This window comes from Mustela lutreola, chromosome 7, assembly GCF_030435805.1.
Source record: "Mustela lutreola isolate mMusLut2 chromosome 7, mMusLut2.pri, whole genome shotgun sequence".
Lineage (NCBI taxonomy): Eukaryota > Metazoa > Chordata > Mammalia > Carnivora > Mustelidae > Mustela > Mustela lutreola.
This window is the reverse complement of record NC_081296.1, coordinates 55,469,599-55,613,777: the sequence shown is the minus strand read 5'-3', so window position 1 is coordinate 55,613,777 and position 144,179 is coordinate 55,469,599. Positions and strand designations below refer to the sequence as shown.

At 41.6% G+C, this 144,179-nt stretch overlaps 2 protein-coding genes, 2 long non-coding RNA genes and 1 pseudogene across 7 annotated transcripts in view; 3 read left to right on the top strand and 2 right to left on the bottom strand.

Annotated features, from left to right (window-relative positions):
- Positions 1–7,838, top strand: part of LOC131835989 (uncharacterized) — a 16,845-nt gene extending 9,007 nt beyond the window's left edge. Inside the window, exons 2-3 of the long non-coding RNA XR_009355446.1 lie at positions 5,136–5,200; positions 7,507–7,838. This is a non-coding gene — a long non-coding RNA (uncharacterized LOC131835989). The remainder of the gene's footprint in view (positions 1–5,135; positions 5,201–7,506) is intronic.
- A 308-nt stretch (positions 7,839–8,146) lies between these two features.
- Positions 8,147–40,234, bottom strand: NOX5 (NADPH oxidase 5). Of its 4 annotated transcripts, none has more exons than XM_059180935.1 (17): positions 40,076–40,234; positions 35,770–35,893; positions 33,855–34,005; positions 31,344–31,554; positions 30,254–30,488; positions 28,965–29,118; positions 28,551–28,729; positions 27,373–27,555; positions 25,837–25,969; positions 23,791–23,933; positions 21,763–21,954; positions 19,572–19,616; positions 19,143–19,267; positions 18,775–18,859; positions 17,976–18,075; positions 12,129–12,295; positions 8,147–11,119 (listed from the first exon to the last, which is right to left on the bottom strand). In XM_059180935.1, the coding sequence occupies exons 2-17, from the start codon at positions 35,887–35,889 to the stop codon at positions 10,988–10,990; spliced, it is 2,355 nt and encodes a 784-aa protein (XP_059036918.1). In that variant the 5' UTR covers positions 35,890–35,893; positions 40,076–40,234; the 3' UTR covers positions 8,147–10,987. The 4 variants fall into 4 exon arrangements, with proteins under 4 accessions (XP_059036918.1, XP_059036917.1, XP_059036919.1 ...); XM_059180934.1 differs by lacking the exon at positions 40,076–40,234 and adding an exon at positions 39,870–40,069; XM_059180936.1 differs by lacking the exon at positions 40,076–40,234 and adding an exon at positions 39,870–40,069 and having other exon boundaries at positions 21,826–21,954.
- A 40,618-nt stretch (positions 40,235–80,852) lies between these two features.
- Positions 80,853–110,944, bottom strand: SPESP1 (sperm equatorial segment protein 1). Its single transcript, XM_059180932.1, has 2 exons — positions 110,708–110,944; positions 80,853–85,444 (listed from the first exon to the last, which is right to left on the bottom strand). The coding sequence occupies exons 1-2, from the start codon at positions 110,775–110,777 to the stop codon at positions 84,408–84,410; spliced, it is 1,107 nt and encodes a 368-aa protein (XP_059036915.1). The 5' UTR covers positions 110,778–110,944; the 3' UTR covers positions 80,853–84,407.
- On the top strand, positions 102,839–103,994 carry LOC131835986 (prothymosin alpha-like; annotated as a pseudogene).
- Positions 110,498–130,307, top strand: LOC131835987 (uncharacterized). The gene is made up of 2 exons (XR_009355445.1): positions 110,498–110,694; positions 129,516–130,307. It is a non-coding gene; the product is annotated as an uncharacterized LOC131835987 (long non-coding RNA).
- Positions 130,308–144,179: the final 13,872 nt, after the last annotated feature.

Sequence of the window (144,179 nt, the reverse complement as noted above, 5' to 3'; positions counted from 1 at the left end):
CCTGAGCACCACGGCTGGCAGCCTTCACCCAGCGAGGGCAAGGACACAGGGAGGCTTCCTCCCCTCTCTGACCCAGAGGCCTGTAGTGAAGACCCACACGCTGAGAAACGCCTCTCCCTCTCGTCTGCTTCCTTCCAAGTCCTCCTTCTCCCTGCCTCTGTGTCTCTTGTCATGATTTTCCTTGTTCCATCACACAGGGAATACACAAACTTTTTTTCATGGAAGATGCTGAAATAATACATGATGGAGATCACTTGGCAAAATGTCAATATCACAGCGTACCCCCATCCTCGTCGCCCCCCGCCCCTGCCCATTCCCCTTCCCTCCTCCCAGGCGGACTCACAGCTTGGGTTTGGGATGCAGCATCTCAACCCTGTTCCTCAGGGAAGTTCCTGCAATCACACAGATATGAATACACACGCCTGAGCTCACACAGATATGACTTCATTACATCTATGTCTATGTGTACACGTACACATCACTTTTTTAAGGTTTTATTTTTTTATTTGAGAAAGAAAGAGAGTGAGCGAGAGAGCACAAGTGGGGGAGTGGGGAGAGGAAAAGGAAGAAGCAGGCTCCCCACCGAGCAGTGAGCCTGATGCAAGGCTCAATCTCAGGACCCTTAGATCATGACCTGAGCCAAAGGCAGATGTTAACCGGCTGGGCCCCCCAGGGACCCCTGGTTGTTCTGTTTTTGTTGTTTGTTTGTTTGTTTGTTTTTAATATAATTGGGATCATACCATAAGTGTTCTGCAAATTGCTATTTTCATGTAAGGTGTCACAGAGCACCCCAGTCTACATGAGCCCTATCTCATCCCAGCAGCTGCCTGTTCCAATCTGCGGATTTCTCATGGTTTTTTAACCTCTCATTACCTCTCATTATTGACATTTCTGGCATTTGTAATTTTGATTTTGCTATTACAAATAAGGAAGTGACGACTACTTTATTTGTTATTTATTGCTGCCTAGCACATTACCCCAAAACTTGGTGGCTTAAAACCATAATGAATATTTATTATCTATCCCAGTTCTTGTCTGTCAGGAAGCTGGGAGAAGCTTGGCTGAGTGGCTTCTGGCTCAGGATTCTTCTTGAGGCTGTAGTCACGGGGTATTGACTGGGGCTGGAGGGGACACTCACTCACAGGGTTGGCTAGTGGGTGTTGGCCATTGGTGGTGAGCCTCAGTTTCTCCCCATGTGGGCCTCTCCACAAGGCTGACTGGGTGTCCTCACCACATGGTGGCTGGAATCCCCCCGCAGGAGTTATTCAAGAGGGAACAAAGCAGAAGCAACGATGCCTCTTACAACCTAAGCTCACACGTCACAACTTGTCACTTGGGCCACATTCTGTTCCTCAGAAACAAGTCACTAAATCCAGCATTTTTGGAGGCAGGAGTGCAAAGGATTTGTGAACATATTTTAAAACCACCAGTACTGCCCTTATACATAATCTTTGCGTATCTATGTGAATTGTACCCTTAGAGTAGATTTCTGGAACTACAATTACAGGATCAAGTGGTGTATGCCCTTTTAATTTTGATCATTCCTGTTTGTGCCAGAAACTGTTTTATCGTCCCCTATTGTCATTGTCTTTCTCAGCTTCACCAGACCTCCTCTGAGCTGGCTTGGTTCGGGAACGTATTTCCCAGCATCCCTTGCAGCTACGTAGAGCCGTGTGCCTAAGTGCTGGCCCATGACAGGGATCGTGTGGAGCTGGGTCATGCCCTTACAGGAACTGCTGGCCTACTTCCTTCCTTCCCTGTGAAGAGAGGGTCAGGAGATACACAGAAAGACCCCATCCCTGGGCCACCTCATGGAGCCACCCTTCTTCCCCGGACTTCTTACCAGCTTAGATTTCTGTGTGAGAGAGAAATGGAGTTAGATATTTGGAGAGAGAAATGGAGTTAGACAATGGAGATGGGACATTCATGTCCCATCTCTGCCACTTGAGTCTGTTGACACGACTATCCTGAGTGGCCACCAGGAGCTACTGGCAATCGGTGAGAAACTGTTGCGTCCAGATCTCAACTTCAGAGGGCTGAGAGAGACAACAGGCCAGACTGGGCTGCGCAGCCCTCACCTGGAGAGCAGGGACAACTCCCAGGGCCACTGCCAAGACTGAATGAAGTTACATGTGTATTGGATTGTACCCATAGCTCCTGAACACCGCAGAGCCTCAGGATGGGCTGCTGGGATAATTAAGAAAGTTATAAAAGAAAAGTCTCCAGAGCCAACCCCCCATTTCCTCTCTGGTCCATAGACTTTAATACCCATCTCCCCGGGAGGGAGGGGGTGGGGAACCCTGCTTGTGTAAAAGATCTTCTAAATTCTTTTTCACCAAATAAAATTGATTAGTGTCATTTTATACCCTTCCGCTGTCACACGGACCCTTCAGTGGGGGACATACTGTGTTTGACTAGACCACGGGAAGGAAAAGTCCAACTGTGAAATTTCAGGTACCAGCGAAGCTAAGTGGGGGCCCTTGGCCCACTTGGAGGTGCTTCACGGATGTGGTTGGAATCATAACTTTTAGGGAGTGGGCCCCCGGCCTCCTCTCTGCTTCCCCCCTTCTGTCTTCTCCCCCCTCTTCTCTCTCTCCTGTTCCCTGTCTTCTCCTGGCCTCAACGGCCATCTGAGTCCCTGATGATTCCATGTGATTACGTTTCCACAGGCAGGTGTGTGTCTTGTTTAGTCACATTAAAAATAAATCACTTGGCCGCACACAGTCAATGCCTCAATCTGTTGCTCTCCTCTGCTTTCCAGGAATGGGTTGCTCCAAGCGCAGGTGACTGCTGGGGAAGGTGAGCAGCGAAGGACGAGGTGGGATGGGGATGGACTGAGCCCTTCCGGCTCGCCCTCCGGCTTCCCGCCCGGTCAGACAGAGAACGGGGCCGTGCCCACAGTTATGCCCACATCACGCAGCACAGGCTGCGTTCTTGGGGCCGGTAACAGTGAGCTGAGTGTGAAACCAGGTTTGGGGAGGAGAGGCAGGCTCAAGTTCCCTGACACCTGCTTTGTGCAAGGCCCTGGGCTCTCTTTCATGTCTGTTCCCTTCTACGGGGGCATCGGGATCCTGGTGGTGGGACCCTGGGTAATTCTACCTTTCAGGGCCTTGTTTGTTCAGACTAGAAACATTACCTCATTCTCTAGTCATTCCTTTGGCTATGATGGAAGGGCCTGGGGATTAGACAGACCTAGTTCACCATTGTGGGCAGATTGCTTAGCCTGTTTCTTCATCTCTAAAATGCAATGGCAATCAGGATCGAATGAGATAATGTATTTAAGACACCTTATAAATAGGCAGCTAAAAAAGGATGGTGTTTAATCTCTCCTTCATAACACACATAACATACTTCAGCATCTTAGAGAGCTGATTAATTTTACAGGTTGGGGTGGCAGTGTTTCTGTGTGTGTGTGTGTGTGTGTGTGTGTTGATGAGAACAATGTGGAGGATGAAGAACTGAGTCTTTCTGGAAATCCTGGAACTTCAGAAAACCAGACCCCCGCTCCCGCCCCTGTAAAATACTCCTGGATATTACGTCAGGGGGTGGTGGGTATCAGAGATGTTCCCCAGTGAACTGGTTCTCCCTATGGTCTCATTCTGGGTGACCTCCTTCCACAGCTGATCTGGGCTGGTCTGATTTGTTCTAACCCATAAAATGTGGTGGGCTCTGAGACAGTTCTGGGCCTACACCTTAAGAAGCCCTAGAAACTAACAGTTTTGTGCTTTGGTGGGATCTTGAGCCAATATGGAAGAAATTTGTCCTCTCTGTGCTGGAGATAACAGAGAGAGAGAACACGTGGAAAAGAAGAAACCCTTAGAATGTATGGAGATGAGAGAGAGAGAGAGAGAGAGAGAGAGAAGAGCAACTATCCCTGTGTCTCCGAGCCCAGCTTTCCAGCCACCCCTGTGAGGCTCCAGCCATGGGAGTGACCCATCCTGGATGCTCCAGCCCAGGCCAGCCCCAGGTCGGTCATTTCACCCCACCCTGACCTGGGTTCCCTCCTCCTTTGGCCATCATAACACTTCATGAGGATATCTGCTGTCATCTGCTTCATTGTCCTTGTCACCTGGCACCTTGTCACCTGGCACTGCACCTGGCACAAGGCAGCCATTCAACAAACGCTTCTGACATAAATGAATGAATGAATGAATGAGTGATTTTCAAATGGCAGACCTCAGCTGATTCCACAGGGTTTTGTTGGGGGGAGTAGGGCACGAGGAAGGGGCTTTCCTTCCTGGGACATTAGCCTCAATCCAGTACAGGTAAGGGGAGCCAGGTTCTTTCTGAGGCCCTCCTACCTCCCTAAAGCCCACTCCATCTCCCCTCTCACTTGGGGGCAGGGGGCCGGGCTATTGGAAACTGGCCTTCTTGTCCTTAACTCTGAATTGAGAAACCCTGGGAGAATTTTGCCGTTTTCCTCTTCTGGAGAAGAGGAGCACAGAGCCAAGGAGCAGAGGCCGTAAAGCGTGGCTCAGATTTGATAAACAGGCAGGAGATTTCAGAAGCAATCAGGGGAGAAAAGAACATACATTATTCCCGGAATCCACAATGCAGCACTAACGAGCTGGAGGAACTATGATTTGATCTCGTCCTGCCTCCTACAGCCCAGAACCAGCAGGTTTGGGACAGGAAGCAGGGAGGGGCTCTGCAGCTGTGTCCACACGGCCTGGCCAGGGCTTCCCCTGGGATGTGAGGGGCCGGAGGTGGGGTAGGGCGGTGGTGTTTGCTGTCCCCCTGGGAGCATGGTGGTCCTCTGTGGGACGGGAGGGTGTTTATTAGGCCTCCATATACGGCTGGTCATGAAGAACCTAAAGACAAGGGACAACAGGTGTCTCCTGATGGCAGGCAGAACCCGGAAGGGGGTCCCCAGCAGAGCCCAACCATGCTGACACCCTGATCTTGGACCCCCAGCCTCCAGAACTGTGAGCAAAAAATTGTGTCATTTATAAACCATCCAATCTGCACTATCTTGTCATAGCTGCCCAACAGACTAAGCCAGAAATAACCAACATTTACTGAAACATAACCACATGCCAAGTACGGTTTAAAGCACCTTGCTCACATTAACTCCTTGAATCCTTGTCATCGTCATATCTAATAGGTACTATTATTATTTTGTCCCCATTCTACAGATGAGGACACTGAGAGCGGAGACCCTGACCCTTCTGACCGTGGTTGAACTCCAGCACCCAGAACGGTAGGAATTCAACAAACTCGTTTACTTCATGGCACCAAAATGCACTCTGATATGGAGCCTGGGGGCCAGCAGCCTCCCTGGGGACACGGACTGAGACTCTCATACCCCCCACCCCCGCCCTCCTTCCATCCATGCTTATTTTCCAAGGCCAGCAGAGTGCAGCGCTTTCGCATAGAGAGAAATCAGATTTAGGTTTTGCCCCCAAGTAGATCATAATGACAGTTTAATATGCAGAGATAACCTATGGGTAAAAATCATGGCAAAATAATAAGAATTACAAAGAGAAGCAAACAATGGGCTGTAATAATTTTCTCATTCATCCATTCACTCCCTCAAGGAGCATTCATCAGGCCTAGCCCTGGGATGCAGGGATAAGAGGGACGTAGCCTCCCTCCCCCACTTCTGGTGGGAGAAGGCAGTGGCTGCCCCCTCCAGGGTAGCAAAGACCTGGGTGGAGACACCAAGGAGAGCAGGCCCCAGGCCAGAGTCTTGTCCCCATCCCCCAACTGTCCCCTCTGCCCTGTGGGTACTTTTGCCAGAGCTGCCTCCAGAGTGCAGCCTGCGGGGCTCTGGTCTCTGCGGAGAAAAGCAGGCCAGTGGACCTTGTCCTGAGTCTTATGGTTGGCTGACCCCTTTCAGTGTCCCTCTGGCCTCCTTTGCCCCGCCCTGTGATGGCTGGCAGAGGGCCCAGGCTCCTGGCCTGGCTGCACACGCTCAGGCACCTGCTCCCTCACACAGATCCTGCTGCAGACAGCTAGGCCACTCCTCCCACTGGCCTGTGTGGCTCTGGCTCTGCGGGGTGATGGATGGGGCTGCTCCCGTTCTGGGTCCCCAAGAGCGCCTTTGAATAATAACTTGGCAAAATTACCCTCTTTTTTTTTTTTTTTTTTTTTTGCTCATCCTATTTCTGATTCATTTGCTCTTTCTAAGTCATTCATCTCTTTTGAGTTACAGGAAGAAAAGAGGAAGAAGAGGAGGGAGGAGGGGTCACAGGTGCAGGGACCACGAGCCCCACCTCCCTGTCTCATGGAGGGGCTGGACACATGGGCCTCTCTGCCTCTAGGATGTCTCTATTGCACCTGACCTCCGCCCACAGGAGGACAGCCAGCATGGCAGGAAGGGGAGGTGGGGGAGGCTGGCTCTACTCATGGAGAGATCCTGCCTGCCTGCAAGGATGTCAGGGTTTTCCTAGCCTTGGGGGGAGTGGGAACAAGGGCAGGGAAAGGAAGGAGAGATGGGGGTGCGAGGGGTCCTGTCAGCTTACCAACGCCTTCGCTGATCACCTGCTACGTACCAGGTGCCAAAAGACAGACAGACAGACTCTGTTCCTGCCCTCGAGGGGGTCTCCAGGCTAGTAAATAGGTAAGTACCTGCAGAAGATGCCCGAGCGGAAGTAGGTCCCAAGCCATCATACAGAGGAGGCTGTTCATTCTGTGACGAGAGGGACCAGGCAAGGCCGGCTTCACAGATGGGCTGGTGAGGAAATGTTCTGGAACTTCAGTCTGAAGGTGGAGAAGGCTGCTCTGCATGTCTACAGAGGCCAAGGTGTGAAGGCGGTCTATCTGGAAGGAGTTCTGCTACATGGTATTTTCAGAGCGCAGAGAGAGAGATGGCCATTGGCAAGACGCAAGAGGCCGGGAAGAGCCAATGAGAACGGGGCTGCAGATCTTAACCGAGTGCCTAGCTTATGGGAGAAGCCTGTGTGCCTGTTACAGGGCTTGGATTACCGCAAAAGGACAGTTATCCAACAGAAAGATGTGGGGTTAGATCTGCAACAGTTGGGGGTGGGAGAGAGGAGTGGAGTGGCTGGGAGAGGCTGGAGGCAGGGACACCAGCCAGGACGCTGCTGTAAGAGTTTAGGCAAAAGGCTGTTGGAGGACTGAACCTGGGCAGGGCCAGCGGGGAAGGGAATGGATGTGAGAAACCCATAGAATGTCCTGTGGACTGGGCTTGGTGATTGGCTGGGGGTCATAGAAGAGGCAATGCTACCTAGGACATAGAAGAGGCAATGCTACCTAGCCGTGCCACCAGCTGAAACAGGGACCATAGCAGCAGAAACATTCATGACACATGGCCAAGCACCTGCCAGGTGATAGCGTTTTTCCAGTCCCAGAGTCACAGAGACAAATCATTCATGTCTTCTGAACGCTCGTCAGGGGCATTTAAAGACAGCTTAATTTATATACAAAACTCGGATCCCTCCACATTTGCGTGCATCTCAGAACTTCTTTAGCAAAAAATGTACCCTTTTCTCGCCAGCCACACAGAAACTCACTACGTATTTTTCTTTATTTTGTTTTCTCCAGCAGGCTACACACACCCAAATGGGATGATTCAAGATGACCCCCTTGGTCCGTGGGCGGGAGCACGGAGCCCACTTGGGGCCGATTCCACACAGCTCGGGCTGGGAAGCTGGAAGCTGCAGAGTCAAGTCTCCTTCTAGCCATCTCCGCCAGTCAGCTTGAGTATTTTCCCCCCTGGGATGGATTTCCCCGTAAAATAAATGTCTTGTCTGAATTAATCTTATTTTTAAAAGGAGAGAGTCATCATATTGTAAAGACAGATCATAAAAAGATGCATCAATCTGTCAGAAGGCTGGTTACGATGAGTGTTTGTTTAGCAGAAACAGTGCCCCCCTCCCCCTGACTCTCCGACCCCCAGCCTCCCAGCCCCCAGCTCACCAGTCCCCGGCATCTGGCCTATGAGGCTGGGCTGTTGCTGTGCCCAGCCCCGTGCAGGCAGCTTCTCCTGCATGCCTGGGGCCCCTGCAGTCTGTGCGGCCCAGCTTTACTCCTTAGACGGGCTGGCACACAATCCCTGCACGCAGCTACCTCCCTTTTCAGCAGAGGCCCAGCAGCGCCCCCAGCTGGAGAGGCCAGTCCCACTGCCCAGCCATGTCCCAGACGCTTTGATTTGGGAGTTCAACAGTATTCAGGATCTTAATGGTAACTTCAAATCTATTTTGTTTATTCTCGAAAAAACAAACAAACACAAAACTATATAGGCCTTAACCTAAGGACATAGATTAGGAGCGAAAATTCAAGCAATTCCTGAAGAGCCAGGGGTAAAATTCCTATACCATAAGGTGAAACATTACAAGGTAATACACGAATGTGCAAAATAAAAGAGGAACATGTGAAAGTCCTCCTTTATCTTCTCCGCCGTTGACCACTGGGAACGTTTGGTGTGTTTCCTGTCTTCCAATGTATTTCTACCAATTTTTCCCTTGCTCTATACACATGTGTTGCTTATTTTGGGTTATGTGAGGTTTTTTTCTTTTTCCTTTTACTTAACATCCTTTAAAAAAAAAACTATAAAATCTACAGCCATTTATCATTAAAAACTTCAAACTTTACAGAGGGGTAGAAGATAAAAAGAAAAACAAAATAAAACAACCCTCAAACAATACCCTTTCCCTGTCCCTCCATTCCCACTCCCCAAAGCAAACAGATGAGAAACATATATTCTTTGCGTATTTCTTAAGAAAGGATTACGCATATACCAGTACTTAAAAATATTCATCCTTAATCTGTTCATCCTACCGGTGAGGAAGCGACAGCTCAGAGACGTCCCAGGGCAGACCCAAGGTCACACAGCTGACTGGGACAGAGGCAAACTTGGCAGCCCGTGCCCTGATTTCAGAGAGCAAAGGTCCTTTCTCCACACGTCTCCAAGGTGTCCGCCCACCGCCAGTCTTGTCTCTAATCCCTCCCTAATCTTGACTCTGCCAGACTGTGACACCTCGCACCATTGCCACTGGTTGTCACCCTCCCTACCCGAAAACGCTTGTGGGCTCTTGGCGTGTTGTTGGTCTGGGTGGGCCTGTCTCAGGGTTTCAGGAGCACCTGCTGCCTCTGTCAGAGCTGTCCTCAGAGCAGAGCAGCCTCGTGGAGCCTGGCCAAGGGATTCCTTCAGTGGGCTCGAGTTCACGCCTTGGTTTCCCAGATTAAAATGACAGCTATGTGCAGAGGACCTTTCCTTCCCAAGGATCATTCCAGTTATGTAGGACCTGTGCCTTGTGGGAGTCGACATGTGGGGTAGGCCTACTGCCGCTCCCTATGTGCTAGATTCTGGGGCTGCAGGCCTGGCTGTGGGGAGCTGACAGTGTGGGGAGCTCACATTCACATAATGCACCTTTTATCTGTAGTTAGCCTGTGTTCCTTCTGTTCCTTTTCTTTCTTCTTCTTCTTCTTTTTTTTTTTTAAAGATTTTATTTATTTATTTGACAGACAGAGATCACAAGTAGGCAGAGAGGCAGGCAGAGAGAGAGGGAAGCAGGCTCCCTGCTGAGCAGAGAACCCGATGCGGGCCTCAATCCCAGGACCCTGAGATCATGACCTGAGCCGAAGGCAGCGGCTTAACTCACTGAGCCACCCAGGCGCCCAACCTTCTGTTCCTTTTCTGTGTGCCCTCCTTAGCCCTCTTAGACCCACAAATGTCTAAGGAGGAAAGTCAGTCAGCCATACGGATGCGTTTGTTTCTCTTGTTGATGGTGGCAGGGCCCCCATCTGGACATCCAGGCAATATCCAGATGGACAGACCCCACATTTGATCCTGCACCTCCAATGATAAGAGGTGGCAGAGCCCCAGGGCAGAGCCTGGACCTATGCTCAGCCAGGCCTATGCTGACCTTACAGATGGAAACTTGGAAAGCCCCAGAACCTGGACAGTGGGTCCAGGGTGGGAGGCATGGGGGGGTGGGTATGGTAGGGAGAGGGTCTGTATGTGCATCTGTGAGGGGCTGTTAGGGAACGGCAGCTAGAGAACTCCGATCTTGAAAACGAATTCTCTTGACTTCACAGATCCACCCACGTCTGGGCCTCGAGGTGTTGCCTAGAGCCAGGGCTTCAGGGTGGGGCACAGTCTGCTCTGGCGGGTCTTGGATTCCCTGCAGCTCAGGAACCCCTCCCTCCCAGCAAGCAAAACCTCCAAGATCTCTGGTTCCGCAGCGCCCTCCAGTGGCTACCTGGAGTATGTCTGGCGAGAAAGCCTTAGGACTTGTGTGATCCTAAGTCAAACATGTGGACCCTTAATGGATTTTAGAATCTGTATTCAAGTTCCTCTATCTGCTCCCACTGTCTGCGTGATACAACATTCTAGGTGAACAGAGAGAGAGAGAGAGAGAGACAGACAGAGAGACAGAGAAGTACTATGCTAAACGGACTCCGCTCTGCCAACTTTCCAAATGACTTTGGCGCATTCCCAATGCATACCCCAGCCCTAAGTCAGGACACCCTCTTAGCTAACTTCTCCACTGCAGGGAGTGACAAAACATGCTCTAAAATACATCAGAAAAACAAGGGGCACTGATAGATAGAGAGAGGGATAGATGGAAAATATGCAGAAAAGCAAATATAGCAAAACGCTAACAGAGGAATCCAGCAACTGGGTAACCATCCACTGTACAATTCTTTTAGTTATCTTTATGTTTGAAAATTTTCATAAGAAAATGTCGGGATAAAATCCCGAATGACTGTGGTGATTAAGCAGGTGTGGGACCACTGTTGTAGGGGAAGCCTCCCTCAGAGGACTTTTGGAGGGGCAGTGGCCCCCTCTGTACTTCCTTCTGGAGCCGCTGGCCTCTGGCCTGGTCAGTTTCTCAGCAAAACCCGGAACGCACCCCACTTTTCCCGGGGTCTTGAAGGAAGTCCACCTGCCCCTGGCCGCTCCTTCTCTGGGGGTGGAGTGGGACAAGGTGGGTCCTCTGAGGCCGGTCTCTGTGGGGCATGGGAGCATATGGTCAAGCTGGCTGGCAGTGTGGGTTGGGCAGCACTGGGAGAGATGAGGCTAAAAGTTCTCCTGGAAGAATTTGAAGCTGAACTGCTCACAGTGGCCCTTGAGCACCTTGGCCAGGGCTGGGGAGCCACAGAAGAAGACCTGCACCTTGCCCTTCTTCTCAGCAGCCACCTTCTGGAACACCTGAGCCCACACGGGGTAGGAGAGAGCAGAGGGAGGGGAGTGAGCCTGTGGACCCGCTCAGGGACACACCCAGCTGGGTGTGACATTATGACTACATAATGGGTTGGCAGCGATGTCCCTCCATCCCCATGAGGAACTGCAAGGTACAGCTGCATGGCATCGGAGTGCAGGGTCCAACATGCATTCTTTTGGGGCGGGGGGCACTTACTCTACCCCTAACCTGACCCAGACCCCAGGAAGGGGCTGGACCAGAAGACCCAGGCCCTCCATTCCCGGAGCATATCTGCAGGGAGACTGTGCTGTTGGGGGACAGCGACAGGGCCCCGTGGGCACACTGAACTCTGACTGTCCGGACATCCTGCTAGTCCTCCCTCGGTCACATGCCTCCACTGAAATGTCTCTTTTCCTAAACTCCAGCCGTTGCCTCAGTGAAGACCCTTTCCCACCCCAAATTCTGCTTACGGAGGCCATTGCCAAAAGCCCTCCTTGGCGCCCAAGCACCAGTGGTGTCCTGTTCCCTCACTCTCTGGGCATGATCATTGCCCATGGATTGAAAAGCAGTAACTTCTGATACCTTACACAAATGGTCCTCTGACTGGCAAGTACTCAGGGGGGGAGAGAATCTAAAAACCAGTCTAAGAAACAAAATAAAGACTGCAAACTTTTGTTCCTTTGGGCCTCAGTATTTCCATTTGTACTGAGAAGGATTGGACTTGGTGCTTCCCCAAGATCCCGTCTACTCAGGACTTCTGACCCCGATTCCCAGGGAGTCAGGGCTGGGGGAGGCCTAGGAGGTCAAACTGACTAACTTCTTCGCAGAACAGATGGGGAAACTGAGTCCAATGATGGAACAAAGAGATCCAGCCATGCTGCCAGTGATCCTGGTTGGATCCTGGCCCCTGGCCTCATGCTTGGTCCCTAGCTGCTCGTCCTCAGTCTCCCAGCGACTGCCCTTAGGCTCTCTGCCCCAGTGGTCCCTGCAGGCGGTGGGGCTGTCGCTGGCCTTTACCTTGTTCCAGTCGGGCCGCCCAGGCTGGGTGCGTGTCTGGAGGCCCGTGATGGAGTCCTTCTTCTCCTTCTTGGCCAGGAGGTCGAGAGCCATCTGCAGGCCAATGGCCTTCATGTCATTCTTGCCCAGTGCAGAGGTCATATACATGTGCAGCTCCAGGAAGGGGTCTGGGTGGTGGGAAGCAAAGGCGGCACTGAGGGGCTCGCGCCCGTAATGGGGACCAGGCACGATGTCAGCCCCTGGCCCTGGGGCTTGGAGTGAGACCATGAGGGCTCCGGGCTCACGCCTTCGGTCCACCAGCGCTTTAGAAGGAAAGCTGGCCCACTGCTGGAGTGGGGCCTGCTCTGAGCCAGGCGCACAGTGTGACTGTATCCACAGTCCGGCCTGCACCCCACGGCCACCTCAGGACTCGAAGGTGGAATGAAACCCATTCCAGGAGAGCATGGCAGTCCTTGGGCTCCGAAGCTCATGCCCTGTCACACCTCATGGTGTCTGTTCCATTTGGTTGGGGACACAGGCCAGGCACGGCCGAAAAGCTGAGACCAAAGGGTCAAGGGTTGAATGAAGGGGTCAGGTGGCAAAGGGTACCGAGCTACAGAGAATGGCTGCAGCAGACGAGGGGCGTTCTGGGACCGTGGGGATTGGGACAGGTCTCGGAAGAGGGGCACGGTTCAAAGCTAGGGTGGGATGCGCGAAAGGAGGGCATCCTGAGGAGGGGGGCAGATGAGCCAAGAGTGAGAGGCTAGAAGAGATGCGATGCTCGTGGGGAGTGACATGACTGCCCACCTAGAATACAGGAGCCTTGAACGGGAGCAACAGGAGATTAGAGAGAGGAGACCGGACGCACACTGAGGCTGGCAGGGAAAGGGCCTTGAATGCCCAGCTGACAAATGGGGGGCAGGTAGCGGGTATCAGAGTCGGGTGTGGCAGGGTGAGAACAGCATCCCGGAAGGGGAGCCAGAGGGCAGGAGGGACAGGGCAGAGGCTGGCCTGGCTCTGCCTGGACACAGGCCTGGACACAGTGGGACGCCTGTAGTGGGACGGGTTTGCTAAGATCTGGATCCCTTCGGCTTGCAGGGCAATTTGAGCTCCCTGGTAGGCCCCTCTGTGCTCAAGCAGTTTACTCCATTTTCCCTGATCTGGCAGACTAATGTATCATTTTCCATGTGGGCCACGACAGAGAAGAGGCTGGCGATACCATCCTCCACTTGGGCACTGGTCCAAGCCAGAGATGATGGGGCCTGATCTGGGACGTTGGGGCTGTGAGCGGATGATCACTCCATCCTTCTCCTCTCCCAGGACTAAAGGATCCCTGCCATCCCGGCTGGCTCTCTATTGTTTCATATGTTGCCATTAGCTCCCTTTTCCTTTGGCTCGAGGTCTCAGTCACTGTTAAAATGCAAATGGCCCTAGGAGGGAGAATAGATTTCATTTCACATACCACTTAACTTGAGAGAGCCCTGACCCTTCTTCCCCTCCCTCAGAGTCCTTAACCCCCAGAGAGGGGACCAGGGAGAACGACCCTGTGGTAAGAGGGAGAAGAAGGAGCTCTGGAGAATGGCCCGACATGGTTTCCACCCCTGCCAGAACTGTTGTGTTTGAGATAGTCACTCTATCTCTGGGACACTCTCTTAAAGGAATCATCCAAAAGAAGGAAATAAACTATGTACACAAATATATTAATTGCAGCTTTATATATGATAGTGGAGAATAAGAACAAATACATTGTCCAATAGCAGGAGCATGGTGGACCACTGACATACCATTCATTGTAGAGCTATTAAATACCACTACTACTTAAATACTACTACTACTACTACATTAAATACTGCTGATACTACTACTACTTCAATACTACTACTACTAAATACTGCTACTACTATCATTGCTACTATAGCTACCACTACTACGATTTTAATTACTACTACTGCTACTGCTACTATTACTACTGCTGCTACTAATATTAATGCTACTGCTACTATAGCTACTTTGATGACTATGACTACTGCTACTATGACTAGTGCTACTACACCTACTACCACCATTACTACTAGTGCTACTACAACTACTGTTGTAACTGCTGCTGCCACTATTGTTACTATAGCTATTGCTACTATAATATTACTACTACTGCTGCTAATGCTACTACTGCTACTATTTCTACTATAGCTACTCTACTATGACTATTACTACTACAGCTACCACTACTATAGCTACTACAGCTATTAATATTGCCACTACTGCTACTACTATTGGTACTACTGCTACTTCTACCATTACTACTTATATTACCACTGCTACTATTATTGCTAGTACTGCCACTACTACTATTACTACTACTACCATTGCTAGTACTGCCACTACTACTATTACTACTACTACCATTGCTACTACAGCTGCTGCTACTTCAATTGCTACTACCTCTACTACAACTACTGCTACAACTACTATTGCTGCTGCTACTATTGCTACTACTGCTACTGTTGCTACTACTGCTACTATTACAATTACTTCTTCTGCTGCTGCTCATTTTACTGAGCAGTTATTAAGCTCCAGTTCCATGTGCTGCACAGATGATCTCGTTGACTCCTCATGACAACCCTGTGAGGGGGGTACTAGTTCCATTCATATTTTTCGCATGAGGAAATCAAAGCAGTCAAATAATGTCCCCACATTAGCCATTAGTCAGTCAAAGCAAAGCCGTCAAATAATGTCCCCAAGTTTTGAGAGTTACTATGGGATAGAATAAAGATTCAAACTCAAAACAGAATATTTGAAGCTTAAGCTGTAGAAATTAAAAGCAATAAGCCACAGATTCTTGAACTCAAACCTTGGTAAATAATTAGAGTTGAAATCAGAAGTCACAGGTTTCTGTTGTAGTTCATGAAAAACCCAGGAAGAAATTTGAGGTAATAAAGTTGTTGACTCAAGTGGCTTTGAGACTACAAAGCACCAGGTTTGCTGTTATCCTTTGTTTACACAGATTACGAAGAAGCAAATAGCAAATATTTATATACCAGTAACCAGGAAATTTAAATGAAATATAAACTTCCCCCCTAGCTAGTCCTCATAAATTGAGTTTCTAATAAATTAATGTACATAAAAGCATTTAGAATGAATTTGAGGCTCTATAAATATTTGCTAAAATTGTTATTTACAAGAAAAGGCGAAGAGCTTCATTGCGACATTCTAGAGTTTACCAATTCTGTGTCAAACATGTTGACTTGTGCTTTAGGGCTTTGAACGTCTGTTATTCTAAACTACATCTGTTTGAATGTTTCTTATAAAAAAAAAAAACCACGTTTGATTGCTTGAACTTATAAACTATTTATCATGGAATTTTAATTCACTCATGGCAGCCTTAGGATAATTAAACAGCCAAACAAGATCCGGTTCCACTGAACTCAACCAGCATAATACCCCATCCCCTGCCAATTCTCTAAAGTTAGAAACATACCTAAAACTATCCCTCCTTATATTAATTATTCTGTAAGTAAAACACAACAACGATTCTAACAGATTCACTTTAAAACACAGAACAAAACCTCAGTGTTCCATGAAGATGTCCTGTGAAGACTATGATGAACACAGAGAAACACGCCATTGTACAGACTAAGACTTGGCTTAGCACAAAGCATAGGCAGCAACACTCGGGGACAGGGAAGGGACGATTGTGGGGCTGGAGGAGGACATTCACAAGTATGATGAAGTATGAAAGAAGGGACCAAACAGGAAAGTAATTCATACATGCTAAGCTGTTTAACCTGTACCTTAGACCATTCTCTACACTTATGGGTGGCCATCTCATTAGGAAAAATACCGAGCATGCAGCCCTAATCACTACCTATGCCTCTTCACCTGTTCGTCTCTACTGGCAGATTATGTACATTAAAAACTGATGTTGGAGGGGCACCTGCATGGCTCAGTCAGTTGAGCATCCAACTCTTGGTTTCAGCTCAGGTTGTGATCTCAGGGTCGTGAGCTCGAGCCCTGCGTCAGGCTCCACGCTGAGCGGGGAGTCTGAGGGAGCACTTCTATCTTTGTCATTCGTTCTTAGGGAAATGCAAATTAAGAGCACACTGAGATACTGTTACATACCCACTAGAATGGCCAAAATGAAAGACACTGCTGAGATCAAGTGTTGGCAAGGTTGAAAAGCTACTGGAACTCTCATCCACTACGGATGGAAACACAGAAATTGGAAAACTGGTTTGGCAGCGTCTTATACAATTAAACTTAACACATACCACACTACCCAGCAAATACATCCACACAAAGACTTATGTGCACATATGCAGAGCAGCTTTATTCTGAATGGCCAAAATGTGGAAATAAAAGTGGAAATAACATCTATTCACAAGTGAAGGGCAAAGCAGATTGTGGTATATCCACAAAACAGCAAAGGGATTAACTATTTTCTAATACCTGCAGCAACATGGGTAAGTCTCAAAGATATTATGTTAAGTGAAAGAAGTTAGAAAACTGTGACTGTCATATGATTCCACTTACTGGAGATTCTAGAAAAGACAAAACTATAGTGATCGAAAGCAGATCAGATGGTGCAGGGAGCTGCAAAAGGGGACAGGGCGTTGATGCAAAGGAGGATGAGCGAAATTTGGGGGTGTGGATAGAAATGCTCCATGTTTTGAGTGTGGTGGTGGTTACACAGTTGTACATATGTGTCGTAATGTCATTGTATTTACTGTAAACTTGTATTGGTGAATGTCATCATATGTAAATTATCCCTTAAAAAAAGCTAAAAAAAAAAAAAAAAAAAAAAGAAAAGAACGTGTGAATAAGAGTCATCTGATGTACATTCCTGGGGAGGGGCCCGTGGGTGGCTCAGTCAGTTCAGCAGCTGCCTTTGGCTCAGGTCATGGTCCCAGGGGCCCGAGATCGAGTTCTGTGTTGGCCTTCTTGCTCAGCAGGGATTCTGCTTCCCCCTCTCCCTCTGCACCCTGCTCTCTCTCTCTCTCTTTTTCTCAAATGCATAATAATAACAATAATAAGATGTACGTTCCTGGGCCCTGCTCTCAGAGATCCTGATTTGGAAGTCTGGGATGAGACTCAGGGAATCTAAATTTTCATCAAGTGGGGGGCATCTGGGTGGCTCAGTTGTTAAATGTCGGCCTTCGGCTCAGGACACGAACCCAGGGTCCTGCAGTCAAGCCCTGTGTCGGGCTCCCTGCTCAGCCAGAAGCCTGCTTCTTTCTCTCCCTCTCCCACTCCCGCTGTTTATATTCCCTCCCTCACTGTCTCTCTCTGTCAAATAAATAAATAGAAAATCTTAAAAAGATAAATTTTCAGGGGGCGCCTGGGTGGCTCAGTGGGTTAAAGCCTCTGCCTTTGGCTCAGGTCATGATCCCAGGGTCCTGGGATCGAGCCCCACATTGGGCTCTCTGCTCAGCAGGGAGCCTGCTTCCTCCTCTCTCTCTGCCTGCCTCTCTGCCTACTTGTGATCTCTGTCTGTCAAATAAATAAAATCTTTAGAAAAAAAAAGATAAATTTTCAAGTGCTCATTGCGAATTAAAAGAAATACCACAAAAGAGGGAAATTAGAAAAAAAGGATATATATTTTTGTAAATGTAAATAAGAAAAAAACAGCAGGAGATCCTTTAAAATGCCTGGAATAGTTTGCATAGCTAGATGGGATTATGAATAACTTCTCCTCTTTTTTTGGTTTTGTAAATGTTACATTTTAGTGGTGGAAGAAAAACCATTCCTCTCTCCTCCACATTTTTGATAGAAATAGAATACATTTAAACACTGTCTTAAACCCCCTGCCCCCACCCCGAGCCCGAACCCCCACCCTGCTGCCATCCTCCTCAGGCCCTGTCCCTTTCCTACCCTCTTGGGTCATCTCAGCCTGGTCCATCTCCAGCTTGGTCAGCAGGCTCACAAACCACTCAAAAGACCGCTGGTCTCGGTTGATCCAGATGAAGTCCACCTGGGGAGAGGGGTCTTTCTGTTCAGGGCTGGCCCTGCCTCGTTCAGGGCATGCTCACATCTGTGATCCCCAGCGCCTAGATGACCACTTCCGTGAGGTCAGGGCACACGCTATCATCCCCATTTAATGGAGGGGAAAATGGAGGCTTGCAGGGGTAGGAACCTTGCCCAGGTCACAGAGCAGCATGGAATCAGGACCCAAGTCCCTGACTGGCAGGTCAGGGCTTTCTATAATAGCCTCTTGTTAATAGCAAGCAGTGTGCTGAAATATTAAGCTTACGAAGAAGGCAGAAGGACATTACTTATTTTCCCCCTACAAGCTCTTTTAAGTGACCTATAGGAAATAATGCATTTTTCAAAAGGCAAACATTTTCATTTTTAAAACCACCACCAGGTGATGGCTAGCACACGTCAAGGTTATAACTGGATCCCAGCTGCCTGACTTTTAGGTTCCAAGGTCTTTAGGGGAACTCTACCTTCAGGGCCCAGAATGCCTCTCAGAGGTGATAGGTGGAGGCCTGGACACATGGGAGGCACGAGGAGGACATGGGGTGTTGAGGGAAGCACAGGGACCAGCCATTCCAAGCAGGAGGGAGAGTCATCTGTCTCTCCCCTGCATCTGCACAGGAGAGCTCACTCTGGTCAGGGAGGTTTCCAGGGGAGAGGGTCCAGAGGCCTGCCTGGAGGAGGCAGTGCTTACCTTGCGGAGCTTCATGTCCTCATCCTGGATGCTATCCATCCAGGAGTGCTGGCAGCTGGGGCAAATGTGCTTCCTCTTCTGGTGCCTGAGGAGAGTCAATGAGTGATTTTGGATTTGGGGCGGATATGAGACTTCTCAGACCAAAGAACAGTACAAGGGATGGGGGAAAAGGGTGAGGTGGCAGGGCCCACCCTATGAGGAAGGGGAGGATTGAGAGCCAAAAGAGAGAGAGAGGAGGGACCGGGGAGGAAAGAGAAAACAGGGTGCAAGGAGAGAAGGAAGGAGCAAGGGGGAGGGAAGAAGTGGGGTGCTTCTTGGGACGCTGCCCCAGGAGGCAGGCAGGGAGGGGTGGCAGCCTGTCCACCCACCGGTACATGATGCTCTGCAGGATAGAGGCAAAGGGGGTGATTCCGATGCCCGCCCCGATGAGTACCGCGTGCTCAGAGGCAAAGATCCTGCGGGTGGGGGTTCCGTAGGGGCCGCTGATGTAGCACTGTGAACGGGAGGGCGTTTCAGGAAAGAGAGGACTGGGTGCCTGGAGAGCTGGAACCCCCCCGTTACATGCAGGCAGTCACCTGGGCCTAAGTGGCCCCCACTGTAGTGCTCAGAGCACAAGTCTGGGAGACCCCTGGGATGTGAGAAGGCAGAGCTGGTGAGGGATGTGAGAAGGCAGAGCTGTGAAGGGATGGGTTTGGTCCCCTTCTCTGGATGCCTGGGGACTTGGAGAACGGGGGTACCTGGGGCTTCTTTTCCTCTGGTTGCAGCAGGGGGCATGTCCACCCACTGGACCCTCTTACCTTGATGTTACAAAGCAGGTGGTTCTCAGAGGACATCTCAGAGACCTGCGGGGAGCAGAGAGCTGTGGGCGGATCAGGCAATTCTCAGAGGCAACCCAGCCCTTGTTGGTCTAAACAACTCTACAAAAAGGGAACTGTATTTTTTTATCTGCCCTAGGCATTCCAGGGAGCCCTTCTAAGGGAGAATGTCAGTGATGTGCTGATAAACTGACTCTTCCAAAAAAGAACACATCACAAAATCACTGATTGGTAGTGTCTGGAGATTTCTGGTATAAATGCTGCCATCATGGCTTCCAATGTAATAACTGTGTCTCATGACTGGCTCTTAAAGCTCCTGAAAATCTAAGGATGGGCTCTTGTGGTCCAATACAAGGCAGCCTCGGGAGTGCCCAGAGAACACTCACTCACCCCCAGTCTCCAGCCACTCTTATAACTTTTGTGTCTCTGATACACCGCTGGCTTTGTATATTCTCTTCCCTTGACCTAGAACACCCTCTCCTCTTCCTCAGCAGGCAAGTTCCTGTGCAGCCTTCAGAGTCCAGTTCACTTGAAGCAGCTGCTGCCCCTTGAAGCTCTATCCAGATGCACCAGCCAGAAAAGCCTGGGCTGGCCTGGCTCTCAGCTCCACCCTGCCCTTGGGACCCTGTTCTGGGCCTGCTGATGGGAGCCACTGAGGGCAAGGAGCAGGCCTCCTCTGTCTGCTCTGCCTGACTGCTCCAGGCCTGAGCACAAAGCAGACTGGATCTGGGAGGTTAGGGGATTTCCTTCCCAAAGGTGAAGCAAGCAGATCCCCCCCACCCCCACCCCAAACAGTCCTCAGGAGCCTGGATAGTTCTTTGTCTGGTGCTGGAAGGCAGAGTTAGGAGCAACCTTCATAATCATCCAGAGAAAATCCTCATTTCACTGAGGAGGAACGTGGTCTCAGAGCATGGGGATGACCTGCCGCAGTTCCCAAAGAGCTCAGGGTAGATCTGGGTCTCCCACTGACTGTCCAAGGCTCATCCCATGACGGCACATTGCTTCTTTGGGGGGGGGGGTCCCCTGCATGCTGCATCCCCCACAGTGTCAGACTTGAACTACTGGTGTCAGAGGTGCTCTGGACAAATGCTACTGTCCTTCAAGACTCCCGATTGCAAGGAGAAACCCTACATCATGGTTAGTGATCTTTGACATGCAACACTCACCAGTCCCACCTTTTTTTTTTTTTTTTTTTACAAAGTGAGAAAGAGAAAGAGTATGAGAGAGAGTCCAAGAGAGAAAGAGGAGGAGTGGATCTCAGCTTCAGGCTCGGAGCATGACCAGGCAGGAACATTGGACAAGAATGGAGTCACATGGGTTTTTATTGATTTTTACTTCTAGAGTTATCTTCCAATGATGGCACATGCTACTAGTTTGCCATTAAAGCAGCCATCTCAAGCAGCCTTTTAGATACAATGAAGTTGAAAGTTGTTGGGGCCAATTCCACGTTAAAACCTGTTAAACCCCTAGGGCCTGCGGGGCCTGCTTAGCCAGAGTGACTCCGTGTTGCCTAGATAGCTATTTTGTTGCCTGGGTAGCCATTTCATTGCCATGTTGTCTAGATAGCCATTTTGTTGTTTAATAAATGCCTCAGCAGTTACTGATACTGGTTCCGGGTAACCGTTGCTAAAACACATACCTAAAACAAGGCCATTTTGTTGTTTAATAAATGCCTCAGCAGTTACTACTATCAGTTCCAGGTAACCGTTACTAAAACACAGATAGGAGACATCCAGTCAGCCAAAGCCACATATGTAAATGTCTGTGATTGTGCCCTATAAAAACTAGCCTGTAAGACCAAGGGGCTTAGACCAAAGTCGCTCTCTTTGGAGGCAGCCCTGGCCGGTCAGTCTGACTTCTAATGCTTGGCATAGAATAAGGCTTTGCATAACTTTCACCTTGTCTCAGTCTCGTTCCTTTGATAACGGACCCAACAAAAGTGTTGTTGGGGAGTAAAGAGAGATGCTAGGTTGGAAAGATTCTCAGTGGGGAGAGACTGGCAAAAGTTCTGAAGGGGGTGCGCCAACGCCTGGTTATGGGAACACCATGTCCTGTGCGTTTCGTGTGTGTGGCTTGCCCTTAAGGACCTCTCTCCCAAGTTCCAAGGACTCACCACCCCTGGGAGAAAAACACCCCAGCTTCCCGCCTCCAGCCCCAGTTTCCGCAGCCTTACTGGGCCCAGATGGGCTGGGGCTCCCCGCTGGGCTGGAGCCCCTTCCTCAGTCCCCGTGCCTACCACGCCTTGGTCTCCCTGCTGTGGAGTTCCCTTGGGCCTGTAGGAGGTCAGCTCCACGGTGACGTCCCTGCTGAAGGCCACTGCTCCCTGTGCCGAGGTTCCTGAATGCATGGGCTGGCTGGGCAAGCTCTGTTTTGTTTCAAAGTGGAAACTGCTTTGTTATTTAAAACATGAAATCAATACATGCTAGTTTGTAGAGATTCCCGTGTTATAGTACGTGCAAGAATAAAGTGAAAAAGTACCCTGAATAAAGCAGAATAGCGCTCCTCTAAACATTTTTCTAGGTCCTTCCAGACTTTTACTTACTTAAACACACACACACACACACACACACAGTCGCACGCACACAGTCTTACATAAATGAAACATACCACTTTCTAACCTGCCTTTTCCACTTAGTACATCTTTACTAGTTTTCCATGCTAATGCATATGCAGTTACATAATCTTTTTTAAGGAACATACCATTCCCTGAACAAGGTAACCAGTAATTTATTTAGCTACACCCCTATTGTTGGGCATTTCAAGTATTCCCATTTTCTCATTTTTGTTAACAACCACCATGTATAAAATAGCACCTTTCCCGTCTCTATCCCTCTCCCCCGATTTATTTTTCTTCATAGCATTTAGTTTCACTTGACACATTATGCATGTATTTTGTTTGTTTATTGTCTGTCTCTCCTGCCAGAAGGTAAGCAGGGACTGTGTCAGTTTTGCCTACTGACAGATCCTCAGCACCTTAGAACAGTCCTTAGAAAACCGTAGGTGCTGTGCTCGATAAATATTTGCTCAGTGAATGAATGAAAACGGTGACTAATGCACTTCTTGTGCAACTCTCCAATTAACTAGTCCTAAAAATGGAAATGCAGGGCCAGTGGGTCCACATATTTAATAGACTGACACATGTGGCCAGACCACGTGCCAGAAAGATTGTGCCAATTTATTCTTCAGTGGCGGTGCCTGAGGTCCCAAAGAAACACAGCCTTTCATGAATCTATTCACTGTTTCCTGAGGTGCAGGAGTCACCTGGTTTGGAAAGCCAGCTTCCTCTGTCCAGAGAACATCCTGCTTGTTTCCACCTACCCGTTCATTTCCCAAAGCTTTGCATCTTTCGGGAGGGATGCCTGCCTCTGGTCTGGATTGGCAGAATTCTGCCTCATTTTCTCGCTTGGACTTCAAATTCCACAAGGGCATGGCAGGGCTGAGCCAGGCCCGGGACTTCTTTTCCTTTGACCCTGGGCAGGGTTTCCCCGTATTAACACGTCTCCCAGCTGAGTGGTATTGTCTACTAGCTTTGTGTCCAGACACCTCCAGCCTCCTTTGTCTGTTTTTTACTGTGATCTCGCTGTATTCCTCCAAAACCTCCCAGAGCCTGCATTCATTCCAGACACTGGCAACTTGCCGGCTTTGTGAGTTTCATCGGGGCTCAGAAGATAACAATGGTGCCACTGCTGCTGCGGACGGGGACGATGGGGGGGGGGGGGTCCATGGGGACCCTGCTGTCTGGTCAGCTCAGTACTTTACCTGCATCCATTCCATCCTCGGTCCTTTAAAAGAATCGTTTGAGCAAGGGAGGCCAAGGATGGGGGCCTCCTCCAGTTGAATACGATGAATACGATAAAGCTTGGTGAGGCCAAAGGGTGTGCAAGGCTGTACAGTTAGAACATGCTGGAGCAGAGACATGGAGGCAGGTTTTTCTGATCTACTAGCTTAGTATCAATTTCCTCTCCCTTTCCATTGCCCCCCGGCTTCTGAAGGAGGCCTGGGGAGGACCTGGGGTCCTGGGGGAGGACATCGGGCTCTTGGATCACATAGTTAGTTCACAGCTGGTTCACTCTGTGTGGCTGTTCAGCAGGTGTATACAGCAGCTGCCCAGTGATGGATACTCACCAGCCAAGGAGATAGCAACATGGTCCCTGTGGGGTTTGTCTCCATGGTGGACCCTTCCTCCACCAAAGCCACCTACCTGGGGCCTCCTCTGGCTCCTTCTCCTCTTCAGACTCTTTGACAGCTGTCCAGAGCCACAGTCCATGGGGCACAACATCTTGAACGATTCATATAGCCTGTTTGTCCACTGGCCTTCGGACCGCACATGTAGCCAGATGATGTCTGAGCAAGGGGGGAGGGAAGGGGGCTCAACACTGGCTCCTCCAGCAGGGAGCAGACGTGTCCCACCCCAGGGACTGGAGCTGGGCATTAAGTGCTCAAGTCCCAGATGGAATGTCCTTCTTTGGGTCCCAACCAGAGTCACAGCCCCAGGACTTGGAAATCTGATCTCCCCAGCATGAGATCCATGGAGTCAATGTAAGCCTACAAAGCAAGGGTTCAGTTTCCTCTGCCAAGACAGGGGAGCTCCCTGGAGGTGCGGGCCCTGCCTCCTCTATCAGTCCAGGGTCTCCCCATGGCAAGGACCACTCCCTCCTACATTCAACCAGGGACCCATCAATGACTCTGCACACTGGAGGTGTTCAGGCTGTGGTGGGACCAATGGCTTTCATTGTGCCCAGTGCCTGGGATGGAACAGGGGCTTATTCAGGTGCTCTGCAGAGTGGACGACTGGTAGAAGGCAGCGTGGGGCAGCTTCTCCGCTGAAGGGCACAAGAGAGAATCCACAACATTAGAGCAAGGCGACTTGGGACCCAGGAGATGGCAGATTCCAAGCTGAAACCCTGAAGAAAGCCCTTGGAGAAGGGGTCCCATCAATGACGCCTCCGTATAGTGCACACAGTCCTTGTAATCACACTAGTATCAGTATACTGGAATACCACGCAGCCGCAGAGGAAAGCTCTTGTTTTAAAAGAACAGATATGCAAAGACCTTCAAAGATATTCTGTGCATGGAGAAAAAGTGGACTGCAAAAAGTGTGAACAGTGAGATTCATGTAGGCAAAATTCTCTCTGCACCAATAGAGCCACATAGAAATAGTAATAAGGGCCGCCTGGGTGGCTCAATTGGTTAAGCATTTGCCTTTGGTTCAGTCATGATACCGGGTTCCTGGAATGGAGCCCCGCATCAGGCTCCCTGCTCAGCAGAGAACCTGCTTCTCCCTTTCCCTCTGCCTACCGCTCTCCCCCTGCTTGTGCTCTCTCTCTCAAATAAATAAAATCTTTAAAAAGAAAGAAAGAAAGAAACATCAAGACAGATCACCAAAAGACTGACAATGGCTTTCTTTGGATGGAATTATTTGAGGAATTTAAATTTTCTTCTGCACATATTTCTATACTGTCTGACTTTTCTGAGAACAGGCATCTTCTTGAGAAACAGAACAGGAAAGAAAACTTGGAAGAAAACAACCTTCCCTCTCCTGCCAGCACCCCCACCTCTGCCTCGTGGTACATGTGAGCCACCACTCAGGGCAGGTGGTGGGCAGTCTTAACCTGGGGAACACTTAACCTGGGGTTACACCTTGAACTGTGGGCACTACGTTTCCCTGGGAGGCATCCTGAGTAGAACTAAAGCTTTTAATATGGATGGACCAGAGAAAGCAGGCAACCAGCACTCTTTACCCTTCATGGCGTTGAGCAAGGGTCTCGCTGTCATAGGTCATGCAAGGCGTTCCCTGCCAGAGGTGCCACTTAAGGCAGAAAGGCCGATCTCTGCCCTAGGAAGAGGGCAGAGATCCACGAGCTAGCTCTGATGACAGCCCAAGGCTGGAAGCAGGCACACACATGGCTGGGGGCCAGAAGTCCACTGGGCGGAGGAAGGGTGAGCCGAGCAGTTCTGTGGGTGCTGGGGAGCCAGAGAGAAATGGGAGTGGTCCAGGGATGGGGAAGAAGGATTCGAGGGATTCTGCTGCCCTGAGGCTCCATAGGGATGGGGGAAGATGACTAGCCCTCATGTGATCTTCACGGCAGCTGGTCCAGCCCTGGCCTCCCCAGACAGTAAGTGTTTGGGCATCTGCTTCCTGGTTTTGGAGGGAGGTTTTGGAAGACGAGACTGGGGGTCTCTGGTCTTGTTCACTTCCATTCTCCTGGTTCCCAGCCTGCGCCTGTTGCCCTGCAGAACCCCATACCTTTCTGCTCTGGAGCGCTGCTGATGGTGAAAGGGTGCCACTCATAGCGTGCAATGCTGGGGACATTCAGGTACAAGTAGTCGCCTGGCCTGTAGTGGAAGAGAGGGGGCCTCTCAATGAGGAGATGGGTGACCTGGGGAGAGAAGAAGGTCAGGGTGATCCGTGTGAGCCCAGAGTTGCCAGCCCCCCCGCCCCGGCAAGAGGGCAAAAGCCGGGCCATCCTCCTCCACCACTACCCAAGCGGACCCGGACATGGGACCCTCTCGTGCCTATGAGTGGGGCTCACCCTGCACCCCTCTGCCAGGCTGGAGGCGGGCTGTGATCAGAAAGTGGGAGAGCTGAGATGTGTCTGAAGTAAGGCTCATGGCTTGATCCCACTTCTGAGGGTGTAAACACGGCTTTTAGTGGCCCCTTCTCTATAACCTCCTGACAGCTCTAGCCGTTTGCTAGGAACTTCTGTAGCATTTGGCTGGGATTCCAGCCACTCATGGGCATCTCCTCTGGGAGAATGACACCCTCCTGGACCACACCTTTGGCTCACTGAGCATTCACTGAAGCAGGGAAAGTATGATCTCTGGTCCTCATGGCCATTTTCAGACATGGAGGTCATTCTTTCTCCACTTTATAGATGGGAAGCTAAGGCTCAGAATGGCTAAGGAGCTTGCACAAGCCCATCAGCGAGGAAACTATGGGATGCAAATCTCATCACACTGCCTGAGGCCAGAGCCTTGATATAAAACCCCTCACTCTCCACGGCCATCTCACACTCAAGTGCCTGGAAGTGAGCCCACCTGGAGCTGCCTTCCCTTTCCCCACAAATGGCCCTGGCACTCAGACACCTGGGAGAGGTCCCGGGCTCCTTCCTCTCTCTCACCCCGGAATAAACCCAGTGACCTCTTGAGCTTTTCTGTGATAGGCTGCCCCACCCCCACCCCACAGCCCCCATTTAAGGTGAAGGCCCTCATGAGCTCTCATCTGCATATGTGCAATAACCTCCCAAAAGTCCTCACCAAGCCATCTCATCTCCCACAGAGTGACTGCAGAAATCTGGCTGGAATTAAGACCCAATCTAATATGACTGCCTGCCCCCTCCCTACTAGCCTGCTCAGGGGTTCCCTGTTGCCTGCAGGATGTGGATCCTCCTGGCCCATCAGGCCCCACCCACCTCTTCTTCCAGGCATCTTGGCTCCAGCTGTGCCAAATTACATTACTCACAGTCCCCAAGGACAGTATACCCACCCACAACCCGGTGCCTTTGCTGGTGCTGTTCCTTCTCTGGGAGTACCCTTCCATGTCTGTGCAGCAAACTCTTGCTCGTCTCTCAGAACCCCGATGTGGCAGAGCTGGTCTGGAGCAGTGTCCTGACTACCTGTCATTCCTCTGCCTCAGGTGTCACTCCTGAAGGCCAGACTGGATCCCAGACTTTGCTGGTCTCCTCTGCTGGGCAGGGGCTGTAGCTATGCTGGTCCCTATCTCCTTGTGAGTCTAACAGGGTATCCAGCTGCTGTGCCCTCCACCTGCAACTCCCCTTCGCACCTTAGAGGGAAGGAGATTGACTTCCACGATGCAAAAGGCTCCCATGTGGGATATTGCTAGCCCGATGATCTTCTCCAGGAAGAACAGGATGCCAGGGACCAGCAGCCACTTCCAGAAGTTGGGCCCATGCAAAATGAGCAGAATCCACATGGGGAAGTAAGACAGATGGGTCCAGTAGAACACCTGTGAGGGTGAGGAGGGAGGGGGTGGTAAGCTTCCAGAGCTTGAGACCTGGCTGGGGTGCAACAGCACCAGAGCTCAGAGCCAACCTCAAAGCCTGGGCAGACCCAGAGCCTTGGTCAAATACACCCTCTCCTGGAGACAGGGCTGTGTAGGAGGCTGGGGATGGAAAGCTTTGGGGTTTCTTTATTCTGGGGGCTTGGCCCAGGGATCTTAATATAAGAGCTCCTAGTACTCGCAGCAAACATCTGAAACATCTGCCTAGGGATAGCCTGGCCAGAGTGGAGTGCCCTCAAAGCGCTTATCAGCATCAATGTTCCCATGACATTGACCCATTTTCAGGGGGAAGAAAAGAAAGTAATTTCCTGGGTGTGGAGAAGAAAGAACAGAGCGCTGAGTTTGAACGCCTGCTATTATGGGCTGTGAGATTCCTTGTGTGAGGGTCAGACTCCTCATTGGCCAAATGAGGATGCGGAGTCCCACGTCAAAGGATTGCTGCTGGGGCTCTGTATGTGTCAATCTGATGTGAGCAGATTAGTCCAGGGGGCTCCAAACCAAATCTGTGACCTCCTGCATCTTGAGGACACTACCCAGAGGGGAATGAAAATGGAACTTACGTGTTGGGAGCATCTGTGTGCCCTGTGAATAGTAGGGGCTTCCCATATGTCATCTCATTTAATTCCTAAAATAACTTCATAGGTAGAGAACTCTAAGTCCACTTTATAGATGAGGAAGCTGAGCAAGCTTGTGCTCCTTCCTCTCCCTGAGCCTGGTCTAATCCAATTTGGGCAGGTTGGCAAAAAGGCAGAATCTTCCAGAGTCAAAAGTCTTCCACTTGGCAGACATATACTACAGCCCAGTGACAGACCCCAGAGCACATGCACATAATATGCAGACCAGCCTGGGCACTGCCTGGGCTCTGGAGTAAATGCGAGGGGACACGGCATGGAACGAAGAGGGGATCCAGCTGGGGAGAGCCAAGGGGAAGGGCTGGACACCTCAAAGTGGCCACTCCTCCGGATGCAGGAGCTGGAGCAGGCAAACATGAGGACCAGCAGCAGCAGCAGAGCCACACCAGTCGGGGAGGCTGAGCCATAGACCCAGCCGATGCCAGGCCTGGTGGTGAGCAGCAGTTCCCAGAACCGGAAGGGGCTGTCCTCGGACTGAGCCTGAAGCGCTGGAGATGAGCACAAGACAACCTCTTCCCTCTCCACCTTTCTTTTTGGAGACCCCCCCCCCCCCATCAGACACCCACATGGGTAGAGACTTCCAGCCAGACCACTGGCTGGTACAGGACACCCCCTCCCCACCCACTGGGCCTGCAGGACACACAGGGGCTGAGCCCCATGTCCTGGGCTAGGGGCTGGAGAAAGGCCCACCCACGTCCTCTCCCCCAGCCCCAGGCCACTCACCGAAGTTCACAACGTGGGCCACAGTGTGCACCAGGGAGAGCACAACCACCACGTAGCCCATGAGCTGGTGGAACTGGATGTTTCGATCCAGTGGCAGGACCTGCGCCAGCCAGGTAGCCCGCAGCCACGTCAGGCACCGTCTCAGCATCAGCACCTGGACAGAGCAGCAGAGAGCCCCCGGCTGGCTCTCCCTCCGCCCCATTCTCCCTTCCCCAGCAGCCATCTCCCCATCTCCTTCTGAGCTGGCTGTGCCTCCTGAGCAGGCTGGGGGGTGGGGAAGGCCTTCACCATCTTCCCTGCCCCAAGCCTTTGCTGCTCCCCTAGGTCGGCAGCTGAGGTGTCCAAAGCATGGTCTCCGGAGTCAAGGCAGGGAGAGCAAATGTTACAGAATGGCTGCTGTTATTACTTTCACCTAAACACACGAGAAGCACAGAAGCTTTTGCTAACATTTAATACCCGCGTCGACACGGTGCCCTCATTTAGTCTGGGTATCAGACAGGCACGTGTTATGTCTCAAGGTGTCCTGGAGGAAGACCGGGTTCTCCAAAGGGGCTTGAGACCAGGGTTCCCTTCCTGCTCATTTGCTTTCGATATATGTGTGCCCAGATATAGGGACTTGCAGATGATGTTGTCTGGTTTTAACCAAATTAAACTGCCTCTCACAGGAAAGACAAGATTCCCTGCGGAGAAGGTACTGACTGAAAGCAGTGTTACTAATGTGAGTGGCCAAGCAGATGAGTCATGGGACTCCGACTCTTGGTATGTGGCCAGTTACAAAGATAAAAATAAAACCCACCTAAGATGCTGAAGAGTATCTGAACTAAAGATGTACATTCCTGATCGTTAAGATGACTCTTGCCTTATTGTGTTCTGTAAGTCTACTGGCTAATGATAATAGGGCATGCAGGTAATTATAAGTAAATGAGCAGATATTGGGTCAGTGGAAGGGTTTTTCGTTCTCTGTCTGCTGTCCACCTGCCCTGGGGCCACTTAGATTGTTGTGAACATCAAAAGGAGAGGGCCTAGCACCCTGACTGTACATGGTTAGTGCACAAAAATGCTGGCTGTGTTTTACAGGCGGTGTGACTATGGACAAGTCACTGCCCCTCTCTGGGTCCCAATGTCCAATGAATATTGATTGATCCAACTGACTTCTGAGGAGCCCTTCTGCCCTGGCACCAGGACTCCACGTGTGGGTCCCTTGGGCTATGAGGAACTTATATCAGCATCCCCCAGCAACCTCACCCCTTCACCCTGCTTCCCCGGGCATTGTGCCCCCGCAGTCCTACCGCGATAAAGCTGCAGTCGAAGTTGAGGCACTGGCCGCAGCCCTTGGCCACCATGACGCTGGGGCCGCGGGCCCGGTGCGCGCTGGCCGCCAGCGCGAAGAGCAGCACGTGGAGGACCGTGTAGGCTGTCAGGCAGAGCAGGTGGCTGCGGTGGTTGTGCCAGTAGGCTGAGGTCAGAAGGCGGGGACGCCGCCGGCGCGGCTGGGCGGCTGGGGGCGTCAGCCAGTGGGCGGCGCTGCGAGAGAGGGGCTCTGCTCAGAGGGACCAGCCCGGCGCTGGGCGGAGGGAGAATCCTCACAGGGTGTGGCGGGCAGCCCCCCAGCAGCAACCTAGAGACCCCACGCCCGCTGTAACCGACCAACTCTCTGGATCCTCCTGGCCAGCGGCCGGCTTCCCTTTATACCAGGACACAGAGAGGTCGAGCGACTTGCTCAGAGTCACACAGCAGGCAAAGCCGGGATGGAACTCCCATCTGCCTGATGCCACAATCACGTCTGCTTCTATTACTTCCCTTACCTACCAGCTGGGGGTGGTGGGGGGAGGCAATCGAAAAGAATGGAAAATTCTGAGATATGTTGTGGTAAATAACCCACAAGTAACCTAATACACAAAAAGAATGAACCATAAAAGTGGCACTCTTCGGAGCCTGGAACACCCCGGCTACTTTATTCTTCTCCGCAGTTCTTTCCTACTTAGCACTTCTCTAGTTGATGCATTTGTTTATTGGCATAAATTACGTAAATTACGTATAAATTAATAGTGCCTGCTTGACCAAGTTGAATAAATGTCTGCTAATTATAGGTGTGATCCTCGGTAAGTTACTTCAGGTGAGCTAACTAATTTCTTTTTGGAAATCAGTTCTGGTGCGGTCGCTAATTTCCTTTCCATTACTACAAAACGCACTGGCATATTTGTAAAAATGCCCAGCCCACTGCAGGGGCTTAATACTGTGAAGATTCTGAAAAGACACTGTAAATCGGAGACCCGATATGAGCCCCCAGCAGAACAGGCCTTTGTCCTCTATAAGAAACTGGGTGGGGCGGGACCGAGGGTCCCCTCTCTGCGCCCCTGGAATCTAGCCTCACCGCACCTGATGGTCAGGTTCTCCATGACCCCGGGGAAGCGCTGCAGCTCGTCCCGGAGCTCGTCGAAGGTGATGGCGCCGTTGCAGTCCTTGTCTGCGGACTCAAAGAGCGCCAGCGTCAGCTGGTCCAGCTTCTCGTCCGGCAGCGAGATGGCGCTCTCGCGCATGCATGACTGCAGCACGGTGCGCAGCTCGTCCACGTCGATGGACCCGCTGCCTGTGTCAAGTGGGGATCGAAGCCGAGTGGGAGCTTGCCCGGGACCCTACTCTCTACCTGCAGATTCCCCATGCCTGCCCAACTATTGCATGGCGATATGAGCTTTCCCTGTTCGCCCACCTCCAGTTTTCTCCCAACCAAGTCCCTTTCTGGGTGTAGATCAAGCAATCAAAGTACATAATGTCATCCTCAGTTCAGAAACCTTCCATGGCTCCCCACTGCCCAGGTCTGTGGAGAGAAACTCCTCCCCAAGCATGGAGAATCTTAGCTTCAGTGCATGCCTTTCTCCAGAATCTGCAGCCTCCTCTCTAAGTAGTGAGCTTAGCCTTTTTTTCTGTGTATTTTCCCACTCCGCATGAACAGCAGGGCCCATGATTAATGAGTTCTTGGCCCGATTTGGATGCACATACACATGAGGTGGCTTCATGTTTCTGCCCCTTACTGTGATGGTGGGCTATAAGTCCTTTGGGGTAGTGAACCTTACTTTGTTCATCTATAGAATGGGGATAATATTCCTTCCCTCTCAGAACTGGTTCAAGGATAACAGGTCATTATAAAATACTTACTGTGGTATCTGGAAGAAGGTAGCTGCATATAATTGGAAAGTCTTATTGGTATTTTAATCATCATAAAGGCCCAAGCCAAAGTCTGTAATCACATGACAGTGCAGTCTCATGTATTGCTCTCCAGCACGCCTCCCGTACTTCAGGTTTCCTAGCCAAGAGCCACTATGCCGCAGGTCTCTAAATGCATCCAGAGTCCCTCCCCTGTGCCTTCACACCCTCTGGTCCATTCAACTTTATTCACTCCTTGGCTAGTTTCAAATCCAGGGTCCGCCTTCTTTATTACTCTCATACACACATTCCTCCTCCTCATCCCGCTGTCCTTCTATTCATATCTCATTCCTGAGTGAATCTAGCCACCTATCCTTTCCCTTCCTGCACCAGGGCAGCTGATAGAACATTCTTGGAGAAAAGCACTCAAGAGAGCAGGAAGCTTTGATCCTCAGCCACAGCAAGGCCTTCAACTTGCCCAGAAACCTTATCCTGATTCTCTGGTAAGGTCATTCTCCTACTGCCTACAGGATCACTTCTCTCCTCCATGTGCATCCAATCCCTGCCTGACTCTCAGAGAAAAATGAAGCCACTGGAAGGGAATGCTCTCTAGTTCCTGCCTTTCACCTGCCCTGTACTGCCTCTCCCCCCGCCCCCAACCAAAAGTCTGCAAGGAAAAGGTGAGTGTGTTGCTTCTCCCGTCAAAAATCAACCTCTCGGGAGTGAGCAAAGCTTGGTGGTCAGAAAGCAGTCAAGGAGGACTGTCCCATGGAGACTTGGTGTGGTCAACTCCCTATGTACGAGGGGAAGGGGGCCAATTTGGGGAATGGGTTCCAGGAATGAGGTCTGGCTAGACTGAGTCAGGTGGGACTGGGAGTTAAGAAACCCCATAGGCCAGAGGGCCATGCCCAGGAGTAGGCCTGCAGCTAGGTTTAACTTTTCAGGATGCATATCCAGCCCAGGGACTTCCCTGCTCAACACTCTTTAGTGGCTCCCCGTGGCTAATTGTACTGAGTGGGGGCTGAAGTCTGTTGTAGACAGTCACCCCTGCCTCAGCTCTCCTCTTTCTTTCCTGGATCCCTGGTTAATGCCTTTATCAGTCTCTACCATCCCAAGTGGTCTTTAGCTTAAGATAATTTACAGTTTGGAAAGATGAAAAAGTTCTGTGGGTGGATGGTGGTGGGTTGCCCAACAATATGAATGCACTGAACGTTGTTGCACTGACACTTAAAAAATGGCTAAAGCTTTATAAAATTGGTTAAAGTGGTAAATTTAATGTTAGGTATATTTTGCTACAGTAAAAATTATGTTAGAAAGCAATATAGTCTTACACGAACAAATGCGCATGTTGTTTAGCAAGAAAAGGCAGTCAGTAGAGCGTAATCCTATTAAAAATATGCGGGGGGGGGGGAGGTGTGTATAGAGAGATAGAGACAGAGAGATCAATTACAAGGCAGTACAGAAAAATGTTATGGGTGGTTTTTGCTTTCTTCTTTAAAGAAAAATCAGGCTTCTGGTGATCGAATTAAGGACATTTGTCTCCTGGGCCAGAGTGGCCCCTTCTTGCCACCTCTCCAAGAAGCGAGGCAGTGGTCAGCCGGAGAAAGGGGTTGAGGGTGGGAGGGGTAGGGGATGGACACACTGAGGGAGAGAACCATCAGCCTGGGCTGGAGAAAAGTCACTGAAGGGGGTGGATTCCCTTTGCTCCTCCCACTGAGACCATCCCCGCCCCTCCGGAGCCCTTACCGTCGACGTCGTACACCTGGAAGAGGAATTTGAGTTTGTCCATGGGGTTGCCGTGGATGAGCAGGGTCAGCGCCTCCAGCAGCTCCTGGAGGGTGATGGTGCCACTTCCATCCGAGTCAAACAGAGTGAAGAACCTCTCGGCAAAGAAGGACTGTGGCCAGAGAAGGGCGGGAGATGGGCACTGGGTGGCCGAGGGGGCCCGGCTTTGAATTGAAGTGCGGCGGGCTTTGCGCGCATGCGTTGTGGGGTGGTGGGCTTGAGGCGGGTCCCTGGTGCTTGCGTGTGGGGTGGGAACGGCCCGCTTGACCACACCAGGGGGCGGTGTCCACGGCCCCTCCCACTGGCCCAGAGCAAGTTTAGACACCCGTGGAAGTACTGTTCAGATCCCAGCAGTGAGGAAGGGCTTGTGTCTGGGGCTCAAGCCCCCTGCTGGCCCCTCACGCTTGGTCATTTGTACAGGCTCTCTGTCCCCTAGTGCCTGTCACCCCCATCAGCCTTGCACTCCAGACCCCTCAACATGCAAAAAAGGGTCAGACCGAGGTCTCCCCCTGCAGGCTCCTCCAGGGTCCTGTCTCATCCCCCTTGGGGTGAACCAGGAGGGTTTAGAGGGTAGATGGCCCTTGAACACCTGGATGGTCCCTATACTTACTGCTTTAGGCTGCCTGAGGTTATACTTAAGGCTCGTGCTTAAGCTCCTATTCACTCACTCTATTCACGCATTCAGTTATTCACCCATTCATTCATGCATTCATTTAGCAATCATGTCCTGCACAGCCGCCACTTGCCAGGCCTGGTGTTAGACACCCAACACAGAAATTAAGACAGGCGGGCTCAGTGCCCCAGGTACACCCGGCGGGAGGCTTGCCTGGAAGCAGGGAGAGGGGCCTGCAGGGCTTCGTGTTTGACCTAAAGAAACCATGAGGGCTCACAAGCAGGAAGTGGGGGCTGAAGTCTGTTGTAGACAGTCACCCCTGCCTCGGCTCTCCTCTTTCTTTCCTGGATCCCTGGTCAATGCCTTTATCAGTCTCTACCATCCCAAGTGGTCTTTAGCTTAAGATAATTTACAGCATCCTTGTAATGTATTGGGATGCCTGGGTGGCTCAGTCAGTTAAGCATCTGCCTTCGGCTGGGGTCATAATCCTGGGGTCCTGGGGAGTTTGCTCCCCCTCCCCTGTTTGTGCTCTCTCACTCAAATAAATAAATAAAATCTTAAAAAAAAAAAAAAGAGTGTAATGTATTATTAGGCAGAATGTCTTTTTTTCCCCTCCCCATGTTTACTCCTCATGGCATTTAGAGTTCTTAGCAGTATCCCTGCTACCAGCAAGTGAGGGGCACACAGAGACATGCAGATGCTCATTGGCTCGCCCCTATCAAGGACACAGGCCACCACCAGATGCTAGCCCATGAAACGTGTGGGGAGAAGTTAACATTTGCAGGCTCACTCCCCCTGTATCTCTATGGATACAAACCCTGTTTGTGGGGTACGCAGGCTTCTCCAGAAATGGGCAGAGAACCTATGAAATGAGAGAGGTTTTGGGGAGGGGGTGGGAGTTTCATGGATACAAATCACTGAGAATCTTATTTCTTGGAAGGAGGCTTATGGACACCATAGCCTCAACTCTGCCCATGAGGTTGGTGGAAAACATGAGGCCAAAACTACTTCCTAAGATCTGGCGAGCTCCTGACACCCAAATTTATATGTTGTTTCAAAGCCCCCAGGAGGCACGGCTACCAGAGGGATGGGAGGGCATCAGGAGCAGAGACTAAAATGCTTGGATCCTGCTTAGGGGTGAGGCTAGAAACCCTGAGGATGCCCAGGGGGCGATCTTTCCCTCCTTGCGAGGTACTGTGTCCCTGAGAACCAGACTGCTCCTCTGCTATGAGCACAGGGTCCACTTCTGGAGTGGACACTTGCCTCTTTCACATTGAGGGCTGCTTTGAATTCTTGCAGATCGATTTCCCGGTCTTCCCCCGCAATGGTCTCAAACTGGTGCGTCACCCACTGAAGCCATTTGGTGTCCTCTTCGGTACTCATGGTGCTGGAAGAAGAGGAGATAGGTTTGTGGGTTTGGGGTGTCAAGGGCTTCTGGTGGTTCCAAGACGTGTGCCTGCTTCTATCTAGGTCCTTGGGCCTTCCATGGGTTGGACCCGCTTTGCCCAGGAGAAAGGAGCCTCCCCAAGACTGCTTCTTTACGTCTCTAAGTCCCTGTCTCTTTCTTCCATCTGGCATCAGCCAGCCTGGACTTGTGTCTCTTTATGTTCTGGAATGATAGGGTCCCAGTGAGATGGAGCCCAGGCTGTGGGCTTGAGGTCAGAGAGTGGCACACTCATGTTAACACATCATGTTAACATGACAATATTTCCTGCCTCACATTTACACAGCTCTTCACTGTTTTCCAAATACTTCCCACCCACTACTTCATTTGTTCTCTGTCACAGCTTGGTGGATCATGACGTTTTATAGGGAGGAAATAGATTTAGAGCAGATGAGTCTTTCAGAGAAATTTATTCAGCCAATGAGAGAGAGAGAAAGTTCCAATTGGCCAGTATGTTTCCATTATGCCCCATCCTCTGTTTGAACACTTCTAGTACAAGCATCACCAGGACTCAGACCTCAATGTCCAGAGCACATTGTATGATGCTCTAAGGGTATCAGCAAACTGACAGCCTCCCAGATGAGCTAAGTACACAATGACCTGAACAAAGGTTACTGGTAAATGAGGACACTTTCTGTGTTATCAGAACCCAACAAACCAAAAATGAAGCTGTGAGGATTTATAGCTTCTGTTGCCATAAACTTTTCTCTGAGAGAATGGCTTTGTCTGTATCCCGTGAGTTCAATGTAACCTTAAATGATTTAGCTACAATCGATCCTCATTATTTGCAGATTCCATATTCGTAAATTCACCTGTTTGTTGAAACTTATTAGTAGCCCCCAAACCGATACTTGCAGCATTTTCCCAGACATTGCAGGCATGAGCAAAGTCGTGATCAATTTCAGCTGCCTGATGTACACGTTCCCAGCTGAGGCTGAAACGGGATCCCTCTGCCTTCCTATTTCAGCTCTCATACTGAGAACGAGTGTCCTTTGCATGATCTAGTGAGTGCTGCAAGTTTTAAATTTTTGTGCTTTTTGTTGGTGATTTTCTTTTTCTTTTTTTTTTTTTTTTTTTTCATTCTTAACAAAAGTTTTTTAAGGGTGGTTGACACACAATGTTATGTCAGTTTCAGGTGTATGTCTAGTTATGTTTTGCTTAAGATAAGTGTAGCTACTGTCTGTTACCAGGCAACACTGTTACGATATTATTGATTATAGTCCCTATGCTGTGCCAGTGACTTTGCTGTTTAAAATGGCCCCAAGAGTGATGTTGAGATGCTGGCTAGTGTTCCTAAACACAAAAAGGCTGTGATATGCCTTAAGGGGAAAAATACATGTATTAGGTAAACTCTATTCAGACATGAGTCCTAGCACTGTTGACCATGAGTTCTATGTTAACAAATCAACTATATTTTTAAAGGAGTCTTTTTAAAAAAGATTTTATTTATTTATTTGAAAGAGAGAGAGAGAGAGAGCATGAGAGGGGGAGGATCAGAGGGAGAAGCAGACCCCCTGCTGACCAGATAGCCAGCAGGCTGGATCCCAGGACTCTGGGATCATGACCTGAGCCAAAGGCAGATGCTTAACCAACTGAGCTCCCAGGTGCCCCTAAAGGAGTCTTTAAACAGAAGCACACATAAAACGAGATTTTATACTGATTGTTTGATTAAAAAAAACAAAGTTTTGTGCCCAAATGTTGGCAGGAATCTAACCCTGCATTTTCCCGAGGAACAATGGCCCAGAATTCCCTAATTCATTGTTTGCAATGAATTTAGAGGACATAATTGCCATGAATAATGAGAATTAACTATCTCTACATAAAAATTAAAAATAAACAAGCTCACTTCCACTTAAGGTACCAGGAAAAAAACCAATATAGTATCCACATGCACAAATAGAAGGATAGACTATTAAATAGAAAATCTGAAATTCAGGAACTAGAAAACTAAAAATGATCAAAATAATGCATTTATTTTTTATTATGATGATGGTTTTGAAGATGTAGCCATATGTTAAAAACTCATCAAATTCTTCATGTTAAGTGTCCAGTTTATTGTTTATTAATAATGCTTCAGTGCAGTAAAAATGAAGTTGGGTCTTCAAAAAGTCTAAGTAGAAAACAAGTAGAAGTAGAAAACAAGTCTAAGTAGAAAACAATTAAAGAAAACAAGTTGGGGGGGGGGGTGCTTGGGTGGCTCAGTGGGTTAAAGCCTCTGCCTTTAGCTCAGGTCATGATCTCAGGGTCCTAGGATTGAGCCCTGCATCAGGCGCTCTGCTCAGTAGGGAGCCTGCTTCTCCCTCTCCCTCTGCCTGCCTCTCTGCCTACTTGTGATCTCTGTCTGTCAAATAAGTAAATAAAATCTTAAAAAAAAAAAAAAAGAAAACAAGTGGGAAAAATACAACATTAATATTGAGAAAGGCAATAAAAAGGGAGAGACTACAGACACATCAGTATCCAGTGTACTTGTTTGGTGAACTCAGGGAAATGAGTTGATTTCAAGAAGATATTACAATGCAAACGGACTAACATTCATTTCAGAAATAAGAAAGGCGGTGGAATGTCAGCCACTTATGACCGTGTCAGCCCCAGCTTGTTTTTATAGCTGAGTTCTACCCAATCTTCAAAGAATAAGTCCAATATCAAACTAGCTCTGATGGCAAAAAAAAAAAAAAAAAAAAAGTAATAATAATGGTAAGACTCCCAATTTATTTTACAAAGCTAGCATTCCTCAATCCTGACGTAGATAGCATACAAGAAAAGGAAAATTCTAGACATATGTAACTGGTAGAGATGCAACACTCAAACTAGAATATAACCAAGTTAAATCCTGGAATTTCCTTCGAAAAATAATAACCCACCTTTATCAAGAAGGACATTTTCCAGATACACAAGAATAATTCACTCTAAATATTATCTGCCAACCCCCGCTGCTGTCCAAACGCAGTAGTTGGAAGACTAGCGGTGCCCGAGTTATGACATCTGCCTGTCAGAGACAGGAAGAGCTTGCTACAGTGTCCACTCTGGCTCACCAACTTTGGGGCCAAGCCCCAGAATCTGCACATTTAACCAGAACCCTGGATGTTGGTGACCCATGCCGGCAGGTCCAGGCTCTCATCTGGAGGTTCAGCAGCCCCACTTACTTTACCCCTGGGGACCCACAGGAAGGCATTCCACAAAGTAGAGAGAACTCTGGGAAAGAGGCTGCGTGCAGGTGCTAACCCAGGGAGGGTGGGGATGGGCTATCTGGTGTGTGCTGGTGTGCACGTCCCTCTTCTTGGAAATGTTAGTGTTTCAGGCCTGCAGAAGGAGAAGAAATTCTAGGAAGCTGGTGGAGAAGAGGCTGGTACAGCTGGTGGGAAGAACGGAGGAAGGGGATGCAGGGGAAAAAGAAGGTAGCACCGAAGGAGAGAGACGTCCTCGAGGAGGAGCTAGGAATGTTCAGATTTCAGAGCTCTAGGGGAACAATGTGCTCAGCAGAGGCCAGAATTTTCCCGGGAGACCAGGAGTTTAGATCCAGGCTTGCTCTGCCCTACCTAATCACTGGCCTCACTGCCCTGTGGTGAGCTTATCTGTAGCATGCGACAAACATCATTCCAGCAAGGGCTGCTATGATGACCAAATGAGATGCTATTTGGGAAAGTGCAACTGACAAGCACTGTACAAATGCTACATATCATTACTCTGACTAGGCCAATTCCTCCTCTTACAGATGTGAAAACGGGTCCAGAGAGGTCTGGTGACATCATGCCCAAGATTGCACAGCTTGCTGGTAACCAGGCAAGAGCAGACCTGAGCAGGCTCAGGTCTCCTGACCTCTGTCCCAGACAGACAGTCATCCTCTGTAGCTCCCCCACGACAAAGAACCCTTGCCTTTCCCTTGTCACTGGCATGGAAAGCTAGAGAAAGAGTCACTCACCCTCTGCGGCTTTCAAAGTCTGGCTAGGCTGGGTCTTCTGGCCTGCTCACCCTTTCTCCTATCTTCTAGACCACAGGTCCCAAAGCGGCTATGGTCTGTACAGCAGCTTGTGGGGGAAGCCCACAGTTGACCTCTCCCCAGCTCCTCCTCTTCCTGACTCTTCTAAAGAGCTGCTCACACCCACTGCCCCTCAGGCATCCACATACTGGCCAGAGGCTGACTTGGTCCAGAGAAATCCCGACAAACAGCCTGGTGCAAGGGTGAGGCAAGCATTTCACTGGAAAGATGTTGGCAGTCTTCCATCTGGCTGGATAGCTTCCATTTTCCCTCCTTCAAGGAGACCAGCAGGTAGGAACTCTAGAAATGCACTGTGGAAAAAACCAAAATCACCATCAAGTCAGAGTAGGCTCTGCTCAGCCCTTAATGAGCCAAGTACAATTCATCAATCCCAATAATGTAGATTACCAACAGAAAGGTTGAAGCACTTACCCTGAACCATGCGTTGTGCTAAGGACTTTACACGTAGTGTTCAATTAAATACAAAACACGGCCCTGTTTGGTATGGTTATTACTGTCACTACACCAAAGGGGAGAGTGGCACTCTGAAAGGTGAGTGACATGTCCAGATGGCTGGGCAGGCGTTCAGCTGTGTTGGACTGACTCTGGAGACTGTGCATTTAACTCACAGAAGCAAAGCTCAGTCCCAATGAATTGGGTAAAATACATCGGAACGGTCCTGGGAAGAGGTTCCCAGTTCAAGGGACCTGGGGAGGGAGGGAGGGAGGTCGGAGAATCCTACTGGCCAAAAATCTAAGAGAAATTATACAAATAGTTGGATAAGGTCACACTGTGACTAAAATTTGAAGTGCTTTTTACATTTTGTCCTGTCTGGCAAGACATGAGCAGATAACCTTGGATGTCTGGTGGGGATTTGGACCCTCAACAGGTGATTTAAGATGTCTCTTGCTACTTTCCAAAATGAGGGAAATGATAACTGTTTTGTTTTTATCTTAAAGCAGACAAGTTGGCAGAAGAAATTTCTCTGATCATGTGGCCGCTGGTGGGATGCTTTAAAGGGCTCCTTGAATGCAGTCCTGTCTGGACTCCAGTGTCATCAGGGGTCCACTTGATGCTGTTTTGTAGTCACTCATGCTCCTCTGCCCGCAGATTCAGCCAGTTCTTCCTGGGCTAGTCCCAAGGCCATGTATGATCTGCAGAACTGGGGTGATCTGGTGATCTCTGAAAATTCTCCATTCTGACTTGGCAAAAGACATCATTCCCTGGTCCAGATGATTTAAGACAGTGTCAAAGATAATGAAGAACTTCTGTGTCTCTCTTGGGGGTAACAATCCCAGAGCCTGTGCTGTGATGATAGCATTTGAGAAATTCAGCCCCATGATCTTGGTTTAGGGTTGACGTGTTTTCCTTAGAACCAGACCTGCAAGATCATAGAATTCCAGACCTGCAAGATCATAGAATTCAACCAACCTTTTTTTATAGCTTAAGTCTCTCCTTTGCCCTACCCCAACCAGACCTGGTGGTCTGTAGTCTTGACTTGCACACCTCCTGTCACGGGGTGCTCACTTGCTTGGGAAGCAGCAATTTGGGGGCTGCTTTGACCATCCGATAAGTGTTCCTCATACTAGAGGGAAGAGAGAAATAGAAACTTCCATTAAGTGGCTTAAGAAACTACATCTAGGAAATGAAAAATTCTTCAGAAGAAATAAGCAAAGTGGTAAGTAGGAATCACACTTTCAAGTTGTGACTGGTTAAGGAAGAGGAGGAAGAAGAAGAGGTGAGGTAGAATTGCCTGTGCCCTATTGTAATAGTGATTATCTGTGCACGATTCTCTTTCTATCCCACTGGACTGTGAGCTCCAAAAGGCAAGGTCTCTGGTTATTTGTTTTTAGTCCAAGGAAATTAACACAGTGCTGAGTACACAGTGGGCACGCCATACACATTTGTGGAATGAACAAACCTATCTCCATTCGACAAGTATTTATGAAACACCATGTGCCATGCACTGTCTGAGTCTACGGAGATGAGTGAAATAACCCAGCATGATCAAGGCAGAGACTGAAGTGCTAAGAAGAGAGCATTAGGAGGGCTTCCCAGTGGAAGTGATTGATCTGAGATGGGTTTCAGAGTGTGGATAGGAGTTTGCCAGGCGGAAAGCCAAAAGGACATATTTGGAGCAACTCAAAGATCAAACACAAAGGCATGGTGATGGGAATACATTCTGTGTTCAGGAAGCTATAACAGTTCAGGTCTAACTAAACAATGGCATGGAGAAGGACAAGCTTGAAAGCAGGACTGGAGCAGAGAGCAGGAGTCAGATCACAAAGGGTCTTGTACGAAACGAGCTGAAGAGCAAGGCCCCTGTCCTGGTTGCTGGGGAGCCCAGTAACACTGCAGAGTTTATATTTACTATATCAAACAACAGAGCAATGAGGTGCTTGCCAATGTTCTGACAGATGAAAGTCCAGTTTTCGCCTAGTATCTGGAAAAAAATGTACATTTTTAAAAGGAGATTGATAAACACTGTGAATATTCATTTTTTGAGCATACCTTTCTTCTAACCAACATTTGGGAAGGATAGACTTTTCCGCCAATAACATTTTTGTATGATTACAAAACTTAAAAACATTAATTATAGGAAAGCATATAAAAGCACAAAAAAAGATTTTAAAAATCACCGCAACCCACCCAACAGATAAAATCTCTGCTATAATTAAATGTTCCTTTCTAGGCACATGCCGGAGGTGACCCAGCATGGGATTCGGAGTGGAGTAGTTTCTGATGAACCTGTTTGCATGAGCTGGTTTGCCTTTTGAAAGGTGAAATGGAATGGTTTCGGTTATGTCAAGGGCTTTCACTTCTGTCTCCTCCCATGGAGCTGGGAGGCCATGAAGGAGGTGGGCATCCTGCACATTTCACCAGGTAGAACCATGAACTTCTGAACCTGACCAAACCACAAATATTTTAAGGAGTCCACCTGAACACCTGCAACTTGCTACAGTAAGAGACTTTGCTGAGTGAGAGCCTTAGCAAGCAATTATACTCAGCCAAGGCCCATTTTCTGCCCCCAAAATCAATAAAAATTCTTTGGAAACAACATATGCAAGTGTTCCCTTTTGTCTTTAAAGTTCCTTGACTTTTGTTCCCTGGGAGGGCACCATTTTGGTTGCCGCCTATATCTGTTTTCCCTGAATCACAATTCTGAGAACATGAATAAATGTTTTTCTCTTTATTTTAGCTTAGCCTCTTTTCTGGGTCAACAGCCTTGCAGGACAAGCTTGGGATGGCACCTGGAAAGAAAAGAAAATCATGGGAATGTTCTACAGCTCTACCCTTGAACTCTGGTTGGAGCTCTCTGAAAAGAGAGGCGATGTTCTCTCCACTTTTGCAGAGAATTCAGGTGGCTCTGATACCGTTTGGGCTCAGGGGTCTTGAGTTTTTGGAGGACATCAGCTGCTGAGCAGTGGGAGGAGGTGTCTTTAAGTGGCTGTCACATGGTAAACATCTCCAGTGGCTAGATTTGAGCAGGCTGGCCTCTGAGCACATGTGATACCAAATGCCCATTGGGAGAAATTCCTGGGGAAAATTGAAAGTGGAGTAGGGCGGCCAAAGTTCACAATCAGAAAAAGGTGGGTATGAATGCTAATATTACTTCATTCACACTCACAGACCAAACTCAGAAAAGTAAGAAGCTGCAGTTTGGGGTTTCTGGTTAAGATGGCCTGAAGTTCACTCTTTGAGGACCCCCTCACCTGTACTATACACAAAACAATGAGAGAGAAAATACTTCTAAAAATTTAAGGCAGTGCTCTGGTGGGCAAGGAAGGTGGAGACTTGGGAGTAGAGAGCGTGGTGTGAGGATCCTCTGGGTTGCATGGAGAGAGGCAGTTCCCCTGCTTGGAGTTCATGTGGGAGAGGGGGGCATGACCTCTCCATGGGTGAGGGACCTGGTGGGGCCATTGAGCTGCCCCATTCACTAGCACAGAACTCAAGGCCAATTTCTGGACAAACCAGTGCAGCAAGATTCTCCCCCAAGGAATCGGTGCTTGCATGGATCTCTAAAATTTGGAGTTTGGGAACCCACTCATACCTGAGATAAAACACAGGAGTGCAGGGCCACCTGGCAGGCAGATAGCTCAGACACAGGCAGGGTGAAAGCAGGGATCTTATGGAGGCTTGTGACACAGAAGATGTGATTGTGTGCTCTTCTATGGGTGCTTGAGAAGGGTGGTGGGTGTAAACTCCTCACTTTGGGAGAAGAGAGTCTGGGCACCACCACATTTATCCTGCCCCTCAGCACTGATGGAATTCAGGGAACAACACAGCACCACCCAGTGGAGCCTGGAGCCACTTACACCCAGCCACGCCCTCCTGCACCCTGCAGGCACATCTCCACTAGTGCAAGTCTACCCGGCCTTCAGGGTAACAGGCGGCTCTCCCAGAAGAGCAGCACAACTCCTTGTCCACACCAAGTCTACCAAACGCAGAGAGCTACAAAACTTCAGCTCTAAAAAGAAAAAAAAAAAAAAGGGAAGAAAGAAAAACAAAAAACTTCAGCTCTAGAGGAAATAAGATCAGGCTTCCTTTTTATTTTTATTATTATTTTAAATTAAATTAAATTAATTTAGTTTGTATTTTATTTTTTTATTGTTTGTATTGTTTTTTATATTTTTGGACCTAGCTTTTTTTTTTTAGCAAGCAGACTAAAACACCACCTATGATCTAGCTTTCTTTCTTTTTAAAAAAGAATATTTTTTTATTTAAAAAATTTTTTTTAATTTTTTATTTTTCGGATCTAGCTTCTTTTAACAAGCAGACCAAAACATATCCACAATTTACTTCCTCTTTCCTTCTTTATTCCTTCCTTCCTTTCTTTTTTCTTTCTTTCTTTCTCCTGGACATAATGACAAGATGGAGGAATTCAGTCCAAAAGAAAGAACAGGAAGAAGTAATGGCTAGGGGTTTAATCAATGCAGATACAAGTAAGATGTCTCCATTAGAATTTAAAACAATTATAAAGATACTAGCTTGCCTTGAAAAAAGCACAGAAGACACTAGAGAATCCAATCTAGTTGATCTAAAATTTAAAATGCTATAACTGAGATGCAAATCCAGATGGATTCCATGACAATGAGGCTGGATGAAGCAGAGGAACATATTACTGATATAGAAGATAAAATTATGGAAAATGATAAAGCTGAGAAGAAGAGGGAAAGAAAAATACTGGATTATGAATGTAGACTTAGGGGACTCAGTGACTACTTAAAGCATATTAACATTCATATGGTAGGAGTCCCAGAAAATGAAGAGAGAGAAAAAGGGGCAGATGGTTTATTTGAGCAAATTATAGCTAGAAACTTCCCTAATCTGGGGAAGGAAACAGGCATTGAAATCCAAGAAGCACAGAGAAGTCCCATTAAATTAAACAAAAGCCAACCATCACCAAGACATATTGTAGCCAAATTCACAAAATGCAAAGACAAGGAAAGAATACTGAAAGCAGCAAGGGAAAAAAGTCCTTAACCTATAAGGAAAGACCGATCAGGTTCACAGAAGATCTGTCCACAGAATCTTGGCAAACTGGAAGAGTGGCATGGTATATTCAATGTGCTGAATGGGAAAAATATGCAGCCAAGAATACTTCATTCAGCAAGACTGTCATTGAGAATAGAAGGAGAAATAAAGAGTTTCCCAGACAAAAATTAAAGGTGTTCATAGCCACTAGACCAGCCCTGCAAGAAATATTAAAGGTGACTCTGAGTGGGGGGAAAAGGCCAAAAGCAACAAAGACTAGAAAGGAACAGAGAACACCACCAGAAATACCAACCCTACAGATAACACAATGGCACTCAATTCATATCTTTCCTTAATCACTCTGAATGTAAATGGACTAAATGCTCCAATCACAAAACATAGGGTGTCAGATGGATAAAACAAACAAACAAACAAACAAGACCCATCTATATGCCTGCAGAGACTCATTTTAGACCTAAAAACACCTGTAGATTTAAAGTGAGGCAATGAATAACCATCTATCATGCTAATGGATGTCCAAAGAAAGCCAGAGTAGCCATACTTATATCAGGCAAATTAGATTTTAAACCAAAGACTGTAACAAGAGAGGCAGAAAGATATTATATCATAATTAAGGGGTCTATCCATCAAGAAGATCTCACAATTATAAATATTTATGTTCCCCAACTTGGGAGCACTGAAATATATGAATCAATTAATAAACATATAGAAACTCATTGATAATATGATAACAGTAGGGGACATTAACCTCTACTTACAGCAATGGGTTGATCATCTAAGCAGAAAATTAGCAAGGAAACAATGGTTTTGAATGACACACTGGACCAGATGGACTTAACAGATATATTCCGAATATTTCATTGTAAAGCAGAATATACATTCTTTTGAGTGCACATGGAACATTCTCCAGGATAGATCACATACTAGGTCACAAACCAGGCCTTAACAAGTACAAAAAGACTGATCATATCATGCATATTTCTGACCACAATACTATGACACTTGAAATTAACCACAAGAAAAAAATTGGAAAGACCACAAATCCATGGAGGTTAAAGAATGTCCTACTAAAGAATGATTGGGTTAACCAAGAAATTAAAGAAGAAATAAAAAATTACATGGGAGAAAATGAATGTGAAAACATGACAGTCCAGAGCCTTCAGGATGCAGCAAAGGTAGTCCTAAGAGGGAAGTATATAGCAATACAGGCCTACCTCAAAAAGCAAGAAAAGTCTCAAATACACAAACTAACCTTACACCTACGGGAGCTGGAAAAGGAACAGCAAATAAAGCCTAAAGCCAGCAGAAGAAGGGAAATAATAAATATCAAAGCAGAAATAAATGATATAGAAACAAACAAACAGTAGAAAAGATCAATGAAATTAAGAGCTGGTTCTTTGAAAGGATTAATAAGATTGATAAACCCCTAGCTAGGCTTACCAAAAAGAAAAGAGAAAGGGCCCCCAAAAATAAAATCACAAATGAGAGAGGGGAAATCACAACACCCACAGAAATAAAAACGATTATAAGAGAATATTATGAAAATAAGCAGATGCTTAATTGACTGAGCCACCCAGGCACCTGAAAAGACCCAAGTTAATATCATCCTCAATGGGGAAAAACTGAGAGCTTTTCCTCCAATGGTCAGGAACAAGACAGGGATGTCCACTCTCACTACTGTTATTTAACATAGTACTGAAAGTCCTAGCCTCAGCAGTCAGGCAATGAAAAAAATAAAAGGCATCCAGATCAGCAAGGAAGAAGTCAAACTTTCACTATTTGCAGACAACATGATATTATATATAGAAAACCCACAAGACTCCACCAAAAAATTGTTAGCACTGATACCTGAATTCAGCAAAATTCTCAGGAAGCAGCAAAAAAAGATATCAAGGAATCGATTTCATTTACAATTGCACCAAAACCCATAAAATACCTAGGAATAAACCTAACCAAAGAGGTAAAATGTCTGTACTCTAAAAACTAAAAAACACTTATAAAAGAAATTGAAGAGGACACAAAGAAATGGAAAGACATTCTATGCTCACGGATTGGAAGAATAAATATTGTTAAAATGTCTGTACAACCCAAAGCAATCTGCAGATTTAAAGTAATCCCTACCAAAATACCAATAGCATTTTTCACAGACCTAAAACAAATAATCCTCAAATTTGTATGGAACTACAAAAGACCCCGAATAGCCTAAGTAATTCTGAAAAAGAAAAGCAAAGCTGGAGGCATCGCATTTCTGGACTTCAAGCTAAATTACAAAGCTGTAGTGATCAAGACAGTATGGTATTGGCACAAAAACAGACGTATAGATCAGTAGAACAGAATAGAAATCCAGAAATGGATCCACAAGTATATTGTCAAATAATTTTTGATGAAGCAGGAAAGAATATCCAATGGAAAAAAGACAGTCTCTTCAACAAATGGTGTTGGGAAAACAGGACAGCCACAAGCAGAATGAAACTGGACCACTTTCTTACACCATACACATAAATAAATTCAAAATACATGAAGGACCTAAATGTGAGACAGGAAGCCATCAAGATCCTAGAGGAGTGGGGCACCTGGGTGGCTCAGTGGGTTAAGCCTCTGCCTTTGGCTCAGGTCATGATCTCAGGGTCCTGGGATTGAGAACTGAATCTGGCTCTCTGCTCAGCAGGGAGTCTGCTTCCCACTCCCCCACCCCCCACCCCCACTGTGTGCTGCTCTGCCTACTTGTGATCTATCTCTCTCTGTGTCAAATAAATAAATAAAATCTTAAAAAAAAAAAAAAAAAAGGATCCTAGAGGAGAACACAGGCAGTAACCTCTTTGACTTCAGCCACAGCAGCTTCTTATTGGACACAACACTGGAGGCAAGGGAAACAAAAGCAAAATGAACTATGGGGACTTCGTCAAGATAAAAAGCTTCTGCAAAGTGAAGGAAAGAATCAACAAAACTAAAAGGCAGCCTATGGAATGGGAGAAGATATTTGCAAATGACATAGCTGATAAAGGATTGGTATCCAAAATTTATAAAGAACTTATCCTAGGGATGCCTGGGTGGCTCAGTTGGTTAAGTGGCTGCCTTCGGCTCAGGTCATGATCCCAGGATCCTGGGATCGAGTCCCACATTGGGCTCCTTGCTCAGCAGGGAGCCTGCTTCTCCCTCTGCCTCTGTTGCCACTCTGCCTGCCTGTGCTCTCTCTCTCTCTCTCTCTCTGGCAAATAAATAAATAAAATATTTAAAAAAAAAAAAAAAGAACTTATCCTACTCAACACTCAAAAGACAAATAATCCAGTTAAGAGATGGACAGAAGACAGGAATAGACATTTTTCCAAAGAAGATATCCAGATGGCCAACAGACACATGAAAAGATGCTCAACATCACTTAACATCAGGAAAATGCAAATCAAAACCTTAATGAGACACCACTGCACACCTGTCAGAATGGCTAAACTTGACAACACCGGAAACAGCAGGTGTTGGTGAGGGTGCAGAGGAAGGAGAATCCCATGCACTGTTGGTGGGAATGCAAACTGGGGCAGCCACTGTGGAAAACAGTATGGAGGTTTCTCAAAAAGTTACAAATAGAACTACTCTACAATCCAGCAATTGCACTAGTATTTATTTACCCAAAGGACAAAAATACAAATTTGAAGGGGTACATGCACCCCAAGGTTTATAGTAGCATTATCAACAATAGCCAAACTATGGGAAGAGCTCAAATCCAACAAGAGATGAATAGATAAAAAAGAGGTCATATATATATATACAATGGAATATTACTCAGCCATTAAAGAGAATGAAATCTTGCCATTTGCAATGATGTGGTTGGAGCTAGAGTGTACTATGCTAAGCCAAGTAAGTCAGTCAGAGAAAGAAAATTACCATATGATTTCACTCACGTATAGAATTTAAGAAACAAAACAGATAAACATATGGGAAGGGGAAAAAAGTGGGGAGAACAAACTATAAAAGGCTCTTAATGGTAGAGAACAAACTGAGGGTTGACAGAAGGAGGTGGGTGGTGGACGGGCTAGGTGGGTGATAGCCATTAAGGAGGGCACTTGCAATGATGAGCACTGGGTGTTGTATGTCAGTGATGAACCACTGGATTTTACTCCCGAAACCAATATTGCACTGTGTGTTAACTAACTGTAATTTAAATAAAATTTTTTTAAAAAGTAAATACATGAAGATAAAAATTTAAAAGATCAGCTGTTATATAAAACAAGATAAACATCTCTGTTGACCAGCGATGAAACAGAAACACACAATGGCTGTTGAATGGAAACTCTAGTCCTGCTCAGCTCCTGGTGCAGAGGCTTCTAAGAACTGTGCTCCTAGGAAAGGATGTGAGCCTTGGGCTGAGGGAGCCCTGATTATGGGACAGGGCTGAAAAAAGTTGTGACCAGCCATTGCCTGGACTGACATATTTTGCACTTAGGAGAAAAAGAAGAGTTGACTCACCTAGACATGGACCAGGCCAACTGCTGTTTGGTGATTGCCCTCACAATGTCCTCAGATCTCGATGGATGGGAGCTCCAGGCCACTAAGACCAGAACTGAATTTAGGAGCCCAAATTCCATGGATGGAAACAACCATGAAACTTTTAGAGAAAGAGCACGAACACACACACACACACACACACACCATTCAAGGTGAGCCAGCAAGTGGGTATGCCCAAAGTCCAAAAACAATGAATGCTAAAAAGATAGCCAATCAAACCAATAATAGGGAGAATCCATTCTGTAAGCATACGTAGAGTCTTTAAATAGAGAAAAGAAAGAAAAACACCCATTTAAAAAAAAGAAATTCAGGAATAAAAATGGGGAGAAAGGAAACTAGTTTCAGCTGGTATGAAGAAAACCCAGTTATGGGGTGCCTCGGTGGCTCAGTGGGTTAAAGCCTCTGCCTTCAGCTCGGGTCAGGATCTCACTGTCCTGGGATGAGCCCTGCATCGGGCTCTCTGCTGGGCAGGGAGCCTGGTTCCCCCTCTCTCTCTGCCTGCCTCTCTGCTTACTTGTGATCTCTATCAAATAAATAAAATCTTAAAAAAAAAAAAAAAAAGAAAAGAAAAGAAAACCCAGTTAGAAATATTGAGAATAATATAGTGTTTACAATTTTAAAATAATTAAATCAATAGGATAATTTTTAAACTAGACAGAGTTGGAGAATGAATGCACAATCCCTAAGATAGCATGGAATCACTCACGTGAAATAATTCTATGGCTTTTTTCCACTTACCAACATAGTCTACGCATTTCTCACATTTTAAAATATGAATGTGTCTAAATGTTGTAAATTCGTGCACTATGTCTGGACATTTGATTTTCCTACGTTTAATCCATTACTGTAAACAAGTACCTGAGAAATCTTGTGATTCAATCTTTGTCCAAACCTCCAGTGGTTTCTTTCGATTCCCGAAAGAGGAGTTGCTAGGGGTAAAATATATAAACTTTCTGAAGCCCTTTAATAAAGCCAAATTGTTTTCCCCGAATCTTGAAGCAGTGTTCCCTCCCACTTGTGTTTTCAGAAAATGCCTCTTGCACCAAACACTTGTGAGCAATAGGGATTATTCTTCAAAATACTTGTCCATCAGGCAAAATTGCTGCTTTTATTTGCTTTTGCCTGATCAGTGGAGAAGCAAAACATCACGGAAGGAAAATCCTGAACTCCTCTTTCCCTCAGTTCTTGAATGAATTGGGTGTATTTTCCTATAGAGGGGACACTGGGCTTCTTTTATATAGTCATGCTCCCAATTGGTTGGGTTTTTTTGGAATAAAGTCCTTTTTTTCTACATTCTTTCAATCAAAGGTATGACATGTTTTCACTCTATCCCTTATCACAATAAGCAGATTGTTTATTGTTTCTTGGCTCTGATTTTAACTCCTGAGTTGTAGCCCCTGGATTTTCCCTTTTTGCTGGAGAATGGAGACAATGCTGAGGCTACTTTCCTCTGCCAGGAAAGGTTAGAAAAATCCACAAAGATGTGGACGAACCCTGGAGAAGACCGTGGGTCTTCCTCTGCTCTTCTGGGCGGCCAGCCCGCCACCTGTGCCTGGAGCCCTACCCCCTTACCCACTCAAGGCCTCAGGCGATTGCCCAATTTCTCCTTAAGAGCAAAACTTCCAGAATGAGTGCCCTCTATTCAGTCTCCACTTCCTCATTCCACTTTCTGGGGAGTGTAGAGTGGGGCAACCCACTCCAATCAGACTTCTATCCCTCAAAGAAGCCTTTCTTACTGAGATTAACAATAACCTGTTAAACAGAGGGGTCATTCTCAGTCTTCAGCAGCATGCATTGAAGTTTAGGGCATTCCTTCCTTTTTGAACCTCTGTTTTCATTTGATTTCCAGGATCTTGTCCTGTCCTCCTGTCCTTTCTAACTCACTGTCTCCTTCTCAGGATCCTGCCTTATTGATCCGTGCTGTTCTGACCTTTGAAAGTTGGGCTCAGTCCTCAGACATCTTTTCTTTTCTCTACAGATGAACTTCCTGTTAAGTCTATCTAGCTCCATGGTTTTCAAGTGCGTGGGCAAGATCGAGACACGCCTGGAACTGTGGGCTTGGAGATCCAACTGCCTACTTCACATCTCCACTTAAATGTCAACATGCATCTCAAACTATCCCTAAGTCTGAGCCACTTGGTGTTCCCATCTCAGTGAATGACCCCCCTCCATTTACCTAGCTTTTCAGACTATAAACAATGGAGTGGTGCCTTGTTTCTTTCTTTCCTGCCTACCTGACATCCATCCCACAAGCAAATCCCTATTACATGTACACTAGAAATTGATCCAGAATCTGATTGCCTCTCCGCAGCCAAAGCCACCATTGCCACTCACCTGGACTACTCTGACTACTCAGCTGCCATGGAGATTCTGTTCAAATGTAAGTTAGATGAAGTCACTCCATTGTTTAAAGTCTTCACATGGTTCCTCACCCTGCTTAGAATAACTACCAGGGTCATGGCCCCCACAGTCCTTTCATGACATGGCCCCATGACGTGGCTGCCCTCAGCTCCGGCTCTCTTCCTCCCTCACTCAGCCCTAGCCATACTGACCTCCTCAGTATTTCTTGATCATGCCAGGCACATTTCTGTCCCAGGGCATTTGCACTGACTATTCCCTCTGCAATACTCTTCTCCCAGACATCTCTACCTGGCTAACTGCCTCACATCCTTCAAGCTTTTGTTTGTCTCACACCTTCTCAACAGAAGTCTACCCAGAGCACCCTATTTTTAAAAATGGATCTCACCTTACCCCAAACTACTAATTCCCGTTACCCTGCTCTACTCTCTTCTTTCTACAGCATGCATCACCTTCCAATACACTATATGATGAGCTCCCTTAGGACGTTTGCTTTTGGTTTTGTCTTTTTTTTGTTTACCTCCCCCCTGGACTAGAATGTGAGCTCCAGGAGGATGAGGACTTATGTCTGTTTTAGTAGCAAATGAATCTCAAAACCTGAACAGTTAGCTGGGCTGTGATGGTCACTTGGGTCAATATTTAGTGAATGACTGAAGCGGCCTGGCTACACGAGCATCCCACAGAGCCATCTCCCTGCTCCAGTCAACCACGCACAGCGCCCCACTCCGGTTCTAAGGACGATCTGCAGGGTTTGAGGTTTAGTCAGCTCCAGGCATCTGTCAAGAGAAGGGGCTCCACCACCTCCGTCTAGCCTGCTAACTCACCGCATGGCCTGGAAAAGTCACCTCTCCAGGACTCAGTCTCTCGTGTGCTCCATGGAGGCTTTTTTCCTGTGCTCCCCACCTTAGGGCATAATGTAAGGGTACATACAGGAATGTATATTTCAAAGCCAAAAAAAGTTGCCCTCGTTCATGTTATGCAACTCACACCTGGGAGACAGGATTGCAAGGACTTGTTTTTCAGGCTATTTGCTAAGGATGATTGTCCTCCTGGGGGCCTGACCCCCAGCTGGGCACCCCTGGGGGTTAAAAAAAAATAATATATATATATAATATACATATAATATATAATATATTATATGTATATTATATATATTATTATATTATATTATATATATTATTTATATATATAGGACATGGGAGGGATAGGATGTCTCAGGAAAGACAAGGAAGTCTGGAGAAACAAGGAGGCCACAGGCTAGGGACAGGGAGGGACCCTGCCCATGCCCTTGGCTGGGCCTCTGGATCTGTGGCCTCAGGTTGAGATCACATAGAACATGCTTGTCCTGATCCCACATTTCTAGGGAGGATATATATAGATAGATAGATAGATAGATAGATAGATAGATTTTAACCCCAGGGGTGCCCAGCTGGGGGTCAGGTCCCCAGGAGGACTATATATATATATATATATATATATATATATATGCAGGAGCTCCTGGCCTGCTGAAGCAAGTAGGTTTAATTCTACTACAACAAGAAATCTGGTGTATCCTCCCCAACCACGCCCCTCTAAAGCTGAAATGAACTTTCCAAAGAAATCAGGGCTGTTAAGGTCACTAACAACATTTCAGCAAGTTCTGTTATCACTTTGATTGATATATAAAATTTCAGAAGCTATTACATTTTCATCTGCTATTCTTATCTGTGGTTTCAGCCCTGGAAGGCTCGGGCGCGTCTTCCTCCTCTTGAATCCCTGCAGTGGTTCCACCGGTGGGTGTGATCTGGTCCCTGTCAGTCTGCTGGGCCTTGACGTGCTGTCCCATGGCTTCAGGAAAATGTAGGGAGAGCAAATAGGGCTCCTGCTGGGAGTGTCCGCTTTCACAGGCAGCCCTGGGATCATGGGGACAGTTAGCATCAGCAGAACACATCTCCGACTGCAAAATGCTTGTGCAAACAGGAGGTCCCAATAAGACCCTGTGCGGCAGACATTCTGAGGGAGCAGAGCCTAGACCAGGATGCTCTGAGCCCCACCAGCCCTGCCCAGGCCCCTTCCCTCTGTGGCAGAGATGCCCCCTCGGCTGGAGAGCTTGAGCCTGCCTTGTTTGCTTGCAACACGGAGCCCTTGCAGGAACTGCTTATGTTCTGTGGGGCAAGCCTCGGGGACCTCTCTGAGCAGCGCTCTCAGTAGTGGGGCTCTGTCTGCTCTGCCCACCCTTCCACGTGCTTGGGAGGATTCGAAGAAATACCTGACCCAGAACAGACATTTGGTTCATTTTCGTCATTCAGAAGGCCGTTTTGATTATTTACAGTCAAAAAGAACGGCAGTTAGCCTTCTTGAAGCAGAAAGGGCTGCGGGCGCGTGACTTGGACTGCCAGCCCAGGGGTAACGGTCCTCATGCTTCAGCTCACCCCACCACCCATGAAACCGACGCTTGGCGTCCACCTCTTGTGCCTCGGGCCACTTTTCCCGTTCCTTGTTTTCCTCATGTGTAAAAAGGGGCTGCTCAGACCTACCCACGTGAGGTTGTTGGGCTCCCCGGGGACACCAGCAATCCTCCTCCTGGCAAGTCGCACTGGACACATGCTGGCTGCTGTCCTCCTTCATGTCTCCTCCTGGAGGGGTCTGTCCTCCAGAGCGAGCGGGGCAGGGTTCCAAAGCCGGGCAAGGACCTCTCCTCCTTGGCCACCCCCCCCTCCTCACCCCCCACCCCTCTTTTGCCTCCTTAGCATTGGAGGCACTGACTGGTGCCGCCGTTCAGTTCAGGAGACAGGCGACAAGGGTGAGGCACACTCCCTTTGCTGAAAGCCGACGATGGGCGGGAAGGGGGTGCTGTGGGGACCGGGCTGCAGAAGTCCACGGCCCTCCTCCCTGCTCTTTCTCCACTTTTAAGCTTGGAGCAGTACAGAGACTTACAGAAATTATGTCTGCCTACAGCCTTACAATTCATTTTTAGTTCCTTGGGTAATATTTTAGCTGACTTCACTAAAAATATGCATACAGTTGTTTTTTCTATGAAAGATCTAATACAACCTCTCCTTTCTAGATGGGGAAGTTGAGGCCCAGCTCCTGGGACTGGCTGCAGCTTCCTGAAGGAGTAACTTGGAAGTTTCCAGGGGTGGGACAAGAGCCCTGGTCCCCTAACATGGCTTTTTTTTCCAGCAGCCTCTACACTGAGGAGGTAGCATGCCAAAGTAAGGCCCGGCTCCGCACAGAGAAAGGGAGGAAAGAGGCAGGGAGGGTGGAATCCTTGCAGTTTACTTATGTGGAAAAGAATCTTGGGCTGATCCAGGAACTGTGAAGATATATATCGTCATCCAGTTTCCTAAGAATTGGTTCTTGGAATACGTCTAGGAGCTGTAAACTCGGACTTTTTGTTGGACGAAATAAAAATATTATTCTTGCCTCCTCTTGTTAATGAGCTTTTGTTAAGAGCCATTGGGCTTTGGAAATCCCAGAGGAAGGAAGTGTGAGCTCAAATGTTAGACCTTGGAGAAGGTCTGTCCCTTGTTCCCGCTGTGAATCGTGGCCTGAGATCTTCATCAAAACAGGCTTCCCCTGCTCACTCTACCTTGCCTTGTCCTTCTTTTTGTCCCTTCCTTTGTGTTCCTTTAACTGTTTGATTTGTACCTGCAGGAACCACAGCATCAATGGCCAGGCCTTCCTCTAGGCTGGGGATAGGGCCTAGAATCCTGGTTCTACAAGAGAACAAGAGAGCATCTGGGATTACAGGCCCCGTGTGGACCACATGTGTCTTAGCCCTCTCCTCTCTCCATTTCTTTACACTCTGAGCTCCCCTGAAACTGCTTCTTAAATCCTGGGGATGCAGAAGTGTTGGGGTCATGGCAACATGAGATCATTCAGGAAATCTCTAGAGAGAGTCAGGCCCTTGGTGTAAGCAACCAAGCATATAATAGCTCTCTTCCTCCTTTCTTTAACCTGGTAAACTCCTCTTCAACCTTCGAGGGCCACCACAAATATTCCCCTCCCCTCAGGAAATATGCCACTCCTCCTCAGGAAAGCTAATTTATTTTCCTCCTCCAGTTCCCACTGCCCTTTTACTCTATTAGGACTTACCTGAATTAAAGTAGAAGAACTTACTGAGAATTCAGTATATCACAATTAATTCTTTGAGAAATTCATTTATGTCATTTGTTTTTGTTGACTTCATCAGGAAAGAATACAAGCCATTAGGAGCCACTCCCTTGGAGGACAGTCTGATTTTCTTCTTCCAGTCAACAAGGGCTGTCCTTAGAAACCATAAATAATCCTTCCTGTTTCTGCCACTGGGTGAGAATGGGCTGAGAATTGGGCAGAGAACGGGCTGCCCAAAGACAGCCTCTGAAAAGGGTTGGTGTTTAGAAAGCAATGGAGGCAGGTAAACCAGATTACTGCAGGGGAGGAGAAGGGGGACTTGGTGCTCCAAGCCAGAAGCTAGACGTGTTTTTAGCATCAGCAGAACATGTCTCAGACTGCAAATCGCTTGTGTGCGGAACACAATGTCCTTCTGAAATAACACTGCTGACTGGCTTACATACCAGTACTACTAAAGGCATCTTGGAAACCCTCACGGGACCCAGGTTGGTGCGAGGATGCTGCTGTTCCGGCGGGGTGGGGGCTGTTCCAGCCCTTTGCATGCAGGGCTGAGAAGGCCAGGCCTGGATATTTTATCTCCAGAAGCCGTCGCTGCCATGACAACTGAAGGCTGCGGACCCCCTTTTCAGCCTTCTAAGTCCCGAGGGAACCTTTGGAAAACCCAGGGGAGAGGAGAAAGCAAGGAGCTGATGATACAGAGTTTCTCTTCAACCTTGTTTAAGGAGCATCCAAACAGGATTTAATTCCTTTTGATAAAAGCAAGGCATCATTATATGTTAATATAAAAAAAGGGGGGGACGCCTGGGTGGCTCAGATGGTTGAGTCTGCCTTCAGCTCAGGTCCCTATCTCAGGGTCCTGGGATCAAGCACCCCCCAACCTCCTGGGTCAGGCTCGGGGCTCAGCAGGGAGGCTGCTTCTCCCTCTCCCCCTGCCCCTCCCCCTGCTGTGCTCTGTCTCTCTCTCAAATGAATAAATAAAATCTTAAAAAAAAAAAAAAAAAAAAAGCAAGACGTGTGCATGGTGAAAACTGGAACCGCCCAAGAGAGTGGATGGGAAAAAGGAATCCCCCTCCCTCCTCAGCCCCGTTCTCACTTTCCAGGGCCGAGAGCATTCTGGGGTTTTGCTTGTGTATTTACACAAGACAAAGGAGCCCAGAGTTGCCTGCGTGCACCACCTCATTCCTTCAAAGGGCTGAAAGCATCCCATTTCCAGTCCCATTCCAATGGATTTACTTGGATTTAGACACCCCCAGAAATGTTATATTAACTATACCCCAAATATGTCATGGTATCATTTCATTTCTGTATTTATATAGGCAATTATATTTACATATATTTGTATATAATAGTCCACGTACTACCAAGATTTGTAATCTGTATCTCCTGCCCACCTGGGCTGCCCCCACACCACAAAGGTCTGAAAGAGAAAGCAGTTTAGCAGTGGCCAAGGGTTAGGAATGGTAGGTAGGACACAAAAGTGAAGGGGATGCCCAGGGAGCTCCTCTGTGGTGATGGAAAAGCTCTGCACCTCGATTGTGGTGACCAGCAAATCTATCCATGTGATGACAGTACACAGAGCCACACACACACACACACACACACACACACACACACACACACAGATGAATAGTCCACATTAACACGGGTGAGATCTGGACAATGTTTGTAGGGTTTTGCCAATAACAGCGTCTCGGTTTTGATATTACGCTGTGCTTTTACTTATGATGTTACTACTGGGGAAAACTGGGTGAAGGATCCATGGGACTTTTGGCAACTTCCTAGGAATCTAGAATTATTTAAAGGAAAAAAGTGATAATGATAAGGTTGGAGTCTCCTGTCCCCTTGTCCTCTATTCCTAGCTCTAGCTCAAGTCCTGGCACAGAGATGTATTCGCTCAGTAAATGTAAGCAGAAGAAGCAAAGGGTCTCACCTTTCTGGGCCTCAGTTTCCCATCTGTAAAATGAGGTCGTGGACCAAATGATCTATATCCCACACATTTCCAGGCCCCACACTCAGTTCTGTTCCGGCAGACCAGGCTCCTCCTGCGGAACCAGTCAGCTGAGTCTGAATATAGTAGGAGTGTGATGAAATCACTAGCCAGCATGGGAGCCCAGTGCCCTGGCCCCAGATTGGGACATCTGAGGTGTCCCTTACACCCCCCCTGTGGGAGCACTCCCAGGAGACAATGAGGTCTTTTGTCTGAGGCTGCTCTGGCTCGGCTTCTTCCCTTCCCCATTCTGCATCCCAATCCCCTTAACTGGTGTTTGCTAGGAGCTTAATAAATGATTTGCCTAGAAATTCACATCTCAGCATCTGCTTCTGGGGAATGCATTTGAGCAATGGTATCCTCAAGCCATCATTTGTCTCAATGCCATTCCTAAAGGGTGGGTGTCATCATGGAGAGTCCCCCTCCCAGACAGGCTTGGTGAACGCCTCTCAGGGGGCAATCAGAAAAGTTGATTCGAATAGGAGCTGAGAAAAAGTCTACATGGAAATAGGGGCTTTGAATGACACACTGAACCAGATGGATTTCACAAGTATATTCAGAACATTCCATCCTAAAATAGCAGAATACACATTCTTTTCAAATGCACATGGGACAGTCTCCAGAATAGATCACATATTAGGCTGCAAAACAGGTCTCAACAAATTCAAGAAGATTGATATCACACTGAGCTCCTTTCCTGGCCACAATGCTGAAACCAGAAGTCAACCAAGAAAAAAATCTGAAAAGACCACAAATATATAGAGTTTAGATAACATGCAGCTAAACAATAAGTCAGTCCCTCGGGAAATCAAAGAAGAAATTAAAAAGCATATGTAAACAAATGAAAGCGAAAACACAATGATCTAAAACCACTGGAATGCCACAAAAGTAGTTCTAAGAGGCAAGTGTGTAGCAACACAGGATTTCCTCAAGAAGTAGGAAAAATCTCAAATAAACAGCCTACTTTTAACTTTAAAGAAGCTAGAAAAAGAACAACAAACAAAGCCTAATGCCAGCAGAAGTAGGGAAATAATAAAGAATAGAGCAGAAATTAATAATAATTTAAACCTCCCATCCCCACCACCACCAACAGAACAATCAAACCAGGAGCTGGTTCTTTGAAAAAATTAATGAAAGTGATAAACCCATAGTCAGACTTATCAAGGCAACAAGAAAGAGGACCCAAATAAATGAAATCACAAATGAGAGAGGAGAAATCACAACCAACACCACAGAAATATAAACAACTATGAGAGAATATTATGAAGATTATATGCCAACAAATTGGACAACCTACAAGAAATGGATAAATTCCCAGAAACATAAAACTTACCAAAACCAAAACAGGAAGAAATAGAAAACTTGAACAGACTGATAACCAGCAAAGAAATAGAATCAATAATCAAAAATCTCCCAACAGGCCGAAGTCCAAGACCAGATGTCTTCCCAGGGGAATTCACAAGACATTTAGAGAAGAGTTAATACTTACTCTCCTCAAACTACTCCAAAAGATAGAAAAGGAAGGAAAACTTCCAAATTCATTCTATGAGGCCAGCATTATCCTGATACCAAAACCAGAAAAAGGCACCATACAAAAAAGAGAACTATAGGCTAATATCTCTGATGAACATTGATGCAGAAACCCTCAATAAAATATTAGCAAACCAAATCCAACAACACATTAAAAAATCTTTCACAGGCAATCCCTCCTTGGGAGCTTGGTACTATCACTTTGCTATCACTCAATAAACTTTGCTCTACCACCCACCAAAAAAAAAAAAAAACAAGAAAGAAAGAAAGAAAAGAAAAAAGAAAAAAGTTCACCAAGATCAACTGGGATTTATTCCTGGTTCAAAGTTTACAAATCGAGCAATGTGACACACTACATTAATAAAAGAAAGGATAAGAACCATATGATGCTTTCAGCAAATGCAGAAAAAGCATTTAACGAAGTACAACATTCGTTCATGATTAAAAAAAAAAACAAACCCTCAGCAAAGGAGGAATAGAGAGACCTTATTTCAACATGATAAAGGCCCTATACAAAAAAAACCTACAGTGAATACCATCCTCCAGGTGGGGGTGGGGTGGGGTGGGGAATTGAGAGCTTTTCCGCTACAGTCTGGAACAGGACAGGGATGGCCACTCTCACCACTGTCATTTAACATAGTACTGAAAGTCCTAGCCTCAGCAATCAGACAATGAAAAGAATTAAAGCACATTTAAGTCAGCATGAAAAGTAAAACTTTCATTATTTGCAGATGACATGATACTCTGTAGAAAACCCTTAAGACTGGCCAAAAAAGGGACGCCTGGGTGGCTCAGTTGGTTAAGCAGCTGCCTTCGGCTCAGGTCATGATCCCAGCGTCCTGGGATCGAGTCCCACATCAGGCTCCTTGCTTGGTGGGGAGCCTGCTTCTCCCTCTGCCTGCCACTCTGTCTGCCTGTGCTTTCTCTCGCTTCTCTCTCTATGACAAATAAATAAATAAAATCTTTAAAAAAAAAAAAAAAAAAAAAAAGACTGGCCAAAAAACTGTTAGAAACAAAACACAAATTCAGTGAAATTGCAGGATACAAAAATCAATGTACAGAAATCTGTTGCATTTCTTTACACCAATAATGGAACAGCAGAAAATGAAAGTAAGGAACCAATCTCACTTTAAAATGTGCCCAAAATAATAAGGTACCTAGGAATAAACCCCAACCAAAAAGGTGAAAGATCTGTGCTCTGAAAACTATAAAACACTGATGAAAGAAATTGAAGATGACACTAAGAAATGAAAAGACATTCCATGCTCATGGATTGGAAAAAAAAATATTGTTAAAATGGCTATACTACCCAGAGCAATGGACAGATTTAAAGCAATTCCTATCAAAATACCAACAACATTCTTCACAAGACTAGAATAAAACAATCCTAAATTTGTATGGAACCATGAAAGACCTGAAATAGCTGAACAATCTTGAAAAAGAAAAGTAAAGGAGTGCCTGGGTGGCTCAGTCAGTTAAGCATCTGACTTGGGCTCGGGTCATGATCCCAGAGTCCTGGGATGGAGCCCCATGTAGGGCTCTTTACTCAGCAGGAACCTGGTTCTCCCTCTCCCTGCTACTCCCCCTGCTTGTACTCTCTCTCACTGTCCAATAAATAAATTAAATCTCAAAAAAAAAAAAAAAAAGAAGAAGAAGAAGAAGAAAGAAAGGAAGAAAGAAAGAAAAAAGAAAAGATGGAGATATCACAATTCCAGACTTCAAGTTATATTTCAAAGCTGTAGTGATAAGACAATATGATACAGGCAAAAAATAGACAACTTTGATTAATGGAATAGAAGAGAAAGCCCAGAAATGTACCCATAATTATATGGTCAATTAATCTTTCCCAAAGCAGGAAAGAATATACAATGGGAAAAATACTGTTTCTCCAACAAATGGTGATGGGAAAACTATACAGCTACATGCAAAAGAATGAAACTAGACCCCTTTCTTACACCATATCTAAAAATAAATTCAAAGTGGATTAAAGACCCAAATATGAGACCTGAAACCAGAAGAGTCCTTGAAGAAAGTACAGGCTGTAATTTCTCTGACATTGGCCATAGCAACTTCTTTTTTGATATGTTCCCCAAGGCATAGGAAACAAAAGCAAAAATAGCTATTGGCCTTCATCAAAATAAAAAGCTCCTGCACAGTGAAGGAAACAGTCAACAGAACTAAAAGGCAACCTGTGGAATGGTAGAAGATATTTGCAAATGACATATTCAATAAAGGGTTGCTATCCAAAAGAAATAAAGAACTTATGAAACTCAACACCCCAAAAATGAATAATCCAATTAAAAAATTGGTAGATGTCATGAATAGACATTTTTTCAAAGAAGACATACAGATGGCTAATAGAGACATGAAAAGATGCTCAACATTGTTTATTATCAGAGAAATGCAAATCAAGACTACAATATCACATCACACCTGTCAGATCAACAACACAGGAAACAACAGTTTTTGGCAAGGATGTGGAGAAAGGGGAATCTTCACGCACTGTTGGTGGCAATGCAAATTGGTACGGTCACTGTAGGAGACAATATGGAGGTTCCTCAAAAAATTAAAAATAGAACCACCCTATGATCCAGAAATCACACTACTAAGTATTTACCCAAAGAATACAAAAATACTAATTCAAAGGGTTACATGCCTCCCGATGTTTATAGTAGCATTATCTACAATAGCCAAACTATGGAAATAGCACAAGTATCCATCAATTGATGAATGGATAAAGAAGTGGTATGTAAAAAAGTGAAACAAGATGGGATCGGGAGGGAGACAATCCATAAGAGACTCTCAATCTCACAAAACAAACTGAGGGTTGCTGGGAGGAGATGGGGTAGGGAGAGGGTGGTTGGGTTATGGATATTGGGGAGGGTATGTGATATGATGAGTGCTGTGAAGTGTGTAAGCCTGATGATTCACAGACCTGTACCCCTGGGGCAAATAATACATTATATGTTAATAAAAATAATTTTTAAAAAAGTGGTGTGCATATATATATGTGTGTGTATGTGTGACTTTATATATAATGGAATATTATTCAGCCATAAAAAAGAATGAAATCTTGCCATTTGCAATGACATGGATGGATCTAGAGAGTATAATGCTAAGTGAAATAAGTCAGGCAGAGAAAGACAAATACCACATGATTTCACTCATATGTGGAATTTAAGAAACAAAACAAATAAGGAAAGTGGGGTGGAGGGGTAGAGAGGCAAACCAAGAAACAGACTCTTAACTCTAGAGAACAAACTGATGGTTGCAGAGCGGAAGTGGGTAGGTGGGGATGGGTGACATAGGTGATGGGGAGTAAGGAGTTCACTTGTGTGTGAAGACTCTGCCCCTGGCTTTTCAACTTCTCCATCAATTTGTGAACACCCTGATAGTCTAATCAAGTGTTGCTGAAGTTACTCATAACCTAAAACCTCAAATGACAGATGGGTGATAGAGAATGGTTGGAGATGGATCACTGGACAGAGAATTCTAGGCAAGGGTTGTTCCAGGGCCCTTCAAATCCATCAATTCTTTCCTTAAACTTCATGAACTAACCTCTGCTAGCTTCAGATTTTTCTTCTGCAGCTTCCTCACCTCTCAGCTTCATAGAATTGAGTTAGAGCCTTTTTCTAGGTTAGGCTTTGGTTCAAGGAAATGTTGTGGCTGGTTTGAGCTTCTACCCAGACCACTCACATTTTCTGCATATATATATATATATATATATATATATATATATATATATTTTTTTTTTTTTTTTTTTGACAGAGAGTCACATTTTGAATTTATTTTTGTGTCTGGTGTAAGGAAGTGATCTAGCAGGTCCCAACAGAGAGGCTCTGCTCCCTGAGGGTCACCCCCAGGAGTCCTGGGAAAGAGCTTGAGGAGCAGAGATCACCTGGTCTGCCTGGAGTCAGGGGTTTTGCAGGACTCGGGACTTTCAGTGCGGAGTTTCACACTTTTGCTGAGCAGAGAGCCCTGCATGGGGTTCAATCCCAGGACTCTGGGATCATGATCTGAGCCCAAGTCAGATGCTTAACCAACTGAGCCACCAGGTGCTTTTGCATGTAACTGTCCGGTTTTCCCATCATCATTTCCCATTGTGTAGTCTTTCCTGCTTTGTGAAAGATTAATTGATGATATAATTATGGGTACATTTCTGGGCTTTCTCTTCTATTCCATTAATAGATTTTCTTTTTTTCTTTCTTTCTTTTTTTTTTTTTTGCCGGTGTCATACTGTCCTGATCACTGCAGCCTTGAAATATAACTCGAAGTCCCTCTCGCTGCCGCTCCGCCTGCTTGTACTCTCTCTCACTGTCAAATAAATAAATAAAATCTTAAAAAAGAAGAAGAAAAGTAAACTCTAGTCTGGGACTGATCGAGATCAGAAGGGAGTCTTTTCACTTCCAATTTAGCACCAAGGCTCCTCCACTGATTTTCTCCATGGATGAGGGTGCATTTGCTAAGGGAGTCACTCTCAAAAATTTAAAGGATGCTGGGTGGTATTTCCCATTCAATTCACTTTTATGGCCCCTGCAGAAACCAGAGAGATTGTGGCATTAAGTGGTATGCTACCAAAACGTCAGCCAAGTGGTAGTTCTAGTTATAGCTGCTGTACCAGGTATTACTGGTTTGCTACAACACACCTAATAGTAAGTAACAAATGTCTTGGTAAATGGAATATTTTCAATCTCCATTAATAAAGAAGAGCAAATGAGGATAATATTTACATGGAAAGGACAGAAGTACCCATTGTCTTGCCCCAGAGCTATGTAAATGCTTCTGTTCTCTGTCACAAGACAGTCCACGGAGACTTTGATAATTTTAACATTTCACAGAATATAGTGCTGATCCACTATATTGGTAAAATATCATGTTAATCAGATTCAGTGAAAAAGAAGTAGGAGGTTCTGAGGAAATATTCCAGAGGGTAGGACATAAACCCTAACAAAATTTGGAAGCCTGTCGTATCAGTGAATAATCTGGCCATGCCAGTTCATCCTTTCATAAGACCAATTTTTTGTACCTGTTACCCCTTATCTTTAGGAAAGAGACACAGTACCTGATGGGTCTCTGGATTTTGGAGGCAACATGTACTTCATCTGGGAATATTGCTTCAACTCACTAATTGGGTGACTCAGAAGTTAACAATTTTGAATGAGGCCCAGAATAAGAAAGGACTATTACAGGTCCAGGATGTGAGCAGCCCTGACATTTTGACCCTAAGACCCAGCCTATCCAAGGCACTAGAGATATCCATGGCAGATAAACTCACTATGAGGAGTCTCTGGAAAGCCTTGATAAGAAACCTATAATACAAACCTATAAGGGTTTGGAGCAAAGCCATGCCTTCTGCAGCAGAAAACAACTTTCCTTTTGGAAAGGAGGTCTTGAAGTGAATCTTGGTAGAGACTGAGCACATAACCATGGCATATCAAGTGACTGTCAAACTGGTACTAAGGTACCCATTTTATGGTACAGGAAGTATGAAATGGGCATGGGACCAGAGAACTTCATTGGTCCTAATATGCCAAGAAGTAACTGAGTTTATTCACTTGAATGCACTCACCCAAAGTCAGGTGGGTGGCTTAAGCCCTGGGTGGGGGTGTTGGAGGTGGCACTAACAGTCTGCTAGATGGTCTAAATGAAGCCTGACTTCAATAGTGGCCAGTACTGTCCTTAGACCTGCTCTTCTTCCAGGCTGTTACCCATGGAGCAGGGCCACCATGCTCCAGAGTGGAATTCCAAGGAGTCTTAGAAAATTCTAAATCTTAATCTTCTCTATTATTGTATATTTTGAGGTAGGAGGACAAATTTAACTTTTTAAAACTTGATTTATAAATATTTTTATATTTTAAATATTTAGACAATTGAACAACCCTGTAAGCAAACTAGACCTAGCCGAGATATATAGGACATCCCACCAGATGACCGCAAATCTTTCAAACATTTGCCAAACATTTACCAAAATAAACCATACATTAGGCTACCAAAAAAAGTCTCAATAAATTTTTAGAAATTGAAATGATTCAAAGTATTCTCTTCAAACACAATGGAAAAGACTAGAAGTTGATACCATAAGAAAAACAAGAAAATTCACAAGTATGTAATGTAGAAGATTAAACAACCTTCTCTCAAACAATCAATGGTTTAAAGAAGAAATCACAGGAAAATCAGAAAACCCTTAAGGGTGAATGAAAAGGAAACACAATATACCAAAACTACTGGGTGTAGTAAAAGCAGTGCTCAGAGGGAAGTTTATAGCAATAAATGCTTACACTAAAAAAAAATATATATATCTTGGGTGCCTTGGTGGCTCAGTTGGTTAAGCAACTGCCTTCAGCTCAGGTCATGATCCTGGAGTCCTGGGATCAAGTCCCACATCAGACTCCCACTTCTACAGGGAGTCTGCTTCTCTCTCTGACATTCTCCTCTCTCATGCTGTCTCTCACTCTCTCTCTCAAATAAATATATTAAATCTTTAAAAGATATGTATACCTTTTAAAGATTTTATATATTAAATAAATATATATCTTAAATAAATATATATCATGATATATATGTTTATATATCATGATCTATATCTTATATATCATATATATAATTTTATATATATATATATATATATATATATATATATATATCTTCATAAAATCCAACCTCACACCTTAAGGAGTTAGAAAGAAAAGAAGAGCACATTAACCCCAAACCTAGAAAAAGGAAGGAAATAGTAAATACCAGAGTGGAGATAAATAAAATAGGGAATAAGAAAACAGTATAATTAATGAAAACAAAATTCAGTTCTTTGAGAAAAATCAACAAAATTAACAATCTTCAGCTAGAATGACAAAGAAAGAGAATGAGAATGAGAGAATGACAAAGAAAGAGAATGAGAATTTCAAATAACTAAAATCGGAAATGGAAATGAGAATATTAACTACTTATTTTACAAAATAAAAATATTATGAACTATTGTATGCCAACAAATTGGACCTAGATGAAATGGACAAGTTCCTAAAACACAGATACCAAACTGACTCAAGAAGAAACAGAAAATCTTGGGGCACCTGACTGGTTCATTGATGGAGTGTGTGACTCTTGATCTCGGGGTTGGGAGTTTGAGCTCCACGTTGGGTGTAGAAATTACTTAAAATTTTTTTTAAAATAATCTTTTTTAAAAAAGAAGAAATAAAAGATCTATACAGAACTATAACAAACAGAGATATTGAATCAACAATCCCAAAAGCCTTTTAAGAAAGAAAATTCAGGACCAGATGGCTTTACTGGTGAATTTTACTGAACATTTAACAAAAAATTAATGCCAATCCTTCACAAACCCTTTCAAAAACAGCAGAGGAAGGAATACTTCCTAATTCATTCTATGAGGCCAGGAAAGTCAAATAAATACAAGAAAAAATTATAGCTTAATATTCCTTATGAATATAGATGAAAATTTCTCAAAAAAAAAATACTAGGAAACAGAATCCAGAAGCATGTTAAATATAGTCTACACCATGACCCAACAGGATTTATCCCAGGAATGCAAGGGTGATCAACATAAGAAAATCAATCAGTATAATACACCACATTAATAGAATAAAAGGAAAAAACCCACATAATCATCGCAACTGAACAACAAAGGCATTTGACAAGATTCAACAATGTTTTACGATAAAAACATTGAGAAAACTAGAAATAGAAGGGAACTTTCTCAATATGATAAAGGGCATTTATGAAAAACACACAATTAGGATCATACTCAATGGTGAAAGATTGAAAGATTTCTCTCTAAGATCAGGAACTACATAAAGATGCTCACTTTCACCATTGTTATTCACCACTGTCACAGAAGTTCTAGACAGAGCAATTAGGGAAGAAGAAATTAAATGCATTCACAAGGAAAGGAAGAAATAAACTTTCCACCTCTCCTTGCAGATACATGATTCTATATATAGAAATCCCAAATAATTCACAAAAAAAGCTACTATAACTAAGACACAAATTCAGGAAAGCTGTAAAGTACAAGATCAACACAAAAAGTCAGTTGTGTTTCTATATACCAACAATGAACAAGCTCAAAACAATTCTATCTACAATAGCATCCAAAAGGATAAAATACTAGGAATAAATTTAACGAAGGAAGTGAAAGATATATATACTGAAAAATACAAAATATTGCTGAGAGTCATTAAGAAAAGCTAAATTAAAAAAAAAATTCCTTTGTTCGTGAAGTACTGCTATTTTAAGATAGCAAAACAACCCAAAGAGACCTACAAATTAAATGCAATCCCTAACAACTTTCAAAACAGCTGTTTGGTTTTGGCAGGAATGGAAAAGCCAGTTTGTAAATTCATATGTAATTATAGGGGCCCTGAGTAGCCAAAAGAATCTTGAAAAAGAAAAACAAAGCTGAGAACTTATACTTTCCAATTTCAAAACTTACTACAAAGATACAGTAACCAAAACAGTGTGGTAATAGCATAGAGATAAACATATACACCAATTGAATAGAACTGAAAGCCCCCAAATAAACTCATTTATCTATTGCCATTTGATTTTCAACACTGGTACAAGCCAACTCATTGGAGGAAAAATAGTCTCTTCAACAAATGGTGCTCAACAAACAGATGGTCACATGTAAAAGAATAAAATTGGACTCCAATTCCACAGTGAATACAAAAATTAACTCCAAATGGACTGATGACTTAAATGTAAGAGCTAATACTATAAGACCACTTATAAAGCGTACACGATTATATGTATCTAGAAAAACAAGGACTAAAGAAAAAATTTTCAAAAGAACAAATAAAAAGACCTATCACTATAAACCCTTAAAGAAAACATAGGGGTAAATCTTCATGGCCTTGGATTAGGCAATGGATTTTTCAATAGGACATCGAAAGCACAAAAGAAAAAAGGAGATATACTGGAGTACATTTTTAATCAAAATTAAAAACTTTTATATCTTGAAGGCCACTATCAAAAAAGCAAGAAGATAACCCACAGATTAGAAGAAAATATTTGCAAACCACTCATCTGCTAAGGAAGGGTCTAGTATTCAGAGTATATAAAGAACTTTTACAAATCAACAACAAAAGACAGCTCAATCAAAAAATAGGCAAAGGATGAACAGACATACCTCCAAATAAGTTGTATAAGTGGCCAATAAGTTTGTAAAAAGATGCTCAACCTCATTAGTCATTAGGGAAATGTAAATCAAAATCACAGTGAGATGTCACTTCAAACCCACTAAAATGGCGTAATTTTTTAAAATGGAAAATAATAAGTGTTAGCAAGGATTTGCAGAGGTTGGACCCCTCATACATTCCTGGTGGAAATGGTCCAGTCTTCTCCAGCCATTGTGGAAAACAGTTTGGCATTCCTACAAAAATGTAAAAATTACCATATGAGGGATGCCTGGGTAGCTCAGTGGGTTAAAGCCTCTGTCTTCAGCTCAGGTCATGATCTTAGGGTCCTGGGATCAAGATCCACATTGGGCTCTCTGCTCAGCGGGGAGCCTGCTTCTCCCCCTCTCTCTCTGCCTACTTCTCTACCTACTTGTGATCTCTGTCTGTCAAATAAATAAATAAAATCTTTAAAGAAAAATTACCATATGACCCTATAATTCCACTTCTAGGTCTATACCCCAAGGAACTGAAAATAAGCACTCAAACATATACACATATGTTCATAACATATACATAACATATAACATATACACATATGTTCATAACAGTTATTCATAATAGCTAAAAAGTGGAGACTGTTCAAATGTCCATCAACAGATGAATGAATAAATGAACTGTTGTGTATGCATGCAATGATATTATTGAGTGATCAAAAGGAAAGGAGTACTGATACATGCTACAATGTAGATGAAGCTTGAAAACATTGTGCTAAATGAAAGTAGGTAAACACAAAGGTCATATATTGTTTGATTCCTATTAGATGAAATACCCAGAGCAGATAAAACTATGGAGACCAAACACAGATTGGTGGCTGCCAGGGGTTGAAGGGAGGGGACATGGGAAGAAACTACTTAATAGGTAGAGTTATACTCTATGTGATAGAAATATTTTGGACCTAGATAGAGACTGTGGTTACACAACATTGTGAATGTACTAAATGCTGCTGAATTGTTTAATTTATAATAGTTAATTTTAGGGGTGTCTGGGTGGCTCAGTAAGTTAAGCACTGATTCTTGATTTGGCTCAGGTCATGATCTCAGGGTCCTAAGTGTGGAGCCTGCTTAAGATTCTTTCCCTCTTACTCTTTGTCTCCCCATCACTCTCTTTCTCTCTAAAAAAATTCTTTTTAAATGGTTAACTTTATGTGAATTCCACCTCAGTAAATAATATAATCAAAAGGAGATATTTTACTTAGTATCACTTTAATACTATTATTTCAAATGCATGTGTTATCTCCTTTTTCCATGAAATCTGAATATAAATATTGTCATTGTTGAAGATTTTAAAAACTGACCAATAAAAAAATTATTTTAATACTTGTTTAAAAATTCATCCCATGGCTGGGATACTTGGCGGCCTTCGTAGGTTGCACATCTAACTCTCGATTTTGGCTCAGGTTATGATCTCAGGGTCTTGAGATCAAGCCCCATGTTGGACTTCACACAGCTCAGAGTCTGCTTGAGATTCTCCCTCTCTTTGTCCCTTCCCCCTGCTTGTGCACGGACACATGCACGGTCTCTAAATAAAATAAAATCCTAAAAAGAAATTCAGTCTGCGGCCCAATGTTGGATTTACCTAGAGTCATTGTCAATATATAAATTTCAGATTATTAGGTCCTGGAAGTTATGTGACTGTCAGTATAATAACATTTTCTAGGCCAAAGTGTTCATAGGTTAGCAAGTGAGATGTGCCTATTTCATTAGGATTCTCTGATGGAAGTCATTCAGCGATATTACCAAAATAAGGGCAGGGTTGCAAGAGGTTTTATGTTATTTTCTTTACAAATTTTTAATTTTGCATTCACTTTTTATTTTTATTTGCTCTATCTCCCTCTCTGAAAAAATAAAATAAAATACTCAAGATAAATGTAAGCCAAGGTGAAAGATCTGTAATCTGAAAACTATAAAACATTAGTGAAAGAAACTGAAAAAGGTAAAATAAATTAAAAAATATTTCATGCTGCTAGATTGGAAAAACTAGTATTGTTAAAATGTGCATAGTCCCCAAAGCAATACCCAGATTTAATGCAATCTCTGTCAAAATTCCAATGACATTTTTCACAGAAATGTAAAAGCAATTCTAAAATCCATATGGAATGACAAGAGACTGTAAATAACCAAAGCAATCTTGACCAAGAAAAGCAAAGCTGAAAGCATCACACTTTCTGATTTCGAACTACATTGCAAAGCTATAGTAATCAAAACAGTGTGGTATTAGCATAAAAACAGACCTATAGGTCGATGGAATAGAATAGAGAGCCCAGAAATAAACCCATTCATATATGGTCAATTAATTTTCAACACAGATGTCAAAAAATATATAATGGGGAAAGGACAGTGTCTTCAATAAGTGGTGCTGGGAAAACTGAACATTCATATGCTAAGGAATTGAATTTGATCCTTATCTTACACCCTACATACAAATCAACTCAAAATGTTTGATATTTGAATGTAAGACCTGAAAATGTAAAACTCTTGAGGGTAAAACAACGACATAGAGGATAAACTCCTTGATATCTTGGCAATGATTTTGGATTTAACACCAAAGCAAAGGCAACAAAATAAAAACAAACAATTGGGACTACAGCAAACTAAAAACCTTCTGCACAGTAAAGGAAACTATCAACAAAACAAAAGGCAATCCATGGAATAAGAGAAAATATCTACAAACCACATATCTGAAAAGTGGTTAATATCCGAAGTATATAAGAAAGTCATGTAACGCAATATCAAAAATAAAAGCAAAAACAAATAACCCAATCTAAAAATGGACACTGGACCTGAACAGACACTTCTTCAAAGAAGACTTAGAGGGCGCCTGGGTGGCTCAGTGGGTTGGGCCGCTGCCTTCGGCTCAGGTCGTGATCTCAGGGTCCTGGGATCGAGTCCCGCATCGGGCTCTCTGCTCAGCAGGGAGCCTGCTTCACTCTCTCTCTCTGCCTGCCTCTCTATCTACTTGTGGTCTCTCTCTCTGTCAAATAAATAAATAAAATCTTAAAAAAAAAAAAAAGAAGAAGACTTAGAAATGGTCAATAGGTAGATGAAAAGGTGCTCAACACACCAGTCATCAAGGAAATGCAAATAAAAATCCACCTCAAACCTGTTAGATGTCTATTAACAGGAAGAAAGAAGACGACGACTACTACATTCTTACAAGTAGTAAGGATGCGGAGAAATGGGAACCCCTATACACTAATGGTAAATGTAAACTGATACAGCCATTATATTAAAAAAAAAAGTATGGAGTTTCCCTCAAGAGACTAAAAATCTCTGAGCTACCATATGATTCGACAGTCCTACTCCTTGGTATATCCCCAAAGGAAATGAAGTCATGACCTCAAAGAGTTATCTGTACTTCCACATTCATTGCATTGTTTATGACAGCCAAAATATGAAACGACCCAAGTGTCTGTAAATGGATGAATAGATAAAGAAAATGTGGGGTGTGTGTGTGTGTGTGTGTGAGAGAGAGAGAGAGAGAGATGGAAAATTTTCCGCCTTAAAAAAGAAAGAAACTCTGCCATATATGACAACATGAATGAATCTTGAAGGCATTATGCTAATTGAATAGGTTAGAGAAAGACAAATAACTACCTGGTATCTCTTATATATGGTGTCTAAAACAAACGGAGAGGAGAATGGTGGTTGCCAGGGGAAAGGGGATGGAGGAGATGGGGAGAGGCTGTTAAAAAGATACAAACTTTCCATTATAAGATCAGTAAAGGTATGAGGATCTAATGTATAGTGTGCTAACTCTAATTGATAATACTGTATCATATAATTGAAATTTTCTAAGAAAGTAGATCTTAAGTGTTGTTACCAAAACAAGACAAAACAAGGTAACTATGTGAGGTTACGGATATGTTAATTAACTTGATTGTGGGAATCCTTTCACAATGTAGACATATATCAAATTATCATATTACACACTTCAAACATACTACAACTTTATCAGTTATAACTTAATAAAGCTGGAAAAATTTTAAAATAAGAAATATGACAACAAGAAAAGTATAAAATAATTTATGGAAAAAAAATTTCCATTTTGTAAAATAAGTGCTAGTAAATTCTCATAGGAAATGTTAGCAAAGTCATTAGTGTATTTTTTTGTGCAGAACACATTTCATTGTTTTATATCATGTTTGAGTCAGAAATTATCATCTTTATCCAGTGTCTATTACAAAGCAAATACAAAGTTCTGCCCAATAGTTGTCTACTAAATGCTATTCCTCAAATAACAATAAATATGTATTGTATTACTAATTTAATGAAACTTATATATACCGATTTGTGACTCTATTCTTTGGGAATTAAGACATAGTGAGAAATTTTGTCTATCAAACCTCTGACTACATATTACAGCTTTCCTAATTCTACGGAAAGACAAACAGGACGAGCAGGCTGGCAGGAACAAATACTGGACTGAGTTCACAAAGATGTCGTAGGCGATGAGGATCAGACATCCACACTGAGAATACAGTCTATCAGGCAGAGCACATAGATGAGATTATGGAATACTGATGTGCTTTCAGTGATTATCACAGGATGATGGATGCTCTAGAAAGTGGCAGGTGTTTCCAATTTAAGCATGTGTCCGAGTCATTTGGAGGGCTCACTGCAACACACATTGTTGAGCGCCACTCCCAGAACCACTGAATTAGAAACCTGAGGCGGGAGGTGTGTGGCCCAATATGTACATTTCTAGTAAGTTCTTAGGCAATGTGCATGCTGTTGGTTTGAGGAGCGCAGTTTGACAACTAGTAATATAGAACAAGAGAATACTCATGAAGGCAGAAAGCATCAGGTAAGTCCAGCTAATGCCAACTCAGTGGGTAGAATTCTAGTCCCTGAACAAGGATTAGTTTAGAGCAGTACAAAAGGAATGATTGCTAAATTTGGGATTCAGGGACAAGGTTCTGATTATTAAACCTGGGGTGTGATGTGGGGATGAAGTCTCAGGAATAAGGAAGAGACAGGGATCTTAGTACTACTGCACCAGATCAAGTCTAGTTTAATACTCAAAGTGAGTTAATGCTAAATCCAAGAGAGTTGAGTTACATTATTCCTGCTTAAAGTCAAAGCTGGTCCTGGGGTCAAGTGTCAATCTGCAGGAAACATCAAAATCTATTTTAATGGAGGGGCACCTGGGTGGCTCAGTGGGTTAAAGCCTCTGCCTTTGGCTCAGGTCATCGTCTCAGGGTCCTGGGATCAAGTCCCGCATCGGGCTCTCTGCCAGCAGGGAGCCTGCTTTCTCTTCTCTCTCTGCCTCCCTCTCTGCCTACTTGTGATCTCTGTCTGTCAAATAAATAAATAAAATCTTTAAAAAAAAAAAAAAAGAGAGTTTCAAGCACATTGTCGGACTATAGGGAAGATATTTGAAAGCTCTCAAATCACATTATACTGCACTGGTCTTATATTATCAAACTATCTAAAGCTATAAGTAATACAAAACAACCACTCTTTAACACCTGCTATGTTCTAGACCCGTCATATATGCTATCCCTTTTAAATCTTCCAACTCTCTCGATCTCAGAAGATATCCTCAATTTCTACATCACTAGAAAAGAACAAGAGGAGAAGAAGGAGAGCAGCAGCAGCAGCAGCTACAATCTGGAATTACCTCAACTTTTGCTACCAAACCTATAAACCTATCTTTATCCGAATCCATTCTTTCTCCTCACCCTCCCACCCCATGGCAACAAAGGAAATGTTACTCTTTCTGTCTAAAGTAAAATGCTCTTGGTATTTTGATAGGGATTGCATTAAATGTGTAGATTGCTTTGGGTTGTATAGACATTTTAACAATATTTGTTCTTCTGATCCATGAGCAGGGGATGTTTTTCCATTTCATCATCTTCAATTTCTTTCCTCAATATTTTATAGTTTGCAGAGTATAGATCTTTCACATCTTGGTTAGATTTATTCCTTGATGTCTTACTATTTTTGGTGCAATTGGTAAATGGGACTTTAAAAAAAAAAACAACAACTATTTATTTATTTGACAGAGATCACAAGTAGGCAGAGAGGCAGGCAGAGAGAGAGGAGGAAGCAGGCTCCCCACCGAGCAGAGAGCCCGATGCGGGGCTCGATCCCAAGACCCTGAGACCATGACCTGAGCTGAAGGCAGAGGCTTTAGCCCACTGAGCCACTCAGGCACCCCAATTCCTAAATATTTCTGAAATTCAACTACTTATTTCCATTTCCTCTATTACCTTCCAAGTGCAGGACATCATTGTCTTTAAGATTCCTATCACAGTTTTGTAGCTGGCTTCTATTTCCAGTCTTGTTCTCTCTTATCCTTATCCTGCAGTCACGAAAACGACTTGTTTTAAAAATGCTTAAAATACTCAGGTCATGATCCCAGGATCCGGGGATCGAGTCCTGCATCAGGTTCCCTGCTCAGTGGGAAGCCTGCTTCTCTCTCTATCCTCCCCTCCTGTTCGTGCTTTCTCTGTCTCAAATAAATAAGTAAAAATCTTTTTAAAAATACTTAAAATATTTCAAAATATTTTCACTGTCTTTAGGATAAAGAACAAACTCCTAAGCACAACTAAAAACTTCGGATATTACATATAAAATAAACATAAGAACACTCCAAGTGGTGGCGAAAAAGAAGGCATACTGTCTAGAGAACTCTGAATCCAAGAAATGACATGGAGGTGCATTCTCCAGCCTTTTTCCCTCTTTCATATATCCCAGACTTAGAGCTTTAAAACCTGACAAACCAGAAACATGAGCAGGTACCGAGATAAAAACCCTAACAAAAGCCATTATCTGTAGCCAAAGGATTGGAAAGGGGCAGGCTAGCAACACACAAAACTTTTAGACAGTAACCACTCTGTTATAGCCAAACATAACATTAAAAACTGTAACCTCTGACCCAATCCCCATCCCCATTGGCAAAAGCCAAATAGGGACCCTCCCCTCACCAGGGTGGTATTAGAGAAGACTCAGTAGGAATACAGGACTTTCTTCCCCAATGGATGTACTTAATCCCCCACTTCATATTAGTGAACAGTATATGGGTAGCCTGAACTTCTACCCCATTCAGCAGTAATGAGTCATCCCTCCTCCTCCTCACCACTAGAATGGTGTCAGAGGAGGCCTCGTAGAGAGGAGTTTCACCACTATCCAGCAGATACAATAGTCAAGAGATGTCAAGACCAAGATAACAGCAATTTCACAACTATATGACAAAGATGTTAAAGCAGCCATCATAAAATTGCTTCAGTGAACCTTACAAACATGCTTCATATAAATGAAAAAAGTTTAAAATCTCCCCCAAAGAAAGACAGTCTTAGCAAAGAACTAGAAGATATAAAGGACCAAGTGGAAATTTTGGAACCGAAAAATAACTGAAACAAAAAGCTCAGTGGATGGGCTCAACAGAAGAACAGAGGGAACGGGAGGTGATAATAAGTAAACTTGAAGACAGAATAATAGAAATTACCCAATCTGAACAATAAAAAGAAAGTGAGCTGAAAAAATATAAATGACTAGAGCCCCAGGATCCATGGGACTATAATAAAAGATCTAGTGTTCCCATCACTGCGGTTCCAAAAAGAAAGAAGAAGGTGGGGTTGAAAAAGTACTCAAAGAGAGGCACCTGGGTGACTCACCAGGTTAAGTGTTTACTTTCAGCTCAGGTCATGATCCCTGAGTCCCAGGATCAGGCTCCCTGCATCAGGCTCCCTGCTAAGTGGGAAGTCTGCTTCTCCTTCTCTTCTAGTCCCACCCCATTCATGCTAGCTCTCTCTCACTCCCTCACTCTCTCTCCCAAATAAATAAATAAGATCTTTAAAAAAAAAATAAAGATAAAGTACTCAAAAAAATAATGGACAAAAATTTTCCAAATTTGACAAAAAGCATAAGCCCATAGAATCAAGAAGCTGAACAATTCCAAACAGAATAAGTCGACAATAACCTACACCAAGACATATTATAGTTAAATATCTGAAAGGTCATATTAAAGAAAAACAGACAAACCCTAGAATACAGTGAAAGAGAAATTACATTTTACCAATAAGAAAAAAAAATGCAAATGGCAATGGGTTTCTCAAGAAAAACCATGGAGATAAGAAGGAATTAGTACAACATTTTTAAAGTGATGAAAATTAAGAACTATCAACCCAAAAGCCAATATCTGGCAAAATTACCCTTCAGGAATGAGGGGAACATGAAGATATTTCAGGTAAGGGGAACATTAGGGTACACTAGAGAATTCTATCAACTGCTGAAAGAAGAATTAAGATTACACAATCTTAATTAAGTTTACACAATCTTTTCCAGAAAATGGAAGAGGGAGGAACACTCCCCAATTCATTTGATGAAAGTGATATTACTCTGATGCCAAAACCAGACCCAAAAAATGCAAAAAAGGAAAACTACAGACCAATATTTCTCATTAGTGCAACATCCTTAATAATACTAGCATAAGGAATTAAGCAATATATACAAAAGAATTAAATACCATAAATGGGGTACTTGGGTGGCCCAGTCATTAAACGTCTACCTTTGCCTCAGGTCATGATCCCAGTGTCCTGGGATCAAGCCCCAAATCAGGCTTCATGCTCAGCAGAGAGCCTGCTTCTCCCTCTCTAGCTCCCCTGTGCTTGCTATCTCTCTCTGTCATACATAAATAAAATCTTTAAAAATAAATCAAAAAAATAAACGTCGTAACTGTTTTAGTGTACTAGGACTGTCATAACGAGAGTACCATAAACTGGATGGTTTTAAACAACAGAAATTTACTCTCATGGTTTTGGAGGCTAACATTCCAGACTCAAGGTGTCAGCAAGGTCATTCTCCCTCTGAAACTCTGGGCAGAATCTTGCCTTTCCTCTTCTTGGCTTTTGGTGATGGCCGTGATCCTTGTCCTTCCAATCCATGTCTCTGTCATCACACAGTGTTCTGTGTGTCTCAGTCTTCATGTGGCTTTTTAATTTTCTAATGAGGACACCAGTCATACTGAATAAGGGAACTTGCATCTGGAACTTGTTTCTTAGATGTGACACAAAAGCACAAGCAGCAAAGGGAAATAAACACTGGACTGTACTGAGGTTTAAAATTTCTTTGTTGAAAACAATACCGTTAAGAGAGTGAAAAGACAACTGACAGAATGGGAGAAAATATTTTCCGATTGTATATCTAATAAGGGGCCAGTGTCCAGAATATATAAAGAATTACAACTCAATAATAATATGACAAAGAACCCAATTAAGAAATGGCAAAGGATCTGAACAGATTTTCTCCAAAGAAGATAGACAAATAGCAAACAGGCCCATGAAAAAAGGTATGCATTAGCGCACAATAGCGTTAGCTATCAGAGAAATACAGGTCAAAACCACTTCACTCCCACAGGGGTGGCTGTAATTTAAAAAAGACCTTGAAAGGTGTTGGGGAGGATGTGAAGAAATTGAAATCCTCATATATTGCTAGGGAGAACGTAAAAAATTGTTCAAGCCCTTTAGAAAAGTTTGGCAGTGTCCCAAAGTTATACAGAAAGTTCACATATGACCCAATAATTCTGCTCCTAGGTATATACCCAAGAGAATTTAAAACTTATGTGCACACTAAAATGTGTACGTCTGTAGTAGCATTATTCCTAATAGCCAAAAAGTGGGGAAAACCCAAAGTCTATCAACTGAGGCATGTATAAGCAAAATTCAATATATCCATAAAATGGAATACTATTCAGCCATAAGTAATGAGGTACGGATATATGCTGGAATACGGATAAAATTTGAAAACACTGTTAAGTAAAAAGAAGCCAGTCACAAAAGAACACATATTGTAAGATTATGTCATATGAAGTATCCAAATAAGCAAATCCATAGAGAGAGAGAACATAGTTGCTAGGGGCTGGGGGAAAAGGAATGGGGAGACTGCTAACAGATAAGGGGTTCTTTTTGGGGGTGGTGCTGAAGTATCCTGGAATTAGATAGTTACGGCAGTTGTAAAATTTTATAAATACACTAGAGCTATTGTGTACTTTAAAATAAAATAATGTTTAAATAATAGTGATGACCCCAAATGCTGGCGAAGTTTCAGAGAAACTCGTACATTGGTGGTTTTAGGATATGGTGCAGCCACTCTGAAGAATGGTGGGCAGTTTCTTATAACACTGAATATGTAACTACCATACATCACAGCAATGTCATTCCTAGGCATTTATCCCTAGGGTAAATGAAATCCCTAGGATAAACGAAAACTTACATTCACACAAAAACCTGTAAAAACCTGTAAATGAATGTTTATAGGAGCTTATAATAGCCCAAAGCTGGAAATAGCCCAGAGGTTGTTAAGCGGGTGAATGGCTAAGTAAACTGTGTGGCACCATTCAAGTAAAAAGGAAGGGACTGACACATGCCGCAAGCTTGCTCAAGCTCGGGAGAATTGAGCTGCAGGAAAATAAGCCAATCCCCAAAGATTACGTGCTGTATGATTCTACTTACAGAATATTCTTGAAAAGACAAAAATATGGAGATGGAGAATGGTGGTTAGCAGAGACAGGAAGGTGTGAAAACAGGAGGGAAGTAGGTGTAGCTATAAAAGGGCAACATGAAGGAACCCTACAGTATTGTTAATGTTTTATATCTTATACCAACATATTTATCTTGCTTGTGATATTGCACTATAGTTTTAAAGATATTACCATCAGATGAAATGAGTAAAGAGTACATTACTTAGATTTCTTTGTATTATTTCTTAAATGATGAATTGAGTAAAGAGTACATTAACTAGATCTCTTTGTATTATTTCTAAAAACGGCATGTTTATCTACAATTATCAAATACTTTAAAAATTTAATTAAAAATAATAGAGCACAACAATAAGACCACTAAAACCTATTAGAATGGTAAAAATCCAGAACACTGACACCACCAAGTGCTGGGTGAGGATGTGGAGGAACAGAACTCTCATTCATTGCTGGTGGGAATGCAAAATGGCACACTTTGGAAGATAGTCTAATGGCTTCTACAGAACTAAAAATACTCTTACTGTACAACCCAGCAACTGGGCTCCTTGGTATCTACCCCAAGGAATTGAAAACTGATGTCCATACAGACACCTGCACATAAATGTTATAGCAGCTTTATTCATAATTGCCAAAGCTTGGAAGCAACTAAAAAGTTCCTTATTGGTGAATGGATAAATAAACAAACATTATTTGGAGCTAAAATTAAATGAGCTATAAAGCCATGAAAAGACAGAGGAAACTTAAATGTGATTAAGTGAGCGAAGCCAACCTGGAAAAGCTTCATACGATATGATTCCAACTATATGACATTCTAGGAGAAGACAAAACTATGGAGACAGAAAAGACCAGTGGTTGCCAGAGATTGAGGGGAGGGAGGAAAGAGTAGGCAGAGCACAGAGGACTTTTAGGGCAATGAAACTACTCTTTATGACACTTTAATAGTGAAAACCTATCATCATGCACTTGTCCAAACATACAGAATGTATGCCACCAAGAATGAATCCTAATGTAAACTATGGACTTGGAGGTTATAATGATACATCAATGAAAATTTATTGATTTTAACAAATGTACTATTTTGGTGGGGGAAATTGATAGTGGGGGAGACCATACATATGTGGGTATATATGGAAACTGCACCTTCCTCCTTAATTTTGTCTAAAACTGCTCTAAAAAATAAAGTTTATTTTTAAAAAGGTAAAACCATTAATGTACTAGAATAAAAAAGAGGAATTTTGTAAAATCTCAGAGAAAGGTCAGACATAAAACACAAAGGCACCCAAAGAAAAAAAATGTGTAAATTTGATTTATAAAGGTTTTTGATTTCTACATGGAAAAAGCAAAATACAAATAATAAACTAGACAGAATATTTGTAAAACTATGACACAAAATTCCAATTTCCTTGTTACATTAAAAGGTTGTATGTATTACCAAGGAAAAGCAACCAGTAAAGAAATAAACATGAAGAAGCCATTTCCAGAAATAAAAATATAAATATAAAAAGATGTCCATGGTGCCTGGGTGGCTCAGTGGGTTAAAGCCTCTGCCTTCAGCCCTGGGATCCAGCCCCACCTAGGGCTCTCTGCTCAGCAGGGAGCCTGCTTCCCTTCCTCTCTCTCTGCCTGCCTCTCTGTCTACTTGTGATCTTTGTCAAATAAATAAATAAAATCTTAAAAAAAAAAAAAAAGAAAAGAAAAGAAAAAGAAAAAGAAAATATGCCTATATAATTTATTTTGAATAAAGGCATTAAGTGACTTGCTCATATTCATTCAACTAACTGTACAATCAGAACTTGAACCCTGGACCTATGACAACTCCACATTCATGCTCTTGTTTTAGTTTTAAATAAATTAAAAAAGAATCTTAAAAAAAGAAAAGCTGTCCAACCTCACTCATAATTAAAGAAATATACATTAAAACAACTAGATAATACTTTTCATCTAACAGATTGGCCAAAATATAAAAGTTTGTGTATGTAATGTGTGGATAATCGAACTAATTATTTTGAAAATTGTTAAAAAAGAGTAAAATTTTATGTTTTTCCAGGACACACTGGACCCCTAGGGAACTGAATAATAGGGAGAGGAAGTTTCTCATTATAGACGTTCCAGCTAATAAGAAAGGAATGATACGGGGCGCCTGGCTGGCTCAGTGGGTTGAAGCCTCTGCCTTCAGCTCAGGTCATGATCTCAGGGTCCTGGGATTGAGTCCCGCATCAGGCTCTCTGGTCAGCCGGGAGCCTGCTTCCCTCTCTCTCTGCCTGTCTCTCTGCCTACTTGTGATCTCTCTGTCAAATAAATAAATAAAATCTTAAAGAAAAAAAGGAATGATATGTCCATTTTGCAACACCTAATCTATCTAGGTAATGAACATCAAAGGCTGCTCTATAAATACAAAAATAAACACAACCAGATGATCTACACTATCTTGACCAAAAAATGAGATAAACTTGAGTCTGATAAAGCCTCTCCAGATCCAACTATCAATTTACAGAAAATATGGAGGACAGGAAACCATACTAAATCGCATTATGGAGATACAATCAGCAAAATTCATAGGTGTAAAACTATAGGTCAAATGACCAATTTTTTGGATAAATAAGCTTCAAGGGGGAGAAAAGGTGGAAGAAACTCTTTAGATTAAAAAACTTATGTGTCAAATCAATAAATCTCAATGTGTGAATTTTATTTGGATCTTCGCTTCATACATACTCAATAGTAGACAGCTGGAAATTTGAACAATGACTGGCCATTTGATGACAAAGAATAATTAAATTTGTATGTGTGGTGATATTGGGGTTGTTTTTTAAAAAAACTTAAAACTATAATCTTTATAAATGAAATGAAAACGTATCTGGGATTTAATTCAACATGAAATAGGGGAGAGGGGGAAGGATGAGGGTTTAGGTGAAACAAGACAGGTCATTAGTAGATCATTGTTGAAACTGGACATTAGGTACATAGATCTATTACATTAATCTGTTTACTTTTTCACGTATGAAATCTTCCACAGTAAAATTGATTTAAAAAAATAGGACACACACACACAAAATGAAAAAAAAAAAAAAACCCACAGGAAACAGTAAAGAGTGCTATTGTGAAACAAAAACTATGTGGTCTTTTTCATGATATAGCTAATTGTGGAAGAATTGTCTTCAATCCCTGCTACTCTTTCAGTCTCCATGTCTAAGCAATCACCAAATACTGCTGATTCTACCTCTAAACTAACACTTCCTTCGAACTAGTCCAAGCCTAATTTGGCCTTTGCCTAGTACGCTGTTACTTTTGTCTGCCTCCAAAACTGCAGCCAAAGTGTTTTTTTTTTAAAACACCAATTTGATCATTCCCATATTTTGCTTAAAATCCACAAACGCAGGGACGCCTGGGTGGCTCAGTTGGTTGGGCAGCTGCCTTCGGCTCATGTCATGATCCCAGCGTCCTGGGATCGAGTCCCACATCAGGCTCCTTGCTCGGCGGGGAGCCTGCTTCTCCCTCTGACTCTGCCTGCCATTCTGTCTGCCTGTGCTCGCGCTCTCTCCCTCTCTCTCTCTGATAAATAAATAAAATCTTAAAAAAAAAAATCCACAAACGCTTCTCACCGATCATAGATAGGATAACAGCTAGCACCGTCAATATATATACATTTTAAGGCCTTGCACAATCTATTCCAGTCCTGGGTACCTCACCAGCTCCATCTTGAGATGTTCTACCTTATGTTTCTACACTCCAACTACTTCCTATTTTTTGAACTTGCCATACTCATTCCCAACTCAGAGCATCACACTTGCTGTTCCCTCTGCTGGGAATGCCACCTTCCCCTACATGCACCCTGATCCTTCAGATACTACCAGAAATGCTGCCTTCTCGGGACAGCTTTCCCATTGTTTTCCGTCTAGGTGAGGTCAAGCTTCTCACAGCTTCATAACAACTTGTCGCAACTGAAATTTAAAAATTAGCAAAGTTATTTATTTAATGTGTGTCTTTCCTCCTGTAATACAATCTCATAGAGAGAAGAAACAGGTCTTACTATATCCCCAAAGCCTAGCATTTTTTCTGCACATAGTATAAAAGGACAATAAATCTCTACTAAACTATAAATGACTGGTTTGATGAATGAAAGAACAAACAAATTTAAACACAATATGGGTCAAATCATGAAAGAGAATTACATGCACCATAAGCACAATATTACACAGTTAACCTTAATCGTGTTAGTCATATTCCTCACAAAAGACTTGCAAAACTTCAAAGTATATGTATAGAAACAGACAAAAATAGGAATTAGGTGAGAATGACTACATTACAAGTCTAAGTTACAGTAACTCACTGATACTCCAAAAGTATTTAACAACAAACAAACAGGGACATATCTCCATATACCATCCACCTTTTAAAGGAGGCAGACAGATCTTCAATAAAGCAGCTGATTCAAGATCCAACCTCGTTATTCAGACAGAAAACTCAGATTCTCTGAAAGAGTAATAAAGACCATATATACTAAAATTTTACATTTATATTCAATTATTTAAAACAGGCTACATACAGATTGCACAGTCTCTTAACTTTTATGAAATGGGTGAACTTAACTAATCTATTCAAGTAAAATCAAAGCTTAAACATTTTAAAGGTTAGATCTTCATAACTTTTAATTAATGAGAAAAAAACTACAAACTCCTGAACCAAAATTTTATTTTAAATTATTAGGCTTTTGTGCATATGAAAGTTTTTTATAACATGACATGTAAAGATGTTAGCACATTGAATAGAAAATATTTTCATACAACTGGTGAATCACTAATGTTTATTTCTCCAGTGAAATGAATGCACAGTTTGCTTAAATCAACTTTGTCATGGAATATCAAGTAGGTTTAAAATTTTTATATTATTGTTTAATAACTTCCTAATAAGATTTTGAGTTTCTTGTTGACTTACACATAATATTTTTTTCAATGTACTGAATACTGTAGTAGCTTTCTGTCTCATCTCTGGTGGAACATATCTAATATCTAAATATTTAGCTAATTTAGATCTGGAATTGTACAGTGTGTTAATAACAGTTTCAATGTCATCAATTCCACTACTGCTTCGTGCTAGTGGTAATAGCTGGGATCTATACATCTTTTGTAGTTTATGTTCTGCTGCTTCTGCTAAAGCAAGGCTCCGTTTTAGGTGCTCTCTAGAGGCTCGAATGTCCTCTCTGTATTCTGGCTTGAGGCTTTCAGCAAGAGGTACCCGTTGTACCTGTGAATGAATATCTGAAATTTTTTTCAAAATGTCTTCATTATTCAGAATCTGTGGGTGTTTTCCAAATGTTACTGTGTCAGGTGTTCCCATTTCATATTCGCCTGAGAGCTGAGGAACATCTTCTAGCTCTGTGACGGTATTCATGTCAGTGTATATACTTAAAGGAGTGACAGACGGTTGGCCTGAGGTGACCTCTGGGCTTGGGGATGTCTCAGTAAAGTTTAGCCATGGATTTGTTTGTGATATTTCTGGTTCTGGCTCTGGCTCTGGCTCTGGCTCTTTTACAATATAAGGTTCATCTGAGTGTAAAACAATAGAAACATTATTTGGTTTAATCGACCAGAATGCTGTGCTTTCGGTAGGTTTTTTCTTCTGTACTTCCAGTGTGAAGCCTCCAGTTGGGGAAGCTGTGGTTTCTTCACCAAGAGGATTGATTAAAACATCATTTTCAGTTGAAACGTCTCCATGTGTGATTATCTCCTTTAATCTTGATACCTTCGGTCCTATAGAATGAACATTATTTGGAGACTTTGATTTTTTCTCACGACCTGGCTCCCTAGTAGGAACACTTAGTATTAGGTTCTGTAAAACTTCTACATAATGATTTAAGTTTTGTTCTTCGTCAGGCGTCACGGTTATGCCTTAAAGGAAAAAAAAATCAAACAATAAGTAACACTTAACATTATATATGACATATCAACAGAATCTACTGACCTAAATTTCCTTCAGATGTTAGCACTTAAAAGTTGAGAGAAAGAACCAAGAAATAAAGCACCTTTGACTTGGTTGATTTTCACTTAAATAAAACATATAAATATATTTTCAGATTCTTAACAAAACACATGAACAAGATTAGTACAAAGTTTGCATATCAACACAATTCTTTTAATTTTTTTGCTTTTACTCTCCCATATGATTAAGTAGGTAGCTCATTAAACCAAAATCCTGATCATTTCGTTCCCCACAGCAGTGTACTGGAATTGGTTCCTACTGCCTCACCAGAATCAATCATTCAATCTTTAGGAATGCTGTAAACCAAACGTTAAACACAAACATTATTAAAAATTATTTTAATTTGCAATTAAATAAATTGTATTCAAAATAAAGGTAATTAGTATTCAAAAATTTATCACTTCTTATTATTTTATGTCATTTTACTATTATCTATGGTCATGTTATTTACATCTAGGGTAGCTGTATGGTAGAAATGCTATGTACTGGTGTACCACTCTATCTCTTTCTATGTCCCTGCTTAGTAACACCAAATACATAGTCTGAAATCAACTGTGATGGGCAAATGCTGTAAATCTCAGCTTACCAGTCTCTCCAAAGAGCCAGTTGTTGAACGTTTACCAGAATACCACTGCCTTCAACCTGGCAAAGATCTAACTACACCTGTGGGTCATTTCTGATATGGAAATGTTAAGGTTTAGAGCAAATGGTCAAGAAAGAACTCTTGAGACATCTTTGGTGTAAAAGGATGATATTATTAAAGCAAGGAGACAGTACCCATGGACAGAAAGGGTTGCACTGGGACTGTGGGGGGTGGTCAATTATATATTTTCAAGTTGGGAGGAGGGTAAGGACAGTGTAAGTCTCTAAGGAATCTGGAAGCAAAGTTTCCAGGACCTTGAGGGGCTAACTATTGTGAGGCAAAGGTCATTTATTACTGTGTAGTAAAACCTTATTCATGAAACTCTTCCAATGTGTATCTGTGGGCCATCTGCTTGAAGGATGACTGCTAAAATATATCCTGGAGGTTACAGAAAAAGGAAGTTTCCAAAGGGATTTTTATATGTTAAAGGAGCATTACAGGATCCTGGTAATTGGAATAATGTTAAGTGAATATTGCCTTTTGCTCTTAGCGAAGTGTCAACATCAAGGTAACTTGAGTTCCTAGAGGAAGGTCACTCTGCCCATATCAAGGACTTGCCAATTGGCTTTATGTTGTGAGGAAATTTATTTTTTTCTTTTGCCTTTGTTTCCTACATTAATATCCATCTTTGTACATAAAGTTTTACTGGAACCCAGCCAGTCTTGCCCATTTGTTTATATATTACTTATGGCTGCTTTTGGTTGCAACAATAGAATTGAGTAGTTACAACAGAGATCACATGGGGTACAAAGCTGAAAACACTATCTGGTCCTTTACAGAAAAAATTTGCCAGCTCCCAGTCTAAACCAACAACATTTCACTCTCAAAACAAAATGGCAGTTCTATTTGTAATGGTATTTTGCAGCATCTGAGTGGTTGGTCAAGCCTCTCATTTCCAACATAGAAAACAAAAATTATTATTGGATAAGATATTCTGAAATTCTCCTCAACTCCCCTACTCCCAAGACGGTTTTTCATATTAAGTGCTGGAATTTTACACTACATGTCATTTTGAAATGATTTTGACACTATCAAGGATATAAATTGACTTAATTCAAAAGAGTAAGACACTTTTAACCAAACTCTAATGCATAACTCCTACCTAAATCCTCCCTCTGCAGGCCAAATGAAATACCAAACTTTCTGTTCAGCAGGTACTTCTATTCAGCACTTTCACAAGCACAAAACGGTAAAAAAAAAAAAACTTTATGTTTATATGTTTTTCCTCTCTTCCTTAACTCTTCTTACAACTTAGAAATACCAGATGGAGATTTAATCAAAACTGAAAGTATATTTCTAAATTTTAAAAATTTCTTTCTTTTTTCTTTTTTTTAAGGTTTTATTTATTTGACAGAGAGAGAGCAGAGAGGGAATACAAGCAGGGAGAGTGGGAGAGGAAGAAACAAGCCTCCCACTGAGCAGGAAGCCTGATGCAGGGCTCATCCCGGGACCCTGGGATCATGACCTGAATCAAAGGCAGACACTTAATAACTGAGCCACCCAGATGCCCCTAAATTTTAAAATAATTTCTTAATGAGAAAAGTTTAGTAAGGCAAAATGATCGGCGAAAGATACTGTAAGGGCCTATTTAGCCAGAGCAGCTCCATCTTGGTTGAACAGCCATTTTGTTGTTTATGCAGTAAAACTTAAACTGACCCTGTACCACCCTCCGCCCCCCCCCGCCCCGGGGGGAACTTACTTAAAAGCAAGTCTGGGAAACTAGTAAAATATGGTTGGCCAGTCCCAGGTAACAGAGCCCAAATACAAGGGCTGGTCAGGTCAGGTGGAGATTACGAGCCCTGATGCAGGGGTGAGTCAGGCCAGGTGGAGACATCCAATCAGTGGAGCGAGCACACTGTCTCCCTAGCTACCAAGGAGTGTGGGTCCCGTCTTTTGGGTGCCAATTCTGACCAAGGTGATAGGCTAGTTCAAATAGCTACTATGGGGTGAACTGTAATTCAATTGGCCACCCATGTGTGACCTAGCACGAGCGGCTTTCTCTGTATTGCAATCTCATTGGCCATCTGTGTGTGGCCAGGCTCAACCACATGGCCTTTGCTCTATAAAAGTTAGTCTGTGAGGCTGGGAGGGGTCACCCTCTCTGTAAGAGGTGGCCCCAACTGTCGGTTTGATTCTCAGTTTGATTCTCGATGCTTGGTGCGAAATAAAGCTTTGACCTTCGCTTTGTATCAGTCTCGCTCCTTTGATCATGGACCCATCAATACAAGATTTGTCTGGAGATCTATATTCTAAAAGCAGATTCTGCATTTTATGTAATATTTTGAAAAGCTTTGCTTACTTCAAGATCAATATGACGAAGATAGGTGAAAAAAGGGAGGTAGATTTTGATATTATCCCTCTGATAATTTTCTTAAAATCGCTGACCCCATATCATGCATTTTGTCTGTGAATTGTGGATTTTATAAAAAATGGACTAGCAAGCTAACATACCTAACTCTTGTGGGTCGTTGCCTGTTTTGAGCCAGTCTCAGCCTATCCACAGTAAGGCTGTAGACTAGAAAAGCCTGGTAGTGCTCACCGGGGCCCTGGAGTGAGCTACCCATTGACATTTCCCCTTTCCAAATCAGTGTTATATGACTGGACTGACCCTTGTGGTTCTTAATATGATTGCAAGACATCCTTCAGCAACAACCATCATCACGAAACTTTGATAAAATAAAGGGTTAGAACTGGAAATTACATAGCACACTTGGGGCCACACAGCGGGAGGTGGAGGGGATGGAGAGAGGAAAACAGAGAGAGGGAAACGAGAGCGAGCGGGAGCCCAGGAAAGCGAGGGAGCTAGAGATAGTGCCAAAGAGAAGGTAGCTGGAGGGTAGGGGGTGCTTAGAGTGCAAATGGGCCAGGGGTTCTCCTTGTATTGGGATCAAATGTCCGGGCTCTAGGGTTCACTCATTATTAATGAATTTAAAACATAAGAGCATGAATTTGAAGCTCCGGAAGAGGAAAAACAACTGGCCCAAAAGGACAGTTCTCAAAAGCAATTAAGATCTCCAAAACAAAGGAGCCTCAGTAGAGGGAGGTGGCCTGGCTCTTTATCGAGGCTTTTGGCTGGCAGTGCGCATATTTAAGATAGCAGTCTTTGAAATGCATTGGCTCTTTGAAATGGATGCCTCTAAAATCAAAGCTGAAGTCTGGCACTTGCATTACAAAGAAAAAAAAACCAACTGTCAGTTTATACTACGTTGCCCCTGAGGAAAGGAAATGGGACTGAAGTCAGGTCATTAAAGGGGACTTTACACTTATCTATATTTAATATTTTACTCCCTAAAAACACACAAGCACACATACCCAATCACTCAATATAGTAAACAATTAAAAACTCACATTTTAAAAAGGAAAATAACTTATTTACGTATTCTCATAGGCATTTAACACATTGTCCCGAATCTATGGTTTTCCTGGAGGAAAATATTAAGTAAAATGAGTACGGAGCATAGAGCAGTGAAAAAAAAAAATTTTTTTTTTCAAACTCTGGTCCTGCTTGTACCACTTTCCAAGCATAATGACCTTTGGCAATTACTTAATGTTTCTCAACATTTACTTGACTATAAAATTAAGATACTCTATTTGTCCTTTTATTTCACAAAACCAAATAAATTAGATACTTGAAAAATGCTTTAAAAGCCCTATAAATAAGCCCCTGGGTAGCTCAGTGGGTTAAAGCCTCTAAAGCCTTTGCCTTCGGTTCTGTTCATGGTCTCAGGATTCTGGGATCCAGCCTGCAAGGGGCTCTCTGCCCGGTGGGGGGCCTGCTCCCCCGCCCCAGCCTGCCTCTCTGCCTACTTGTGATCTTCGTCAAATAAATAAATAAAATCTTAAAAAATAAATAAATAAAAGCCATATAAAGAAAAATAAATAAAAGCTCTATAAAGAAAACACTAGAAGGTTTCTGCTAAAGACAGAAATAAGATCAGGATACTAATATTTCCATTACTATTTATGGACAAACAAGTTTCGGGAGGGGCTGAGCTGACTGATTGATAGTTTGAACAGGCATACTTGGTGTCAGTGGAGTGGATCAGGGGACCCACGTGCGAAAGCAGACAAAGCAATCTTACAGAAGCAGAACTGGCCGATTAGCCCACGCATGTGAATGAAAGAACTATCAGGATATTGAAGGCCTGGTTACTATCAAGCCAAGGCCATTTTCCCTTTAATGAGGTCCTAACATAAAGACAATTGGGAGTCTCTCCTGGTGAAATGTTACATTCCTGCTATCAAACGTAAGGTAACTTCTTTGCTGTAAATCTCAAGGACATTTGCAAACCAAGGGAGACTCCTACCCTGCAGGACTGTGATTTCTGCAAGTTAACTATTTATAATGCTACACATATGGAGGGGAGCGGGTGAAGGGGGGGGTGCAAGGCGCCAGCTTTTGCTTTGTCCTCAGCCAGCCTCTTGCTCCTTAGAGTTGAGGGTTTAAGCAATTTTTCATTTCTTAGCAAAGCATTAGAAGCATTATTATACAGAAGCCAGAAACAGCTGGGTTAAACACAGATTTTCGCTATTCGTTATCCTGTTATGCTGCTTGCTGACTCCCTTATCTATCGTCAGCTAGCTACAGTTTCTCAGTTAGCATAAGCTGGTTATAAAAAGAATGTTAAAACTTATAGGCTATAGTATAATTCTGACCTGGGGTCCTTCAACATCATGTTGGAGGTATTAGTCAATGTAATTAGACAATGGAAAGTAACTGGAAGCATGAGAATTGGGAAGAAAAAGGTTAAACTATGTTTATATGTAGATGATATAATTAGACATCTAGACAATACAAGAGTTCCTTTGAAAAGATACTGCAAGGAGTAAGATAATTTAGAAAAGTAGCAAATTGTGAAATCAACATGCAGAAATCACTACACCAATGTAAACCAGTTAAAAGGTGAGAAAGAAGATGCTATTTTGATAACAAATAATGAAAGAAAATATCTAATCATAAATTTAAAAAGACATGTCCAAAATCTATAGGAGTAATTATATTAGGCTAAATCCTCCCTGGAACCTGTAAATATTACCTTACCAAAAAAAAGGTCTTTGCAGATGTGATTAAATTAAGAATCCTGACAGGGGATTATCCTAGATTATCTGGGTAGACTCTAAATCCAATCACAAATGTTTTTTTAAGAGTTTTGATACATAGAAAAGGAGGGTGTAATATGGAAGAGGCGGAGATTAGAATGAAGTGGTCAGAACACTTGGAATGCTAGCAGTTACCAGAAGCTAGAAGAGCCAATTAAAATACTGTCTCTTAGGGGCACCTGCGTGGCTCAGTGGGTTAAAGCCTCTGCCTTCAGCTCAGGTCATGATCCCAGGGTCCTGGGATAGAGCCCCATATTGGGCTCTCTGTTCTGTGGGGAGCCTGCTTTCCCCTCTCTCTTCTGCCTCCCTCTCTGCCTATTTGTGATCTCTGTTCATCAAATAAATAAAATCTTTAAAAAAACAAATAAAATAAAATACTGTCTTTTACAGCTTGTAGAGGGAATGCAGCTCTGCCTTACACCTTGATTTTGGCTCAGTGAAACTGATTTTAGACTTATAGCCTCTAAAACTGTGAGAGAATAAATCTCTGTTAGTTTTAGATACCAAGTTTATAGTAATTTGTTATAGCAGCCACAGAAAACTGATATAGGAATGTAACAAAACCTTCCAAAAAATATAATGTAAGCTTCAGCAATTAGAAAGGTATACCATGTTCTGTTTTTTAAGCCTTTTTTTTTTTTTTTAAAGACTATTTATTTGAGAGAGAGAGCATAAGCAGTGGGGAGAGGCAGAGGGAGAGGGAGAGAAGCAGGCTCCCCACTGAGCAGGGAGCCTGATGTGGGACTCAATCCCAGGACCCTGGGATTGTGACCTGACCCAAAGACAGATGCTCAACCGACTGAGCCACAAAGACACCCGATATACCATGTTCCTAGACAAGAAGATTCAATATCATAAAGATGCTTAGATGTCATATTCTCTCTGTTAATGTACACATTTAATATGCTTCTAACGAAATACCATTACTTGTTTTCTGGAGTTAGGAAAATGGATTATAAAGTTCATCTGGAAGGAAAAATGAGTAAGAATAGCCAGAAAAGTAGAGGCCAGCCCCAATAGATACTGAAATATATTATAAAATCTCTATTATAAAAATCATATAGCATTGTACATGAATGTACCGATGACTGGAACAGAACAGAAAATACAGAAAACCACTGCATATGGAAAAATAGCTATAAGTGAGTGAAGTTCAATTTACAAATATATTTAGCTAACAGATGAAGAAGCCACTTATAATTATGACATTTTGCAATGATTATCAATATCAATGATTACTTGTATCACAAAAAGACACACAATCAGACATTATGAATTTCCTGGTGAAGGAATGTAATACCACCTATGAAACAATCTTGAAAAGATGGTCAAAACCTGTATCTAACAGGTCTCTCAAAATCTAACAATATGCTGAAAATACATGGGACAACAAAGAAAGATATAAACTAGACTATAGGATATAATCAGCAAAATCTAAACTATGGGAAACTATAGAACGTATGATCCAGTTTCAACAATTATATTGCAAGGACAAAAATAGAGATGGAGGAGGAATACATTAAAATGGAATTAAAAGATACATCAATGAATTACATGTATGAATCTTTTCCAAATTCCAATTCAACCAACCAAACTAGAAAAAAGAGTCAGAGAAGTTTGAACATTGGCCAGATATTTGATAATACTAAGGAATTACCTTTTTAGGTGTGAAATTCACATTATTATTGTGTTTATTTATATTTTAGTGCTTCATATTAAAATACTGATAAAATTATATGAAGTATCAAATTTGCTTCTAAAAAATTCAAGTCTGAGAAGTTGGGGAGAGGGAACAGAAAGATGAGGGGGAAAGGAATATGGGTGGACATATCAATGAAACAAAATTAATTATGGGTTAGTAGTTGAAGCTGGTTATAGATATATGGAGATTTATTATACCATTATTTCTACTTGTGTATATATTTAAGCTCTTCCATAATAAATTTTTTTTGTATATGTTCTGTAAATATTTCAATTCTGGGCCATTATTCACATGCAAATCAAAATGTACAGCCAACAAAGGCTTAAATGCTTTCAAAAAGATGTTGCCATCAATTTGTAGGCTGCTGAACATTCCTTTTTTATTCTTATTTTTTAAAAGATTTTATTTATATGAGAGAGAGAGAGAGAGAGCAAGAGCAGAGGGGAGGGGTAGAGGGAAAAGCAGACTCTCCTCTGAGCAGAAAGCTCTATGTGGGACTCAGTCCAAGGACCCTGTGATCATTTAAGCTGATGCTTAACCAAGGCACCCAGGCACCCTAAACATTCCATTTTTAATCATTTAACTTCTCCCTTCTCAAAGAAGTAAACAGGACACCCAGGTTACTATTAGGTGAATTAGATTGTCAAAGGATAGGAAAAGGAGATCCTTACTGCTAGCTGATTCCTAAAAAAAATTAAAGTACTCATTATCCCTTTACACTGTTAGTTAGGCAGCATTAAAAAACCTGTTCAACACCCTATCTTCTACCTTGCTTTACTTCTCTTCTTCATGAACCCTTTCTTTCCATATTGTTTTATTGTTAAATCTATCCTCTCCCCACATACTTCCCACCTCCTACTTTTGTATCTCTAAAACATCTACATACTTCATATTGATTTCTCAGTTCCACTAATCAGAACTGCTCTTGCAAATCAATTTGATCTTTATACAAATGTTTGTAGGCAAGGTGGTAAAATATAGTTAAGCCTCAAACATCCTGACAAATGGCCCTGGCCACTATGAAAACCTGCTTTCCCCATTCTTCAGAAGTTCCTAGAAAGATGAACTAAACAAAATTCAAATTCCTACAAAGACCAGACTATTCTGCTATGAGTTTTTTACACATTTGATATGTGTAGTTTACATGGGTGTGCTTTATAATATCCCCCTCTATATTCTTTACCAGTTAGTGATCCAACCAGACACAGCAATGTCTCAGAATGTAGGTAAGGTAAGAATCTCTTCCACCTTTAGAGACCATAATGCTGTTTCCCAGTGCCTCTAGTAAGCAGGACTGCTCCTTCCTAAGCAGGCTTAAGGTTTAACAGGAATCACAGATACAGATGTCATAGCTGTGCTTGAGACTGTCTGCACTTCTCTTCTTGAAATAGTACATGGGAGAATTAGTTACATGACAGGGAAAGTGAAAAAAAATGGGAAAACAACTGTAGGGACAAAAGTGGTGTGAAATCTGAAGGGGAAAATTGGAAGACAGTGATTGAAAAGACCGTAATAGCTCAACAGACTGAGCAATTGCTATGTGCCAAACACTATGCTAAAGGCTTTGAATGTGAGGAGTGTTTTTACAGAGAGGAAAATAATGACACTTAGAAATGATAAGTAATTTGCCTAAGATTATATTTGATTTGTAGGTGATAATAATGGCATTCAAAAGAGGCTGCCTTACTTCCAAGCAGGTACACATAACAACTACACAATATTGTCAGAAAAAGATGCCACAAGGATGCTGGTAAAACAGAAGTATGATAATAAAATTTTCCTGGAGAAATAAGACTCTCTTTTGAAATACATGTAAATACTAAGATATAATCAATCAATCAATCAATCAATCCATAAGTAAAATACACAAAATTGTGCTCTACTGTCAACTGGGCAAAAATATATCCCTTTCATACATTCAGATGTATTTAGAAATATTTTTTAAAACTGATCCAAAAACCTTTTTCACGCTTTTTATTTTTTAATTTTTATTTAAATTCCAGTTAATTAACATACAGTGTCACATTAGTTTCAGGTATACAATAAGGTGATTCGACACTCCATACAATACCCAGTGCTCATGATGACAAGTGCCCTCCTTAATCCTCATCACCTATTTCACCCATCCTCCCCAGCCACCTCCCCTCTGGTAACCATCAGTTTGTTCTCTATAGTTAAGAATCTGTTTCTTAGTTTGCCTCTCTCTCTTTTTTCCCTTTGCTTGTTTGTTTTGTTTCTGAAATTCCACATATAAATAATATCATATGGTATTTGTCTTTCTCAGATTGATTTATTTCATTGAGCATAATACTCTAGCTCCATCCAAGTCACTGCAAATGATAAGATTTCATTCTTTTTCACAGCTGAATAATATTCGATTGTGGACATATGCCACATCTTCTTCTTCTTCTTCAAAAATATTTTATTTATTTATTTGACAGAGATCACAAGTAGGCAGAGAGGCAGGCAGAGAGAGAGGAGGAAGCAGGCTCCCCACCGAACAGAGAGTCCGATGCGGGGCTCGATCCCAGGACCCTGGGATCATGACCTGAGCCGAAGGCAGAGGCTTTAACCCACTGAGCCACCCAGGTGCCCTTATATACCACATCTTCTTTATCGATTCATCAGTTGATAGACAGTTGGGCTGTTTCCATAATTTGGCTATTGCAGATAATGCTGCTATAAACATTAAGGTGTATGTACCCTTTGAATTAGTACTTTTGTATTCTTTGGGTAAATACCTAGTAGTGCAATTGCTGAATTGTAGAGTAGCTCTATTTTTAACTTTGCAGGAACCTCCTCCATACTGTTTTTCACAGTGGCTGCACCTGTTTGCAATCTCAGCAACAGTGCAAGAGGATTCTCCTTTCTTCACATCCTCACCAACACCTGTTATTTCTTATATTGATTTTAGCCATTCTGACAGGTGTGAAGTGATAGCTCATGGTACTTTTGATTTGCATTTTCTTGATGATTAGTGATGATGAGCATTTTTTCAAGTGTCTTTTGGCTATCTGTATGTCTTCTTTGGAAAAATGTCTAAAACTAATCCGAATTTTATGTTTTTGTTACTACAAAGTATGGGTAGGAACTGACAGTCAATGACATATAAAAGAATACATTTACTTCACACAGAAGCAAAAAGTAAGTTTAGAGTTGATCTTGAAGAAAATAATAAAATCTGATTTAAAATGAGCAATGCAATACAAAACTTCAATCAATAAACAATACTTTCAAGACATACATTTCCTTGTCATGGAATGGCCAATTAAAGATGGAATAGAGTACAAGAAATAAAAAAGCCACTTAACATGAAAAGTTGCTAAAGTTCACTGTTCATAAAAGAAATGTAAGTTAAAAACAATCTTTGCCAGACAAGGTAAAAACAAAAAATAAAACAATAAAACCTAGGATTGGCTATATAATTACTTCCTTGGTAAAAGGAAAGTAACTTCCTGGGACACCTCAGTCTACTAAACATCTGACTCTTGATCTCAGCTCAAGTCTCAATCTCAGGGTCATAAATTCAAGCCCCATGTTGGACTCTGCTGCATATGGAGCCTACTTTAAAAAAAAAAAAAAAAGAGGTAATTTTTCTTCCTTTATGATCCTCACATTTTTTTTTAAGATTTTATTTATTTATTTGACAGACAGAGATCATAAGCAGGCAGACAGGCAGACAGAGAGAGGGAGAGGAGGAAGCAGGCTCCCTGCAGAGCAGAGAGCCTGATGCGGCACTCGATCCCAGGACCCTGAGATCATGACCTGAGCCGAAGGCAGCGGCTTAACCCACTGAGCCACCCAGGCACCCCTGATCTTCACATTCTTCATTAGTTTCTCAGTAGCACACTGATCTTTTCTTTTAGAATTTAAGATAATCTTAACTATATATATTTGTTTAATGTTTTTTAACGACTACATATTGTAAGCTCTTTGAAAGCTGTGACCATGTCTGCTTTGTTCTCTAAATCCTCTGTTCTACTCAATGCCTACAGCCATAGCAGACAGTCAAAAAGCGAATGACTGAATGAGTGAACCAAAGTTTGGCAGGTATATAAATTAATTGTACCTCCACTAATTTATCTTAAGGAAATAATCACAGGTAAGAAAATTTTCTATAAAATTCTGTAAGAATGCAGTAGAAGAAAACTAAATGTCATGTTATGTTTAAAATAAATCTGCTGGTATAAAAACTGTCTTTTGTTTTGGTTTTGTTAAGTTTTTTGTTTGGTTTTATTTCTTAAATAATAGTCTAATAATTATTAGGGAGAAAATCTGGGCATTAAGACAAAAGTTCCCTTATTTTAGGCTAAGAAGGCAGTTTTCTTTTTTTTTTTTTTTAATTTATAAGTCTGAAGTTTATCAACAACAACATCATAATTATTGTAGTTAAATAGCTCCAATTTTCAGAAAGGCTCTGCACTTCTTCTAACTGGCCCTTACTAAATAGCCTAATATAAATTTAGATCAGTAAATTACAATCTTAGGAATTAAAATCCCTAAGGGTTACTAGGATTAAAATACCTTCATAACTTATCTTTTACATATTTTAAAGTATACAATTTGGTATTTAGTATATTGTAAATGGTATTTAGTATATTCACAGTTGTGCAACCACCACCATGATCTTAGTTTAAAACAGTTTCATCATCCCCAAAATAAACCCATTCCTCAATTCCCTCAGCCCTAGGCAAACACTAAACTACCTTCTGTCTCTATGGATTTTCTTATTCTTGATGTTTTATATAAATGGAATCATATAATATGAATTCTTTTGTGACTGTCTTTTTTCATTTAGCATAATGTTTTAAAAACTCATCCATATTGTAGCACAGTCAGTATTTCATTCCTTTTTTGTGGCCAAATAATATTCCATTTTATGGATATACCACATTTTTTTAATGAATTCATCAGTTGCTACACATTTGGCTTGTTTCTACTTTTTAGTGATAATGGGTAATGCTGCTATGTTCATGTAACAAGTTTTGGTGTGGATATATGCTTTCATTTCTCTTGAACAAGTATCCAGGAGCAAAATTACTAGGTCATTTGGTAATATTATGTTTAACCTTTGAGGAACTGCCAAAGCAACTGCATTCCCATCAATATATGAGGGTTCCAATTTCTCTGTATCATCCCCATACTTACTATCTGTACTTTTAATCACAGCCATCCTTGTTGGTGTTGACATAACTCATTGTAGTTTCAACTTGTATTTCTTTAATAGCCAATGATACTGAACATCTTTTCACAGGCCTGTTGGCCATCTGTATATCTTCTTTGGAGAAATCAGTATTCTGATACTTTCCCTATTTTTTAATTGGATTATCTTTATTATTGAGTTTTAAGTATTCTTTATATATTCTGGAGACCAGTCCTTTGTCATCTATATGACTGAAAACAGTTTCTCCTGCTCCTTAGTTGAATTTTCAAGAAACTTAGGAAAGTCCAGTCACCTAAATTTTATGCAATATTGTATTTATCTACTTTTAATTTTTATAAACATTTTATTTATTTGAGAAAGAGAGAAAGCAAATAGCATAAGTGAGTAGTGGGTGGGACAGAAGGAGAGGAATCTCAAGCAGACTCCGGGCTCAGCCTGACATGGGGCTCAATCTCATAACCTTGAGATCATGACCTAAGCCAAAATCAAGAGTCTGTCACTTAACCAACTGAGCCACCCAGGTGCCCCTCTGTGCAAGATTTTAAATAGTTGTGCGCATTAAAACATAATACTTATAAACTAGTCTAGGCTGGTAATATTTTGTCACTTGGTTCAGGCATTGGTTTCACAGGGGCATTAACCATAAAATTCATTAAGCCTCTGATTTGTGTACTTCATTGTATGTATATATTTAAAATATCATGCTTATCACTCTGTTCTGCATTATAGTTATGGACATTAACATAAAGATAAAACAAAAAATCATTTTTAAAGAACTAGTTTACAAAAATTTGATTTTATCAATAGATGTTATTTTCATTCAGTTAGTAGAACTAATTGAAGACATTCTATAAACTAAGCTAGAGTTCCCAGTTTTGTTATGCCATAAATTTTATTACTTTGAACTAAGACAAAATTAATATAATATCTCTTAAATTTAAGATTATAGATATAATGGTACAGCTCTTAAGACTTTTTCTTCTCCCAAAGAGTTAGAAGTGATTTGGGTCTCCTGTCTCAGCAGAGAAACTATGATTTCTATGGCCAGAGATATTACAAAGTTTTAAAAATTTAAAAATGTGATTTTTAGCTCTAGTCAGTCATTTTAAAGAACAAATAATGGTTTTAACACATGTAAATTACATGGCTTATTTTCTTTTTTAATGAAACTGTATAACAAATCATCCCAAGAAAACCTTGTGCTCTATTATCTATGCAGATATATTGTATACTGAGATTTATTTTATTGTATTTTTAAAGATTTATGTATTTACTTATTTGAGAGAGAAAGAGACAGAGCACACAGAGGGAGAGCAAATGGGAGAAGCAGAATCCCCACTGAGCAGGGAGTCCCAGGTGGGGTTGGATCCCAGGACCCCAGGATCATGCCCTGAGCTGAAAGCAGAAGCTTACCTGACTTAGTCACCCAGGTGCCCATTAATTAAGTTTTAAAAATGATGTTTGGAAGTCTCAAGTTCTTAAAAATATACGATCAAGCATCAATTAAAATGTCTAATAGCATACGTGAAACTTCAATTGGTAACAGGTGTAACAAACCAAATAATTTCTTCTACAGTGTCTATTTAAAAGAGTGGCTATACATAGATGTGTTTTTTTGTAAAAATGCAAAAAACTACACTTTTGTTTCTGGAGAAGTTTCCTAATTGGTAAAGTTAAAATGGTATTATGCATTAACTGGTTTTTTTTTTTTTTTTTTAAGATTTTATTTATTTACTTGACAGACAGAGATCACAAGTAGGCAGAGAGGCAGGCAGAGAGAGAGAGGGGAGGAAGCAGGCTCCCTGCTGAGCAGAGAGCCCGATGCGGGGCTCGATCCCAGGACCCTGGGATCATGATCTGAGCCGAAGGCAGAGGCTTTAACCCACTGAGCCACCCAGGCGTCCCTGCATTAACTGTTTTAACTAACAATTTTTTTTCCAGAAAAACCTTTCACTCAAAAATGAAAAAAAAAAAAAGAAAAGAAAAACGACTATGCTCCTAAGAAGTAACAGCATGCCAAAAATTACAATAAAATGTAATGATGGTAATAAAATGCTAATATTAAAAATCTTATATGGTAGCCTACCTAGTTTCTTTGAAATGAAAGTTTTAAGAAAGAAAAACATGTCACCTTATATCTTGGGCAAAGAAGCAATAAAAAAGGAGGGGGAATATAATTTTTTAAAAAATTTATATGTAATTCAAATTTGGGAACTTTCATATGAAATATCTTTACTTTAAAGAATAATAAAATACAGGTCTACAATAAAACTAGGTAATTTTAATATTTCCTCAGGGAGTTTCTTACTTACTGCTACAATTTAAAATTCCAGAAGAATATTGGTAAAATTTGGGTCTTATAAAAAACTTTACTTTTTAACAAAGCATTTTTTATGTGTTTCATTTGTGTGGTGATCATGTTGTTATTACAGAACACAAAACCAGAAAATAAACAGGGCATATCTAAATCTATGCAGAATTTAGATTTTTGCACTTAAGCTAATATATCTAAACTTTTTGAGAAATATAGTGAAAAATATACAATAATTATAATGTGAATATGCAATTTCACTTGAAATGTGCTATAGACCAAGCATCTGGTGTCTTAAAAATTAGTTATTATGAAACCTACATATTATAAGATTATAATGATTAGAATTTTTCAATTAAAATGTCCTATGTAGAGTTTTTTAAGTGTTATGATTCTCTGACAATATTTAATATGAATTATATTTTATTTTGACATTAACTTGGTTATATTTCATGCCATTTTTAATTATGACCCTATAAGCTAACATTAAACTAATAACATGTATTTAGCTAAAGACTTATAAGAAAAACATTAAGGTTTGGCATCAAACTGCTTGTAAATTAAAAGGAGTGTTGCTAGGAAAGTAATGTACACTGGTTAATTGCCTATAAAATTGAAAACTTAAAGAACTTCAAACAAACTCAAAACATTGAATTTATTTACAATCTCTGTAAGTTATTTAGGTGGAGTATTATGAATCACTAGTCAGATTCAAAACGTGCATTCTGAAAGGCACAGAAAAGACACACCAACTAGGAACTTCAAGATCCAAAGAATGATACAGCAGAGAGTTCCCTGGGTTTTCTTTTTGCCACAAATACCCCAGACTGGAGAAGCCAGCAACCCAGAAACACCAATGCACCAATGGACATAGCCAAAAAAGTCTCCAAGAAAATACAGTTTTCTATAGCCGAAGGACAAGTAAAAGGGTAGCCTAGAAAGAAAGAAAACTTTTAGGCAATAACCACTCTATTCCAGTCAAACACCACAGAAAACTTTGTGGCCCTATAGCCACTAGCAAATGCTGAGTATAGAGCCCAGACTTTTACCCTTATCAGGCTGCAGCAACATGCTTCAACCTCTCTGCCCTTATCCCGTAGAAATGTTGCTACCAAGTGTGAATTAATACATTCTCTTCCAGTAGAGAAGGCTGTATGAGGAGCTGGGATCTGTGGTAACAAGACAACAGTTGTCTTCCACCACTCAAGTGATGTTAAAGGCTCAGAGGCCTATGTAAATCTGTAATAAATCAGTAAGATCCAGAGTCTTACAACGTAATACCCCAAATGTCCAGGTTTTAATCAAAAGCCACTGGTCACAACATGAGCCAAGAAAATTCCATTTGAATGAGAAAAAACAGTCAACAGACAACAACACAAAGATGACACAGATGTTACTATCATCTGACAGGGGTTTAAAAGCAGCATCAGAGAAATGCTTCAACAAGCAATTATGGACATTCCTGACACAAATGAAAAATAGAAAAGTCTTGGGATCCCTGGGTGGCTCAGTAGGCCCCTTTCCAACTCTTGATTTCAGCTTAGGTCATGATCTCAGGGTCATGGGATCAAGTCCTGCCTCCCGCCCTCTGCTCAGCGGGGAGTCTGCTTCTCTCCCTTTTTCTCTCCCTTTTCCTCTGCGACTCTCCCTGGCTCACACACACACTCTCTCTCTAAAATAAATAAATAAATCTTAAAGAAAAAGAAAAATAGAAATTCTCAGCAAAGAAATAGAAAATATCAGCAAAGAAATAGTATAAAGAAAAATAAATAAATAAATAAATAAATAGGGAAAAAAGGAATATATAAAGAAAAACCAAACTGAAATTTTATAACTGAGAAACACAAAGACTGAAATGAAAAAAAAACTTAATGGATGGGCTCAACAGCAGAATGGCGGGGACAGAGGTAAGAATCTGTGAAATGGAAGACAGAACAATGGCAAATGCTCAATGTGAAAAACAAAATAGACTGAAAAAAAAATGAACAGAGCTTAGGGGATGTGTGAGACTATAACAAAAAGACGTAACATTCATGTCTTCCATGTCTTGGAAGGAAAGAAGAAAGAAGGTGAGTCTAGAAAACTACTCAAAGACATAATAATGGCTAAAAAAAAATCCCAAGTTTGGCAAAAATCATGAACTTACAGATTCAACAAGCTAAGTGAAACTCAAACAGAATAACCCAAAAGAAATCCATGCCAAGACATACTATCAAACTTCTGAAAACTAAAGACAAAGAAAAAAATCTTGAATGAAGAGAGAAATAACACCTTATCTATAGTGGAAAAAAATTTGAATGACAATTTGAATTCTCAGGCAAAGCCATGGAGGTCAGCCTACTGGCTGCTCTGAAAAGCCATCTTTGCATTGTTCCTGTGTCCCGCTCTTCGTTCGCCGCAACCACCTCCGCCACCGCGGACTCCGGTAGCTTTCTCGCCAGAGTCCTCCAACTCTTGCTTTCTTTTTAATCCGCTGCATCGGATCACCGGCGTGCCCCATCATGTCAGACGCGGCCGTGGACACCAGCTCCGAGATCACCACCAAAGACTTAAAGGAGAAGAAGGAAGTTGTGGAGGAGGCAGAGAATGGAAGAGATGCACCTGCTAATGGGAACGCTGAGAATGAGGAAAATGGGGAGCAGGGGCCGACAATGAGGTAGATGAAGAAGAGGAAGAAGAGGAAGGTGATGGTGAAAAAGAGGATGGAGATGAATATGAGGAGGCTGAGGCAGCTACAGGCAAACGGGCAGCTGAAGATGATGAGGATGATGATGTTGACACCAAGAAGCAGAAGACTGATGAGGATGACTAGACAGCAAAAAAGGAAAAGTTAAACTTAACAACAACAAAAAAAGGCCACCGTGACCTATTCACCCTCCACTTCCCGTCTCAGAATCTAAACGTGGTCACCTTCGAGTAGAGTCCCGCCCGCCTGCCCAAAGCGAGCAGTGCCACCCGCAGATGACACAGGCTCTCCGCCACCCAACCAAAACTACAACGTGAATTTGCAACAGGGGAGGAAAAAAGAATCAAAACTTCCAAGGCCCTGCTTTTTTTCTTAAAAGTACTTTAAAAAGGAAAATTTGTATTTTTTATTAACATTTTATATTTTTGTACATATTGTTAGGGGTCAGCCATTTTTAATGATCTCAGATGACCAAATCAGCCTTCGGAGGAGCATTCTCTGTCCTACTTCTGACTTTACTTGTGGTGTGACCATGTTCATTATAATCTCAAAGGAGAAAAAAAAACCTTGTAAAAAAAGCAAAAACAACAAAAAAAAACAATCTTATTCTGAGAATTCCAGTAATTTTTTTTGTGTATGTACTTAGCTGTACTATAAGTAGTTGGTTTGTATGAGATGGTTAAAAAGGCCAAAGATAAAAGGTTTCTTTTTTTCCTTTTTTGTCTATGAAGTTGCTGTTTATTTTTTTTTTTTTGGCCTGTTTGATGTATGTGTGAAACAATGTTGTCCAACAATAAACCGGAATTTTATTTTGCTGAGTTGTTCTAAAACAAACAAACAAACAAACAAACAACCATGGAGGTCAGAAGAAAAATGGCGTATTTGGTAAGTGCTTAAAAAAAAAAAAAAGACTGTCAACCTAGAATTCTCTATCAAGGGAAAGTATCCCTCAGGAATATAAGAATGATCAACACCTCTCAGATGAAGGGAAATTAAGAGAAGTTGTTGCCAAAAGACCTACCCTATAATGGCAAAATGGCTTTCATTAAACAAAAAGAAATTGATACAAGAAGGAATGCTGGAACACTGGGAAGAAAGAACGAATAAAATTGAAGTGCAAAAGTATGGGTAAATGCAAGACTTTCCTTCTCTTGAGTTTTTCAAATTATGTTTGACAGTTAAAGCAAAATTTATAATACTCTGATGTGGTTCTCAATGTATGTAAAGGAAATACTTAAGGCAATCATACTGTGAATGGGAGAGGGTAAAGGACCTAAAGAAAGGTAAGGTTTCTATATTTCATTCAAACTGGTAAAACACTGATACCAATAGATTGTAATAACTTACATATACATAAAGTAATCTGTAGGCTATTCAAGGACATACACGCAAAAACAGCATAAATTAGAGGAAATTCTAAAAAAATCTGCATCTCTCAATGTAAGATGGGTGCTATCTGATCATGTGCTTAATATACAACTTATGTTTTAAAAAACAAAGACTTTAAAGCCCAATAATACTGTTAGTTTTCAAATGTGTGGTAAGTTAAAGGTAGTAGTAAAATGTTCCATATCATTGGAGGAAAGTTGGTAGCTCAGTAAGGAGGAAAAGATAAATTTTTTAACTTTCACATGAAGACAAAGAAGTAAAAGCTCAACAGAATGCCTCTGGTCTCTGTTCTTTAAGAAATGTGTTTTTACTTTGCCCTTGGCCTATAAGCTTGCTATGGCATCTGGTGATTACAATAAAAATTTAGCTAAGAACCATAGATGCTCCATTTTTTTAAAGATTCGAATATAACTAGGATTTTTATTACCACAAGAATGAAAAAATGGAATGGCTTTATTGATTAAAAAAAAAAAAACCTCATATACATAAAGCTTAACATATATCCAAGCATATGTATAGGTGGACCAGACTGGCTGAATGTCCTTAATTTGGAGAACAAATTCTTTGTATTTTCCACCCATGTCATTAAGGGGGAACACAAATAGACATCCCTTAGTCTACAGAAGTGATACAAATAAGAATACCTGAAATCTGTCATCATGTAAGAACTGCCAGCTAACACACCAACATGTTCATATTAAAATGAACATAAATAAGATGAGGTACTTGCAACTTAAATCAAAGTTCTAATAACTGGGATGCCTGGGTGGCTCAGTTGGTTAAGCAGCTGCCTTCCGCTCAGGTCATGATCCCAGCGTCCTGGGATCGAGTCCCACATCGGGCTCCTTGCTCCGCAGGGAGCCTGCTTCTCCCTCTGACTCTGCCTTCCACTCTGTCTGCCTGTGCTCGCTCTCGCTCGTGCTCTCTCTCTGACAAATAAATAAATAAAATCTTAAAAAAAAAAAAAGTTCTAATAACTGTGCTTCATTAGTGGGGTACACTCAAAGATGGGACACAAAGGGAAACATTTTATCTTGTTACTCATCTAGCAGTTTCCCTATAATTTGTTAATTTAAATTTTTGCGGACAGACAAAACAAGTAATTTTGTTCATATTATTTAAGTGTTCCAGATAAAGAAATATAACTTTAGGGTTGGGGGTGGAAGAAATAGAAGGAGTCTGGTAAAAGGGTACAAATTTTCAGTTATAGGATGCGTAAGGCCTGAGGATCTAATGTATAACATGGTGACTACTGTTGATCATACACCCAAAAGGTAATTATGTGAAGTGACAGACTAATTAATTCAATGGTGGGAATCCTTTCACAATGTAGACATACATCAAATCATCACACTGTATATATATTTTTGAAGATTTTTATTTATTTAACAGAAAGAGAGAACAGCAGAGGGCGCCTGGGTGGCTCAGTGGGTTAAGCCGCTGCCTTCGGCTCAGGTCATGATCTCAGGGTCCTGGAATCGAGTCCCGCATCGGGCTCTCTGCTCAGCAGGGAGCCTGCTTCACTCTCTCTCTCTGCCTGCCTCTCTATCTACTTGTGGTCTCTCTCTGTCAAATAAATAAATAAAATCTTAAAAAAAAAAAAAAAAAAAAAAGAAAGAGAGAGAGAGAACAGCATGGGAGCAGCAGAGGGAGAGGGAGAAGCAGGCTCTCCACTGAACAGGGAGCTCCATAAAGGGCTCGATTCCAGAACCCATGATCTGATCTGAAGGCAGACCCTTAACCAACTGAGCCACCCAGAAGCCCCTAAATTATCATATCATATACTTTAAATATATTACATTTTGTCAATTATAGCTCAATAAAGCTGGGGGTAGGGGGTGAAGAAAAAAAAGTTTATGACCTTGCACTTCTTGGTATTTATGTTCTTGGTTAGTGCATTCCCATAGTGAATATGGGCTTGCCTAATGTGATTGTCTTGGCCTATGGAGACATTAGAAAGTCTGACACAGCATAAGCTTGATAAGAGCTTGCATACTGAGGGCTTGTAAAGCTCCCTCTAAGAAGCAAGGCGCCATGGTAAAAAAACACTTGGGCAAGACTACTAAAAGATGAGAAGTCATGCAGAGAAAGACCTTGGAAGATAAGAGGCCACGTGGGATGTTCTCGTCCCACTTGAGCTTCTAGCTGAATATAGCTGAATGAGTGACCTCAAATCCACCATATAGACAAAACTGCCCTTCTGAGCCCAGTCAGTCCATTGACCATGAGAAATAATAAATCTGGGGGGTGGTCTGTATGCTGCAATACATAACCAAAACAGCTTCATTAAGTTATATTTTTATTTATTTATTTTAAGATTTTATTTTGAGTAATCTCTACACCCAAGATGGGACTCAAACTCATAACCCCAAGATCAAGAGTCACATGCTCCACCAACTTAGCCAACCATGCATGCCAAATTATATTTTTAAAAAGGGATACGAATTCAGTTCCAGTAAAGAGTTAAAAACCGGGTTATCCCAGGAGTAATGTTAAAATTGAATTGGAACCAAAACAAATTCACAACACATCTTTGAAATACATCTCTTCTAGTTCTGCTCAATAAAATGACCTAAATAACTATCACCTGAGCACATAAGTCTGATACATCTCCCAGGTACTTTGGTCTCTAACACCATGTTCTACTGTCTCCTCAGGATGGCTGAACCCATTCAGAGTAGGGAAAATACAAAGTGGTCTTGGGACAACCAGCTAACATCAGAAAACAAGTCTTTAAAAACACATGAGATCCTATCAAAAGAACACAAAAAGCAGCTCAAAAGTACAGAAAGATGGCATTTTTTTCTGATAAAACATTAAAGGAAAGTCTAATGCAACCACTGCAACACCCCTAAAGGCAGCTCTCTGGACATTCACATATTAGGTGACATGCTCCTCATTACCTAAAACATTAATGAAGTGTGTCATGGCCTTCCATCTATAGGTCTGAGAGACCCTCCCAGTGCTATAGCCTTGGGCCTTGAAACACTGTAAAGTAAACATGCAGCATCAGAAGTGAATTTTATCTTTTGAATGTACTTGAGATAAAATGAATCTGCTTTTCTTTTTAATGCACTTGCCAATACATTTCAACAGTTATTGCTGTTTGCTGCTTTACTACTTCCCTTGCCTTCTGTGGTCTACTAGGACAAAGGTCTTCCTAAGGACAAAGATATATGCCAAAAATGCACCAACCTAGAGAAGCAAGTTAAGAGGTTTTCTTACCCGAGCTTAAAACAATCCTGGATCATTAACTCTACTTTTGCTGACTGATCTAAAGAGATAGCCAGGAAAAAACAATTTATCCATGAGATATAAAAAAGAGCCCAAAAGCTAGTATTTCACATTCTTGTGTTTGTAGCTCACGAAGATTTGGTGACTTAAAATTATAAAAGGCAAATAACATAATTGAATAACATTTTAATACATAACTATTATATAAATGATACTTTAGAAGTTATAATTTTTTTAAAGCAACAAGCATTCTCATTAAGAAGTGAATCAAGTTACGGGGCACCTGGGTGGCTCAGTGGGTTAGGCCTCTGCCTTCGGCTCAGGTGGTGGTCTCAGGGTCCGGGGACTGCCCCCGGACCGTGCATCGGTCTCTCTGCTAGTGGGGAGCTTCCCTCTCTCTCTGCCTGCCTTTCTGCCTACTTATGATTTCTCTGTGTCAAATAAATAAATAAAATCTTTAAAAAAAAGAAGTAAAGCTAGTTATATACTATAAATACAATAAAGAGGTATGACTTTTAAATTTGGAAAATATTTAAAACTAAAACTATGGAAAAATCAGAGAGAAGAAAATTGAATGTATATAAATTTAAGTATATAGTAAAAAGGTGTTTATCCTGCACCATCAGGATGTTTATGCATGTACAGGAACACAGACTGCTGTATACCCAAACCTTATTCATGTCAAACTGAATTTAGATTAAACTGGTACTAGCTAAACTTGGGTTGGGCATATTAGAATGGTGTGGACAGTTAAAAGAATACTGAGGTTTTCAATAAATGTAATTACTTAATACAATACCCATGATGTCTGTATAAGATGACCTCAAAACTGTCTTAGTATTCTATTTTTTTTTTAAGATTTTATTTATTTATTTACTTAACAGAGAGAGAGTGCGTGTGTGTGTACCACAAGCAGGGAGAGTGGGAAAGGCAGAAGCAGGCTTCCCACCTAGCAGAGAGCCAGTTGTAGGGCTTGATCCGAGGACACTGGGATCATGATCTGAGCTGAAGGCAGACGCTTAACAACTGAGCCACCCAGGCACCCTGTCTTGTATTCTAGAAAAAAAAGTCAGTGCTGCACTTTTCATTATAAAAACCTGTGTGCCTTTTCTTTGGCATGACAGTGTTTTTTATATGATTCTCTCACCAACAAATGTTGGAATACCGGCCATGTAAAATACAAATATGATTTAAATCAAACACAAGGATAAGCCTGATTTCTTTTGGTGTACTTATTCCAAAAAAAAAATTAATAAAGAAAATTAAAATTACTTAGAGAAAAAGAATGAGAGAGAGAAAGTAGCCATGTTAACACTGATCCGCATTCCCTTAATCCACTTCTGTGGAAAAGTAAATTACACTTTCAAGATATCTTCTATGATCTGTATATATTTTCCTTATGCCTTGTGTCATCTATACATTTAACACAAAACAGCTCTTTTCCTAGAAAATTATCTTTTCTTTTTGTACAAGCCTTAAGAAAGCTTAGGGAAGAGTGCATAAAGAGAACAGGCCACAAAATGATTGCAGTTAGGCAGGAGCTTGCACTGAGTTAAGCGAGGATCCAGCAATCCCAGAGTGTACTCTCTGACTGTATTGATGTCACTTCAACTAAAGTCTCCATGCATGTCAGTCAGTTGTGACTTACTGATCTATAGCTACCAAAATGAAATAACTGATGTTAGTAATAATGACCATTAGAAATCAAGAAAAGATATTATCTTCAGGGTGTCTGTTTCCTTACGGCATAGAAGAAACATTTTACAAAGATCTCTTTTAAAATAGCTAACAATCATAAGTGCCAGCTAGCATTTACAGGGCTAACTTTGGTTATCTATGACACTTTATCCAGAATTTTTCTCACTACCACTCATGATTTAGGTTGTGCTGTATTTTCATTTTTTAAATCTAATTTTTAACTAAGACCTTTTAACAATTCTGAAATATAGCTCTTCATAACCGGCATGCTTCTTGGTACTTTTTTTCCACACCTACCTGTTAAGCTTTATTTGGCTAAACCAACCTCAACATCGCTAATGTTACAATGAACTTGTTAGACTAGATGGACAAGCCTCATAGTTTTAGGCGGAATATCAGACATTGAATACTCCAGTCAAATACCTCAAAGTGTCCACAGGTTAATATGGTAGTCTTAGCAGGTTTGATTTTCAGCTATTGGGGAGGGACAGGAACAAGTGGTAAGTTTCAATTCTGTTTAAATAAGGTTGTGAATCTTGTGGGATGCACTGTGGGAGTACACTGGGGGGATCGGATCGCAAGTGTTCCAGACAGGAACCACAATCCCCATGTTCTCCATGTTTCACCACAGGGGTCAAACTTTTCCTGTAAAGGGCCAGACAGTCAGTATGTTAGGCTTCACAGCCCATAACGGTCTCTGTGGCAACTACTTAACCAGGCTTTTCAGATGCCTAAAGCAGCCATGGACAACTCATAAAGGAACGAGCATGGTTGTTCATCAACAATGCAACTGGAATTTCATAGCTTTCCCCATGTCAGGGAGATTATATTTCATTTTCACCTTTAAAAATGTAAAAACCATTCTTGGATAGCCAGAATGTCGGCTTGTCCCGCGGGCCGCAGTTGGCAGACCCCTGCTTTATCCCACATGCACAGACTCCGGCAAAAGGGGTGGGGGTTAACGTCAAGGAATGTGTCCACCAGAGGTGAGGAAGTCACACCCTCGAGTCCTGGCATTCCCGGGTCACGCCTAAGACCCGCCACCTGCCTCGCTGGCGGCGGCGTGCAGGTCGCGGCGGGGGAAGGCAAGAGTAAGAGAGGGACACACCTCCGCAACGGAGGCCCAGGACCCAGGGCACTGAGATGTGGGAGGAGTGCAGGACCGGGTCTCCGACGGGCCCCGAAACTTGGGACTTCCCCCAGGACCGTTCCCTGGGTCGCTGCCGCCGCAGGTAGGTCACTCACTCGGAATGGCCGGCACGAACGAAGGCCATAGCAACAGCGCGACTAGAAGGACTAAGAACTTCATGGGCATCGTCCGCAGCACTCCGCCATGCGACGGGAACGTCCTGGGCCACCAGGCCGGGTACCTCAGGGCCGAAAAGAGAGGGTGCCTAGGGCGACTGTCCCCCACTCAGGGCCGTGGGCGCCCTGCAACGGTTGTCCCCAGCGCGCAGGCGCAGCGAGGGGTGGGGGGAGGGGAGCGCGAGCGGCCGAGGCCCGCCCCTCCTGGAGAGGCGCGTAGGAGGCGGGGCGACAGTGCTCAGCCGCGCCCCGGTGCGCCTGCTCGCTCGGGTTTCGGAAACTGCCCGCGCGAGGTACTCCGAACTTGACGCCCGGGCAACTCCGGGAGCTGTGAGTGCTGGGATGTTTCGGGGGGGACTCCGCGAAGGATGGGCGTATGGCGGTGCCTGAAAGACCGCCCTTGCGCGGATGGAGCTGTCTGATGGAAAACACAGACGAATAGCCTGGCAGTTACAGCCGCGTGGAAGTGCTGTAGTGGGGGAAGCACTCGGCACTGTGGATCACAGAGGAGGTTCCCAGCAACCCAGAAGGGCTGGGAGGAGTCTCCCCAGAGGGAATAAAGCTAGGCGCTCCCGGGGAACCGAAAAGTCCAGTCTAATTGCCGCGATGGGGTGGGGAGCAGGTATTGGAGGTGAGGTAGAAGAGCTAGGTAGTCATTAAAGCCACTTTAAGGGGCTTGGGTTTGTTTTGTTTTGTTTTTCCAAAACATCCCCCTCCCTCCCTTAAAAGACAAGCTATGGAGACAAACTATGGTGAATAGATGCGTGATTGTCTAGGGTTAGGGATGTGAGAGAGTGTGGCTATAAAAGGATAGCATAAGGGAGTGATTTGGAGTGGCACATAGTTGTGGTGGCCTTAGAATCTAAACACGTGTTAAAAGTCACAGAACTGTACACCACCAAGACTAAGTTTTACTATAGGGTAATATTTAAAAATCTATATGCACCCATATCTCTGCTTCAGGAAGCAAAGGGCATGGGTTTTATTCTGAGGCAATGGGGAAATAGTGCAAGGTTTAGAGCTGGGAAAAGTGACGGGGAAATAGTGCAAGGTTTAGAGTTGGGAAAAGTGTAATTAGGTTTGCATATCAGAAAGCTCCCCTTGCTGTGTCAAGAACTGGTTGGAGGGAAAGAAGCAAGACTAAGAGGAAGGGAGCCAAGTTAGGAGACTGTTCTGGTACTCCAAGCACAGATTGACAGAGACCTGGACTCATACTGGCAGAGCACATAGGGCCCGTGGACAGAGTTGAGAGACATTTAGAGTTAGAATCAACAAGACTGGGAAATTGTCTGAATGTGAGGACTGAGGGAGGAGATCTTGCTCATGTTTCTGGCTTGAGCACCTTGCATGTGGTGTGAGATGGGGAATACAGGAGTTGGGGGACATGGAGGAAGAGAAGTTTACTCTCAGCATTGTTCTGTTGAGATGGGCTTGGGACCTCCTACTGGCCGGGCCTGTCCAGTGAGTGGAGGAATGTGGGGCCCTAGAAAAAGCTGAGATGAAGAGAGAGGTGTAGGAGGCATCAGAACCTAGAAGTGGGGATGTATGATTGGATCGCCTGAGGAGAGCTTTTAGAGGTGAAGGCCCTTAGGGGTACATTAGATCCCTGGAAAACATGGCAGGCTAGAAGGAGGACGAGCAAAGGAAACAGAAAGTGGAGAGAGGAAAAGCAGGAGAGAATGGAAGCTTTATAGGAAAGGAGGAGTTGAAGGCTGTCACAAGCTTCTGAGAAGTCAAACAGAACTTGATTCAGCAGCAGGATCCTTGACAGAAGCAGTTCAGTGTAGTGGTTTAGGCAGAAGCCAGACTACAGGAGTTGAGGAATGACTAAGAGCCTAGGAAATGATGACAGCTAATACAGACAACTCTTTCAAGGTTGGTGCAGGAGTCTGGGGTGTGCCCTACCAGAGCTCTTCTAGAATCAAACACTTACAACTATTTGGAAAGCAATTTGGAATATGTAACAAAAGCCTTAACATAATATAAATACTATGATGTAAATTACATAAAATAAATTCAGTGGGGGATATGTCCTAAGATAGCCATATTGGATAATCATCTATAATATAATTTAAAAAAATAAGAGAATGGTAAAGTTTGTTTCTAAATAAGCATTCTAAAATATTGTTATAATACTGGGCAACTATTAAAATGGTGTTCATCAGGCACATCTAATTTGGCTAGAATACTGGGCAACTATTAAAATGGTGCTCTTAAGGCACCTAGGTGGCTCAGTTGGTTGGGTGATTGCCCCGGGCTCAGGTCATGATCCCGGAGTCCCAGAATCGAGTCCTGCATCAGACTCCCTGCTCTGTGGAGAGTCTGCTTCTCCCTCTGACCTTCTCCCCTCTCACGCTCTCTCTCTGTCTCTCTGTCAAATAAATAAATAAAATCTTTAAAAATAAATAAATAAAATGGTGCTCATAAAGTATATCTAATTTGAGGAAATCTTTCCATTGTAGTGGATTATATTTGAGGTATTAACTGAGGTTTCACCTTCCCTGAGCTTCCTTGTCCCACTACCTTTCATTCCACCATTGAGATATCTGTGGTCACCTTAATGCATGTGCTTCAGGGAAGAACAGCTAGAATCTTGAACAGAGAAGTCAAAAGACAGGCTGAATTTCTTTTCTTTTCTTTCTTTTTTTTTTTTTTTTTTTGAGTTCATGATGGGGTTGAAAGTTAAATCACTTTTATAGGAACTGCTGCTTAGCTGAAAATTTTTGTTTTTGTTGTTTTGTTTGTGTTTTTAGTGGACATGCTTGCTTGACTTTGAATATCAAAAGCCAAGGAAACTGGTGGACAGGAGAGCATAAACCATAGATTGGGGGTGGTTTCAGGATGATGTATAATCTGTTTCCCCACCACTGATTGCAATTTACAGAGATAACTTACATCTCCTGGACTGAGTGAGGGGCTGTTAGTGAGAGGTTCAAAGAAAATGTTGGTTTATTAGGCCCAGAGTTGGGGTTGATTTTTGCTTTTTTGTATGTTTATATAAATCAGGTAAGACCTTAGTGGCTTTCAACTTATGGATCATCCAAATGGACATGTTGAAAGGCATCTGTCTGGCTCAGTCAGAAGAAAGTGTAACTCTTGATCTCAGGGTTGTCGCTTCAAGCACCATATTGGGTGTAGAGATTACTTAAATAAACTTAAAAAAAAGAAAGAAAGAAAAACAAATGGACATGGTGAAATAGTCAAAGTATATCCTTACTGTGGGATTTTAGTTACCAAGAATGACTTTTTTTTTTTTTTTAAGATTTTATTTATTTATTTGTCAGAGAGAGAGAGAGAGAGAGAGAGCAAGCACAAGCAGGGTAGTGGCAGGCAGGGGAGAAGCAGACTCCCTCCTGAGCAAGGAGCCAATGTGAGGCTCAATCCCAGGACCCTGGGATCATGACCTGAGCCAAAGGCAGCCGTTTAACCGCCTGAGCCACCCGGGCACCCCTCTGTTGAATTTTTCAAACAAGATTGTATTATATATTATGCATTTATCATGTAATTAAAATAAAAACTTTTTACAAAATCTAGAAGCTTGGAGGAGAAGTAGTAGTAAAAGTAATATGCATCTTATGCCTTCTGCTTTCTCCTATTGGCTTCACTGAAATATGTTTTTTTAAGAGAGGGAGAGGGAGGGAGGGAGATATGATAGGATAGGGAGAGAGAGAATCTTAAGTAAATTCCATGCCCAGTGTGGAGCCCATATGGGGCTCAATCTCATGACCCTGAAATTATCACCTGAGCTGAAATCCAAGAGTCAGATGCTGACTGAGCCACCCAGGAGCCCTTCACTGAAATATTTTTAAAGTGACTAATTCACTACCCCCAAAAAATGTATTTTGGCCTGTATCTCTGCTTCGCCTTTGGAGTCTTTAAACTGTTCTGATGCTTAATCACACAGTATCATTTAATATTATATGATTTTTTTTCAGGGATGTATTGTATCTTCCCTTTATATTGGTTCTTATGTTTCTCCATTTCACACAGCTTCTTGTTGGTGCTCAGTAAAGATTTACAGTTCATGCTCTTCCAGCCTAAAGGAAGAGACACCAACCTGTCCTTCCTCTGAATCTCCCAGATCTATTAAAATCCACTGTGTTTCAAGGCCCAAATGCCATATCTGCTAGGAAGCCACCCCTTCCTTGTATGGTATTTTTCCCTTCCCCATATTCCCACAGTACTATTTTTTCATTTAATTACTGTTTTTTTCATTTAATTACTATTTTATTTTTACAATTCAGACTTCTCTAGACCAAAGTCTTTGAGGTCAGAAAAGCAGATTTAAGTTATCCCTGCGTTGCACTCTCCCCACCCCAGCCAAAATATTGCATTCATAGGTTGCTCAATAAATACATGTTTGAGTTCAAAGGAAAATGAAAGGTTGAGAATTTTTTTGTAGGTTTTTACAGAATCCTGAAAGGAACTAAGTTATTCAGCTGCAGAGACAACCTCCAGCACAAATTGCATTATCAAGAAACTCCTCAGCTCCTACGTGTCTGTGAGGCCATTATTTAAGCTCAGGTGCAAGGAATGGCACTGGTCTCATCTGCTCTTTTCTCTGTATATCCCTGCAAGTAATTCTGGACAATAAATTTCTAATTGTGGAATTGCTGTCAAATGAAATGCACCAATTCCTATACCCATCAATAGTGTAATGACTTAAGAGGCGCCTGGGTAGCTCAGTTGGAAGTGTCTGATTCTTGATTTCAGCTTGGGTCATGATCTCAGGGTCATGCAATCGAGCCCCACATCAGGCTCTGTGATAGGTGTGGAGCCTGCTTAAGATTCTCTCTCACTCTGCCCCTTTCCCCTGTCTGCTTGTGCATGCTTTCTTTCTCTCTCTTTCAAAATATAAAGTAGGGCACCTGGGTGGCTCAGTTGGTTGGGTGACTCAGGTCATAGTCCCAGAGTCCCAGGATCAAGTCCCTCATTGGGCTCCCTGCTCAGCAGGGAGTCTGCTTCTCTCTCTGCCACTCCCCACTGTTGTACTCACTCTCTCTCGCTCTCTCTCTCAAATAAATAAAATCTTAAAAAAAAAAAGAACTACAAAAAATAAAATAAATTGCATAATGACTTACTAATACTGGATGTCATCATCTTTGAGGATCAACCATGTTAAGCATGGTATCTTGTTCTTCTATCGTTTCCCTTTGTTTTTCAGTTATGCAAAGACTTCTGCTTACTCTCCCTGTCTTCCCCCATCTAGAACTTCCTCTATACTCTTAATGTGTATCTAAAGCCTACACTTACCTGCTCTGTATTTTTTTTTTTTTAATTTGAGAGAGAGAGCATGAGTGAGAGAACAAAAATAGAAGGAGCAGCAGAGGGAGAGAGAGAAGCAGTCTCTCCAACTGACCAAGGAGCTTGATATGGGGCTTGATCCCAGGACCCTGGGATCATGATCTGCCTGCTCTGTATTCTTTCTCCTATTAACCCAGTGAATTTGAATTAGTAGACTAAGGTTAGCAGAGTTATGTTTGTCTCCCTGAAGAATGAAGCATATTTGGGAAGTCCTGCCCCCATCTCCACTATTCTCCTGAAACCAATGCATAGGGCAGCTTTGACCATAGCCTTTGGTTTACTTAATGCCAAAGCAATTTTCACATATCAAATCTTAAATGTCACTTCCTGAGAGCATTTGGCACAGTACCTGGAAAAATAGTTGAAATTCAATATTTACTAAATGAATGAATCCACCCACCTCCCTACCCATACATCCACTCAACCACTCTAAAACTCATCATAGCCCTTACTAGCACAAGATCACCTATGGTTTTGTCGGAAAATGACTTCAGCCACCTGGGGGCAGCAGAGCCTCACCAATGGCTGGGCTAGACCTTGCTAGCACTTCTGAGCATCTCTCCAGTTGGGGGTCTGGGAACTGGATTCTGATCTTGTTGTGCTAGAGGATGTTTTGCTAGCATACATTTTGATTTATTCTCATGCCTTGAACTCTTAACACACCAAATAGCATTTAATAATTCTAAAAATGATTCTGTAATACTAGCCTTTATTCTCCATGGGTGATTTTCTTCAGTTTAGGCTGTCTGGAGGAATGTTGCATATCCAGTCTTCCTCTAATTGTTAAAGCTACTCGATATGCATTTGCATTACAGACAGACCTGGGCTGAAATCACTTTGTAAAATGAGACCTGAAAGCACACAGAAGTAGTAGTTTGACCCTTGGAATTACCCTTTTTCTGCAGGTGCTGTACCACCTGAGGTAGGCAAATGTATTTTTTATTCACAATACAGGACCTCTGACTTGGCTTCATGGAATGTTTTTGTTTTGTTTTAATAAATGGATGGCAAAGAAATTTTGGAATGGGGATGAGAAGAGCTTGGAAGGAGGTGCAAGCATGTGAGCCTAGGAATGTTTTTAGTTCTTTCCAGGGAAACCCTCCCTCTTTCCTTTTGTCTCTACAAAGTCAGCATGCAAAATCCTGTGAAAGTCTGAGAATATAGCTGGTCACTTACAGAGATGTCAGAACGATGATTTATTGCCCTATGAATTCTTCTACCTAAAAGGTCCCTGGAATTCTAAAGGAGTTCTCACTACAAATTTAATTTTAATTCACTTAACTTTTGAAAAATGGTATATGTCCTCACTAAATGGGAAGAATCTTAAGGACAGGGACCGTGTCTTTTTGTGTTTGTGTCCCAGGAACTTTTCACAGTGTCTATCAGAATGTGCTCTGTAAGTATTTGTTGAATAACTTGAAATTTCCTAGCTAATGCCACCAAATCAAATAAAAGGTGACCTTGGGTAAGAAAGATTTTAATCTCTCTGGATCTCATTTTCTTTCCCCACCCCCACCCCCAAATACTCAGCCTTTGTTTTTGAATACTGGCTTTAGTCTAAACCTTAGAGACTCTATATTTCCTTTTATACTCACAGGTGTACCAGAAAGGAAGACTAAATATGTATTAGTATCCCAGTTCCATTGATAAGAAAATTGAGACTCGGGCTAAAAGATTCAGTCAGATCACCTAGTCACATCCTCATTTACAAAGATCACAAAACACATGTTTTTTTGCTTCTAAGTACAACATGCTTTTCACTGCATTTCTCCAGAGTATAAGAGATAATCATACTAGACAGTCTCTTCAGACCATTTTTCTGGCTTTAGCAGTGGTTCTCAGTCCTCACAGCACATTAGAATTAGTACAGAGCTTTTAAAAAATAACCAGGAAACAAGACTGTGTGGTATTGGCAGCAGACGGATAGCCATGTAGATCAATTGAACAGGATATAAAATCCAGAAAAAGACCCAGATATATATACCCAACCAATTTTTTTTTATAAAATGCAAAAGCAATTCAGTGGGAAAAGAATAACCTTTTCAAGAAATGGAGCTGGAGCAATTGGACGTCCATAGGTTAAAAAATATAACTCAACCTGAACCTCACACCTTTCACAAAAATTAACTCAAAATAGATCACTCTAAAACTTTAGGGGAAAAAAATAGAAAAAAATTTTTAGGACTTAGGACTGAGCAAAGAATTCTTACACTTGACTCCAAAAGCATGACTATACAAGGAAAAAATGAATGAAGTGGACTTCATCAAAATTAATAAAGTTTTTTCCAAAAAAGACCCTATTAAAAAGATGAAAAGATAAGCTACAGGCTTAGACTAAACATCTGTGAAACACAAATCCAACAAAGGACTAGTATCCAGAATATATAAAGAGTTCTTAAACTCAGAAGAAAAGAAAATTCAATTAAAAATGGGCAAGACACATTTCATTGAAGAGAATCTACAGATGGCAAATATTGCATATAAAAAGATGTTTAATATCATTAACCATTAGGGAATTGCAAATTAAACTCATCATGAGTACCACTACATACATATTAGAATGACTAAAATAAAAATAGTGACAACACAAAATGCTGCCAAGAATGCAGGGAAAGAGACACTGACTGGCTCAGTTGGAAGAACCCATGACTCTTGATCTGGGGGTCGTGAGTTTGAGCCCCTTGTTGGATATAAAGATTACTTAAATAAATAAAAAAAATTTTTAATGCAGGGAAATAGGATTACTCATAAATTCCTGGTGGGATAAAAAATGTTCTAATCATCATGAATGACAGTTTGGCATTTTCTTATAAAACCTGAAGAAGCGGGGCACCTGGGTGGCTCAATGGGTTAAGCCTCTGCCTTTGGCTTAGGTCATGATCTCAGGGTCCTGGGATAGAGCCCCACAGAGAGCCTGCTTCCCTTCCTCTCTCTCTGCCTGCCTCTCTGCCTACTTGTGATCTCTATCTTTCAAATAAATAAATAAAATCTTAAAAAAAAAAACAGATGAAACAACTATGACTCAGTAGTTGCAATTTTGAGCACTTGTCCAAGAGAATTAAAAACTTGTGTTTATACAAAAACTTGGACATGAATCTTCATAGCAGTTTTATTGATAATCAAAAAAGTTGGAAACAACTTAGCTGTCATTCAATGCATAAATGGTTAAACAAATTGGTAAGATTTTTCTATTGCCTAATGTATGGTCTCTTCTGGAGAATGTTCCATGTATACTTCAGTAGAATGTGTATTCTGCTATTATTGGGTGGAATATCCTATATATCTGTTAAGTCTAGTTGGTTTACAATGTTGTTCTATTTCCTTATTCTGTTTCCTTATTGGTCTTCTGTTTAGATGTTCTGTTCATTACTGAAAGTAGGATATAGCAGTCTCCAACTATCATAGAACTATTTTCCACTTCTATCACTGTTTGCTTCATATCTTTGGGGCTTTGTTGGTTGGTGTGTGTAATTATTATAACTTCTTAATGAATTGAACCCTCTACCAATATGTTATGTCCTTGTTTGTCTCATAATAGTTTTTGAATTAAGATCTATTTTCCCCCCTGATTTTCATATTGTCATAAAGTTCTGCTTGGCTTACCATTTGCATGGGAATATCTTTTTACAAACTTTCACTTTCAACCTATGCATGTCCTTAGATCTGAAGTGACTGTCTTGTAGGTAAAGAGTTTCCCAGACAAACGAAAACTAAAGGAGTTTGTGACCACTAAGCCAGCCCTGCAAAAAATATTAAAAGGGATTCTTTGAGTAGAAGAAAAGACCAAAAGTGAGAAAGACTAGATAGGAACAGAGAAAATCTTCAGAAACAATGATGAAACAAGTAATAAAATGGCACTAAATACATATCTATCAATAATTATTCTGAATATAAATGGACTAAACACTCCAATTAAAAGACATACAATGTCAGAATGGATTAAAAAAAAAAAAAAAGACCCATCTATGTGCTACCTACCAGAGACAATTTTAGACCTAAAGACACCTGCAGAAAGTGAGGGGATGGAAAAACGTTTATCATGCAAATGGACAGCAAAAGAAAGCCAGGGTAGCAATACTTCTATCAGACAAAGTAGTTTTTAAACCAAATACTGTAACAAGAAATGAAGAAAGGCACTATATCATAAAAAAGGGAACTATCCAACAAGAAAATCTAACAATTGTAAATATTTATGCCCCTAACTTGGGAGCACCCACTTGTATAAAATAATGAATAAGAAATATAAACGAACTCTTTGATAATAATACAATAGTAGGGGACTTTAACGCTCAACTCACATCACATAGATTATCTAAGCAAAAAATCAACAAGGAAACAATGGCTTTGAATGACATACTGGATCAGATGGACTTAACAGATATATTCAGAACATTTCATCCTAAAGCAGCAGAATACATTCTTTTTAAAAGCACATGGGACACTCTCCAGAATAGACCACATACGGGGTCACAAATCAGGCCTCAACCAGTACAAAAAGATTGAGATTATACCATGCTTATTTTCTGACCACGGCACTATGAAGATTGAAGTCAACCACAAGAAAAAATATGGAAAGTCCACAAATACATGGAGGTTAAAGGACATGCTACTAAGGAACGAATGGGTCGACCAAGAAATTAAAGAAGAAATTAAAAACTACATGGACACAAATGAAAATGAAAACACTATGGTCCAAAACTTTAGGGATGCAGCATAAGCAGTCATAAGGAGGAAGCATATAGTAATATAGGCCTACCTCAAGAAGCAAGAAAAATTTCAAACAGCCTAAACTTACACTAAAAGAGCTAGAAAAAGAATAACAAATGAAGCCTAAAGCCAGCAGAGGGAGGAAAATAATAAAGATTAGAGCAGAAATAAATGATATAGAAACAAACAAAAACAGAAGAGATCAATGAAACCAAGATCTGGGAACTTGTTCTTTGAAAAAATTAATAAAATTGATAAATACCTAGCAAGATTTGTCAAAAAGAAAAGAGAAAGGACCCAAATAAATAAAATCACAAATGAGAGAGGAGAAGTCTCAACCAACACTACAGAAATACAAACAATTATAAGAGTATATTATGAAAAATTATATGCTACCAAATGGGCAAACTGGAAGAAATGGATAAATTCCTGGAAACATATAAACTACCAAAACTGAAACAGGAAGAAATAGAAAACTTGAATAGACCAATAACCAGCAAAGAAATTTCATAAATAATCAAAAACAAAAGTGCAGGGCCAGATGGCTTCACAAGGGAATTCAATCAAACATTTAAAGAAGAGTCAACACCTGTGCTCGCTTTGGCAGAATATACTAAGCATTAATACTATTCTTCTCAAACAGTTCCAAAAAAAAAAAAAAAAAAATAGAAATGGAAGGAAAACTTCCAAACTCATTGATGAGGCCAGCATTTTCCTGATTCCAAAACTGGACCAAGACTCCACTAAAAAAGAGAATTACAGGGCCATATCCCTGATGAACATGGAGGTAAAAATTCTCAACAAAATACTAGCAAATTGAATCCAACAGTACATTGAAAGAATCATTTACCATGACCAAGTGGGATTTATTCCTGGACTGCAAGGTGGCTCAATATTTGTAAATCAACAACGTACTACACTACATTAATAAAAGAAAGGATAAGAACCAATACATGAATTAATAATTAATAAATGAATCAATAAATGAAGAAAAAGCATTTGACAAAGTGCAACATTGATTCTTGATAAAAATCCTCAACAAAATAGGGTTAGAGGGAACATACCTCAACATAATAAAGGCCATAGATGTGGTCAACTAATCTTCAACAAAGCAGAAAAGAATGTCCAATGGAAAAAAGACAGCCTCTTCAACAAATGGTGTTGGGAAAATTGGACAGCCACATGCAGAGAATGAAATCGGACCATTTCCTTACACCACACATGAAAATAGACTCAAAATGGATGAAGGACCTCAATGTGAGAAAAGAATCCATCAAAATCCTTGAGGAGAACACAGGCAGCAACCTCTTAGAACTCAGCCGCAGCAACTTCTTCCTAGGAACATCACCAAAGGCAAGGGAAGCAAGGGCAAAAATGAAGTAGTGGGATTTCATCAAGATCAAAAGCTTTTGTACAGCAAAGGAAACAGTTAACAAAACCAAAAGACAACTGACAGAATGGGAGAAGATATTTGCAAACGATATATCAGATAAAGAGCTAGTATCCTAAAATCTATAAAGAGCTTAGCAAACTCAAAACCCAAAGAACAAATAATCCAATCAAGAAATAGGCAGAGAACATGAACAGACATTTCTGCAAAGAAGACATCCAGATGGCCAACAGACACATGAAAAAGTGCTCCACATAACTCAGCATCAGGGAAATACAAATCAAAACCACAAGGAGATACCACCTCACACCAGTCGGAATGGCTAAAATTAACAAGTCAGGGAATGACAGATGCTGGCGAGGATGTGGAGAAAGGGGAACCCTCCTACACTGTTGGTGGGAATGCAAGCTGGTGCAACCACTCTGGAAAACAGCATGGAGGTTGAAAATAGAGCTACCCTATGATTCAGCAATTGCACTACTGAGTATTTACCCTAAAGATACAAATGTAGTGATCCAAAGGGCCACGTGCACCCAAATGTTTATAGCAGCAATGTCCACAATAGCCAAACTATGGAAAGAACCTAGATGTCCATCAACAGATGAACGGATAAAGAAGTTGTGGTATATATGTGCAATGGAATACTATGCAGTCATCAAAAGAAATGAAATCTTGCCATTTGCGACGACATGGATGGAACTAGAGGGTATTATGCTTAGTGAATTAAGTCAGTCGGAGAAAGACAACTGTCATATGATCTTGCTGATATGAGGAAGGGCAGAAGCAACATGGGGGGTTTGAGGGTAGGAAAAGAATAAATGAAACAAGATGGGATTGGGAGGGAGAAAAACCGTCAGAGACTCTTAATCTCACAAAACAAACTGAGGGTTTCTGGGGAAAGGAGGGTCAGGAGAGAGTGGTGGGGTTATGGACATTGGGGGGGTATGTGCTATGGTGAGTGCTGTGAAGTGTGTAAACCTGGCAATTCACAGACCTATACCCGTGGGGCTAAAAATACATTACATGTTTATTAAAAAATTTTTAAATTAAAATAAAGACCATAGATGAAAAATCCACAGCTAATATCATCCTCAATGGGGAAAAACTGAGAGCTTTTCCTCTATGATAAGAAATAAGACAGGGATGTCCACACTCACTACTGTTATTTAACATAGTGCTGGATGTCCTAATCTCAGCAGTCAGATGACAAGATGAATAAAAGGCATCCAAATCAGCAAGGAAGAAGTCAAACTTATACTATTAGCAGATGACATGATACTATATATAGAAAACCCACACAGCAATTTCTAGCAAAAATTGCTAGAGTTGATACACGAATTCAGTATAGTTGTAGGATACAAAATCAATGCACAGAAATCTGTTGCATTTCTATATTCCCAATAATGAAGTAGCAGAAAGAGAAATCAAGGAATTGATCTCATTTATAATTACACCAAAACCCATAAGATACCTAGGAATAAACTTAACCAAAAAGATAAAATAACTGTACTCTGATAACTATAAAACACTTATAAAAGAAATTGAACACAAAGAAATGGAAAGATATTCCATGCTCATGGATTGGAAAAACAAGTATTGTTAAAATGTTTATACTACCCAAAGCGGTCTACAGATTTAATGCAATCCCTCTCAAAATAGCAATATCATTTTTCACAGAGCTAGAACAAGCAATCCTAAAATATATATGGAACCACAAAAGACTCTGAATAGCTAAAACAATCTTGGAAAAGAAAGCAAAGCTGGAGGCATCATGATTCTGGACTTCATGTTATGTTACAAAGCTGTAGTGATCAAGACAGTACAGTACTGGCACAAAAACAGGCACATAAATCAATGGAACAGAATAGAAAACCCAGAAATGGACCCACAACCATATGGTTTACTAACCTTTAACAAAGCAGGGAAGAATATCCAATGGAAAAAGACAGTCTCTTCAACAAATGATGTTGGGAAAACTGGACAGCAACATGCAGAAGACTGAAACTGGACCATTTTTCTTATACCACATACATAAATAAACTCAACATGGATGAAGACCCTAAATGTGAAACAGGAATCCATCAAGATCCTAGAGGAGAACACAGGTAGCAACTTCCTTGACCTTGGCCATAGCAACTTCTTACTGGATATGTCACCAGAGGCAAGGAAAACAAAAGCAAAAGTGAACTATTGTAACTTCTTCAAGATAAAAAGTTTCTGCACAGTGAAGGAAACAATCAAAACTAAAAGGCAGCCTGTGGAATGGGAGAAGATATTTACAAATGACATAGCTGATAAAGGGTTAGTGATACAAAATTTATAAAAAGCTTATCTAACTCAACACCCAAAAAACAAATAATCCAGTTAAGAAATGGGCAGAAGACAGGAACAGACATTTTTCCAAAGAAGACATCCAGATGGCCAACAGACACATGTAAAGATGCTCAACACCACTCATCGTCAGGAAAATGCAAATCAAAGCCTTAATGAGACACCACTTCACACCTGTCAGAATGGCTAAAATTGACAACACAGTAAATAACAGGTGTTGGTGAGGATGCAGAGAAAGGGGAACCCTCAGGCACTATTTGTGGGAATGCAAACTGGTGCAGCCACTTCGGAAAAATAGTATGGAGCTTCCTCAGAAAGTTACAAATAGAACTACCCTATAATCCAGCAATCGCACTACTAGTTATTTACCCAAAGGATACAAAAATACAGATTTGAAGGAGTACATGCACCCTGATGTTTATAGTAGCATTATCAATAATAGCCAAATTATGGAAAAAGTTCACGTGTCCATCAGCTGATGAATAAAGAAGATAAAGAATATATATATATATATATATATATATATATATATATATATATCTTCTCTATATATCTTCCATTATAGATATATAGAGGCATAGATAGATATCTGTATCTATAATGGAATATTACTCAGCCATAAAAAGTAATGCAGTCTTTCCATTTGCAATGATGTGGATGGAGTAGAGAGTATATGCTAAGTGAAATAAGTCAGAGAAAGATAAAAACCATATGATTTCACTCATGTGGAATTTAAGAAACAAAACAGATGAACATAGGGGAAAAAAAGAAAAAAGAGGGGCAATCCATAAAAGACTCTTAACTATAGAGAACAAACTGAGGTTTCTTGGAGGGGTGATGGGTGGGGCGATGGGTTAAATGGGTGATGGGTATTAAGGAGGGCATATGTTGTGATGTACACTGAGTGTTGTGATGAATCACTAAATTCTATACCTGAAACTAAAAAAAATAATAAAAATTAAAAAAAAATAAAGTGAGTCTCTTATAATCGATGCACATTTGGATCATAGTTTTTTAAATTCATCCTGCCAATCTCTGCCTTTTGTTGGAGAGTTTAATTCATTTACATTTAAAGTGACCATAGATAAAAGACTTACTTTTTCATTTGCTATTTGTTTTCTGTATATCTTATACCTTTTTTGTTCTTCTGTTTTCTTCATTACTGCCTTCTTTGGTGGTCATTAATTTTTTCATAGTACACCATTGTGATTCCTGTCTCATTTCCTTTTGGGTATAATTTTTAGATATATTCCTAGTGGTTACCATGGAGATTACAATTAACATCCTAAATGGCAATCTAGTTAGAATTGATTTCAACTTAACTTTAATAGCATACAAACTTCTGCTCCTATACAGCTCCATTTCCTTCTTAGATTTTTTTCCCCTCAAAAATTACATCCTTATATACTGTGCACCCATGACATAGACTCAGTGATTGTTTTCTGCATTTGTCTTCTAGTCATGTAGGATATAAAAGTAGAGTTAGAAACCAAAAATACAGCAATGCTGACTTTTATATTTACCTACATACTTCTACTAGAGAGCTATATTTCTCAAACGGCTCTGAGTTACTGCTTAGTGTCTGTGCATTTCAACCTAAAGAACTCCTTTAAGTATTTCTTGTGTGGCAGTCTTACTGGCAACAAAATCCTTTTTGTCTATTCAGAAATGTCCTAATTTCTCCTTCATCTTTGAAGGGTAATTTTGCCATAAGCACAATTCTCAGCTGCCAAGGTTTTTTGTTTGTTTGTTTGTTTGTTTGTTTTTTCTTTCAGAACATTAAAAAATGTCATGTCACTCACTTCTGGCCTCCACGTGTCTGATGTGAAATCTGCTTTAATCTTATCGAGCCTCCTTTTTATATACTTAGTCAACTTATCTGTTGCTACTTTCAAGGTTCTCTTTGTCTTTGTTGACAATTTGATTATGTGTCTCAGTGTGGCTCTCTTTGTGTTTATCCTTTTTGAAATGTATTGAGCTTCTTGAGTGTTTAAATCCATGTCTTTTATCAAATTTAGGGAGTGTGATACCATTATTTCTTCAAATATTCTTTGTGTACTTTTTTCTCTGGCCTTTCCTTCTGGAACCTTATAGTAGTGTCCTACACATCTCTCAGGCTCTGTTGAGTTTTCTTTGTTCTTTTTGTTGTTGTTGTTCCTCAAACTGGGTTTTTTCACTTGATGTATCTTCAAGTTTGCCATTTTTTTCTTCTTCCTGGTCAGATCTATTGAAACCTTCTAGTGGGTTTTTCATTCAGTTATGGTATTCTCAGCTTCAGAATCCAGTTTGGCTCTTTTTCTATCATTTCTATTTCTGTGTTAATATTCTCTTTCTCCATATTGTATGGAGAGAGTTTCTTTACCATTTGTTCATGGTTTCCTTTAGTTCTTTGAGAATATTAAAGACAATTTATTTAAAGGTTTTTTCTAATAAGTTCAATGTCTTCCCTAGGTACATTCATATCTTCTGTGAATGGGTCATGCTTTTTTGTTTCTTTTTATACTTCATAATTTTTTTTGAAAACTGAACATTTTGAATATTAAAATGTGGCAACTCCAAAAGATCAGATTGTTTACTCCTTCAGTGTTTGTTATTTTTGTTTTCTGTAAGCTTCAGCTATTTGTTTGCCTAGTTACTTTTCTAAAGTATTCTTTAAAGTCTTTGATCTTTGTTATAAGCGATCTCCAAAGTCTCTCTTTCTTTAGCTTATATTCAGGTAGTGTTTTAATAGATTTCCTTGAATCCCAGAAACTGAATGAGAGGAAGACACAAAGAGAGACACCTCTCCTAGTCTTTGCACATTGGCTCAGTTCTAGGACACTCCTTCCTTGCTCCTTCACCTCATTTCAATTCCTAATTGCTCCGGCTGGAACTTCTAGTATGATGTTGAATAGCATTGACGAAAGAAGTCTTTTAATTTTGATTCTAATCTTAAGGGGAGAGATTTTAGTCTTTCACTATTGAATATGGTATAATTTGTGGGGTTTTTTATTTTAAGATTTTATTTCATTATTTGACACAGAGAGAGCACAAGTAGGCAGAGCGGCAAGTAGAGGGAGAGGGAGAAGCATGCTCTCCACTGAGCAAGAACATGATGCAGGCTCCATCCCAGGACCCTGGGATCATGACCTGAGCTGAAGGCAGACACTTAACCAACTGTGCCGCCCAGGCACCCCTTATTTGTGGGTTTTCATATATGCCCTTCCCTCCCCCCCCCCTTTTTTTTTGTTTTTACCAGGTATGTACAGAACCACTGATCTGGTTAGAAAAGAGAATCATTGAATATTGGAAGTTTATAGGCCAAATCCCCCATTGTATAGAAAGAGAAGGTGAGGCTACATGTTTTATCCAAACTACGCAGAGCTTGGACCAATAATAAAAACAATAACTATATTTTTTTTACTTACTGAATGCCAGTTACTATAGCAAATAACACTATCACATTTATTCTTCCTATCAATACTATGACGTAGGTACTACTATTTCCATCTTATAAATGAGGATGCTGAAGCTTGGAAAGTTTAAGAAAATTGTTCTAGGTTACATAGCTTGTAAAATGATGAGCTGGTGACCATGGAAGATCTGGTTATGTCAGAAAGTAAGGAAACTTTCAGAGATTTATAAAAGCTTGTCAAAAGAAGTAAACCATCTTGAAAGGGTTCTGCTGGCCAAATATGTAACAATGTGAGCATCAAAAAATATTTAATGTGGGGCACTTGGGTGGCTCAGTGGGTTAAGCCGCTGCCTTCAGCTCAGGTCGTGATCTCAGGGTCCTGGGATCGAGTCCCACATCGGGCTCTCTGCTCGGCGGGGAGCCTGCTTCCCTCTCTCTCTCTCTCTCTGCCAGCCTCTCTACCTACCTGTGATTTCTCTCTGTCAAATAAATAAATAAAATCTTTAAAAAATATATTTAATGTAACTGGTTGAAGTACTTAGAATTCAGAATGATATTCCATTATAAATTCACAATGCTATTAGAATAAGGGTAAAAAGCCAAACTCATTTGTTACTAGTGGTGGTAGCTATAGCATTAACTTTGAAAATTGGTAATTACTTTCTTACTTTGAAAATAGGTTATTAAAGGAAAGTAATTAAGCATTTATCCTACTTTTTCATTAGGATCTGTTATCAGGATAATCAGATTAACCTTATTGATGAGGGAGAGTCTGATTTATAGGGACATGCTGGATAATAAACTTATAACCCCTAATGAAATAGTTGATTCATGCAAGGATCAACAAAAGATGTTAAAAGCATCAGGTGAAAGACTCGATGAGAACTGGTGTTTTACATTTTCACAAAATTTCACCTTACAGGTTACTTGCTAAGCACAGGAAAATTTAATTTTGTAATTCTGGTATCAAGTTATCATCATCTTAACCCAGGGATCACTCTTAGCATTGCAAATATTGGGAGAACTAGATTCAAGTGCCTTCTAGTGTGATGAAAATGAAGTATACAGCACCACCTATAAAATATTCTTGACAAAAAATATTTAACTTCTGGTTGAAAGAAAAGAGGAAGGAAGAAAAAACACTCATGCAGTTGTATGAGGAAGTAAACAGACAAATTCAGAAGGTGTGACTTCAATAAGTGAATGGTAAGATAGTTCAAGATTGAAGAGACATACAATAAGATTATAAATGAATAAACCAGCTATAAAGATATTTGGGAGACAGTTGAAAAATCTTGGCTAACTTCTAGATATTAGATAATATGAAGGAATATAGTTAGAGATGATAAGGTTATTGTCATATAGAGAAATGACCTTACTTTTTAGAGATGCCTACTGAAATACTTAGGGTGAAATATAATGATGTCTGTGTTCACTGTACAACATCTCAACAATAAGACCAGTATGGCAAACATGGCAAATATTAATGGTAGTTGACTGGTATGTGTATGTAAACTATTTGATTTGTTCTAGTTTTTTTTTTTTTTTTATGTTGAAAACTTTATCATGGAAATTGGTAGGAAGCATTACATGTTAAAAAGGTATCTCTGTTTTCCCTTAAGACACACAAACATGAAGAAAAAATGTCAAGGGATAGTCCCAGGATAGGCAGTCAAGTCAACAAGGAACAGCTAGCAGCACCACTCCAAAGTGACCAACAAGAATAAAAGCTAGACCCTGCACCTAAAAAGGAAGGACATCAAAAGTGCCGGATCATACGTAAATTCTGAGAAGAGGTACTAGAGAAAAAGTGGCATAAAATGATGGAGGATGTCCTGTGGAGAGGGGAAGACACCAAGCACCTGCAGTGATGTGGATAAAGAAATGGAGTGGAGGCTCCAGGTAGCAACTTTCACTTGCTCCATGAAGCCAAGGGACACACTCACATTCTTCTTAGATCATAGAGAGAAGTGGGACATCTACTTCCTCAAGGGATTCTCAGAGGAAGTCCCAGAGACCCCAGAAAATTTCTCAGAAACCCTAGAGAAATTTATGAACTCAACCAATCTCTTCCTGATATTCCTGCATTTCCAAGGGCAGCTGTTGAATCGTAAAGCTTCCCTTTGTAAGAGTCAGACCATGCTCAAAGATTGGAAAATTCAGTATTGTGAAAATGTCAGTCCCTCCCAAGAGAGCCCAGAAACAGGCTCACACTGTCACTTGACATTAAAAAAAAAACAATAATGTGGGAGGTGGGGAATCCTGAGGTACTAATAATGTATTCTTTCTTGATCTAGATGCTGGTTATGTGAGTGTGTTGAGCTTGTGAAAATTTAATAAGCTGTATATTGTAAGTACACTTCATGTTTGCATGTTATACTTCAATTAAAGGTTTATTTTCAATCCCTTTATAAGAGTTCAAATGATGTTTTCCAAGATTAAACTATTATTCCTAGCAATTCTTCTTTATTCCATACATTTCTAATACTCTCCGTTAGTTCTTTGGTTGCTTTCACAAAGTACTAAGTTGATTAACAGGAACTGTTTAATGGGTGGGAAGAGAGAGAGTTATCCTTGGTCTTTGAGTAGTTGCTCTTCAGTCTCTTCCTAATTGTTGCATCTCACAAGGATGTCCTGACCCACTTCCTTCCCCTAGTCCATTTGGAACCTTCCAGAAATAATACTTTTATTTAGAGCCACTCACAGACAGCTTCTGCTTCCTGTTTTAAAATATCTTAAAATTTACTTTAATTGAATGGGGTGCCAAGATGACAGAGTAAGAGAACCCTAAGTTCACCTCATCCCATGGATACAACTAGATAACACATCAGTGTAGATAACCCAGAAAATGACCTGAGAACTGTCAGAACAAACACTACAAGGAAAGGTAGAGAAGAGGCTAGAGGCCATATCAAAGAGGGCAGGCAGGGCAAAGACGTGGTGGGCAGCTAAATGGACTGTGGCTGTCCAGGGGGAAGGAAGCTACAGGCATAGAGAAAGGAGAGAAATGGATTATCACACCAGGGATCCTATGCAGGGAAGATAAATTCCCAAAACATTTGACTTTGAAAACCAAAGGGACCAAATTTTGTGACTTCTTACAGTGAGACCTAAAGCCTGGAATTTTAAAAATCAGAGAGTTCAGTTCTGGGAGAGCCTGGAGGGCAATAGGAAGCTGAGTCCCCACCCTTAAAGAGATAGCATGACAAACAACCTGTGAGTTACAGTAGAGAAACAGCAGTTTGAAAAATGTCTGGAACTCACAGAAGTGAGAGAGTTATTTATGCATCTCAGAGCATGTCCAGAGGGGCAGCATTGGAGGTACTTCTTCAGGAACAAAGGAGGTGGCAGGTGCCATCTCCCTCCCCCACACTTCAACAGGAACACACAGCCTCCTGTAGGACTGCAGGAACCAGCTCAATGCTGACATTCACTAACTAAGTGGCTTACATCAAGTCCCACCCTCTATGCTTCAGTGGATCCACCCTTCCCAATCACTTTACCTCAGTTCAAGCAATGTGGGTTCCCTTTCTCAGAAGACTAATGCAAATCTTCCTAACACCATGTCTCCCCACCAGCACTTTTTGTAGGGCCTTGGCACAGTGGTGGCAGTGGTGGTGGCTGTAGGCCCTGTGCAAGCCCAAGGCACACCTCGTTAAAACTGAGAACCCTGCCCAGGCAGCCCCAGTCCCAGTAGTGGCAGCAGGCCTCACTTTGCAAGCTCACTGGTGTGTACCTTGTTAAAACTATCTGCCTCACTGTGGCCAGGGACCAAACACGGTCCGCAACAGGCAAAGAGAGCCTCTGCAGACAACTGGAATGAAAGAAAAATGGGCAGGACACACAGCAGTACACATAGGAGATACCACTAAAGCACCAGGTTCTGATAAACAGGGACACCATGCTGCAGGGCATTACAGGACCTCTTCCTCATAAGGCCATTACTTTTAAGAACAGGAGACATACCTGACTTTCCTAACACACAGAAAAAATGCATAGAGTTAAACAAAATGAGGAGATAGAGGAATATGTCTCAAATAAAAGAACAGAACAAAACTACACTAAGTGATTTAAGCAAAACAGATATAAGTAATATACCTGGTAGGGAAATTAAAGTAATGATTAGAAAGATACTCATTGGACTTGAGAAAAGAGTGAAGGGCATCAGTGAGACCTTTAATAAAGAGATAGAAAGTGTAAAGAACCGATCAGAAATGAAGAACACAATAAATGAAATTAAAAATATACTAGATGGAATAAATAGCAGACTAGAAGAAACAGAGGAGCAAATTAGTGACCTGGAGGACTGGTAATGGATAGTTATCAAGTTGCACAGGTGAGGGAAAAAAATTATGCAAAATGAAAACAGACTAAGAGAACTCAGTGACTCCATCAAGTTTAATAATATTTGTATTATAGGAATCCCAAAAGAAGAAGAGAGAAAAGGGGGCTGAAAATTTATTTGAAGAAATAATAGCTGAAACCTTCCCCAATCTGGGGAAGAAAACAGAAATCCAGATCTAGAGATCCTACAATAAAATCCACCCAAGGAGGTCCACACCAAGACACATAGTAATTAAAATGGCCAAAAGTAATCATAGAGAATCTTAAAAGAAGCAAGAGTGAGGGAAAAAAAGTTATGTAGAAAGGAAATCCCATAAGTCCATCAGTGGATTTTTCAGGAGAACCATTGTGGGCCAGAAGGGAGTGGCATGATATATTGCTGAAAGGAAAAATATCAGCCTCCCAGAATACTCCGTAAGGCTATCATTCAAAATAGAAGGAGAGAGAAGTGTTCCCAGGCAAAAAAAAAAAAAGCCGAAAGAATTTATGACCACTAAACCAGCCCTACAAGAAATGTTAAAGGGGACACTCTGAGTGGAAGGGAAAGAGCATAAACAAGAGTTTAAAAAGTAGGAAGTGCAAAAGCAGTGAAAACAAGCATATCTGTAAAAATCAGTGAAGGGACTCACGAAATAAAAAGATGTAAAGTATGGCATCATATACCATATACAAAAATGTTGGAGGAGAGTAAAGAATGGGCTCAGACTTAAGCAACCACCAACTTAATGTAGACTGCTATATGCAGAAGATGTTATATACAAACTTAGTGGTTTGTATAGAACAAAAACCAGTAATAGATATGCAAAAGAGAAAGGAACCTGAGTATAGCACTGAAGAAAGGCAACAAACCATGAAAGAGTGCAAGAGAAGAAAAGAATCAGAGAATTACAAAAACAACCACAAAATAAGTAATGAAATGGCAATAAATAAATAGTTATAAATAACTACTTTGAATGTAAATGGACTAAATATTCCAATCAAAAGACATAGGGCGACCAAATGGAGAAAAAAAAACAAGACCCATCTATATGCTGCATTTAAGACCTAAGGACACACGCAGACTGAAAGTGAGGGCACAGACAAACACTTACCATGCAAATGGATGTCAAAAGAAAGCAGGGTAGCAATACTCATATTGGACAAAATAGACTTCTGCCTATTGTCTATTGAAGACTATAATGAGATAAAAAAGGACACCATATAATCATAAAGGGGACAATCCAACAAGAAGATATAACAATTGTAAATATTTATGCACCCAACATGGGAGCACCCAGATACATAAAACAGTTAATAACAAGCATAAAAGAACTAATTGACAGTAATACAATAATAGTGGAGGACTTTAACACCCCAGTTACATCAATAGATCAGCCAAACAGAAAATCAACAAGGAAACAATGGCTTTGAATGACACACTAGGCCAGATGGATTTAACAAATATATTTAGAACACTCCATCCCAAAACAGTAGAATACACATTCTTTGCAAGCACACATGGAACATTCTCCACAATAGATCATGAATCTTTTCTGATCACAACACTATGAAACTAGAAATCAGCCACAAGAAAAAAATCTTGAAAGACCACGAATAAATGAAGTTTAAATAACATGCTACTAAATAATGAGTAGGTCAACCGAGAAATAAAAAAAGAAATCAAAAATTACATGGAGAAAAATGAAAATGAAAACCAGTGGTACAAAATTTCTGAGATGGAGCAAAAATGGTTTGAAGATGGAAGTTTATAGCAAAATAGGCCCACCTCAAGAACTAAGAAAAATCTCCAAAACAACCTAACCCTACACCTGAAAGAGCTAGAAAAGAACAAAACCCAAAACCAGTAGAAGGAAGGAAATAATAAAGATTAGAACAGAAATAAATGAAACAACTAAAAAAACAATAGAACAGAACAATGAAACCAAGAGCTGGTTCTTTAAAAGATCAACAAAAGTCCATCAAAATTCATTCATTCATCTCTCTTATTCATCAAATAAGAGAGAGAGAACTCAAATAAACAAAATCATAAATGGAAGAGGAGAACGAACAACTGAAACCACAAGAATACAAAGGATTACAAGAGAATATTGTGGAAAAATTCCATGCCAACAAATTGGATAAACTATAAGAAATGGATAAAATCTTAGGAACATAACCTACCCAGACTGAAGCATGAAGAAACAGAAAATTTGAACAGGCCAATTACCAGAAATGAAATTGAGTCAATAATAATTTTTTTTAAAAATCCCAACAATGGAAGTCCAAGATCAGATGGCTTCACAGGTGAGTTCTGCCAACATTTAAAGAAGAGTTAATGCCTATTTTTTCTCAAACTATTCCAAAAAAATAGAAGAAGAAGAAAGAAAACTTCTAAATTCATTGTATGAGGCCAGCATTACCCTGAGACCAAAACCAGATAAAGGCACCATAAAAAACAAGACAAAACAAAAAAACTACATGAGTGCCTGGTTGGCTCAGTCAGTAGAGCATGTGACTCAATGTGGGGGTCTAAGTTCAAGCCCCACATTGGGTATAAAAATTACTTAAAAATAGAATCTAAAAAGAGAGAGAGAGAGAGCTACAGGCCAATATCTCTGATAAGCATGTTACAAAACTCCTCAGCAAAATATTGTCAGGCCAAATCCAACAATATGTTAAAAAAAAAAAATCATGCACCACAATCAAGTGGGATTTATTCCTGGGATGCAAGGTGGTTCAGTATTTGCAAATCAATCAATGTGATACATCACATCAGTAAGAGAAAGAATAAAAACCATATGATCATTTCAATAGACTCAGAAAAACCATTTGAAAAGTACAACATCCATTCATGATAAAAACCCTAACAAAGTAGGTTTAGAGGAAACATAACTCAACCATGAGACTTTATATGAAAAACCCACAGCTAACATCATACTCAATGGGAAAGCTAAGGGCTTTTCCCCTAAGATCAGGAATAAGACAGGGATGTCCACTCTCGCCACTTTTATTCAGCACAGTACTGGAGGTCCTAGCCATAGCAATCAGAAAACAAAAAGAAATAAAAGGCATCTAGACTGGTAAGAAAGAAGTAAACTTCCACTATTTGCAGATGACATAAACTACATACAGAAAACCCTGAAGACTCCTCCAAAAAACTGCTAGAATTGGTAAATGAATTCAGCATTTGATAAATGGTTTAATATGTGACCTAATTGAAAACTTGCCAAAAATACAGGATAAAACAGCTCTTTTTTTTTTTTTTCCCTTCCATCCCTATACCTGGGATGGTATGAAAAGGCCTGCTTTTACTTGCAAGATCCTTGATGTCTTTTTATATATGATCTCTGCTATCTTTTGTCTCTGCTGTGTTTATTGCAAGGGAGAGGTACAGTGATTTTCCGAGTCAGGACTTAATTGACAAGATGTTCCCTGGTTTAAAAAAAAAAAAAGGAAATTCTGCCTTAAAAAAACAAAAGTAAGTACATTTTTAAAAATGTAAAAGAAACATTCCCACTCTCAAACACCGCTCTTAAGTTTGCTCTGACTATAGTGTTTGCTGAATTATTTATGAACATACATATGAATGTGTATTCAGATTGTTTTTTTGAATTTATTTTACAAAATAAAACTATACTATGCATGGTGCTCTGCAGCTTGCTCTCTTTTCCCCTGTATATCCAAGACTTATTTCCAAGTCAATTGCATATAGATCAATTTCCTTCTTTTGGATGGCTGCATAGTATTCTTCAGCATGACTTTACAATAAAGTATTTATTTATTTATTTATTTGAGAGCATGCATGCAAGCAGAGGGGGCTGGGAGAGTAAAGGGGCCAGGAGAGGAAGGAGGAAAGAATTTCAAGGAGACAGCAGAACCCAAAGTGGGTCTGGATCTCACAACCCTGAGATCATGACCTGAATGGAGATGAAGAGTGGGACACTTAACCAACTGAGCCCCGCAGGCGCCCCTGGATCTACCATAAAGTTTTTAACACTATTGTTAAACATCTAGGTGGTCAACTTTTCACCATTACAAATATTATAACTATTCAGCAATAAGATTTCCTTGTTTATATACCTTTGTAAATCTGTGCCAATATTTCTGGGAACAAAATTCTTAGAAATAGCCCTGCTCCGTCAGACACATGCACTCCACACAATACATTGTATTTAAAATTTTGTATTTGAGGGGGCACCTGGGTCACACAGTTAAGCTTCTGACTCTTGGTTTGGGCTGGGGTCCTGATCGCAGGGTCATGAGATCGAGCCCCAAGTAGGACTCCGTTCTTAGTGTGGAGTCTGCTTGGGATTCCCTCTCCCTCTGCTCCTCACCCCATCCCAACTCTCTCTCTCTCTCTCTCTCTCTCTCTCTCCCCCCCCCTCAAATAAATAAATAAATAAATCTTTAAAAAAATAAGAAGAAACATAAAATTTTGCATTTAGAACCAAATGCCCTCTAAAAATTTTGTCCCACTTTACCTTTCCACAATTGCAGATGAGCACACCCTTGCTCGTGGTGCCAGTTTCTTATTTATTCTTATTTCTTATCTGGCTCTCTACTTGGCAAAGCTGACCCATTTCCAATCATTCATAAACTACAACTGGCTTTGTTTTGACTGACCTTGCAATTTAAATCTTACTGGTGCTGCAAAAGGCCAAGTTTTAAGTAGTCGGTTAATGAAGTTTCTGGAACCCATTTATTCTTTTAACGTAGGTGATTATCTTTCAGGTCTAGAAGTCTTTTATTGTTTTTTAAATAACAGCAGGCAAAGATGTTGATCAAACGTGATCACAAGTGACTCTATTTCAAGGCCTGAGTCGTGCCATAAATCATTAGTTATGGATTCCCCAGATCATGCCATTGGTTGGAGGGCAACACATGATGCATGAAAAATACCATCATTCTCTTTTACTACTATCTGTTTCAGCACAAAACCTCTACAGTACAATAGCTTGGTTGTCACTAACATTGTGTATTGATTTTTTTTTTAAGTTATTTAAGTCACATAGGGCATAGTTATAGCAGAGTTTTACTATGCTATACTATAGCATAGCATACTTATACTCTCCAAACCTTTTGTTTAATTACATATTCCAAATGTATCCTTCTGTATCCTTCAACTGTCTTAGATACTTCAAATTTCAGCCTTGGACCCCATATCTAGAGTTTTCTAAATTTCTAACATCTAGGAATGGCACCAGCCTCCAGGTGATTTTCAAAAAGCTAAATTTTTGCCAGGTCCAAAAAAAATTATAAAATTTCAACATTCATCTTGTTTTTACTTTGTAAAACACTCTACTATGATTTATATAAAGGATATTACATAATTACATTTGGTATTACCATCAAATAAATGCTCAATCTGAGTTAAAGTGAGGTTGGTTTGGGGAGGAGGCGTCATGCTTTTAGGCTGAATGCTCCTATTCTGAGGGCCTGTTTCAGCATAAAGGGAATGGGTAGTTTCTGTTCCTCTTCAAAAAGGTTTACAGTCTCAGCAAGTGAGAAACCATCCATCCTGTAAGATCACAGTGTGCTATACTCTAAAGGGCTTGGGTAGGGTAGCCAATAACTCCGGTTTGCCTGGAGGGGACTGTCCCACATTTAGCACTGAAAGCCCTGAGTCCTAGAACACCCATAGGACTGGGTTCCTGTGGGCAATCCCAGTAGGGCAAACAGGCTCAGCTGCACCTATTTTTATTTTATTTTATTTTATCTTATTTTATTTTTTCAGTGTTCCAAGGTTCATTGTTTATGCACCACACCCAGTGCTCCATGCAATACGTGCCCTTCTTAATACCCACCAAGCTCACCCATCTCCCCGCCCTCTCCCCTCCAAACCCCTCAGTTTGTTTCTCAGAGTCCACAGTCTCTCATACTTTGTCTCCCTCTCCAATTTACCCCAATTCACTTCTCTCCATCTCCCAATGTCCTCCGTGTTATTCCTTATGCTCCTCAAGTATGTGAAACCATATGATAATTGACTCTCTCTGCTTGACTTATTTCACTCAGCATAATCTCTTCCAGTCTCATCCATGTTGATACAAAAGATGGGTAGTCATCCTTTCTGATGGAGGCATAATACTCCATTGTATATATGGACCATATCTTCTTTATCCATTAAAAGTCTGTTCAAGGGCATCTTGGCTCTTTCCACAGTTTGGTGACTATGGCCATTTCAGTTACATCTATTACTTGGTCATTTGTAGAAATGATAGAATGGTTGTAAAAATTGTGGCACATATTAACACCTACATATAAAAAAATAACACATTTAAAACACCACAAATGCATAGGTCCTTACACTTGTGGTATTACTTCAGAATTTTTAACAATACTGATTTACATATAGAAGTCCAGTGAATGGCACAAGTTAAAAATTGTAAGGTGAACATCTTCCTTTCTATTCAAATAAAACATGATCTTAGATATTCTTGTTTTCTTATTTATTTCTAAATGTCAGACTTCTCAGACTTGAAAACACATTAAAATTAGTCCTTGGCAATCTCCAATTATTCTTGGTGACCTTGCTACCTATCTATCCATAATCTTGGGACCAGATTATGGCTTATAAAAAAATCATTTCTTCATTCTGGTTGGTTTTTCTTTGTGACTGTACACAATAGCCTCATTTAGATGACAAATGTAAATTCTAAATATAAGGCCCTCTGTGAATGCCAGGCGTGGGCCATGATAGATTGTGGAGAGGTGAAATGCAAGAGACTGGGGAGAGTGGATTACCAAGGGCAAGGAAAGCCTAACCTTGGTGCAAGCAATAGAGAACATGAAAGAGAATTTTAAAATAATAGTAAAACTCCTTTTATTATTGCTTTTTACTATCACTACTGCTTTTGTTGATCTGCTTTTTATTATCACTACTTGCTGACAATTCCGATTTTAAAAAATGATTTAAAAAACCTACCCCCTGAGGGGGCGCCTGGGTGGCTCAGTGGGTTAAGCCGCTGCCTTCGGCTCAGGTCATGATCCCAGGGTCCTGGGATCGAGCCCCGCATCGGGCTCTCTGCTCAGCAGGGAGCCTGCTTCCTCCTCTCTCTCTGCCTGCCTCTCTGCCTGCTTGTGATCTCTCTCTGTCAAATAAATAAATAAAATCTTTAAAAAAGAAAGAAAGAAAGAAAGAAAAAACCTACCCCCTGAAAAATATTATTTTGTTGGTCTACGTCCTAGAGTAGCAATGAGTACTGTTGAATTTTAAGAATATACATATAAGCTTTGAATGAGCACTTTTGCTTAGCACTAATACCTTGGTAAGCATCGTGCTCTATATGGAGGCTAATTTGGAGAACTCCCAATTATACCATTGGTCCTTGATACACTCAGCTATGTACTTTCGTTTTGAGATTAAATTCAGGATTGTTCAGAATTGTTTCAGCTCTCTTTGGTGTAGTACATACCTCAGCAATGGTGATATGACATATCCTGCCTTTGGATAGTAGATTTGATTTAAGAAATGATGGCACATAGTATCAAGATGAGAAAGCAGAGCCTGAGTTACTTCAGTTCTGTCATTCTTTGTGACCTCCTGGAGATTTTCCTTGTATTTAAAACTGAAAACGGTGAAACAGTGTGCCAGTCCTAAGATACACTTTTTTTTTTTTTTTTGTCAGTAAGTACAAATTTTAGTTCATACCTGAAATATCACTAAAATTTGTATCAGTTATTTTTAAATAGCTGTAAAACTAAAAACAAATGGAGAAAATTATTATTATGATTAAGAAAATGATTTTGGGGGTGCCTGGGTGGCTCAGTGGGTTAAGCCTCTGCCTTCGGCTCGGGTTGTGATCTCAGGGTCCTGGGATTGAGCCCTGAGTCAGGCTCTCTGCTCAGTGGGGAGCCTGCTTCCCACTCTCTCTCTGCCTGCTTCTGTGTACTTGTGATCTCTCTGTCAAATAGATAAATAAAATCTTCAAAAAATGATTTTGTCATATAGAGGATAAGGGACTACTAAATATGTTAGTATTTGCATGTATCTGCTTTAACATTAACTTTTTTTTCTCTCTGTTTATAAGTAAAGTGACTTGCCCAGGGTCGCATAGTTCAAAACTGACTCACAGAAGCTGAAACTCTATTCTCAGTCCTTTCCACAACTGCACAATTATCTATCACCACCTTTTCTTGCCCATTTTTCAAATGTAATTCAAGGCCCTAAAGATTTGGGTCTAAAAGTTCAGCTGCAAAAGAATCTCTTGTTTAAAAAGGACACTTTTGTCCTTCATATGCAAAAAATTTATTTTGCACAGAAGTAGCTGTGGTTCTCCTAAATGTTTTCTTTTTTTCCCCCAAATATAAATTAAAGTGTTAAGAGACCTTCTAGACAGCTCCTCCATAAACTGTGGGCCCCTGTGAAATGTTCTTCAGTGAGTACATAGGAGAGCTTATGGAGGCTCGGCCAGAAGCAGGAATGTTCAGGGGATATTGGTCTACCACTATAGGTTCATGTGCAAGGTGTGACCCACATAAGCAATAACCCCACGAGTTGACTGCCATGGCTGGGGAGAGACCCAGAGCATAGCAGACATTTGAAGACTTTGTACTGACATTGAGTATTTGCAAGGCCAGTCCCACCTTGGTCCAATATTTAGACAGACCCTAGGCATTGCTGTGGAATGATCCATCATGCTTCAAACAGCAGGAATCTGTGGAGATGTTTTACATGTCCAGTGAAAGTACAGGTTGTTCCAGATCTTTCTATGGCCTCCCAGGGTAGCTGTAGCCTTTAGCAATGAATTATACCAATATCACAAAGCACATGTTATACTCTCTGCTTTCAAGAACACATATTTAGGGCATCTGGCTGGCTCAGTCAGCAGAGTGTGCAACTCTTGATCTCCTGCCCTGAGTTCAAGACCCACACTGAGTGTGGAGCCTACTAAGTAATCAATCAATTAATTAATTAACTAACATGCATTTATGGATCTTTTTCTTCCCCATGGGGAGAAACATAAAATATAATGTCAATACAAACACTTTACATTTACTTATATTTATTACAAATCATGGTAGACTAAAGATCAGGTTTAAACTTAGCTTTAATTTAACACATTCTGTTCTAGCTAGCAGTGGGCCCTCAACAAACAGTTTCTGAATGTTTTTTGCTCTTACCTTGGAAAATGGTGTTCATTTTAGCTTGAACAATTTGGCTTATTTATTTACTAATTTGTAGAAGAATGAACTCATTGCAGATGTGCATAAAGGCAATAATTTAATAATAGAGTAATAATTCAATTAATAACACAACTCTGCCATCTTCATAGGTGAGTTTTCTACTCAATTCTAGCACCCGTTGCCTCTGGGCTACTTGCTCAGTGCTCAGTTCTGATGTGCAGGAATGACTGTAAGACTCATATAAACTTGGCAGGTGTCCCCACTGTTGGAAAGTTCATATTACAACACTGTGCTTTTGTGAGAGACCTAACTAAAAGAAATCCGGGGAAGATTTTTGCTTTTGTGAATAAGGCAAAGAATGAAAATGGCGCATTCAGTGTTTTATGGTGAGCTGTCATAGAGGCTTGAGTATTTGTGTTTTATCTCAGTTTATCTTGTGCCTCTGTTAACAAGATGTGTCCTAAGGTATCAGAGAAGCCGAAGAGAGGTTATTTATTGGGGTGTGGGGACACTCAAAAAATTTTCTGTATAAATTCGTGGCAATTGCTTCTTCACTTCATTCCATTTCAGCTTATCAGAGGTATTCTAGGAATTCTCTGTCTACTTTTGGATAATGGGGACAACCCATGTTCCTTCTTTGGCACCATTTAATATAGCTAAACCTAGTGATGTACCTAGAAGCAGACAATGTTTTTGTTTGGGTTTTAAATATATTAAAAGACATATTCCAGCAGCACACCAGAATCCAGCCTTGCTGGGTTCTCATGATTTCATGGATTCTCTGTGACATGTCTGGCCAACCCACTCTGGTGCTGTCCTCCAGTGGGTGGTCCTCTTCTCCCCTTCCTCCCATGACAAAGTTTACCTTGTCTTCATTTCTCCATGGTTCATTAGTTCAACAGACATGTGAGTGTTATTTATCTTCTCTGTGAATTGATTTTTTAAAATATTTTTGAACTTCTCTTTAGGAGTACATTTGAAAACTACAATCGGGATTTCACTTGTAGTAATCAAAGAAATTGGCTTTCCTAGTTTTAGAATAGTGCATGTAAACATAAATCAAAATGTATTACTATTAGTGAAAATTAAATGATTATAGCTTGCAAAATATAAAATAAGAAAAATATTCACGAATATAAGATGCAAATGAGTCGATCCCTTGTTTGTTAATCAGGAACATAAGGGAAGAAAAAGCTAGCATCCACTTTTACCTCAAAGAAAACAATAAAATGGAGTAAAAATATATCAAGACCAAAGCAATTTAGGTTTCGGCAGAATTGCTTTCTAGATTGACTATGAAGAAGGAACATTGGGTCTTGATAACATTATAACTTTTCATACTAACAGTTATGTGAATATAAGAATTATTCAATATAATGTTCAAACCACAGGGTTGTTTTGGGGAAAAAATTAATTTAGTTCCTTTTTTTATACTTTGTGCCAAAAGAAGTCTAGGTAGATTGAAGAGTTAAATATATAAACATCAAGTCATAAATAGAAAAAAAGTAGAGTTGCATATTTATCACTTCTATTTATCAGGAGAATATCTCTCTAAATGGGGAATAATTTCCTAAGTTTAAGAGCAATGTTAGAAAATCAGAGGAAAGTGGAAGCAGGTTTAGCAACATTAAAATTACACGAGACTATAAACATAATTAAAAGACTAACTAGAAGCTGGAAAAAATTGCAACAAATTTGATAAAGGGTAAATATCTTTACCAAATAAAGATTCTACCCTTTATGTAGAAGCAAGAACACTAGAAAGGAGCAAACAGAACAATGAGCAAAAAGTATGAATACACAATTCTAAAAAAGGAAAAAAATAGTTAATCAATAAGCAAAAAATACACTAACTCTCAATGGATTCAAATTAATGCAATAACAAATACTATCCTGCCTAGTTCAAAAGTATACATAATTTAAAATAGATTATTTTAAGCGATCTGGTCAAAGTGAAGTAAGATGAATTCTTGCTCACTATGGTGAGTGTATAAATATTTAGCTTTCTGGAACTAGTTCAATCATGTATACTGATTATCTGAAAAGGGAAGATATTCTTTGGCATAAGGATAACTTTAGGCTAATTATATTCTTTTTAAAAAGATTTTATTCATTTATTTGACAGAGAGAGAGAGAGAGAACACAAGCAGGGGGAGTGAGAGGGAGAAGCAGGCTTCCAGCTGAGCAGGGAGCCCGATGTGAGGATGGAACCCAGGACCCCTGGGATCATGACCTGAGCTGAAGGCAGCTGCTTAACAACTCAGCCACCCCAGGGCCCCTAGGCTAATTGTTTTCTTGCTGTTGTTTAACGTGTTGTTGGATCCACTGGTTGGTTAGATTCAGGTTCTTTTTTTTTTTTTTAGACGAGGGTGCTGCATATATGGTGATGTGTGCTTCACTTGGCACTCATGGGTGTACTTCCTAACTGCTCAACCCATCTTTAGTAATGATAAGTAACACTGAGTAAGCCTCTCAGCCAATGTAACTCTATTTCTTTTTTATATATGTAAAATTACCGAACTCAGATAAAAATTATCCTAGAAAATATAAGCATAAGTTCCATTTATAAAGTAAGAAGGGGACGTAAAGTAAGCATATTAAAAAAGTGCTTTTACTGTTAGGCAAGTTGTCGGTTATATATACTTTCTGAATACTGCAACTTACAAAGTAGTTGATTCAAATTTAATACTATTAGAATGCCATCCACAGAAGCCTTCTTCCAACTTTCTATACCACATGGAAGAACCATCAAAATGAGTGAACTCAGGTTGCTTCTAAAAACAGAACTTTAATACATTGGACTTTTTTTTTTTTTAAGATTTTATTTATTTATTTGACAG

Excerpts from the sequence above, each read along its gene's own strand:
- NOX5 (XM_059180935.1), bottom strand. The coding sequence starts at position 35,889 with ATGAGTACCGAAGAGGACACCAAATGGCTTCAGTGGGTGACGCACCAG. Across the intron at positions 31,555-33,854 it reads CCAGGTGTACGACGTCGACG|GCAGCGGGTCCATCGACGTG; the intron begins GTAAGGGCTCCG and ends CACTTGACACAG. Across the intron at positions 28,730-28,964 it reads GGCCCACGTTGTGAACTTCG|CGCTTCAGGCTCAGTCCGAG; the intron begins GTGAGTGGCCTG and ends GCTCATCTCCAG.
- SPESP1 (XM_059180932.1), bottom strand. The coding sequence starts at position 110,777 with ATGCCCATGAAGTTCTTAGTCCTTCTAGTCGCGCTGTTGCTATGGCCT. Across the intron at positions 85,445-110,707 it reads GTTCGTGCCGGCCATTCCGA|GCATAACCGTGACGCCTGAC; the intron begins GTGAGTGACCTA and ends TTTTCCTTTAAG.